We start from the raw sequence: 144,179 nt of genomic DNA, 5'->3' as shown, positions 1-144,179 counted from the left end.
AAAATAAAGACAGTCCAAATTCTTCCTCAATCAATGATCACCTTAAGGAATACAGTAACCCGCTTGCAGGAGATTCGCGGGTGTTTCGATTGGACTTACCTCCCGTACCAGACGGGGGATGAACCGTTGTCGTCGACTCGGTCCACGACTCCTATGCCGTGTGCGAACCCGAGGGGCCGAGGTGATATTGTAATCACCGTCCTTCCCTGCACACAGTTTGTATTTAACTACCCTTCTGTAGGGTTTTAAAAAAAATAATAATAATAAAGTCCAAGAGTCCAGTCCAAAGTCCAAATAAAGTAAAGTGCAAAAGAAAAAGAAAAATAACCTAAAAAAAATATATAAAAATCTCTCTTTTTTTTTTCTCTCTTTTCTATATATAAAAACAAAAAAAAATTCTTCTTTCGCTCCTTCCGCTTTAAGCTTTTCCTTCCAAGGTCCTTAGTACTCCACTTCGAACCTGCAAATCAAAGACAAAAAGAAACGTAAAAATGAAAAAAAAAATAATAAACCTAAAAAAAATTCTACCTAAGCACAGGTCCGCGTCGGCGGCGCCAAAAATTTGATGTAACTCAAATGTTGTTGTAGATAGTGGTTTTAAAACAGGGTTCTTTTCAGACTTGTGAAGATAGATTTTTTTTTAAAACTTAGAAATATAACAAAATTAAACAAAGTGATGTGAATTTTTATGGAGAAAAATAGAGGTGAAGATTCCACCATTCAACAATATTTATGTAATGTTATTTAATTTTTAATTATGCAAATTAAACAATTGATTTGATTCTTAATAATTGCCAAAAGCAGATTTCCAAAATATCAAATGTTAGTCGCAAGCATAATGCATCAAGAGTATAAAACTAAGCATGCATTATCAAGAGAAAATACAATTGATTAATAAAAACCATTTAAATTATTTTTTTTTCAATGCAATTGATCATATAAAAATATTGCAAAAATTAAATAAATAACAATTACCACATAAATATTGTGTGAATGGCTTCCTCCGTCACCCCTGGGATTGGGTTTATCTCATCATGGTGTAATACATCTCAAAAGATTTTATTAATGCTCAAAAATTGATTACAAATGATGAAATAAGAAGAAAATCGTTTTATGACCGTTCTTTGCGACCCATAGAAAGCGTCAGGTCACAACGGCACTTTAGAAGTGCTGTAAGCACAACACCGAAGTCGCGGGAAAGGAACTGAGAGTTGTCGCAAATATGCGACACTAGTCAGCGACTCTCCTGGACTGTACAATGTTCTTCGTGTTCTTGGCTGAGCAGCAGCAGAACTTCTTCGCCTGTCGACCTCTTCTTTTGATTCTCTCGGCTCTAACTCTCTCCCAATGACTTCCCACCTCTTTTCGACGAATTAGGCTAGTATTTATAGTGTTTTGGAGCCCAAAAATACTAACATCAATGCGTATAATTTCCCATTAATCCTCTAATTGCTCGCTGCCCAGAAATAGGAATAGTTACCAAATTTAGATTCTCCACACGTTAACTCACTCCCTGTACGCTCCTAATCAGCTTCTCCACGCCTCAGAAGCTTTCCCGCGCCTCCACATCACTCCATGCATAGCAGAAACACGATTGAGCTCGTGTTCAGTTCACGTTGCTCTGTTTTGAGCTCGTGAATTAAAACGAGCTTTCCATCCAATGTCGATCAAATTCGATGCCCAAAATGTCTTCCCTATGTCATATCACATCTTTATGCCAATTTTCAGCGATTGAATCGCATTCCAACTTCTTCATTTTCTCGATCAAACATCATGCAGAACTGTTCCTCGTTTCCCGCCAATTTTCAGTTTTCAAACGAAGAAGTGTCCCCCTATCCTGAACTGGGGTGCGAATAGCAGCTGCCTTGGGGTGACCTGGGGTGACCTGGGGTGCCCCTTAGTAATTAGGTTACCCTTTATCCAAAAGCGAGAGTCCGAATAACAATTGTCCTCTGGGTGCCAAAATCAACTTTTTGAGCCGAATTTTCCAAAAAAATATTTATTTCCAAAAAATACCTACAAATACATAAAATAACAAAATTAGTACAAAATCGAGTGCCAACAATATATAGTATTGAGATCAAATTAGACACAAAAATGTGTCTATCAGCCGGATTTGCACAGATTGATCTCTCGAATCAAAGTACTCCCATGCAGTACATTGTTTAGGGTTTAGACTCGTTTCTCACCCACACACACGAAATTACCGAAATCAGCAGAAACTGTTTTCACCCTCAAACAATTGGCGACCACAGTGGGAGATTAATCTCTCGGTTACAATATGAATTTCCAAATTTCAATTTCATTTTTCAAACGCCGATCTCAAGATGGTAGAAGCAAACAATCCGCTCGGGAACCAATGGATCAGTTATTAATTATCACACGACGAGGAGTGACTGGGGACTTATCGCGGCGTCGCTCATAAAACTACGGAGGACATGCCTATGGCTAGGGTTTGCAGCAACAATAGAAGAGAAAACAGAAAGAAGAAACACGGAGATACGTACTTGGAATATGTTCGCCTGCTTTATTGCTACCTCTCCGCCGTTAGCACCAAGACATGGAAATAAAGCCAATAATACGAGGTAAAGAGGATAGGTGACGCCTTTCATAGGCATAGAACTTTTTGGAGTTCGAATGGAGGAAGGTTTCTTATTTTGGTCTATACACGGAAAGAGGCATCCGGACCCGCGTTGGCAAATCTCCATGGCGCCAACAGGCCGCGGCCAAGTTAGCGTCAACAATTCGCATCCTATATAGCACCATGACCGACGCCAACAAGCCACTCCCAGCGCCAACAATTAACGTCCTATCCAGCAGCCGTCCCTGTCATTCCATGATATAGCCAGCGCCATCTTTCCGCTCCATAGCCAGGCTAAGTCCTGCGCCATCTCTTCCGCTCCACAGTCAGCCAAAGTCCAGCGCCATCTTCTCCGCTCCACAGCCAGCCAAAGCAGCGCCATCCTCACCCTTCGAAACAGCGCCATGGCTCCAGCACTCCGTGATCAAAACCGCACCATCTATGCACGTTACACCTCCGATCACCAGAGCCAGAGCCGCTTCCGCCACCCCCAACGTTTTTTCAAGTATGACAGCTCCAACCGTCACCAAAGCCGATGCTAATCTACCATCAGGACGAGAGACTGGAGGAGTCAGAAGAAGCCGACCTCCTTTTACCGTTGTTGATTTGATGGAAATACAAAAGGCACTTCAGCAGGACGTGCGTTTATAGATGAAGAGGCTCGCGTTGCTCTTGAACGCCCAGTAGAAGGGAATCAACAATCCAATTTCATCACATGTAAAGATCAGGAACGACTTCTCCAAAATCAAATCAAAGGAAATCAGCAACCCTCATGAGTTCACAGAGACCCTCTTCCCGTCAGGAGTTGTACGATTTCTGGGGACTTCGCCCACAAAATCGTGTAGTATATGATGAAACATTTATGTGAGATTCTATATTTCTCCAAGGAGCAACGTCAAGACATATTTGCATCCCTCAACCGCACTGCACCAGGAAAGTAGCTATTTCTAGCCAGGGAAGCCTTTCCCAAACCCGAATCTCTCTTGGGAAGCACGATTGATAGATGAAACTGGGGACTCCTAACCACTGTTCACTTGAAGTATGTCGAGTTTGACAAAAACGCTGAGTGACGCGGTCTCCGACTTCAAAATTGTAACCATCAAGGATCTGAGAGTTGCAAGGCTCCGCTTCAACATTCTCTCCATAAGCTGCTCCAGGATCCGAAGCCTAAGCTTCAGCGTTTTCTCCATAAGTTTCAACGTCTTCTCCAAGAGCCGAAGCCGCTTCAACGCCTCTTCCTGCCAAGGATCGTACCGTAGCTGCCACGCTCCTTCCTACCAAGACCTAGGGACTTTTGTCCATCTATAAACCCGTCATCATCCTGGTGTCATCACTAACACATGATGCTGCTCACTCATGGGGGAGCCTAAAATACCCAAAGCCCGATCATGCGCGAAAGACATGCCTAGAGGAGACCGAGCTAAGTAACTATCCTTAACTAAATTCTTTATATATATTAGGCATGTTAAATAAGTTTTAAAAATATCTTAGTGTTGAGACGTACAAATTCCTCAACACTCATTATTGTGTTGCCAGGCATACTACCTCAACACACCTTTCTTAGTAGTGTTGAGACGTGAAATTCCTCAACACTCACTGTGTTCCCAGGCATACTGCCTCGACACACCTTTCCTAGTAATGTTGAGACGTGCAATTGCTCAACACTCACTACTGTGTTTCCAGGCATACTGCCTCAACACACCTTTCCTAGTAGTGTTGAGACGTACAAATTCCTCAACACTCACTACTGTGTTTCCAGGCATACTGCCTCAACACGCCTTTTCTAGTAGTGTTGAGACGTACAAATTCCTCAACACTCACTACTGTGTTGCCAGGCATAGTGCCTCAACACACCTTTCCTAGTAGTGTTGAGACGTGTAATTCCTCAACACTCACTACTGTGTCGCTAGGCATACTGCCTCAACATACCTTTCCTAGTAGTGTTGAGACGTGCAAATTCCTCAACACTCACTACTGTGTTTCCAGGCATACTGCCTCAGTACACCTTTCCTAGTAGTGTTGAGACGTGCAATTCCTCAATAATCACTGTATTTCCAGGCATACTTCCTCAACACACCTTTCCTAGTAGTGTTGAGACGTGCAATACCTCAACACTCACTACTGTGTTTCCAGGAATACTGCTTCAACATACCTTTCCTAGTAGTGTTGAGACGTGCGAATTCCTCAACACTCACTACTATGTTGCCAGGCATACTGCCTCAACACACCTTTCTTAGTAGTGTTGAGACATGCAAATTCCTCAACACTCACTACTGTGTTGCCAGGCATACAGCCTCAACACACCTTTCCTAGTAGTGTTGATGCGTGCAATTCCTCAACACTCACTACTGTGTTTCCAGGCATACTGCCTCAACACACCTTTCCTAATAGTGTTGAGACGTGTAAATTCCTCAACACTCACTACTGTGTGGCCAGGCATACTGCCTCAACACACCTTTCCTAATAGTGTTAAGACGTTCAATTCCTCAACACTCACTACTGTGTTGCCAGGAATACTGCCTCAACACACCTTTCCTAGTAGTGTTGAGACGTGTAAATTCCTCAACACTCACTACTGTGTTGCCATGCATACTCCTCAACACACCTTTCCTAGTAGTGTTGATACATGCAATTCCTCAACACTCACTACTGTGTTGCCAGGCATACTTCCCCAACACACCTTTCCTAGTAGTGTTGAGACTTGCAAATTCCTCAACACTCACTACTGTGTTTCCATACATACTGCCTCAACACACCTTCCAGTAGTGTTGAGACGTGCAATTCCTCAACACTCACTTCTTTGTTGCCAGGCATACTGCCTAAACACACCTTTCCTAGTAGTGTTGAGACGTGCAAATTCCTCAATACTCACTACTGTGTTGCTAGGCATACTGCCTCAATACACCTTTCTTAGTAGTGTTGAGACGTGTAAATTCCTCAACACTCACTACTGTGTCGCCATGCATGATGCCTCAACACACCTTTCCTATTAGTGTTGAGACGTGCAAATTCCTCAACAGTGGAGGGTTTTGACCACGGAGCGCCGTTTTCCTCCCGCCCCGTGGTCAAGTAAGTAACGCCATCATCACCGTTTGGTAGCCGAAATTCCGAAACCAGTTTCCATCGCTCCATGGGACTGAAGCCAACGGCGCATGGCCAAGCCAAAGCCAAGTTAGCAGCGCCAGCGGATCCATGCCAAACCGAGCCCACGGCTCACGGCAAATCCAAGCCAAGCCGACAGCTCTACACAACCAAGACGATGCCAACAGCCTGCGTCCCAGTCAGCAGCCATCTCTGCCACTCTACGGCCATCATTTAGCCAGACAAAGCAGCTCCATCCACTTTTCCATAGCCGGCCGGAGCACCGCTTCAAGGATCAAATTGCAATGCCGCATTTGCCAATCAGTAGCCAAAGATGTAGCACTGGTGCCAACATCCCAGGGCCAAGCCAATTTTACGCGAGGCCGCCAATGCAAGAGTCACGGATTCTCTTCACCTCCCGAAAAAGGTTAGACGGATCTTCCTGAAAATCTCTTCATGATTTTCCGTTTCGATTTTATCCTTGTCCGTCACCATCTTATGCTTACCTCGCAACAATGCCCATGTTCCGAGCTAAGCAGGGGACTTAATGTTGATGGTGGTTTTTAGCTTAGGGTTAAAATCTTAAAACCTCGGTCTGACATGACGTCACCCCTGAAGTCGTGAGTACCAATATATCCACTAGCACATTTAGAGCCGTTCAATATGTCTACGTGAAATTTACCCAGGGTACCTTTTTATATATATGCTATGTTCTACGACAGAACCCATAGTATTGACTTGCATCATCTCGGCACATGCCAGCCGCGCATGCTAGCCGAGCATGCCAACCGCGCGTGTCGTATATGCTAATTAGGGTTTCGACATGCCAAACCCTAATTTCCACTCCAAAGTGGTCGTAGCCACACCACCGTGCCAAAGGCATGCCAGCCATGCCAGCCACACCACCGTGCCAAAGGCATGCCATCCATGCCAGCCACGCCACTGTACCGAAGGCATGCCAACCATGCCAGCCACACCACCGTGCCAAAGGCATGCCATCCATGCCAGCCACGCCATTGTACCGAAGGCATTCCAACCATGCCAGCCACACCACCGTGCCAAAGGCATGCCAGCCATGCCATCCACGCAATTGTGCCAAAGGCATGCCAGCCACACCACCGTGCCAAAGGCATGCACGAGCCACTCCAGCCTTGCCGCTATTCCGAAGACATGCACGAGCCATGCCAACCACGCCACTGTGACAAAGGCATGCACGAACCATGCCAGCCAGGCCACCGTGCCCAAAGGCATGTGCATGCCATGCCGCTGGCCGCCAAACGAAAGGTAGGAACGATCAACAGCTACCCTTCCTCCTGAGATGCATATCTCAGCCGTACAAGTTCTCCACCAAACGTGTGGAAACTTTTGGTCGCAATGCAAAATTCCACTGTTTATGCCAAAACCCTAATTTGGCCGCGCCTAAAGTATGCACGAGCCATGCCGTCCATGCCACCATGCCGATGGATGCCAAACGGATGGTAGCCACGATCAACGGCTACCCTTCCTCCTGAGATGCAGATCTCAGCCGTACAAGTTCGCCACCAAACTTGTGGCAACTTTTGGTCGCAATGCCAAAACTCTAATTTGGTTGCGCCTAAAGTATGCACGAGCCATGCCGGCCATGCCACCATGCCGCTAGCTGCCAAACGGAAGGTATCCACGATCAACGGCTACCCTTCCTCTTGAGATGCAAATCTCAGCCGTACAAGGTTTCCACCAAACCAAACGACTTGTGGCAACCTCTTGGCTACTATGCCAATTCTTTGGTCACGGTGACAAACCTTAATTTGGCCACGTCAAAGCCATGCCGGCCATGCCATGCCGCTGGCTGCCAAACGGAAGGTAGCCACGATCAACGGCTACCCTTCCTCCTGAGATGCAGATCTCAGCCGTACAAGATTTCCACCAAACCAAATGACTTATGGAAACCTCTTGGATACGATGCCAATTCGTCGGCCACGGTTCCAAACCCTAATTTGGCCACGCCAAAGCCATGCCGGCCATGCCACCATGCCGCTGGATGCCAAATGGAAGGTATCAACGATCAACGGCTACCCTTCCTCCTGAGATGCAAATCTCAGCCTTACAAGCTTGCCACCAAACCAAACGACTTGTGGAAACCTCTTGGCTACGATGCCAATTCTTTGGTCACGGTGCCAAACCTTAAGGCCACTCCAAATCCATGCCGTCCATGCCACCATGCCGCTGGATGCCAAACGGAAGGTAGCCGCGATCAACGGCTACCCTTCCTTCTGAGATGCAGATCCTATCCGTACAAGCTTGCCACCAAACCAACCAAACGACTTGTGTCAACCTCTTGGCTACGATGTCAATTCTTTGGTCACGGCACCAAAACCTAATTGGGAACGCCAAGTGCATGTGCAAGCCATGTTGCGGCCACTACGCTGGCTGCCAACAGTGGGTAGCCATGATCAACGTCGAAGGTCGCCACCGAATCGGCAAACCTCTCAATCTTAACTTGCCATACGCTAGCAACATGCTACACGTTTTCCATGAAAACACTCGAGACATCAAAACATGTCACAAACTGGGGGATGCTCATCAGGGTATTGGTATGGAGGTTTACAGCGTGCGGCGTGCAATACGCCCGTTACAAGAAAGTGTCATAAAAGTGAGGCGGTTAGTAATGGCAAGAAATAAGTGGTGAAACGTATCCTCATTATAGAAACATCAATTCCAGGCGTTACCCGTTACCACTTTCTTCCACCACTCAACCGCTTCCACTTCTTACGAGGTCAGGATACGTTTTATTACGACTTGTATAAATAGGTTTCACCTATTTCCACCAAAAAATAAGTTTTGGTCAGGAGAAAAATACACAGCATTCAGAAATCACCTGGTAGCGTTCCTTTTTGGTTATCCATCTTTACCTTCTGATACAAGTCGTAAAACAACCACACCTTCAGAATAAACTATTCTGGCTTCAACAATCTCTTCGCTTCCCTCCCTAAGACCAACCCTTCTCCTTCACTTTGTGACCGAAGCAAGTCTGGAACGTCCATTTCTTAGTTTAGACCGGGTTTGTACATATTGGTCTCTCGAATCAAAGTACTCCCGTGCAGTACATTGTTTAGGGTTTAGACTCGTTTCTCACCCACACACACGAAATTACCGAAATCAACAGAAACTGTTTTCACCCTCAAACACTTGGTAACAAAGCATTCAATATTCACTGTTAGAAGAAAACCTGATTAGATTCAAGCTAATATCTTTCAACCATTAGATCAAACTTAGCTTGTTAGACACAAATCAAATGCACATTCATTTAGGTTTGTGTAACCGTACCTAAATGTGTACACCTAGTTGGTTCAACAGTATTTAACCAATGGTTAGCAATATGAGCACTTTCATATCAACCTTATTCATCTTCACCATAACTAGTTCAAATGACTAAAAAGAACTAGTTAGAGAGTTGTTCAATTGCTTAGATCTCATATAAGTATATAAGACACAATCGAAGCAAAAACGATTTTGATTCACTCGAATCGATTCATGAACATTATATCCACGGTTTTCAAATACGCATTTCTTAGTTTATATATGTCTTAGTTCACGAATAAACCGTTTTTAGAAAATAACCCACTCAAGTATGCATACCGGTACGCATACTTAAGTATCCGGTTCGAGTTTTTTTCAGTTCACAAACTCCAACATAAATTCACGGGATGTGAAATTCCGGAAGTATGCGGACTTAGCTTCCGGACATCCTGAACTAGTAAAGTACGCATACTTTAGTTCAAGGATTTTGGACTTACACAAGTATGAGTTCACATACAATGTTTATATCCATTCAAGGTTATATATATATTCTAAACTCTCATTTTAATCATTTAAACATTCATAGAGGATGTTAAATAAAGGTTATTCACACATTCTTTTTCATCAAAGAGATTTTGAAGATATTGAAATAATCAACATGACTTTCTTCACTTGTAAAGATGAACTTGGCCAAAGCGAAAGCTTACCAGCACATATTTCGAGAAATAGATAAGCGAGAAGAACTCGGCTCGAAATAGCAAATGTGTATAATCGAAGTCTATATAGAAATACGACTTTTGTCTCAAGATAGGAGATAAAGTAGATATACTTTTGAGTGATAGATAAGTTCAAGTCTCCACATACCTTTTAGTCGATAAAGTTCCACCAGTTCCTTGTGTAGTTCTTCATCTTTGCATAATGAACTCGTGGAGTCTAGAGCTCAACTACAATTTCTATCCTAGTCCGAGACTTAGCTATAAGTAGACTAGAAATCAAGACTTATAGTTTTGGCTACTAAACTTGACAAACAAGCTTGAGATAGCAACGCTTGCGATTTCGACCGAGCAGTGCTCTAAGAATTATTTTAATCTGGTTCCCTTACCACAGTTCTGCAATGGTTTGTATCAGAATATATATATACCTATCCGGATCACGAAACAAACAGATTTTCCCATGATGTACATACAAGTGTGCATATCACACAAATCTGAAAGTCGATATATAGATACTCCGCTACGTGTACGAATACATGTATACGACATCAAGCATATAACAGTTTTCTTAGTTTGTAAGGCTGATAACACTGCCTTGTATTCCGAATATAGTAGTTATATATTTCTCTAAATCGATTCGAAACATTCCTGAATAACATCAATGATACATATCAGCGTTCCAGGCTATTTTCGAATGATAAACTTGAATCATGGTTTGGTTCCGAACAATAAATTGTTCTTCACCAAATTTGATCAAGTACAAACAAATGTTCATTAAGCTTAGTCATTATATTTCGAGAAATTCGTAAACTAAGTAATTAGTTCTCGACTCGAAATTCTTGTCTATGCAAGATATTCTAATTAGTTATGCAACAATCATCTCAAGATAGAAAAGTGAATATAACTTGAGAAATAGGTGGTTCAGTCTTCACTTACCTTTTGTTGATGAAGTTCTCCAAGAGCTCCGGTTGATCTTCGCCTTCAAACGGTAGAACGCAAATGATGACTAGTTTCGTTTCTAAACTCCACTATCCTAGACCTAGAATTAACTAATTGTATACATAAATCAATATATAGTTTTGACAACTAAATTTGACAACAATCTTGATATAAAAACACTTGTGAGTTCGACCAAGCAATGCTCTAACAGAGAGTAGACTATTAATTTTAGTATAACTTATCTGATGGTTGAGGCAAAAGGTATGTGAATGGATAACACAAGCTACAAAATATTTAAATCTCATTGATGTGTTAATTGTAGGGGATGCAAATAACATTCAGCAATCCATTTTGGAGAATGGTCAAGGCGTTCCTAGGAGATTCAAGGAGTCAATTAGTTTCTTCCATGTTACTTGGTTTCATATAGATCACAAAAGTTTCATTGTAGATTGGTTGTATCAATATGGAATGTATAATAGTGAATCCAGAGGTTGTCACTATACTTATGAAATCCGGGATCTGTTTCCGAATACCCGACATCCTATAGGATTTAATCTGAATTATCGGATTTCGGAATCAGATAAGTTATCAGAATTGAACTCTTAACCCTATCGGAAATGGATGGGTATAAGGAAAGATGGATATAGTACTGTTAGAGCACTTCTCGGTCGAACTCACATGCGTTGCTATCTCAAGCGTGTTTGTCAATGTTAGTGATCAAAACTATAAGTCTTGATTTCTAGTTTACTATAGCTAAGTCTCGGACTAGGATAGCAAGTGTAGTTGAGCTCAAGAACTCTATGGCGATCATCATATAAGACGAAGAACTACTCAAGGAACTGGTGCAACTTCATCGACTAAAAGGTATGTTGAGACTTGAACTTATCAATCACTTGAAAATGGTTTTGACGAAAACTGGTTTGTGAATAACAACAATATAACGTCCTCTAAGAATGGATTGAAATGAGAGTTTAGAATATATAACCAATGTTAGATATAAGCATTGTGTGGTAACACATATATGTATAAGTCCGTATTCCTTGAACCAACGTATGCGTACTTTGTTGATCAGGAAAACCAGAAAAACCAGTCTGCGAACTCAGTCCGCGATCTGTCGGAGGTTCTCGACCCGAGAAAATCTTCTAAGTTTGTAAACTCTTCCGGGAACTTAAGTCCGTGAAATTAGTCTGCGTACTTGAGTTGGTTATTTCTAAAGACGATTATTCGTGAACTTAAACTTATATAAACTAAGGAGTGCAAGTTTGCAAACCGTGGTTATAAAGTTCATGATCGATTCGAGTGAATCAAATCGTTTTTTCTTCGACTGTGTCTAGTATACTTCTATAAGATCTAAGCAATTGAACAACTCTCTAACTAGTTCGTTTGAGTCATTTGAACTAGTTATGGTAAAGAAGAATATGGTTAATATGAAAGTGATCATATGTCTAACCATTTGGTTAACTATTGTTGAACCAACGAATGTACATGTTTGGGTACGGTTACACAAACCTAAAATCATACATTTCATCTGTGTAACAAGCTAGGTTTTCGATCTAACGGTTGAAAGATATTAGCTTGAATCTCATCAGATTTTCATCTAATGGTGAATATTGAATGCTTTGTTACTAAGCTAATATTGATTGCAAACCATGATTTGAAAGACTATATAAGGGAGAACTCTAGCAACTGGGAAACCTAATCCCCGCACCTTACATGTGATACTAGTTGTATTAGATAGAGTCGATTCTCCTTTAACCTTAGGTTTCTTCTTAAAAACCAGGTTAACGACTTAAAGACTTCATTGGGATTGTGAAGCCAGACCGATACTACTTTCTCGTAGTTGTGTGATCCGATCTTGCATATTCTATCATACAAGTACAATCGTAAAGATTGGATTGAGATTGATATGTCTGATAGGCAAGATAAAAAAGTAATCACAAACATCTTCGTCTCATCGTTTGTGATTCCACAATATCTTATTTCGCCGCGTCAATTAAGATTGTTGTGAGGTGATTGATAATACTAGGTTGTTCTTCGGAAATATAAGTCCGGGTTATTAGTTGGTTCCTGTTAACCTTGATTTATCAAAAGACGGAGCAAAACTCGTACGTATTTCTGTGTGAGACAGATTTATCTATTACCGTAGACTTTTCTGTGTGATACAGATTTGTTTATTAAAGTCTTCGACTTTGGGTCGTAGCAACTCTTAGTTGTGGGTGAGATCATCTAAGGGAATCAAGTACGTAGCATCCTTTGGGATCATAGACGTAGGAGCATAACTTTAACTTGGATCAGTGTGAGATTGATTTGGGTTCAACTACAGTCCAGACAGAAGTTAGTTTGTGGTAGGCTAGTGTATGTAGCGGCTTAATACAGTGTGTGTTCAATGTGGACTGGGTCCCGGGGTTTTCTGCATTTGCGGTTTCCTCGTTAACAAAACTTATGATGTCTGTGTTATTTCTTTTCCGTATTATATTTTGTTATATAATTGAAATATCACAGGTTGTGCGTTTGAATCAATCAATTATAATATCCAACCTTTGGTTGTTGATTTACATTAATTGATACTTGAACATTGGTCTTTGGTTCCGTTCAAGTGATTTCTCTTATATTCAATTAGACTCGCAGATTTCTATTTTCTTGAGTAAGAATTGAATCAAGAAAGAGAGATATAACTCTTTGATATACTTTATTAAGATTGAGTCTAGTTGATTCTATTGAAAGTATATTGGAGTTAGTCCATACATATTGCTAATCTAAATATTGGGTGTGGTTGTTGTACCTATGCTTTTTCAATTGTTATCATAGCAGGCAAACACGTTAAAGACCTTACAAGTCTGTGTTTGTAGCAATCTGATATGGACAGAAGTGTTATCTCAATAAATGCACCACCATATCCAGGGATTTCAGAATTCTCTTCCATGACTGATTTAATAAAATATGTAGAAGAAATTCTATCTAAACCTCCACCAGGTTTAAAATCCCTTGAAGTGTTTTCAGGGCTTGAAAAGAAGCTTGAGAGCTTATCTCCTGATGTTGAGTTATACCTCCAGAAAGAGCAAGAATCTCTTGATAAGCTAAACTAAGTTATGATGAATAATATTTATGTTGAGGTTGATATTGATTTCTTAAATCAATGAGAGCAATGCTCCTCCTCTGCGTAATCCAATTAGTTGTGACAAACTAAACGAATTACAAGAGGAGTTTAAATTTCAGTCATCTGAGTATATCACCTCAAAGCATGAATCGATTCATTGCACAATTCCTGATACTTCCTATCAAGATAGTAGTATTGTCTTCTTTTATGAAGAAGCTAGGATGTCTCTGTTTATCAAAAGAGTTTCCCTTCGCAATACTAAAAACTATCCGCATAAACTGTTTTTTATAAGTTGGAAAACAAGAAATCAGAAACACAAATCCTTTTGGGTTCTCTTGAAGTTCCTTGATAGACTTATAAAAACATTTCCTTGGGTGTTTCTCAACACTACAAGATGTAAGAGTAGTTGGAAAGAAACTCTTTCTTGGTGCCATGGTGAGCAAGACATTTTTCACCTCAACACAACTTGATTGTGTTGGAAGTGCATCCTCACCTAGAAATGCCCTGCTTCGTATACGGTGAGGGAAGCACAAGAATTGGGGCGCACAGATTATGTTCGGTAAAACGGTAGAATTCAATTGGATTCTTCTAAAAAGGTATGTGTATAAACTTGAGCAAGATTTGTGTTTTTATTTTCTTAGAGTATTTATAATGATCCATGTACCTTGCTTATCGTTCATTTCTACCTAACTTGATCCGTGTTTAAGGTTCTTAAATGTTTAGGTTTGAAAATAGTAGTCCGGGATATTTGGACATCATGGTACACATACCAGGTATACTGACCATCATTTAAAATCAAAATCCAGGCATTTAAGTATGCATACCCGTTTGCATACTACCCCTGGTCATGAAAATTCGTTTGCAAACCCGTATGCATACTTGCCTGTAGACGTCGATATTCGGTAAACATGTTTTGGCCGTAACTTCTTCGTCCGAACTCGGATTGACCTCATTCGTTTTGCATTTTCTTCCTCTTTGAATGATCTTCAAAATGAAGATGAGAATACTTGAATTTGGATGAGTTAAGATTGGTATTTGTTCTGTCTCTTGTTGTTGAGTGGTTTGCTCCGTCTCGTCGCACTTGTTCCACTTATCTTGGACTTGGGCACTTGGATTCTTATAGTACTACTATTCTAAGCTCATTTCTAGCTTTTACAGGAATGTTGTTGGTGAATCACAAAGAAGGAAGTTCAAGAATGGAAAGTAGTACGCATTACTATGGGATTCTTGAATGTTCACAATCATTTTATGTGAACTATGGTGCATGGTCGTTAATGACTTTATATGTTCTTCTTTGTTAAGAAAATATTTTTATACGCCTTTGGTAGCTATTCTTGGTATAAATCCGGGAGAAAAAGATTGATTCTACCCTCTAAGGACAAATCATCTTATATGTGCATTACGAGTTTGTTTTGATGCCTAAGAAACTTCTTAAGGAAATTTTATTCTTGTGTTTTTAAGAAGGATAACTGGGTTTGGAATAGCCACTATTTTGAGTACACATAGCTATGTACAATGATTTTCATCTTCAATGTTTTTAGATTTATTTATTTAAATTCTAAGTTTTTGGAAGATGATTTTTGCAATTTTAATCTTTATGATTTGATATATTTCAAATTTTTATGGGATATGTTTTTTACTTCCGTGAACTTGTGACTGTCCCATACTTGTTCAAAAGTTATCTCTATTATGTAGGTATGGATGTATTTATAGAAGATAGAATGACCTTTTGACATTACAAAAGTTAAAGCCTTTTATGTCATTGTTTTTATGGAAGAAAGGATAAAACTTTTGTTTACAAGGATTAATTCTATTATATGTCATTGTGCAAATAGTGATGGAAAATATAATGAATCCTTGTCTATTCCGCAGTATTGGTCGATCTCCGATCCACATCTTTGTGCATATATTGTGTTGCTCTGTAAGGTTCCTTATGTTTGAGCATGACCAACTAAATTAATCATTCTCTTTTGGTTATTTTAGTGGTTGCTCCGTAAGTTCTCTTATGTCGAGCATGACCAATTGAATTGATCACGTTGTGATTAATTTGGTTGTGTATTCCAATTGAATTAATTTTGAGTTTTCATGTGATTAATTTATTTGTGCTTTTTGATTGGATTAATCATGAATTCTTTTATGGATAATTCAATTGAATACTTTGGATTCAAATTCATATTCGTATGTGATTTGTTATGTCCAAAGAAATCCTTATTTTCTTTTGAAATTAAGGTCGCTCTTGTTGTTCTTTCGAGAATGACATATTATGGGGGAGAGTTCTTAATTGAACTTGTGCTTAATTTCCAAATATTTGTGGGGAGTGCGGATGTGGAATATTATAGGAGTTATCTTGTATCTTTATAAACTCCTTGATGAAAGCATTTAGCTTCGACTATATGATTGCATCTAAATAAGTTGACATGTGCTTGCTTTTGGTCATTAAATGTCTCTATGGAAATTTTCATTAGGATCCCGTTCTTGTACCTTTGCCAATTTTATTGACAAAAAGGGGGATAATTAATGTGTGGTTCACACTACAAATACATATGGTTTTCGGATCATTTTGTAAGGGGGAGTGGTTTCCATGTGAGATGGAGTATTGACTAAGGGGGAGTTATACATATCACCATAGTATTGTTGTCGAAGTTGTGATACAATTGAACTTTGATGTTGCATAATGATACTATGACACTGGATAACAATGATCGAGAATTCTGTTTTCTCATTGTTATACCTACGGATTTTCAACAACGATGATGCTAAACTTACAACCTTTGAAATCATTGGAGTACTTGGAAGTGACGAAGATTTCGAGTAATGTTGAAGATTAAGCATGTGGAATAGGAGCTACAAAAGTGTATTATTAATTTTTGTATTACATATGTATTATTAGTTTTGTCACTAAAATTGACAAAGGGGATATTGTTAGAGCACTGCTCGGTCGAACTCACATGCGTTGCTATCTCAAGCATGTTTGTCAATGTTAGTGATCAAAACTATAAGTCTTGATTTCTAGTTTATTATAGCTAAGTCTCGGACTAGGATAGAAAGTGTAGTTGAGCTCAAGAACTCCATGGCGATCATCATACAAGACGAAGAACTACTCAAGGAACTAGTGGAACTTCATCAACTAAAAGGTATGTGGAGACTTGAAATTATATAGATATCACTCAAAAGTCTATCTACTCTATCTCCTATCTTGAGACAAAAGTCGTTTTGCTATATAGACTTTGATTATACACATTTTCTATTTCGAGCCGAGTTTATCTCGCCTATCTATTTCTCGAAATATGTGTTGGTAAGCTTTCGCTTTGGCCAAGTTCATCTTTGCCTAGTGACGAAAGTCATATTATGTTTCAATCACTTGAAAATGGCTTTGACGAAAAATGGTTTGTGAATAACAACTATATAACGTCCTCTAAGAATGTTTCTATGATTGAAATGAGAGTTTAGAATATATAACCAATGTTGGATATAAGCATTGTGTGGTAACACATATATGTATAAGTCCTTATTCCTTGAACCAAGGTATGCGTACTTTGTTGATCAGGAAAACTGGAAAACCAGTCCGCAAACTGTCGGAGGTTCTCGACCCGAGAAAATCTGCTGGAGTTTGTAAACTCTTCCGGGAACTTAACTCCGCGAACTTAGTCCGCGTACTTGAGTTGGTTATTTCTAAATACGATTATTCGTGAACTTAAACTTATATAAACTAAGGAGTGCAAGTTTTCTAACTAATCGATATTTTATATAGTTGTAAATAAGGTTTCCATTCACTCGGACTTTGTTGGATTGATTTTAAGTTTTAATAAAATAAAATACTAAAAATAAGAAAATACATATACAAAATATGGTCACGGGATGAAGAATTTACTGGGACTCGAGATTTTACTGTTTTTCATCTTCATGGGTTCATAAATTAATCCTAAACATTTATAGCTCAAAACAAAAGAACAATAACTCTATTCTTTGCCAAAGTAAATTTCATAAAACATTAGTTGTAAGTTCTGAGCATGACGCATCAAAAGTAATTAAAACTAAGCATGCGACATCAAACAAAATAACAAATAATTAATAAAAATTATAAAACAATTAAATTCTATACAAATAGTTATAAAAGAATTATTTTAATTACCCCATGAACGACAAACAGCCTCCTCCGTCGTCCCAGTGATGGGGTCTAGCTCCGCATATTGGAAACACGCTCAAAATTCATTTTTATTGCTCAAAGGGTGTTTACAAAGATGAAAATGGAGGGAAAATTATTAAACCGGGTTTGTAACACTTATTTTTGTTACAGACCGAGCTGTTACAGAGAACGATAATAACTATCTGTCGTTGTCACTGTAGCACAACGACTGTTCTTGCGTGTCCTATGTTCTTCGTCTTCTTGAGGTGCAGCACCAGCGGAAACAACTCTGCAACCTCTGATTTCTTCCCTGCAACTCAGAAATCACCTCTGTTTTTACCCTTAACTCTCCATGAATCTTCTCTGAGTCCCAGGAAACCTTTTTATACTCGACATCGATAAACTCGGGAATATTTTCTTCTCTGATTTATCTTCCCATGCACCTGATTGCGGCTAACTCACTCCAAACACGCAGAAAACCTTCTTGCGCGCTCCAGAAAGTGTCTGAAGTCCTCCAAACTCGAGCAATGCTCATCTCAAACTCACGATTAGTCATGCTATCCCGTGAATATCCCAACTGCACACGGACTCCCATGTTTTCTTCCCAACGATTATCCAGCCCAACTAAACTCATTTGAACACCCATACCAGTATTATTTGGGCATATCACGTTCACTCAATCGAAATCAGTGGTTGAGTCTCACTGAAACTCCTCCAAAAACCCAACAGAACATCCCGCAGGAAGAAAACCCGGAAATATGTTCAACCCTTATATTCACCGTTCTAGCCAATTCTGGTATAAACGACGACCATTAATAGCTCTATTGGATCAAAATAGACAAACCCAATGAGTTTCAGCCCTTGAATCTCACTAGAACACAATCAAAACTTCAACCCTAATTATGCCTGTGTCTGCATCTTCCCACCAATTTTGAAATTTGAAATGAAGAAGAAGAGGTGCCCTGATCAAAAACACGGGCGCCTTTAACAGCAGGGTTGCATGGGGGTGCCCTTATCCAAAATGAGGGTGCCTTTAGTACTTTTTTTCGGGGGTCTAAATAGCACTCTTTGAGCAACTTTTTCCACACAAGTGTATTTATCCAAAAACACCTACACAAACATAAAAACACCATAATAGGTACAAAATCAAGCACTAACAATAGAGACACTGAGGACAATTCAGACACAAAAATGTGTCTACCAAATACCCCCAAACTTATTATTTCCTAGTCCTCGAGCAAAACTAATCTATAAAATAAAATCTTAATTCACTAGGTGGCGCTAGTGACCGAGATATAGTCCCGGGAGGTTTTACCAAAGGTGTACCCACAAAACCTTTACTCCATACCCTATCTATCTACGCAGAACCTTGGAAGGTACTAAAGAATCTCCTTGGTTGGCATACAATCATTGACTATAGGAGGATGTACCCTGATGCAAAATTCCAGTTGAAGTACACGAGTTTGCACTCAAGCATACTAAAATTCATATATAGGTGACATAGCTCTACTCAGATAGTTTCTGGACATCATAACCGGAGTCAACCAATCACATGGATAGATTAAGAAGATGGATGTAGAGAAAAACGTAGATGGTTTTGATGTTGACTAAGGTGAACGGTGTTTCCCATATCTGTCTGAAGGCCTCTGCCAAGGTGAACCTATCCTAATGGACTGAGATACCGGTCAGACTAATATCAACAGAACTGGCATATACAAGGGGACCAGCGGTCGATAACCCTAACTCTAGGTCAACACAACTGGCATATACAAGGGCACCAGTGGTCGACTTTATTGAATTTATTTTGGTTGGTCTGATGGTCTGGTCTCAATTTCATTTTCTTTCTTTTTTTTTTCTTTTTCATCATTTTTTTTTTTGGTATCTCAATCACTCTATTTCACCTAGCAATGGTGACAACTTGAATCGTGTGCCCCACCAAATCACTTAGAAACATATTTAAAAGAAAATAAAATAAAAATACAAGTGAAAAGGATTCAACGAGATATGGAGAAACTACCATGTTTTTTTTATAATACCCGAGCTCTGTGCTTTTATGAATAGACTCTATTTAGATGTTTCCATCCAACTCAGATTGGTTCCTCAACTCCTACACCAAGATGTTTCCATCCACTTAGATTGGTTAGTGCCAACCTTAATAAGCATAAATTTCTAAGCTCTGGAGTTTATTTATTTATACTGCAACGAAAAAGTTTCTCCCATACCCCCAAACTTAAATCTAACATTGTCCTCAATGTTCTAAAGATAAAATTAAAAGCATGAACGAGGAGAAACTGTTACCATTTGAAGCAAAAGAGTTAAGGAAAGATATTACCGTGTTGCATGAGATTGGGTTACCTCCCAAGAAGTGATAAGTTTAACATCTTCAGCCAGACTAAGAAAGGATTAGTTACCTTACAGAATCATAAAGTAATAACCGGAATAACTACGGATCACCAAAACCAAATACGGCTATCACAAGTAGGAATCTGCAACATGCCAAGAAAATTAACAATTAAAGAACATCCTTGTCTAGTTTCCTTTTTAAGACAACTACCTCTAGCTGTGGTTCAAGTTCAGGTTCTATAACTTGGTCTACATAAAATGTTTTCATGGATTGCAGTTCCTCGTAGCTAAGATCCGATTCAGGTATTAGAGTCTGGAAAAACTCAAGTAAAAACTTAGAATCACATAATAATAACCTAAATAACTGCGGATCCTTAAAGTCAATCAGTTTTAAGTCACACAATTGACCACGATGAATGTGGTGATCAATCTTAAGCAAATGTGTCAATTCTAACCCCCTAAAGTACTTAGGTTTAGTCTCAAAACTTAATATCTGATACATTTGAATTTCATAAGTTCCCACAATTGGAGAAAAAGTTTTTGGTGGGAAAACAAAGTCAATCGAGGTATCGTAGCGTGGGCTAACCACGTCAACCAGATGATGGGTTTTTAACAACTGAACTTCTTCTTGGACATTATTAGGTTTGGGAGAGCTAGTATGAAGGTAATCTGGCACAATAGTTGAGGCACATAAATCAAGTCCCAAGTGAGGGAGCTTTCTAATAGTTAACGCACATGAAGAATGATAATCACCCCCAAACTTAGAGTTTTTAGTGTCTCTAGAAAGACTAGTCACAACTTCCCTAGTTTCAAGGTCATCAGATTCCTGAAAATGGTCAATTGATTCTTCTAAGTCAGGTACATCGTCACTCATATCGACGGGTTAATATTGTTTTTCTAAGTCTGTTGTTTCTAAATCGCTAGACTCAAAATATTCCCATTCCTCTAAACCATCATTGGCTTTGTAATAAGGAAATACTAGTCGTCTAAAACGGGGATACTTCTAGTCAAATCCTCGTCCTTCTGAATAGGTGAATAATTATTAAAATCATTTGAATTTGAACTAGAAATAATATTATCATTGTAAAGCTCAATTGGAGTAACAAATTCCTAATCACTATGCCTATATGTGTCTGATTCTTCATCAACGCTATCCTCATCATAATCATCATTATAATAACATGAAAATGGTTGAACCTTATCTAAACAACAAGTAGTATTACCAATTATAACCTCGTCATCTTGATTATGTGAATATCTATCTTCATTTTCAAGGGTACTATCAGAAACACTATATTGGAAGTTAAGATTATTTCGAGCAGTTCTTTTCTCGGCCTCTAACAAAAATTTCTGAGTCGACTCACATGACTTACATATTTTATCTAGGAAAGAAGGTTCACATGTTGCATTGATTTCGTCCATGATTAAGTTATTTAATTCTGCTAACTTACGTGTCGACTCAGCTAATTTACGTGTTGACTCTAGTAAATAGGAATTATCAAAATTTTGCTCGTATGACCGATGGGTGTGTGGATATTAATTGGGATCAATATGGTATGAGCCATAACCTTCGAAATTTTGATGTTCCCAACAACTATTCACACTATGGTCAAAGTAATGTCCATTTTGATAATCAGTCGGATGTTCGTTGTATTGGCTATTATAATAATACCAGTTCGACATTCTCAAAAATAAACCCACCGACAGGGAATTCGTGGGTGGATAGAGTCTTACCTCCCGTACCGGACGGGTGATGAACCGTTGAAGTCGACTCAGACCACCGACTCTGATGTCAGTGTACGAACCTGAGGGACCGAGACAGTATCGTAACTGTCGTCCTTCCCTGCAGCAGTTTTATTTAAATTAACCCTTCCTTAGGGTTTAAAAGAAATGTCCAAAAGAATGTCCCAAAAATAAAGTCCAAAAATAAAAAGAAAAATTACAAAAATAAAATCCTATTTACAGTTTCTAAATATAAAATAAAATAAAATAATTATATACAACATCTTATTCTTCACTCCTTTTGGATTCCTCTTTTCCTTCCTTCTTTGGCTTTGCTTTTCTTTTCAACACTTTCTCTCTTTTTCTTTAGCTTAGTTCCAAATCTGAAAGCAAACAATAAATACCAAACCGCGTAAAAAAGAACAAAAATAATAAAAATAAAAACAAAACCTAAAAACAAATCTACACACAAGTCTGCGTCGGCGGCGCCACTCGGACTTTGTTGGATTGATTTTAAGTTTTAATATAAGAAAATATATATACAAAAGATGGTCACAGGATGAAGAATTTACTGGGACTCGGTATTTTACTGTTTTTCATGTTCATGGGTTTATAAATTAATCCTAAACATTTATAGATCAAAACAAAAGAAACAATAACTCTATTCTTTGCCAAAGTAGATTTCATAAAACATTAGTTGTAAGTTGTGAGCATGACGCATCAAAAGTAATTAAAACTAAGCATGCGACATCAAAAAAAAAACAAATAATTAGTAGAAATCATAAAACAATTAAATTCTATGCAAATAGTTATAAAAGAATTATTTTAATTACCCCATGAACGACAAACAGCCTCCTTCGTCATCCCAGTGATGGGGTCTAGCTCCACATATTGGAAACACGCCCAAAATTCATTTTTATTGCTCAAAGGGTGTTTACAAAGATGAAAATGGAGGGAAAATTATTAAACCGGGTTTGTAACACTTATTTTTGTTACAAACCGAGCTGTTACAGAGAACGATAATAACTATCTGTCGTTGTCACTGTAGCACAATGACTGTTCTTGCGTGTCTTATGTTCTTCGTCTTCTTGAGGTGCAGCAGCAGCGGAAACGACTCTGCAACCTCTGATTTCTTCTCTGCAGCTCAGAAATCACCTCTGTTTTCACCCCTAACTCTCCATGCATCTTCTCTGAGTCCGAGGAAACATTTTTGTACTCGACAACGATAAAATATCTCCTCATAACTGCTCCAAATCTTCTCTCTGTCAAGCCATAAACTCGGGAATATTTTCTTCTCTGATTTATCTTCTCATGCACCTGATTGCGGCTACTTACTCCAAACACGCAGAAAACCTTCTTGCACGCTCCAGAAAGTGTCTCAAATCCTCCAAACTCGAGCAATGCTCATCTCAAACTCGCGGCAAGTCATGCTATCCATTGAATATCTCAACTGCACACGGATTCCCCTGTTTTCTTCCCAATGATTATCCAGCCCAACTAAACTCATTTGAACACCCATACCAGTATTGTTTGGGCATATCACGTTCATTCCAATCGAAATCAGTGGTTGAGTCTCACTGAAACTCCTCCAAAAATCCAACAGAACATCCAGCAGGAAGAAAATCCGGGAATATGTTCCACCCTTATATCCACCGTTCTAGCCAATTCTGGTATAAACGACGACCATTAATAGCTCTATTGGATAAAAATAGACAAACCAATGAGTTTCAACCCTTGAATGTCTCTAGAACACGATCAAAACTTCAACCCTAATTATGTCTGCGTCCGCACTATCTTCCCGCCAATTTTAAAATTGGAAATGAAGAAGAAGAGGTGCCCTGATCCAAAACAAGGGCGCCTTCAACAGCAAGGTGCCTGGGAGTGCCCTTATCCAAAATGAGGGTGACTTTAATACTTTTCTTCGGGGGTCTAAATAGCACTTTTTGAGCAACTTTTTCCACACAAGTGTATTTCTCCAAAAACACCTGCACAAACATATAAACACCATAGTACGTACAAAATCAAGCACTAACAATAGAGACACTGAGGACAATTCAGACACAAAAATGTGTCTATCACAAACCGTGGCTATCAAGTTCATGATCGGTTCGAGTGAATCAAATCGTTTTTGCTTCGATTGTGTCTTGTATACTTCTATAAGATCTAAGCAATTGAACAACTCTCTAACTAGTTCGTTTAAATCATTTGAACTAGTTATAGTAAAGAAGAATATGGTTAATATGAAAGTGATCATATGGCTAACCATTTGGTTAACTATTGTTGAACCAACGAATGTACATGTTTGGGTATGGTTACACAAACCTAAAATTGTACATTTCATCTGTGTGTAACAAGATAGGTTTTCGATCTAATGGTTGAAAGATATTAGCTTGAATCTCATCAAGTTTTTATCTAACGGTGAATATTGAATGCTTTGTGACTAAGCTAATATTGATTGCAAACCCGGATTTGAAAGACTATATAAGGGAGAACTCTAGTAACTGGGAAACCTAATCCCCACACCTTACATGTGATACTAGTTATATTAGCTAGAGTCGATTCTCCTTAACCTTAGGTTTCTTCTTGTTAACCAGGTTAACGAATTAAAGAATTCATTGGGATTGTGAAGCCATATCGATACTACTTTCTCTTAGTTGTGTGATCCGATCTTGCATATTCTATCATACGAGCACAAACGTAAAGATTGGCTTGAGACTGATATCTCCGATAGGCAAGATATAAAAGTAATCACAAACATCTTCATCTCATCGTTTGTGATTCCATAATATCTTCTTTCGCCGCGTCGATTAAGATTGTTGTGATCTGATTGATAATACTAGGTTATTCTTCGGGAATATAAGTCCGGTTATCAGTTGGTTCATGTTAACCTTGATTTATCAAAAGACGGAACAAAACTCGTAGGTATTTCTGTGGGAGACAGATTTATCTATTACCGTAGACCTTTCTGTGTGATACAACTTTGTTTATTAAAGTCTTCGACTTTGGGTCGTAGAAACTCTTAGTTGTGGGTAAGATCAGCTAAGGGAATCAAGTACGTAGCATCCTGTTGGGATCAGAGACGTAGGAGCATAACCGTACCTTGGATCAGTGTAAGATTGATTAGGGCTCAACTACAGTCCAGACCGAAGTTAGTTTGTAGTAGGCTAGTGTCTGTAGCAGCTTAATACAGTGTGTGTTCAATCTGGACTAGGTCCCGGGGTTTTCTGCATTTGCGGTTTCCTCGTTAACAAAACGTCCGGTGTCTGTGTTATTTCTTTTCCGCATTATATTTTGTTATATAATTGAAATATCACAGGTTGTGCGTTTGAATCAATCAATTAGAATATCCAACCTTTGGTTGTTGATTTACATTGATTGATACTTGAATATTGGTCTTTGGTACCGTTCAAGTGATTTCTCTTGTATTCAATTAGACTCGCAGATTTATATTTGGTTGGGTAAGAATTGAATCAAGAAAGAGAGATATAACTCTTTGATATACTTTATTAAGATTGAATCTAGTTGATTCTCTTGAAAGTATATTGGAGTTAGTCCATACAGATTGCTAATCGAAATATTGGGTGTGGTTGTTGTACCCCCGCTTTTTCAAGTACATATATAAGAAATTGTATGCATTTAATAGCTATGCAGATGAGTATGACAAATTCAGAACAAACTTGCATGAACATACTTTCTAATGCATATGAATCTGAAAACACCACTGCAGCTCCTGATTATTTTGGCAACTCTATCTCTAACATGGATGTAAGCAACTCATGTACTAGTACAACTAAACCATATTATGTTGAGGTTATGATGGAAAACGATAAATATGTGGTTCAGAAGTCTGAGTTGGAGAAGTACTTGGAAGAACCATTGCTTAGCAAAGGGTCACCCCAACATGAGTTTAACTTTGATATATTGAGTTTGTGGAAGCTAAATGCCCCAAAGTACCCAACTCTTGCAAAGATGGTAAGAGATGTGTTGGCTGTTCCAGTGACCAGTGTGGCATCAGAATCCATGTTCAGTGATGGTGGTAGGTGTTAAAGCACTGCTCGGTCGAACTCTAAAGCGTTGCTATCTCAAGCTTCTTTGTAAAGTTTAGTTGTCAAAACTATAAGTCTTAATTTCTAGTCTACTTATAGCTAAGTCTCGGATTAGGATAGTAAGTGTAATTGAGCATTAGACTTCACGACGTTCATCGATTGAAAACGAATAACTACTAAGGGGAGCTTGTGAAACTTCATCAACAAAAGGTATATGGAGACTTAAACTCATCTATCATATCTACTCTATCTCCTATTTGAGACAAAAGTCGCATAGCTATATATACTTCGATTATACACATTTGATATTTCGAGATGAGTTTAACTCGCTTGCATATTTCTCGAAATATGTGTTCGTAAGCTTTCGCTTTAACCAAGTTCATCTTATATTCTCGACGAAAGTCAAAAGATGATCATGTGAAAATCGCCTTGTAACATCTTACATGATTTGTGTGAGACAGTCATTTGTTGTAGACTCAGAATGTTTCATATTGATCATTCGATCACTTGAAAATTGCTTTGAAGCTAATAATTTGTGTGAGATAGCTATTGTCGTCTTCTAACAATGTTTCAATGATTGAAATGAGAGTTTAAAACAAATAACCATGATTGGATATAGCACAGTATGTGTACTTGTATGCTAACTGTTGCATGAAATTCCAAGTCCGGGAACCATAGTATGCATATCCGTATTCATACTGGTTGGTTAATGAAAGTCCGGGAACTTAGTATGCATACCGGTATGCATACTGGCGTGAGTTTCAAGTTCCGAAAATTCAACTGAGTTTGGAAGGTATGCGTACCCGTTCGCATATTGGCGAATCCAAACTTAGTCCGGCCACTTAGGTATGCGTACCCATTTGCATACTTGACTAGTTTATGTTCTAAAATCGATTTGTTCATGAACTAATAAATTTATATAATAAGGAATCAGGGGTGGAGCCAAGATTTCCAGGTAGGGGGTGCAAAAATTTGCTTTGGAGTACACAATTTTTTTTAGGGGTGAAAATAAGCAAAGTTGGCCTTATATATAGGAATTTTTTTTTATTGGGCCTAAATTAGGCTTTGGATCCAGCCGGGCAGGGGGTGCAAGTGCAACCCCATGCAATGGGCTGGCTCCGCCCTTATAAGGAATGCAATCTTTTTCAAACCATGGCTATAATGTTCATGAATTGATTCGAGTGAATTAAAATAGATTTTGCTTCAATTGTGTCTTGTATACTTCGATGAGAATATATACAAGTGAACAACTCTAGAACTAGTTTCATTTGAGTCATCTGAACTAGTTATGGTTAACATGAATATTGTTGATATGAAAATGTTCATATGGCTAGCTTCGGGTAACTATAGTTGAGCCAACAAAGGTGCACACTTTTAGGTAAGATTACTCATATCTAAATGAAGTCACTTTTCATTTGTGTGTAAAAATCTAAGTTCGATCTGACGGTTGCAAGATATTAGCTTGAGTCTAATCAGGTTTTCATCTAACATGAATATTGGATGCTTTGTTACCAAGGTAGCATTGATTGCAAACCCTGATTTAAAGACTATATAAGGGAGAACTCTAGAAACTGGGAAACCTAATACCCACACCTTCTGTGTGATACTAGTTGCGACTAGAGTCGATTCTCATTTAACCTTAGGTTTTTCCAAAACCCTGTAGGTTAACGAATTGAAGACTTCATTGGGATTGTGAAGCCAGACCCAATTATTTTCTCTGTAGTTGCATGTTATGATCTTGTTGTTTTCTATCGTGATTGAGTACTATCTTCTCTAAGATTTGCTCGAGGTTTAATCTCCGATAGGCAAGATAAAAAGTAGTCACAAACATCTTCGTCTCATCGTTTGTGATCCACAATATCTTGTTTCTCTACCATACAATTAAGATTCTTTTGAGGTGATTGATATTACTAGGATGTTCTTCGGGGATATAAGTTCGGTGTATCAATTGGTTCCTATTCACCTTGATTTATCAAAAGACGGAACAAAACTCATAGGTATTTATGTGGGAGACAGATTTATCTATTCAATATACTTTTTTGTGTGAAACAAATTGGTTTATCAAGTCTTCGACTTTGGGTCGTAGCAACTCCTAGTTGTGGGTGAGATCAGCTAAGGAAATCAAGTGTGCATAATCCAGCGTGGTTCTAGAGGCGTAAGGAACGCGACTGTACCTTGATCAGTGTGATATTGGTTAGGGCTCAACTACATTCCAGTCCGAAGTTAACTTGAAGTAGGCTAGTGTCTGTAGCGGCATAATACAGTGTGATGTTCAATTATGGACCAGGTCCCGGGGTTTTTCTGCATTTGCGGTTTCCTCGTTAACAAAATTTCTGGTGTCTGTGTTATTTATTTTCCGAGTTATATTTATTTATATAATTGAAATATCACAGGTTGTGTGTAAGTTCAATCAATTGTGAATCCAACCTTTGGTTGCTGATTAAATTGATTGACACTTGGATATTGGTTTTTGATACCGTCCAAGTTATTTCTTATATTCAACCGGGCTCGCAAATTCCTATTTGTTTGATTGCAGATTGAATTGAGAAATAGAGATAATTTTTGAATATACCTTTCATAAGATTGAGTCTGACTGTCTAGTTGATTCGTATATTGGAGTTAGTCCATACAGATTTCTAAGCGAAATATTGGGTGTGGTTGTTAGACCCCCGCTTTTTCAGTAGGGTTCTTAGAACTCATAGAACTTCATTAGCTCCAAAGTTAGTCCAAGCATTGCTTTGTTTAAGTGATTCATTGCCAGACTTCTTTGATCCAGGTAAATTTTCTTTTACCTTGCTTTATCCTCAATTTTTCTCAGTTTCAATTGTTGTTCTTTTCATTTCAGACTGATTTGAATGTTTGTGTACTAATGCAGATATGGAAATTGTAGATTGAAGTTGATGCAACATGAAAGCAGGCAGGAGTCTTCCGTTGACATTGTTAGCCTGTTAGAAGACATTGTATTTCTTTTGTTGTTGTTTTACATTTGTTTGTGATTGTGACTTTGTACTTTCTTTTCAGTGTGGATCTTAGGACAATTTGATTTTTGAATGTGTTTGAAGACAGAAGACATTGTATAACTGAATTGAACTCGTAACACTGTTTTTTGTTTCTCTCCAGTTTTTTGTTTTTTTACCAGAAACCGGATTTTATCAGAATAATATCTGATATTCGGTAGCTTATCCTAACGGAATTGGGATTTTTGGATTCCGCCGGATGTTATCGGATCGGATTTCCCATATGCCTTAACCTTAACCTTATAGGATTGGCCAAAATCCGACGAAATTTAATCCGTTGACAACCCTAAACAAGAGAGTGTGTCTATCTGTCTATGTACCACCTCTTCTATGTAATTATCCAAACCTCAATTTGGATGAGGTAATATAGGGGAAAAAAATAAAAAAAATCCTTTGTTCACTTATTAAAAAAAAACTAATCATATTTTTAACCGATATGTTATTATGACAAACATGGTAAGTGTAAATTTAATTTACCGAGACTTTTTTGTTTTTAACAAAATTGTTGCTAAGAATAATTTCGTTGAGATTCCCTATTCTGATTGGGTGTAACAGATTTGGCAAGAGGTTACCAAATTCTACGTGCCTAATTTTTTTCCTTTAAGCACCGGTAATTCCGGCGGAGTTTGACAACTATCTGTAAAACTTTGCAGAAATAACAGATAACCGGAGTCGCTATAAGCCATTTGGACCATGAAATCTGGAGTCCATTGGCCTTATACAAGGAGAATCTCAGATGTTCAGCTTTCATTTGTCTCGTGAATTGGTGGTGGTAAAAAAACTAAGGGCGTAAATGGATGTGTTAAGAGTAATATCTACATCCAAATCCAAAAATGCCTTCGTAATCTAAAACATGTAAAAAGAAGTGAAAACTAAAGGGAGACCCATTCTACAGATTTTCTACACCGTGAAACTCACGGAGGGAAAAGTTCACGCGCGCACCCAATTTTCGTGAGAAAATTTCTCCCAAACTCACAATTTATAAAATTTGGTTTCTTCGTATCTTTTCTTTTTCTTCTTCACGGGAAATTCTTCTTCAATTATTTTTCTTCTTCCTCCCAACTGTGACTTACGATCAATAATATTGATAGACAATATAATCACATGAAGATTGGAAACAATAGATGAATGAAATCGAAAGTTAGGGTTTGAGGTGATGTTCTGAGATGAATCGAGATCTTGTTGTTTGTTATTTCCGAAAGATGTATGAATGTTTTTTTTTAATTAGGTATTGTGATTGAGAAGATGGATCTGAGATGTGTTCTGAGATGGAGATAGGGTTTGTAATTGTTTCAATCAAGTAGAACAGGAAGAAAAGTTGATTTGAGATTTAGAAAATACATGGAATAATAATAAAGCTTATTTGAGCTGGGATGATGAACAACAAAGAAGAAGATGATGTTGTTGTGAGTGCATAACATGTCATGCAGTCAAAAAAATGGATGCATAACACATTATCCGGCATCTTTGTTATTTTGTGTGAAATTGAAAATTGATGCATAATGCATCATGCAGTCGAGAAAATGGATGCATAACCTGATATGCATCCAAAATACGGCTGCATAATGCATCGAGAAAATTGTTGCATAATCTTTTATGCATCGAGAAAATGGATGCATCACCTGATATGCATCCTTAAATATGTCTGCACAACCAATTATGCAACAATTTTTTATGTACGGACTACAATCAACCAAAACAGTGGCTACGTAACTCGTTATAGATGCATAACTTTGTTATACAGTCGAGAAAATGGTTGCATGATTCGTTATGTGTCTGCATAATGTGTTATGCATCTTTTTTGGAGGCTGCATAATGAATATGTAGTCAGTTTTCAAAAATTTCCCCTAAAACGATGATCACCTCCGATTTTTTCGTGAAAAACAAAAAATTGATATTGTTGTTTGTACTCGTTGCGTAGCTCTCTTAGAAGGATTTCCAACGATATAAAATTTGTAAAATTCCAAGGTTCGAATTTTTAGACATGTTATATCCATGTTGCGTTGCCAATTATACCTCTGATGCGTAACCTATCATGCAGACACTTTTAATAATTTCATATAATTATGAGTTTTACGGAACTCAAAATTAATTGTGGACCTGACAACGAGAATATTATTTTTTTTGGACTAGCGCCTGAGTTTCCCTAAAAAGATGTCTACGGGCACAAAAGAAGAAATACCCAGCACGAATCTAAACCTGAGATCCCCTTTTCCCTTTTTGATATGTTTTACTGAAGCCAGATAATTGGTAGTAAATTACTCTGGAGGGATGTCGGTTGTCCACAATGTCAAGTTTGACTATATCGGTTTCACGGTTAATATGCTCGAAATTCAAACTATATGATTTCTTTTCAAATGATTCTCTTAGAGAAGAGGTTAAAATTTCGCAGATCATTACTAGATTGGTTGGTTCAAACTTAGACTTAAAATTTACAGGAAGTAAGTACACAAGTAAAATAGAAAGAAAAGAGAAAACGAAATAAAAAACTACACCAACATAAAACAGAAAAAACCGCAAGTCCAAAAGAGTCAAAAGCTACTTTTTCTTTCCTCTTAAAGATGAGGAGATTAAACGACCTTTCAGAAAGCTCCTACACAGCAACATCCACGCCTCCCTGCTTGGTTCCGTTGCCTGTTGCCTCTGAACTTGATCTGGCAGTCTCAGCATGAGAATCCAGAATGAGAATGCGGTCCAGGAGGCGATCAATTAAGCATCTCCTACTCAGCTACCTAGCAAATAAATGCATATGTTTTGAATTATTTAGTGAATCAATTATACAAAAAAAAAACGATGAATAACCAACTATTTACCTTCAGTTTCTTGGAATTACTTTCCTTGCCTTCTTTTTTACGAACCTGAAATGCATAAAAATGATAAGGGAGACGCAAATCAAAAGCAACAACTAACGGCATAATACATATAGATTCAGTCATTTAGAGACAATATTCCTCACTTTAAGTTCTCTCGAGTTTTGGCCATCGCTTCCTTCAACCACAACCTGTTCACGCTGAATTTTTTTAGTAGGATGGAAACTCATTAAGTAAAATAACTAAATCAATCGGCTCAAATTCTAACAGGTCTCACTAAAACCAAATAACTAAGTTAAAAAGATAATGCAAGACCAGAAGATTGCAGCACTTTAGCTTAAGCTCTAACCTCTTTAGGCAATTGAGCACATCCATCCATAATCTTCTGCAGTGCTTCTTGGTCTCCAATCTGAAACCAAAAGCAAACATATAAAACTTTGAAAAGCAAAAAATAGGAAAAAGAAAAAATGCACAAAAACTTAGAAAACAGTCAGAAGATTGAGCCACACAAACCTCAAGTGATGAAAAGCCATCAATCTCATTTACAGAAATGATGGGCTGCGAATCAGTAGGAAAGCAAGCTGGATGATACCATCTTGTCACATCATGCCCTCGTTCTTTGATGATTGAGCCTAACCTCAGCGACTTCGCAGGAATTGCCTCGCTGCATTTCTTGCAAGAAGAGCGGCCAGACTTTGCGTACTCAGTGACAATCTTGGCAGAGGGCTTTTTGCATTTGATGCAGAAAAGACAAAAGAATAAGAGGCATGAGAGATTAAAACAAACTAAAGAAAGTACTCAACGAATTGTAATTATATAGCAAGGAATGGAATATCAACTAAAAATTCGGAAGGCTGGCTTGGGCATAAGATCTGAAAGATCCTTCTAAGTTCTACTTAACCAAACTTTTAAAGAAAGAGAGAGAAAAAAAGAAAAGAAAAAAACAACCTAATGTACTTTACTACTATCATACAGTTGAGCACAAAAAGCAAGACATAGGTATCTACCTTTGGTGTCTTTGATTTACTTTGGAGTTCATCTAGTGCAGCTTCATCTTCTTTAAGAACCTGAGATAGAGACCAGTAAGAAGCTGTTCGTAACTAAAAGTAGACATAGAATACATCAGATAGGAAAGCTACTAAAATGATGTTGGCCATTTAGGACTCTTCCAAACTATTTTCGTTGCTTGGGTGAGTAAAACCTCAGCGTCACACCGCCATAATGATGGATGGGATAGTATACATGGTGATAATAATAAGGATTAAGCAAAATTCAGGAGTTTAATGGCATTGGAAATACAGCACTGCAAAACTGCAGCAACTTAACTCAAAGCATCTTACCTCTATCGGAAGCGGCTCACCCTTCAATAGCTTCTTCAGTGCTTCTTGATGATTGCTCTGAAACACCAAGTGAAGACGGAACTTTTAGTATATAAAAACTACCGAATTAGTCAGTAGGACTTATACCACCATACTTTTGGAACCTCACAAACCTTAAGTGATGGAAACCCATCTATCTCATCCACAGAATCAACTTGTAGAGGAACAGTTGATAAGCATTTCAGGTGATGCCATTTTGTCATATCAAATCCCCGATCACTGCTAACTAAGCCTAATCTCAGTGTTTTTGATGGAATCCCTTTGGTGCACTGCTTGCAAGAAGAGCGGTTAGACTTCGCGTACTCAGCTACGACCTAGAAGAAGCCATCGTAGTAAGTAATATGACTAGTTAAGATTAATGAGTACAGCACATACATAGGTGCAGAAGAAAATGATGTAACTACCTTCACTTTCTTTTGTTCACCTTCTTCTTCGTGTTTATCTACCTTATCAACCTGAAATAAATAAAGACAAATTTAACTCCAAATTCTTTCATGTAAAATATTCATTGTGTGGTGGTTGTGTTGTTGGTGTTGGTGCTGGTGTAAAATTTCACGGCGTACACTAAGCTGACCACCACCAGCACCACCACCAGTCCAAAACATACACAGCCATCCACCCCAATAGCTCCTCCAGTCCAACACGCAGCACCAACACTCCAACAGGCAACCACCAACTCCAACATCACCACCATTACCACCAATAAAACCACCATTCCAACACCAACACACAGCACAAGCATCTAACCTCCAACTCCAAGAACACCAACATACACGGCATGACACAACCAGTCAACCAAATACTCCAACAATACCACCACTACCAGCCTACTAGTAACACCAGCAGCATCATAACCACTATCATGACACCATAAATAAAAACTTCCAAAGACCACAAAACAAACACATACTAATCAAACAAAATATAGAATCAAACTCACCTTTGATTTTTTCGAACTCTTTTCCCCATTCCCCTCCTCCGCTTCCTTTTCACCATGATCAGAACCCTATAAAAACAAACATAATAAATTATACATGCAATAGTTCAGAGTACTAATGAAAACACTAACAATTACAAAACCATAACTAAAAAAATTCCTCAACCTGTTTTGATTTCAAATCACGTCCAGCAGTTAACTTTTCAAGAGCTTCCTGATCGCTACTCTGAAGAAAACAAACAAACAAACAAACTATCAAAACCAAACAATCGAAAAACAAGATCAAAATCAGAAGTGCGAAAAACAAAAGGATGAGACAAGAATTTCGACCTTAAGAGAAGAGAAACCTTGAATACTCTCAGTAGAACCAGGTTGAAGAGAATCGGAGGGGAAACAATTGAGATGGTGCCATTTAGTAACATCATAACCTCTTGGATCTTTACTATGTTGACCTAACCTAAGTGTATTTACAGAAATTGAATCTGAGCATTTTTTGCATGTAGACCGGTTTGATTTTGCGTATTCAGCTATAACCTTAGTAGGAGTAGCCATTACTACTTGAGATGGCCTAATTAGGGAACTTGTTGGAAGATTTTGGTAAGTTAGGGTTTTGATTTTCGACACCTGATAAAAGGAGCATAATATTTGCGATAAAATCTAAGGCATTTTATAGAGCGGTTTTTCGGGGCGCGGGAAAAAGAACACATGTCGGGCTGGGGGTCCTGGTTCATGCGCACTATTGTTATTGTTGGTGCTCCCGGGAAGCTAATCATATTTTTGACCGACATGTTGTGGTGACACGATGTAAATTTAATTTACTGGGATACAATGTCTTTACCGACCCACTCCTTTATCCCGAAACTTGTACAAATTTGTAAAAATAACTGGTATAGAAAATGGAATCCGATGGCCTTATACAAGAAGTTTGTCAGATGTCCAACTTTCATTTCACCGGATCGGTGGTGGTGAATCTAATGGGGGTAAACGGATGTCGTTAGATGTAAAACATCTGAATTCGATTTGATATCTATATTTAAGATATTTTAAGTATAGATATCAAATACTACTTTGTAATTGTAAATGCCAGCACAAAGATTGTGGTCGATCACCAAGACTAATCATTGAATAAATCTCAACTCGAGGTCCCTTTTTCATAGCTTTATTATTAAAGGCTAAAGCCAAATCATCGGCAGTCAATTACTCTCTAGACATGTCGGTTGTGGTATTGCACCGACCACAAGTTCAATTTTGTGAAGCACAAAATATTCGGTGAAAAATATCGCGGTTAAAAAAAGTAAATTTTGAATTTCAAGACTTAGAAATCCAAACTCGTAGGAATTAAAACAAAATTAAGTGAGGCCAGCACTTGTTACGGTTTTCGACGGGAATCCCTCGTATAAATATACGATGGCCGGCCGTAAATCCGTAGTGCCGGTTCTCAAACAATAAAATACATTATCATCAATATACAAGTCATAACTTTAAATGCCAAAAAGGCAAATTTCAAAATTAAGAAAAAGTGCCAACAATGTTGTGCGAGGCGCCCACAACATGAATTGTACGCCTTGGGAGCGCCTAGCTCGCCTTTGACAAAGTGCTAAAATAGCCAACACCTGACATACAGAATTTTATCTGACTTCGAATGCTTTGCTTTATGTAGTAAGATTTTCTTGAATCATACAGAAACGGCCACAGATGTTACCGCCAAGGTCAGGAAAAGTTTCGCAGCCAGGAATAGGTTTCACTTTACCATTTGTTTCGACTTGTACCGGGTATTTGAGGAGGTGACTTTTCATTTCTGTTACCTCATCCGCTGCAAACTGTTTCCAGTTGCATTCTGCTATGGATCTAACCTTTCTGACACAGTCTAAGCTCTCTGGTTGTCCAAAACAATCCTCTACAACTCCAATGTGTTCTGCCCACAATGACATCCTATAACCATAGACCTGCAGAGACACGGGTGAGTCGGGAACTAAATGAGATACCGCAACATTTGAGTAAAAAGTGACATTTCGATGATGCAAAAAGAGCGTGTGGGTAACTGATCAAAGCTTACCTGTCCATGGGGACTAGATTGTTTAGTTGCCCAAGTATGCTGAGGTTGGTATGCACCCATTGCAATTTCAGTATCTCTGGAGCCCTCCAGTGAACGCTGATTGATGTTTGCAGACCCCAAAATCACAAACTCGTCATCAACTATCATGCCTTTTGAATGCACATATATCATGAAACGTCGGCTTTTCTTCATAAGTGCCTAAGAGATGTCAAAAATATCAATGCATTCTCATTTCAAGCTGACAGGAAATACAAATGCCAAAAGATGAGGATTTTAATTACGAGTTCAAGGGAAATACTTGAGGAGTGTTTGGCGCAAGGGGAGTTCCCCCGAAAAATATGTCAGTCCAGTCTGGAGCTTTTGTATCATTCTCATCTGGAGCCTCGCGATTTCCAAGGCAGAAGAAGTTCAAATAGTCCTGTGGATGCTCAACACCCTCAAGTCCAACCTCTTCCAAAGCTTTGCTAACAATCTTGTACATCATTTGCATTGTTTTATGCTGCAAAACTCAAATATTCACATCCTTCAATAAACAATATCACTTCTAAGTACCATCTAGTAGAAACTTGTAGAAAAAAATACACAATTCTGTAGTTGCTGGATCTTACCTGCCAAAACAGAATTCTTTGTGTAGCAGGACCTGCTGGTGCGCCTTCTGGCCACATTGGAATGACTATATAGGCAGCAAATCTCTCACCTGCTCTGATTTTGTTGGCAATCTTCAATGCAATTTCCATTGGTATCAAGTTGTTTGCACCTGCATATATGCAATAATGGAAAGCTTAAAACTTAGGCACTTCATTAAAACCATAAGCTGAAAAGATTAAATTCTTTACCCAGGTCTTTGTTTTGTGGCCAATTATACGATGACCCAAGGAAATACTGGTTCTCAAGATAAATGAAATGTTGGGCAGCTCTGATGGCCTTAACATATGCAGAGTGTATGCTCATATCAATCAATACATTCTTCCCGCACACCAAATTCTGCCACAGAACAAGTAGTAACAGATCAATTTTGATGGAGTTGTGTTTTTTGGCCAAAGGAGCCGAAATGGATAATTCAGCTAGATTTTAAATTCTCCCTTGCGCTGCAATTTTTTTTATCTCACCTTGCTTGTAGCATCTTTTGGATCCTCTGGAAACCCTTTCACCGAGTTTGAATCAATTGAACGGAAAATCTTTGCTCATTGGCAAGCCAACACATAAAACATAATTTATCAAATACTTGCACAAGAAAGATTAAAGAGGTGAACCTATTAGTCAGCAAGCTGCTTACTTGAACATGCCAAGTCTCCGGGTCATCCTCACTCACAAATGTAACTTCATCCATCCCAACAATATCTGGAAGTCTCTCCATCCTCAATAACGCATCATCAGACGATTCTATCTCTTTTTTAGTCTTCTGACGCCTGGAAGTGTCTGACCAGCGCTGCTCGAAATTGGTAAGAACATCGTATGCTGCTGGACCATCAATTTTGCAGTGCATATCATGCCATGGTTGTCTAGGACAACCATCAGTAGGACCCTGTACATTTGAGAAAAAATACCATCAGAGCAGATATGTTGAATTCTCCTAAGTTACATGTTTGTAACAACATCTCAGAGATGTTCCACTTGATGCCAAAAGATCCATAAGTAGATTCAACTTCATTTACAAAATTCCACCCAATAGGTGGAACATTTCTAACAGCATATACGGTATTATTGTAGAAAAAGGATTGAACGTACTGTAAAATTAGGATTGTGATAATCGTCTTTATGCAGCGTCTGCAGTGTCTTAAAGAGGGAGTGGTTTGGAGTATCATATCGTCCATCGCATAAATCAAGTCCTCCGAGAAAAGCAATGATTTTTCTCCTGCTGTTACCTGCATCAGCATCCACAATGACCGTCTTCTGATGATGTGTATAGATTGTTTCAGTTTCCTGATAAAAAAATTTGGAAGACATGCTGAGTTAACTAATAATCTTTGCTCACTGGACGAATAAACATGTAGCTGTGCCGCTAATAAAAATGATAGTTTTTATGGTACCCTCTGTTTGGCCCAACTCTCTCGTCCTCCACCAGCTCTAGGACAAAGCAAAACTTGCACAGACGAGTGGCTGAAGAAATGGCGAGTCTCCTCATCATGGGTTCCCATTAGTCCATCCTGCATATCAGAAATTATTTTGATGAGAAATCCACATTTATTGAAGAATTGTAAGAATGAATAAAAACAGAAGAATGCTGTATAATCAGAATAGGCTTCTAACAGTACCGTGTCACTCCCCAAGATGTTCCTTGAAGTAGGATCATCCCATACAAGAAGAAGCACGCGAACTCCTTCCTGTGACTTGGACTTGATAAGATCTCCCAGAGTGCAGTCAGCTGCATATCCAGCATCTCGGACCAATCTAACTTTATGGTACACAGACCACCCAGTGATGTAAATTAAACGTCGTGCCTGTCTTATTGCTGTCACGATATCACTCCAACATTTCCCATGATCATAATGCAGCTCGTGATCAAGCTTCAGAGACGGCAGAGAGCCATCAGGGACATGAGCATCTTGATACAATATAACATTTCCTCCTTTTCTAAGAGGAAAATATGTACAAGGAACTCCGGTGTAATCAGGACCTGCCCCGACTCCACTACTGAAATCAGTCAATCTGTCAAGTGGGGTGTACTGAATTGAAAGCCTCAACTGAGGTTTGGGTTCACAAAAACTCAAGCAAGGGATGACAAGAATTGGGAAACTTCCCTCAACTTTAGCTCCTTCATAAAGCTGTTCTGCCGGGATCGAAACAGTTCCTATAAGATGAGAACCAACAGTATTGGCATCTTTAACAGCAAATTGAACTTCCTCAGCATAATGTGCAACAGGCACATTAAAATGTTGCAACCAATTTGGGTTCTCATTGTTAATCATCACGTAAGTCCTACCAATTGCTGCATTGCTTACAGAAATTGTGACATAAGAATCACTTGTTATCTTGCTCTGGGTAATTTGCTGTTCCAATTTTTCCGTATTTACAGGTAAGTTTCTTAACATTCCTGTTAATGCAGAAACTGAGACATAAGGATCACTTGTTTTCTTGTTCTGGGTAATTTGCCGTCCTAAGTTTGCTCGTTTTCCAGGTAGGCTTCCAAACACATCTGTTAGCTTTGAAAGGCAGAGGTCTATATTCGGGAGATTTGTCGCTTCATATACCCAAATATCTAAGTTCCCATGTAATAGCAAAGCATTTGAAGACCCACTTCTAGGTGCAAACGGTAACCACTGAGGTGGTGCCATATTGTGGATTCTAATTATGGTTTGAACTACCAGATTACCTGAAGGACGATAAACCCTGCAAGATTTTATTCAGTAATGACCACTGCCTCGTTTCAAAGCCAAACTATCGAGACATGCAGAAGCCAGCAGATAACCAGTATTGATAGATGAAACAATGAAAACCAATTTAGTGTTGAGATATTTGAGGCACTACTGACAATGGTGATACTATAAGCTGGGAAGAGAAGGATTAGTGTAAGGATTATGACAAGTGTACGGCTGATACTGATAATGAGTAGGAGGAGAGTACCCACAAGGTGCAGTCGGTGGTTGATTACATGGGGTAATCAGAATGTTGTTGTTAACAATGGAGCTGGTGGTTATCCAACCGTTATTCTCCATCAAGTCAATAGCAAGACCTAAATAAGATGAGTTAGAATGGCAGAAATCATGAACAAGTTGTTGAAATGTAGAGGAGAAAGACTGTTACCGCTTGAAAATTCATTTCACATGCAAAGTCTGTCTCCAGCCAGATTAGCGGGGCCTCTGAGGCGTTTCCTCACCATGAATTTCCCAGTACTTTCCAGTTTCCGCATCAATGGCCCAGCTTCATGCCTACAGCTATTTCAATAAAGGTATGGAAAAACATGTCCAGTAACTTTTACCATTTATTTCATCTGAGATAGAATCAAACATTAAATATCAAGCCAAAAGCTGATTACAAGTGGTTTAAAAAAAATCAGCTCAGTAAATGAGTTTTTGTATACACCTGTAATCCTGTATTATGCATTTCAACTTAATTACTGTGCAAAATCTGTGAAATAACTCATTGTTACAGCCAGCTCAAACTGACCTTTCAAACCAATTTTATTAGCCACTATAAATCCACCATATATCAATCGAAACTTGTTTCTAATTACAAAAAATAAAATACCCTTTCGAGTTTCAACTCTACATATTACATCCCGTGTCACCAATAACAAAAACAGGTCTTCGTGTACCTCGGCCATGGTTGAAGACGCCATTTCCAGATTGATATTTTTGTATAGCACAAACCAAACCACAATTCATTGATTATCTCTCTTTTTCTACTTCTGGGTGATCTTCCATAGTGACCGTGTGAATGATTATCATATTTGGTTTTAAATGGTAAGATTTTCTTGGATGCCGGAAAATGTACCACAGATGTTACCTCCAACGTCAGGGAAAGTTTCACACCCAGGAATAGGCTTTACTTTGCCCCTTCTTTCAACTTCTACGGGGTATTTGAGGAGGTGACCTCTCATTTCTGTTACATCATCTGCGGCGAACTGCTTCCAGTTATACTCCGCCATGGATCTAACTCTTCTCACACAGTCTAAGCTCTCCGGTTGCGTAAAGCAATCCTCTACAATTCCAATGTGTTCTGCCCACAATGACATCCTATAACCATAAATCTGCAAAGAGATGTGGACCACACCCAGTCAGAATTAGCTGAGAAACTACAAATGGCAAATAACACCATCTTCATGAATATTTTTTCTCATACTGCAGAGTTATTCTAGTATAGGGAGACAATTTGGAAGGTCTAATCTAACAACCACCAGAAGAGAATATACCAAATTTCTTTTTTGAAGAAGAGAATATATCAAATAAGTACGGTTTTGGGTCTTGTCTGTTCTAGTTTTGGGTTCTCAACTAGGCAAAACACAAACCTAAGAGAAACAGCTCTGATTTTGGCCAGTCCTCAGGTACATCAGCCCATAATTTATTAGACAGAAAGTACAAACAGTAAATGTCAGTTTCCTGCTCATAATTCTCTAGTTCGACTTATATCCCATTGCATATCAAAATAATACACCCAGAATTTTGTGGTTTCAGTAGGCTTCAACCTGGTAAGCGGGTACTCTTCTCCCTTGATGAAAAATGGAAATGGTTCATGCAGTTATAAAAGCTTACCTGTCCAAGTGGACTATGTTGTTTATTTGCCCAAGTATGCTGGGGTTGGTAGGCACCCATTGCAATCTCAGTATCCCTGGTGCCCTCCATTGAACGCTGATTGATGTTAGCAGATCCCAAAATCACAAATTCATCATCCACTATCATGCCTTTCGAATGAACGTAAATCATGAAGCGTCGACTTTTTCTTGATAATGCCTACAAGATTTAAAAAAATGTATAAATGCATATCTATCCATGCCAATAGAACTAATGAAAAGAATTATCAGAAACTATATGCAGTGTAATAAGACCTAACCGAAATTCCATCATTGAGAACCATAAACTCAGATAAAGAGGGGTTAATACAGAGATACATACTTGAGGAGTGTTTGCTGCAGTAGGACTTCCACCAAACGATGCATCACTTCCGTCTGGAGCCTCACGATTTCCGAGGCAGAAGAAGTTCAGATAGTCCTGTGGATGCTCAACACCCTCAAGACCGACCTCTTCCAAAGCTTTGTACACAATCTCGTACATCATTTGCATTGTTTTATGCTGAAAAATAACCACATCCTTCACTAAACAACCGAACGTCTAGGTACAAATTTCTTGAAATATGATGCAGCAGTTATTAGATCGTTACCTGCCAAAAAAGAATTCTTTGTGTAGCAGTACTTGTTGGAACACCTTCTGGCCACATTGGAACAACTATATAAGCAGCAAATCTCTGACCTGCTCTGATTTTATTGGCAATCTTCAATGCAATTTCCATTGGTATTAAGTTGTTTGCACCTGCATAAGGGAAGGGTTAAAAATTCTGCATCCAGCGAAAAGAAACTCGGAAACTGAATTTATAGACACTTTATCAAAACCATAAGCTAAAAAAAAATTATCCTTTACCTAGGTCTTTGTGTTGAGCCCAATTATATGATGAACCGATGAAGTACTGGTTCTCAATATAAATAAAATGTTGGGCAGCTCTGATCGCCTTCACATATGCAGAGTGGATGCTCATATCAATCAACACGTTCTTCCCGCAGACAAGGTTCTGTTAAATAAAATTAGCAATGAATCAACTTAATGAAGAAGTAGATCGTGTGCTTTTAATTTTTAGGCAGAATAGGTTGACATGGACAACTCTGCAAGATAACGAACACCACATTGCAAATCGAAGAAGTTTTTCTCTCACCATGCTTGTAGCCTCTTTTGGATCCTTCGGAAAGCCTTTCACAGAATTTGAATCAATCGAACGGAAAATCTACGCAAATTGGAATAGCAACAATGAAACATAACCTCTTGAATAGAAAAAAGAGTAGATCCAATTAGCAAGCTCATTACCTGAACATGCCAACTCTCTGGATCGTCCACACTAAAGGATTGAATTTCGTTTATCCCAATAAAATCTGGCATTCTTTCTGTCCTCAGTAGCGCATCATCAGATGATTTTTTCAGTTTTTTTATTCCGTGACGTTTGGAAGTCTTTGTCCATCGTTGTTCAAAATTGTTGAGAATATCATATGCTGCTGGACCATCTACTTTGCTGTGCATATCATGCCATGGTTCTCTTGGACAACCAGTAGTGGGACCCTGTGCAATTAAACAGAGGAAATGGAAGACATAAGACCACAACTTTAGAGCTAAAGATTGACTGACCCAGGTCTCTATCCAGTCCCATGTTAATAGAAACCAATTCTAAAATATAAGAAAATTATCACGATAAACCTATCTTTAAGAAGTTCATCCAAAGGTGGAATCACTACAAAAAATACAGCACAACAGGCAAAAAAAGATCGGAGGATCACCGTATAAGTAGGGTTGTGATAGTCGTCTTTATGCAGTGTCTGTAATGTCCTAAATATAGGATGCTGTGGAGTATCATATCGCCCATCACACAAATCAAGCCCTCCAATAAAAGCTACAATTTTTCTCCTATTATTACCTGCATCATCATCCACAATCACTGTCTTCTGATGATGTGTATAGATGGTTTCAGTTTCCTGATGACCAAAAACCAAAGACAAGTTGAATAAGTATTTCACATCTGACAGTCATATGATAAGATTCAAATAGTAACAAAAATTGGAAAATATTCTGACAATAATTTATCAGCAAAAACCAAATGTCCAGTTCAAACATTACACATCCATAACATAAAAGTTCATTCAGTTGATAAATTACCCGTTGTTTGGCCCAGCTGTGACGTTTTCCAGCAGATCTAGGACAAAGCAGAACTTGCACAGACGAGTGCTTGAAAAAACGGCGAGTCTCCTCATCATGGGTTGCCATTAGTCCATCCTGCATATGAGAAGTAACATATTGAGAACTCCATAATTCTAGACGACCAACAACTTCTCCAGAAAAGAGAGCGCAGCAAACATGAAACACGTACAAACATTTTGAGTTTCAGGATAATCCAACCTAAATATGGCAACACATACAACCATGTAAGACAAGAAACTAATACAGAAAAGAAACCATGAGAAAATGATCACAATCAAGGACACTCTATATAAGTTATCTACGTTTCTTCGTCTACTTTATCTGGTGGCAACTCTAGACTTTTGACTACTTGATCCTAGATAGTTAAATCTAGTGCATTAATGTTCATAGATGTAATAAAATAAATGAGGCAGGTAACTCTACCGTGTTATAACCCAAGATGTTCCTCGAAGTAGGATCATCCCATACAAGAAGTAGCACGCGAACTCCTTCTTGTGACTTGTCTTTGAGAAGATCTCCCAGCGTGTAGTCAGCTTTATATGCAGCATCTCGAACCAAGACAACTTTATGGTACACAGACCACCCAGTGATGTAAATTAAACGGCGTGCCTGACTTATCGAAGTCATAATATCACTCCAACATTTCCCATGATCATAATGCATCTCATGATCAAGCTTCAGAGACGGCAGAGAACCATCGGGAACATGAGCATCTTGATACAATGTAACTTTCCCACCTTTTCTTAGAGGAAAATAGGTACCAGGAACCCCAGTGTAATCAGGACCCGCCCCAACTCCACTACTAAAAACAGTCAATCTGTCAATTGGGATGTACTGAATCGAAAGCCTCAATTGAGCTCCAGGTTTGCAAGGTTTCCCATTAGAACCGAGAATCGGGTAACTTCCCTCAACTTTAGCTCCATAGTAAAGCTGTTCTGTAGGAATCGAAACAGTTCCTATAAGCTGAGAACCAACAACATCGTTATCTTTAACAGCAAATTGAACTTCCGCAGCATGATGTGCAACAGGCACATTAAAATGTTGCAACCAATTTGGGTTCTCATTATTACTCATCACGTAAGTCCTGCCAATTACAGATTTGCAAACTGAAATAGTCACATAAGGATCACTTGTTATCTTATTCTGAGTAAGGTGCCCTTCCAATTTCGCTGCTTTTCCAGGAAAACCACCAAACATATCAGTTATCTTCTTATGAAACATGTCCATATTTGGTAGATTTCTCGCTTCATACACCCATATATCAAAGTTCCCATGCATTAGCATAACCTTCAAAGACCCGCCCTTAGATGGAACAGGTACAATTTGTAACCCATTAGCTGGTACGATTGGTAGATTCTGATTATAATGTGAACTACCATTAAACGACGAAGAATTTGAATAAACATGATGAGGTGATCCAGTAGGCCGATGCTGATGACTACTTGAAAATGAATTATCCGAATAACCATACATATCGGTTCGATGATCGTACCTCGCACTACTATGGCTTTGAAGCGACGGTTTAGAACTCAATCCTGGTGGTGATGATACTTGAGGAGGACCAGAAGATTGTGGTTGCTGATGCTGCTCAGATAAATGCATATTACTTAAAGCATCATCCAAATGCGGATAATACGACGAAGAAGAATCTTTATCCGGCAATGGAGGTGCCGAACTCTCTTGTCGTTCATATCCATGGAAACTATCGAGACGGGCCGGCCCCGACGGATTGTCATAATGTTGATTAACATAATGAAAACTACCATGGTGTGATAAACTTGGCTGATGACTTAAACCAGGCTGATGAGAAAGGTGAGGCTGTGTTGGTGGTGGTGGTACTGTATTAGGATTTGGATACGAATATGGGTATGGGTAAGGGTTATGAATTTGGGGATTAAGGTTTGGAGCATAATAATGAGGAGGAGGTGAAGAGTATGGTGGATACTGATAATCAGAAGGTGGTGGTGGATGTGGGTAAGCTGAAGATGGTGGTGGGTATGCTGAAGGTGGTTGCTGATATGGGTATGGTTGAGGTTGATATGGGGGGTAACCAGGTCTTGGAGGATAAACAGGTGCATATGGATCTGAATTTGGTGGTTGTGATTGTGGTGGTGGTGGTGGATATCTATATGGATCTCCTCCTCCATATGGAGGATATGGTGATCCGTGATTCGACATTAAAATACAACAAGAAACAACAAAATTTGTTTTGTTGGAATTGGAATTTGTTAATTATAAACTAGAAGTGGAAGATTGTTGTTAGAGTTTAACGGAATTTGGAATTTCGTTGATTGAGAAAGTTGATTCCAGCTGCCGGAAAGCGGAGTTTCAGAGAAGAGAAGAAGAAGAAGAAGAAGAAGAGACGGGGAAAGAAGTCAGTTGAGACTCTCATGAAGATGAGAAGTTTCTCCTGTACTTGGTTGCAAAATGAATGAGGAGGATGATCATGTGACCCAATCTTCAAATAAAAAAATCAATAAAATGGGGAATTTTGGAAAATGTCTTTCTTTTTGGTGCACCAAAACTTTGAACCAAAAATGCCGTCAGGGTTGATTAGTCTAGGTACTTTGATTGGGCCCTGCGTGAGAAAAAGTATTGTCTCATTCTTGTTTTTGTAATTTTGTAGCTCTTTTGGGGCGAAATGGGACGACTACTAATCACTTTTACTAGTCAACCTATATCGTATACTGGTATTGATATGGTAATACTTCTCCGCGTCTCTTTACTTTCATTTTTTTTCAGTCTGTTTTTTTTGTTCTTTTTCCATAAAAGAGGAGAACCCGAGATGCATTAGTAACGCGGATTCAGGAAATTGGTTCCCACATAGGCTTTTCAAGATCATACTTCATTTGTCAAAGAAGTCACGTTTACATGTAGTTTTTTTACAAGAATAATATCATTTGGTACTTTTTTAGGTGGATCCATGTTTGTTTAGTTCTTTGATCAAACGTCTTTACTGTTTGGTCCATAATTATTTAAAAACATTTAAATAGAAAAAAATATCCTTACGTGTTAATTTTTTTTTTGTAGCAGTTCATTCTTCAAAATGAACTCCTGTTAATTTCTACTTATTTTTTCAGAAATCACCTAAAAAAACAGAGTTCATTCCAGAAAATGAACTCCATATAAAACCTAAAAAAACAGAGTTCATTCCAGAACTGAGCTCCATATAAAAACCTAAAAAAACAGAGTTCATTCCTAGAAATGAACTCCAAATAAAAACCTAAAAAAACATAGTTCATTTATGGAATGAACTGCAGCATCATCATCTTCGTCGTCTTCAACAAAAAAGCACGAGTTCATCTTCACCAACAACATCTTCATCACAAATCTTCGTCGTCTTCATCGTCTCCACCATCTTCAACAACACTAGTAGCAAGAAAATCAAGAAAAAAAACTCGTTTTCATCGTCGTCTTTATAAACAGATGCAGCAGCAGATTAAAATCAAGAAAAAAACTCGTTTTCATCATCGTCGTCTTCATCAACTCGTGTTGTTTCTTTATCAAACAGATTTGTTTCATCGTCGTCTTCATCAACTCGTGTTGTTTCTTTATCAAACACATCTGTTTCATCGTCGTCTTTATCAAAACGGATGCAGCAGTAGATTAAAATCAAGAAAAAACTAGTTTACATCTTCAGCAGCGACGAAGATGAACTTCAACAGTAGCAGCATCACAAACCAGAGTTCATTCCTGAAAATGAACTCCGTTATCTTCATCTTCTTCATCAGCAGCAACAACTCATCTTCATCATCTTCATCCTCTCCATCATCAGCAGCAACAACAAACGAAAAAACATCAAAATCTTCATCACAAACCAGAGTTCATTCCAGAAATGAACTCCGTCATATTCATCTTCTTTTATAGATCTGAAACTTACCCAAGCATGTGAAGATGATAAAGGTTCATCATCATCATAAATAGCAGCAGAACCTTCAACCCCACCGTCTTCATCATCAAAACAGCAAAAAGAAAAAAAAAAACGCAAAACCTTCGTCGTATTCATCATCATCATCATCTTCATACTCATCACTAGCGGAGAAAAAAATAGAGAGAGAAAGTAAATCTAAGAATGATTTCTTCTCTCTTACTTTTTGACTATATATATGATCCTTATCCAAAAGGGTATTTCTGCCACTACAAGATGACATTTACATCACCCTAGGACCAAACTATAATTTTTAGAACCAAACTATAATTTATATTACCAAATAGGACCAAACAGACAATTGACTAGGTCAATTGGACTAGATTCTCTCTAATATATTATTTGTAGGACCAATTGCTATTTCCTTTTTTTTTACACGGTTTATAAAGATTTTTGTTTATCAAAACTAAAAAATCTCCGCCAATTCTTGAATAATTTAAAAGTTATACAGACTTGGAACCAGTTTCAAAGTTTCATGGGCCTAACTAGTTTGAAACAAGCCCGTTTGTATTATTGATAAAGAATATTTTTTTATGGACCATGGTTTTTTTGAGGGGACCATGATTTTATTAGGCCACCCTCTTTATAGTTATAAGAGGTGTCATAAAACGTTGAAATGACTAAAATACCCTTAACCTAATTTAATTTAAAACCAACCTAATAACCACATATATATATAACCACCACCTCCTCCCACCACCACCGTCCACCACCGCCGATTACCACCTCCACCACCTCCGATTATCACACCACCAACCACCGATTACCACCACCACCTCCTCCCACCACCACTGCTGATTACCACCACCACCTCCGATTATCACCACCACCAACCACCGATTACCACCGCCACCTCCGATTACCACCACCACCAACCACCAACACCTCTATGTATATAGCTTAATTTAAAACATTAACAAAGATATTATCACAAACCCATTACTTGTCATTCGTTTTTGGTTGAATAAATGAGAAGTAATCATCAAAATGAGTTGAAAATGGAAGTTGCAGAGAGGTTTAATGGAGTTTTTTTTTCAGAGAAAAGTTCGGTTACATCGCAAAACGTTTGGTTTCGTCGCAAAAAGTTCGGTTATCACGAATTATTTTTTTCTTAGACGAACTCAGAGTTCGGTTAATTCGCAAAAAATACTTTTAACCGAACTCCTTGTATTAGAACAACACAAGTCCATAAGTTCGGTTCCTTCGCAAAATAAGGATATCACCGAACTTTAGTTTACGAAAATAATGAGAAATCCAAAAGTTCGTTCGTTCGCAAAAATGTTAAGTTTTCTTTGTAACCGAACTCTACCTTTGAAACTTCGTAACCGAACTCTCCCTAATTAGACAAGAAATAAATTTTGTAGTAACCGAACGTTTGCCTAATTGCATATATAATCCTAGTTCGGTTGATTCGCAAAATATGTTGAAGTTTGCGAGCCAACCGAACTTCTAATACTAGGTTACTTTTAACCTGCAGTTCGGTTGGCAACTTGCGTTGAAGTTTGAAGAAAAAAACCTAACTCTGTGTTCGGTTATATGTTCTTGACATTTATCAACCGAACTCCGTGTTCGGTTACCTGTTCTTCACACTTGGTAACCGAACTACCTGAACCTAGTAGAAATTTTTTTATAAAAATTTACATTTTTATGAATATTTGGACCAATTCAACCACCGTTATCTAAGTTTGAAGCATACTTGGGGTACCCAAATACTCTTCCTCCGGTTGTGGTTGGTAAAATCCATCATTTTCATCTTGAGATTGAGTTTGTGGAAGAATACATTCACCATCTAAGAAACAACTCATATCTAGATCATTGTGAAGATTAACAAATACTCTAGGAGAGGATGGAGATGAAGAATCAGATGAGCTATCATCACTTGAATACTCATGCTTAGTGAATTGGAAAAAAAAAATATTTTCCATGTTTTTCTTCTTCATCTTCTCTAATTTTACTCTCTCAATAATTATACTTCTTTAGCTTAATCATTTCACTAATCATTACCCAAAATTAATCAGGAGGGTAGTTTAGGTATTAATATAAATATCTAGATAAGGGGTGACCTAGATTTACTTCTAAATGTCTTACTAAAAATAGAACCATGGTCCCCTCAGAAAAACCATGGTCCCCAAAAAGTCACTCTTTGTAAATTAGTTATTGGATCTGATCCAACCCAATATTTTCAAGAACATGTATACCTAAGCAACATGAGCTAAGTTTTTTAAGCAAAGATGTCTAGAGGAATCAAAGTATCAATGTCTAAAGTAACAGTATCTAAAGTAGTTTTGGTCTTCTGAGTATGTCTTTTCAAAGTCTAAATCGGGTTGAGTTAAGACGAATTGGCATTTGAGTCTTAATCTAGAGGATCAAAGTATCAATGTCTAAAATAGTTTTGATCTTCTGAGTATGTCTTTTTAAGTCAAAATCGGGTTGAGTTATGCCGAATTGGAATTGGAGTCTAAATAATCATGTTTGTTGCAGATGATGAAGTGGAAAATAAAGTTGAAGATGGGGTTGATGATGCTATTGATGATGGAGTTGTTGTTTTTCTTACTAACATTCTTATTATTATTGTTGATGTTGTTTTTATCACAATAGAAGAAGTTGTTCTTCTTGTAGGATTGGAACTACGACCCTTTGCTGATATTAACAAATCAATCCACAAGAACTTGCTAGCTTTGAGAAGAATAAAGTAACTAAACAAAATAAACACACAAATCTGGAAAGACAAAACAACACGTAGATCTAGAAACCGGAAAAGAAAGAACAAAGATCAAATAAATTAGCTAGAAAAGAAAGATAAACAACAATAGAAGAAGACAGATAGGATAATTTGCTCAGATCTGCTCCAAGGGATCCGATCTGAGCAGTTGGGGCTTCAAGGAATTAGGTAAGGTTGTGAAATCGTAAATCTTGAAGCGGATCGTTTTTATTTTTCGAGAATCATCGCATTTTGAATCATGGATCGAAAATTCATAACCGATTTGAAAAATTGGTAAATTTAATATGTATACTTACGAATAATAATATATCACGTGAAATAAGTTTTATAAGTAAAAATTTAATGTGTTCACAACTAATATTATTAGAGCATTACTCGGTCGAACTCACAAGTGTTGCTATCTCAAGCTTGTTGTCAAATTTAGTTGTCAAAACTATATCTTGATTTCTAGTCTACAATTAGTTAAATCTCGAACTAACATAGAAATGTAGTTGATAAACAGAGGGTCACGAAAGTCATCATTGGCGAAGATCAACCGAAGATTTTGGATAACTTCATCAAAAAAGGGTAAATGAAGTATGAACCACCTATATCTCAAGTTATACTCACTTTTCCATCATCTAAAACGATGTCGCATAACTAATTAGACTATTATGCATAGGCAAGAATTTTGAGTCAAGTTTATCTCGATAAATATAATGACTAAGCTTAATGAACATTTGGTCATGCTTGATGAATTTCAGTTATAGACAATTTATTGATCGAATCAAAATCACGATTCAATTTTTTTTATTCGAAAATAGCCTGGAACAGTGATATTTGTCATTGATGTTATTCGGAAATGTTTCGAATCGATTTAGAGAAAAGTATAGAACTACTGTAGATTCAGATACAAGACAGTGGTATCAGTCTTACAAACTGGGAAAACTGTTATGTTTCTGAACCCGTATTACATGTACTCGTACACGTAGCGGAGTAGCTATACATATCGACTTACAGATTAGTGATACGCATATTCGTATGCACATCATATGAAAATCTGTTTAACTCGTGTACCGTATCGGTATGCATACTCGTAGAAAACCATTCTTGAACTGTGGTTACGGAACCGGGGTGAGTATCCAAATCGGTACGCAAACTGAAACACATATGCATTCCTGAAACACTTATGCATTCCTGAACTCCTGAACCGGCGACAATTTTAAATTTTCCAAACCGGAACGCAAACTTATAAAGTTCTGAGAACTCCGGAACTTCGGTTTGGTGGAAAGTTTGCAAACTAGTATGCAAACCTAAAAATTTCTGTGAACTCCGGAATTTTGGTTTTGGTTTAAAGTTTTCAAATCGGTATGCATGATGTGACTAAACCGACTCACGAACGGCAATAATATTTGTACCTTGTACACCTACTAATCATGTCGATTATATTTTCAAGTATGTTTAAATTATTTTTACGAGATATTTAGCATTTGATTAATTCTCTAAAAACATTAGACTTATTTGATCACATGTTTGTGACCCAGAAAATGAAGGTTAATCTTTTAAGTTCTGACCGGCTAGTTTCGGCTAACCATGTTGAACATAGTCTTCGTAAACGGTTCGGTTGCGATTTCACCTAACCAGAGTGTGTATCTTGCTTATGTAAATCAAATTCAAAGATTCGTCTAACAGTGGATATTGTTTGCTTGATTCCAAAGCTATCTTAGCTTAAACCTAAAGCAACCTATGCTTTGAATGTCTATAAAAGGGGAACTTCAAGCAACTGGGATCTTTGAATCCCAACACTACTTTTTAGTGTGTGCTAGTTGTATCTAGATTCGTCCTCTTCCCAACCCTTTTGAGGTTTAGCGATTATAAAGACTTCATTGGGATTCGTGAAGCCAGGTCTAATTATCTTTCCTTCATAACTTGAGAATCCTGATCTTGATTGTTTGTAGAGCTTGCTCCATCGATCAAGATAGATAGAAATCATCAAAGTTCTCTTCATCTCAAATTTTGTTGATTCCACAAGTTTTATACTTGTAAAGTGAGTAATAATCTACGCTGCACTTCGGGTTGCATAAGTCTGGATTTTGAGGATAGCTAGACTTTGTCAAATTGCTATTTATTTCCATCATATTGATCATACGTTTGATTTTGGTCATACATTTTGATCGTAATCATGAAATCAATTATATAGGCTTAATCTGTAGGAGGCTTAAGGGAATCAATTGTGCGGAGTCCTACTGAGATTCAAGAGGTGTAAGGATGGCGACTGTACCTTAATCGGTGGGATACCTTTTAGGGATCAACTACATTTTAATCCGAAGTTAATTGGTAGTAGGCTAGTCAGCGCCACATCATCAATGGTTTTGATGGTGGGTTTGACTTGGTGGGATGAATAGAATTATTGTATTTTTTTTTCTTGAGATGCATTTGGTAACTTATTCAATAGCAGAAAGTATCCCAGGTGACCCAAAACCTACATAGTAGTCCGAAATTATACCTACGATTTACAAAATATTTCGTGGCCTAATTTTTTTCTTTTAACTCATGTTTATCATGTGATAAAAAAATCTCATTATGAACTTAAATTGTAATCATGATTAGATATATGCACAATAATTCAAAAATTCTTTTTTAAACAATAATAAATGTTTTGTGATTTAAAAATCTTCAATTCATGTAACTCAAAATTTTGTCATCCATGTAACTTATTTTTTTTTTTTTTGAAGTGAAAATTGTATTATCCACATAATATTTACATAAAATTTGTTTGTGAACTGAAAATTGTATGACCCATAATCTGTCCAATGACCTAAACTTATTTAATGATTCAGATTTGTATTGGGATTCTAAATTGGACAATGTGTCGCTTTAATCAAAAATTTGAAGAGATAATAAAAATTCCTAATGTTAGAATTTAAAACCCTGAATGTAACCTAAATTTGGTTAGATACTTCAAATCTACTTCATTGGTCAAACTATTACCTCATCACCAATATCTGCCATGTGACCTAAAATCTGTAATATGACTAAAATTAAGTAGCACATGATCCGAGAGTTTTCCTTTGCCGATCCAAAATATGCTTCATGACCCAATATTCGCATTCTTCTTATCTTACATCTTTCACTTTCACCAAAAAATTATTTGGTAATCAAAGCATATCCTATTCTAAAGTAACTCAAAAGTCACTACGTAACACTCATATTTTTCGCATGACGCATGCTTAAGGATGCGTCATTGGTATGAAATGAAGCTTCATTTCAACGGTGGTTGCATGTTAATGGTATGTTGAACCAGGAAAGAAAGTGCACAACCGTGATGCATAACGCCAGTTAAAGGCTGGTCAAATAGAATGTTGCACCGTCATGGTGCATTATCCAGTGGATGGTTGTACAAAAGAGATCATACCATCATAGTGCATTATGTAGGAATATTGTCCAAGAGACAAATATTGCACCATCATGATGCATCATCTAGTAGATGGCTTTTCGAGAGCAATGTTACACGTCATTGTGCAATAAAGAGGTTGGCCAACACGACGAGAATGATAAAGGGAATACCATTATTACGAGAGTGATACCATTTGAGCGATCTGATGGTCAGAATTTTAGCATTTGTTTGTCTCATAAATAATGGTATCACCTCTGCATTTGTTCGTGCATCGTCTAAAGATTTACACATGAAAAGTAAAATTCCTGATCAACATAAAATATTTTTTCGGGTTCATCAATTCCGATGTTATTCAAGTAGAACTCCTGAACGATAACACCATTCCTCTCTCTAAGTCTATCCGATTTTAAGTTGGCGGAACTTTTTAGCCACGATTTCTCCAAAGCTCCTAAAAAGAATCCATTTCGTGGGAGAGATTGATACCGAGTAACAGAGGGCTGCAATTTAGAGCAGTCAGCCAGAAATAGATCTTGCTTTGGGAAATGCAATCAATAAGCATGCCTAGTGGATAAAACAACGTTATTACGATGTTTCAAGATTCTCAACCTGGCATGTGGCTCCTTAATGGTTGTGGTCCTTCTGCCTTATGGAAAAGTACAACAATTTCTCTACCGTTAACCGACACCGAAAATAAATAAATATTGGTATTGTAGTTGGGCCTATCTAAAATCTAAAAAGCAGGAATTACCAATAGGTACTATTATGGTAGTTTTAGTTTATGGCAGGTCCGTCCACTAAAGCCCAGTAACCAGAGGTCCATAATAAAAAGAAAAAGAGGAAATTGGACCAATTTTTTTATCCCCTGGTCCGATACACGTGCGGGATGTCATAATCCACTTTTAAAAATACCCAAACTACCCATTCCCTGATAGTACATATATATTTCTTTAAAAAAAATCATCATTTTTTCCAAATCTGAGTTCCGTCTCCTCCTCTTTTCTACTTCTGCTCAATTTTTGCTCCTTCTTTTGGATTACGAGCTAGAGTTTTTTTTAAGATCTCTTTGAAGATTTAAAGGTATGTTATGTAATATCTCTTTTTGCTGTTCTTGTTTGTTTTTTTTTCAACTGAATCTGTGAAGATCGGGTCATTTTGATTACGTTTTCACTTTATTGTTTCGTTTTTTGTTTGTTTTTTGCGTTTATTTTTGTTTTGGTTTGTTTTTTATGAATCTTGATCGTAATTATTCAATTTTTTGGTTAGATTATGATGTTTTTAACATATTTGAACTTTCGATTTGATTATCTTGTTGTTTTCGCTTCTTTATTTATCAAAATCGTGCTTGTTTGTTGTTTCAGGGGTATTATCCAACAGTACATATGTTGCATACTGATACAAATTGCTTTTGATTCTGTTTTGTTCTTAGTTTTATCACTTGTTGTTGTTTGATTCATAAGTATATATCTTCGATACTGAAATAAGACTCTCTCTCGATTATGTTATTTTGATAGATTCTTTACATACAATTATTTTTTAGTTCATGAATCAGAGGTACATATGTGGCATACTGATACAAACTGTTTTTTTTTTTGGGTCTAATCGTTGTGGTGTTTGATTAAGATTTTGATTTCCATGTTTGATTTCATGATTATTTACTAGATCTAGATGAATAATCACGTTTTTGGTTCATTTCGTTATTATATTTGATCATACTAGTTCCATTTTATTGTTTTTAGATTTGTTTTTTTTGTATGAAACAACAGTACGTATATCCTGTATTGACAGAAACCTAGCTTATTTTGAATGAAGAAGAACAAGATGGTGCATCGTTATGATTTATGAGGAGAATATTGGTTTTCTGTTTCCAGGTATGCTTTCTAATCATCTTGTTTGATTATTTTGTTCGGTTTTTCTTCTTTTGATTTGTTTTTTGGTTGTATTCTGATAATCAAAAATCGATTTGATTGACGCTTTTATGGTTTTTAGGTTTGTTACAGTTGTTTTTCGTGTATGAATTGACAGTACATATGTGGCGTACTGATACAAAACTCTTCTAATTTTGTTTTATTTGAAGTTTTTCCAATTTTTTTGGTTCGATCCATGAGTATGTATGTATAATACTGATAGGAAGTGCTATTTGCTGTGTTTTTGCTCCTTTTTTAGTCTTACCCTTCAGTACTTATGTGAAATACTGTAATATGTCTTTCGATTCTCTTATTTTTCACAGATCTGTCACCTGTTGTTGTCATACTGTTGATTTGTAGTTCATGAATCTTCAGTACATATATCGCATACTGATAGGAAGTGCTCCTTGTTATGTTTAAGGAGAAGTGAAGAAGATGCAGGCATACAATGGAGCTGCAATAATGGGTGCTGCTGTACAACAACCCAATCTTTTTACTAAAGGTTCTTCAACTTTTTTTCCCAAATTGGGTACTACTACTGCGGATAGATTACCTTCTCAAGTTAGGTTTAGTTCCGTGAAGACTTGTAAAGCGGCGTCTTCTTCAATCGAAGGGAGCTTGGTTACAGGAAGACCACCATCTTCTGTATCAGTTCCTATTCCTGAGATGGGAGGTAATCTAAAAAGAAGAATTTTTGAATGATTTTTTGTTTCTGTTGTAGCATTTGTTGTTATTTGAATTTTAGAATGAGTTTTAATAGCACTTGCAAGCATTTTTGAGATGCCCGTTTCCTGTATGTAATCGGAATGCTTGAGCATTTGTAAATGGTATGATCTAGTATCAAACCAATAAGGAATCGGTTAGTGTTCTTAAATGTTCTAATTGGAATTCGTAAGTTTTTCGGTTGTTTATTGTTCTTTCATTTTACCCTTCTTTGAGCTGTTTGTTTTGGTCTATGTATTAGATTGGTTATCTATTATCAAACCTAGTACTAATCTGATTTGGGTAGGCTTCAAAAGCCTAACGATAGCCTGGGTTGTTCGCTAGATACCAAAGTCAATGAATAAGAATTATCAATTATGTGTTTTACCTGCATTCGTTGACTGGAAGAAATACCTAACGAGTTTCATGCCTGATGTCTTTTTGTATTTTGTTGTATTAGGTAATGAAAGAGGTTTTATAGACCGTAATTTGAGTGAGGAAGACCCTGAAGTACGTTCAATAATTGATAGTGAGAAGAATCGTCAGTTTAACAGCTTGGAGCTCATTGCTTCAGAGAATTTTACATCTCGCGCAGTGATGGAAGCTGTGGGTTCTTGTCTCACAAACAAGTATTCAGAAGGGCTTCCTGGTAAAAGGTAAAGATGGTGCTTAATGTTGTATTTTTTCCCTGTATTTGTATTGAAATGCATTTGATCATTTCATTCTGCAATGTAGGTACTATGGTGGCAATGAGTACATTGATGAGCTAGAGACACTTTGTCAACAAAGGGCTTTGGATGCATTTCACTTAGACCCAAAGAAATGGGGAGTTAATGTCAAACCTCTGTCTGGTTCTCCTGCTAACTTTGAAGTTTACACTGCATTTCTCAACCCACATGACCGTATTATGGTAAGTTGAGGCCTCTTTCTCTTTCTCTCCAATTTTTTGAAATCAGTTTTGAACCCCTAAGGGATGTAATCAACTCTCCTTTCAAAATATGGGGCTGTATTAATTTGTTCATGTAACTGGCACAGGGTCTGGATCTTCCTCATGGAGGTCACTTGTCACATGGATTTATGACTCCTAAAAGACGGGTATCTGGGACTTCGATTTACTTTGAATCGATGCCCTACCGTCTTGATGAATCAACAGGTGCTGCTCTGCATTCTTATACTGTGTAATGACTATGTGGTCTATTGTTGTTCATTTATAATTCGTTGATAATTTGCATTCATTACCAAATTCACTTGCAGGCCTTATTGATTATGATATGCTTGAGAAAACTGCCACCCTCTTTCGACCAAAACTCATCATTGTTGGTGCTAGTGCTTATCCTCGTGATTTCGATTATCCTCGAATGAGAAAGGTATACACATAACTTTTGATTGTCAACAGTTGTGATTCTTAGTGATCAGAGAATCAGACTAATTAACCCATTACGCACACCTAATTCTGTTGGGGCTTTTCTCATGATGGATATGGCTCACATAAGTGATCTCGTTGCTGCATCTGTACTTGCCGACCCATTTGAATACTGTGATGTTGTAACAACCACCACTCACAAGGTACACCTAGTCCCATTCATGAAGTCTGTAAGACTGCAACTACTGACACCAACACAAGCAGCATTTGTTTTTATTGGCTTATTGGATACATACTCTATATGTAAGCAGTGAGGCAGATACATACTTAGACTTGTACGTAGTGTAGCAGATATGTACTCAGATTTGTAAGCAGTGTACCAGATATGTACTCAATTTGTAAGCAGTGTACCAGATATGTACTCAATTTGTAAGCAGTGTAGACACACACGTTTGGTAGTAATGGGTATTATGGATATTTCCATGTTTTAATTAATTTTGGACCTTCGGATAAAAAAAAAATCCGGTTCGACCCTACTATAAATAACTATATGGGCCTAAGACCGAACAAGAAATTTTCCATCTAAAAAATACCGCCTGCGTCTTACGGAGGGGGTATCGGAAGTAAATACAACAATCGGACTTCTAACACTATGAATGAACCAGATAATATTTCTTGCTCAGAAGCGACCTTTTTCGCTTTCACCATAACCGTAAAACTGATGCTCTGGGTTCCACTGTAATCTCCACGTCTTTAGGTGAACTAATGGTGGCATTGTATACCGATTTTGCATCACCCACATTCGTGACAGTTCTTTTGAAAACCGCAACGGCGGGTTCTTTGTCAGATGTTCTCATACTTACTTGCATTGTTGGGTAATTCAAAGCATCATTTCCATTTGGAGGAGGCAATGCTGAGCACTTTACTGATTTTGATTCGACGATGATACCGAATGATACCGATTTCTCCTTTTGTATAGCCTTCGTGACATAAAAACTGGAGGTATGGTAATTGATTCATGTCATAGACTAGGCCTGGATTCACTGCTTTCAATGGGTTTACTTGACCTGCTCCGTATGAGAATTCAGCTTCATCGTTTATTTTTGCACTCATAGGTGTCGCTGTTTATCAAAAATTAAATAAATAAATTAGTTCAACAGAAAAGAGTAGTAAGGCGAAAAATATTTATGGAGTTGGAGTGTCCTGAATGTGTCTTACCGGTGGTGATGATGGCGGATTTAATGGCAGCAGGAGACCAATCCGGATGGAATGTCTTCACGTAAGCAGCCATACCAGCGACATGAGGGCAAGCCATGGATGTACCAGACATGATGATGTACTTAGAATGTTGAGTATCATCTTCTAAACCAGTAATTGACCTAAGAGGCGTATATGCTGCTAAGATATCAACTCCTGGTGCTGTGATATCCGGCTGTTCAATGCAAGAACCAATCAGTTATAACCTGCTAAATGATAGACTAGTACAATTTACTAGATAGATATACTTATTTTGAGCAAATGACGAAAACCTTTACTCGGCCCTCTAGATGAAAATGATGCCACAAATGGAGCTGAAACCTTAACTTCCTTGGTCCTGTATATCACTGCCGATGGTGATCTGCATTTGTTAACATTTTCAGCAGTGAAATAACAAGTTAATGCACTAAAACTAGAGTTTTATTATTTTTACCTGGTCGAGTTAATGTAGTTGTTAATGACTTCGGCAGTTGAATTTGTTAGCGAATATTATGCTCCAGCATATATCCTCGTGAAGCCGTATTATTCTCCAGCATATATACTCACGAAGGCGTATTATATGTTTTCTTATTAGCTTGTATTCTAGGCCTTTCTATTCTTTATTTTTGGCAATCGTTGTATATATAAACCATTGTAATCCTTTCTTATAACTTATGCAATTCAATCTTTCTCTCGCACATGGCATCAGAGCCTGTGTTGGGAGTTCATTCTTTTAGGAGTTGTGAAATTCTGTCAGAAATAGTAAAATGTTGCTTTGAAGTTACTCTCGTGTATTTCTTCTTCAATATCGTCTCTGTGTCAGCATTGTGAGTAACTTCAGTTGGTTGTTGGTGTCGATAGAGGTACTCTTTTCTTTCTATTTTTTGGTTAAGTGCTATTTGTCATGATGTCTAATGAAAAAGATGATTCTCTGCAATCGATTAATGTTCGTTTAAATGGTGGCAACTACACATATTGGGCATATGTTATGAAAATTTTTTTGCTTGGAAAAGATGTTTGGGGATATGTTTCTGGTGATATTACTAAACCTACTAATCTTACTGCTACAAATTATAATACCTTGATTGTTACTTGGAATCGTAACAATGCTAAAATAATCACTTGGATTAACAATTCCGTTGGTTTAAATATTGGCATGCATTTGGCAAAATTCGAAACTTGTAAAGAAGTTTGGGACTATTTGACAAAGTTGTTTTCGCAATTGAATTTTGCCAAACGGTACCAATTAGAGAGTGATATTAGGGCTGCCAGACAGAGGGATACAGATATCCAGCAATTTTATTCTTTAATGACTAGTTATTGGATCAATTAGCCTTAATTGAACCTGTTGATTTCCGTACTCATAATCCTTATATAAAATATAGAGAAGCACAACGTTTAGTTCAGTTTTTTATGGCAGTGCGTGATGATTTTGAAGCTCTTAGAGGTTCTATTCTGCACCATTCTCCATTGCCTTCCGTGGATTCAGTTTTTAGTAAACTGTTGGCCGAAGAATTACGATTAAATTCCTATGTCAGGAAAGGGATTCTTCCTCTCCTTACGGAAAATGTTTTGGCTGTTACCTCAAAACCCCACTTTGCTTCTAATGGACGACCACCTTACAAGAATACTAATGATGAATGTAACTTCTGCAAGAAAAAGGGTCACTGGAAATCCCAGTGTCCTATACTTTCGAAGAAACAACGGCAAGGAAGTTTCTTCAAAACGCCACATACTGCAGCTGCAACTTCGCCTATAACTGATGGCCAAGCCGCATCTTCTCTTATTGAGCAGCTACAAAAGCTTCTCGCGTCCCGACAATCGCATGCCATGACCACAACGCTGTCTCCATCTGTAGGTTTGTCTACTTCTGCGACACCATGTATATCTCAATCTACTTGGATATTTGACTCTGGAGCCTCTCATCATATGACTAAAGATATATCTTATTTCACTTCTTTGTCCCCTATTTCATTTTCTCAAACTGTTAAGACCGCCGACGATACAAATCTTTCTCTTGTTGGTAGTGGTTCAATTAAAACTCCTCGTTTATCTCTTTCTGATGTTTATTGTATTCCTCAGTTCACTAGTACAAATCTTCACGTATGCCATACTTAATCACCGTATCCATAGGTTTTTGGTCATGAATTTTTTTCACTCCAAAAATATGGCATCGGGTTCCATAACAAAAGGGTACCTTTATGGATACATAAACTTTGAGTAACTATTGCACATGATTTACCATGACCATATCCATATAACCGTGTCTATATGGTATCCTGATTTTTTTAAGTAGTTAAGCATTTTTTCTACAACCATGGCCATAAGTTCCTTATAGCCACACAATTTATGTTTGATATGGCTACTACTTACTTTAATGCTACATGGATTTATTTGAACCATGGCCTTTGCTGACAATCAGACACGCAAATATCATTTTATCATGGCTAATTCGTGACCTACAGTCACATTCAAATTGTAACACCATGGCAATAAACTTTCTTAAGATATGATATATGATTTCGATGTGACCATTGTTTATCCTAAAGCCACACGGATTTATTTAACCATGGCTACATTTATTGTTTAGACATGCAAAAAGAGTTTCAGCATGGCTAATTCATGACTTATAGGTACACTAAATCTATAGAACCATGGTCATCCCTATCATTCAGATGCGCAAAAAAGTAATTTAACATGGCTAATTCATAAGCTATAGTCACACGGAATCAAAAGCAACATGACCAAAAGCTTCATAAAGACGCATCAAATGTTTTACATGTAGCTGTAGGTTACATTTTGGACATGAAAACTAGCAAACTGTGACTGTTTTTGGTGTCTTTAGGCCGTATGACAAGACTTTAAGAACCCATTGGTCGCAAATTGGTATCAAGTGTAGCAAAGTAGAATTTATGGTAATCACTGATACCAATGAATCTGTTTACTCAAAAATTCTCAGATACTCTTTATTTATTAATGAAAAATTATTGTTATTACATTTCCAGAGAAAATGCATAGAGGTAGTTAATTAAGTAAAAACATGGAACATATATTCAACACCACTGTTGGATCTCCGAAGACGATTAACCACCAAACCATCCCCTTTCCAAGTCTTCCCATCTGAGCACAATTTTCTCTGCGTCTCTGTGTAGCTTCTAAATAAGCACCTGCAAGAGAAAGAGGGAAAGGTAAGAAATTCAATCATCTGGATGGAATGTTGCAAAGAGAACTGTTACGATCTTTTATAAGAATAATATATGTCTTAAATTAGAGATTTTACCACGAGAACATTCATTAAGAAAAATAAGAGATTGTTACAGGAAATTCTAATTTTGCAGTGACTAGAAAGGGGATCCTGGAGATGTGAATACTGCAATTTGGATACAAAGGAAACATGCAACATAAATGGAAAAAAAAGGTACTTATCATATCCTTTTTAAGCAAAAAAAATAAAAATGACACAAGTAGGAGACAAAAATTGAAACACCTTATCTTCAATCTCCATAATTTTTAGCTTTTTTCTTCTGAAACAAAACAAGTCAAAGTTAGTTACAAAAAGCAATACCTGGGAGAAGGAGACACACTAGGTGCAAGAGTCCATTCCCATTGGTCTATCATATGCATGAGCATCCTTTACCCATCTGACAGTCCCTGTATATACATTCGCATATTTAAAGATCTTCCACAAGTGCATTACGTCTTCAAACTAAACAAGCGGTTGATAATAGATGAAACAAACCTGCGGATATTCCTGTGCCATCGAGACATTATCCTACACCACAAGGGAAGTAACGCCAAACATAATTATAGCACAATCATCATAGGTACTACATAAAAACAAAGAGCTCAAGTTAAGTGTGGGATAACAAGATATCCGGCAGAAATTCAAGACAAGAATCAGACCCTAACTCTAACTGCAGTAATATTGTATATTGGCTTAAACATACAAAGCAGCGAATGTGTAAGCTGGATCATATGTGAACACATGAGAAATTTGGAAAACAATGGTAATAAACAACAAGTGATCAAATTAACCCACAATTAATGCCTGACGTTGTACTAGGCAAACTAAGAACTTGCCCGGAATGTTGAACTATTGTGTGACTGGAGTGCAATCAGTATTTGCAAAAAATGTTGTATCTTAACACTTGCAAGCACATGTTGTATCAGTGTTTCATGCTCAAACTTGGACCAAAATAACATGTGCACAGTAGCCTTCTACACCTTTGTTCATTCATCTTAAGCCCGCACACAAGAATGAACAACCGATACAAACGTAATTTCATAACACGAACAAAACTATCTCAAAGTAGAACATGAATGGTCATTAAAATCAGAAAAGCTAAATCTTAAGCTTGCACACAAACATCAAAGGATGAAACTACAGTTTGAATACGACTAACTCAAAGTAGAGCATGAAAATAGATAAGACGGAGGCGTATGTATGTCTATCTGATCACTCCTAGCTACTTGCAAGAGCAGAAAGGCCAAAGGGATTTATGACACAAGTAGAACCCAAACTAACCCTAGATTGTTAAAGAGACTTTTGCTCCAACAAAAAGTGATTTTAGAGGTATGGACATTATCACATATTTCTTTTTTCATAATTCATATTGGTTTTCTCTTTAGGTGTTTTTGTCTCAATTTTGCTCTTAACATTATTCAAGTATGGCAATGTCAATACATAATTAAACATATCTTTGATCACAGTCACATTGATATGAGGAAAGACTCGTGTTTAACATCTATTAATCATGGCAATATGCCAACAAAATGGAAATTAAGCCCCATTACCAAATTTCCTTTGTTAAATTGGTTGAAAAAAATTAAATTATACAGAATAATCATAATAATAACAACAAAAAACACTAAAAAGTGAAAACAGAGAAACGGGTAACAAACAAGAAAGAAAATACATACTTCAGTCCGTATACTAAAGAGGGTATAGTTCATGTTTATCTTTTTCCGGTGTAATATCATCGGCCCGCATTTTCTACTCTTCCCAGTTAACTGGAATCAAAAGGGAATGATGTGCTTCAGGTACACCTGCACAATATAGAAAAAAAGGTCTAGATTAAAAAACAAAACAAAAAATCTCTCATAGCAAATCAAATCGTACATGAAAAATCAAGTTTCATTGACAAATAAATCAAATATTGATACTTACTCATCATTTTCATCACTTCGATTAGGGATTGTGTATGATTGATTGGAGTTTCTGTGGTTTTGGATTCATGGTGGAAAAGATGGGGATTCTTGGATTTGAAAAATGAAATGGTTTTGCATTTTAGGGTTTTCACGAGGTTCTGCATCTTCAATATTAACAAGAGGCGGGGGTGTTCTCATCTCTTTGTGAAAGACGGAGGCAGATCTACAGACGAAGGGAAGTGGAGGCGGAGAGAAAGAGCGAGAGAGAAAGAGAAAGGAATACATAGGGTTGTATAAGGTTTTGAAGTTTCGATGCAACTTAAAGCATCAACTTTTTGATGTTTGAGAAATAAAAATCTGCCACTTGAGGTCACGGTGATTTGACTTTTTCATCCATAATCTAAACCGTTCATCTCAGGTTATTCCGACGGCCAAGCAAGTACGAAGTAAATAGCTGCTAACTGAATATTTTTTTTTTGAATGTAAATTATTATTTAATTGATAATAAGGAGAGATTCTTGCAAAGCCATTGTTGGGAGCCTAGTAACAAGCTGCGCTCCGACATCCTTTTGAATAGCAAGACTTATTCAATGAAATAAAAAACTGTCAATTTTAACATTTGCATTATGACGGGCTAGGCGATTCTTCAGTCTTTTCAAGAAAATAATTGTATCTTCACTGAATAATTGTTACACTTTTTTTTTTATTTTAAGAAAGAGCTAATTCTCTCGGTTTCATTGATATTAAAACATTACGTATACATCAATTAAAATACATAATAGAACACGTATGTGGAAATAAAAGACAGGTAAAAAGAAATATGGGAGTCTCTATGCTAACTTGATATCATGTGTCCGTCTACTGTATATTTTTAGTTTGTATTAATTTTAATTTAACTTTTAGTAGTATTGTAAAATGATGGTTTATATATCTATTTCGCAATTTCAGTTGGTGGTTTACAAGAAAAAGTTGTACCAAAGATCTTTTCACAAAGAATATCACTTTAAACTAAAACTTCCAAATCCACTCCAATAATGGTATCAATATATTATCTGTCAAATTTAATGAAAAATCCTTTTTGTCCAAGCTTACTTAGATAAGACCCTGCGAGCTATTCGAAAGATACAACTTTATCCAGTTTCACATGTTACTATTAAATCCGCTGAATAACGCTTGATATCAATCATTTTACCTATTATCCTTCAATTTCACAATATATCCCTAAATCTCACCTGATTGATTTCACCATTCATCAATCGATTGTACAAGATGCATTTTTTTCTTGGAATTATCTACCACAAATATTTAAGTAAATCCAATGAGATGGTACAAATTCTTGAAATGTATAAATGTATGTGATTTTGATTGAACTAGCTGGTATTAGGTGGATGATCATTTATAGTGAACATGATCTAGTGATATCGAGTATGATCTGGTGATTTTGATAGATGGAGTGAAATTAAGTGAATTTGGGTTCAACTAGTGGATAATTAGTGAGTTTCGGTATTATCTAGTGAAAGTAATAGCATAATTACGTTCAGACACATCGACACATTTACCTTCCACCGCGGTTAACCGTACATCTACGAATCCTGGGGTAGAAAGAAACCTATAAGCCACAACTTTAAATTATGGGTCCGACGGGATATTCATCGCCCGATTTCAGTCTCTCACGATGATGTCACCCGATCTCATTTGGTGCTTAGAGTTCTATCCGTGTTCATTTAATTCATGATTTCAGACTTTGCTCTATCTCATCAAAATTGATTTGACGCTTAATGTTCAAATGAAGTAAGTTATTTTGTAATCAGGGATTTCAAATTTCTTTCTATATCTCAAACGGGCCATCTTTAATGCTCGAAGTTTTTCACAAACTATCACCTGATTAATGATTTGTATTTCCTTTTATCTTAATCAATTTTATTGAATGCTTAGAGGTTCACATTACTTTATCTAACATCAAATTGTGTACGGTTTTACTTAATCCCCGAAAGGGCTCAAGATATAATGAATTCGCCCCACTCAGGAGATCTCACTCGATGTTACTTGTTGTGCAATAAAGTTACTAACTCTAATTCATTTGTATGGAAAACAAATCGATCTACTATGATAATTTACCGAGCTATTTATATATCGATATGTAAAAATTATAAATTTAAGCCATTTAGCAAATTGAAATTTCATGTTCAAAAGAAAAAAAAATAGTTAAACACAAAAGAACAATTGTGATCCATATGGTGTTTATCCAGCCAATAGAAAATCAGAGTCTCCAATCCAACGAATATAAATGCAAACAGAAAAAGTGACATGGATCACTACTTATAAAGGAGGGAAAAATTGCTTGATGCGCGGGAACAACTAAATTTTGGCGCATTGTTTCTCCCAAAATTTCACTAAAATTTCTTTCCCAATGAAAACCTAACCGAATTTTGCCATTCTTTGCTCCCTTTTTTTCTTTTCTTTCCAAACTTGAAACCCTTGAACAAAACCCATGAACAGAACTTTACCACTTCCATTGTTCACCACCATAATATAAATAACCAAGTCGATTATTTTCTCCAATCAAATCAGAAAAATGACACCTCTCTGAGTGGTTAATCAACCTTAAATTTTCTTTTTGATCGACCCTAAACCAAAACCTAAAATTTTCTTTTTGATCGACCCTAAACCAAAACCCAACTGTTTTTTCAATTTTTTCTCATGAAGTTCTACCCTTTTCAGAGATTCTGAAGATGGAGAAAACGAAGATAAATCAATTCATCTCGTTCCCTGTTATCTTACATTGGTTGTGGGTAAGAAGATCTGTGTTAATTCGATAACATTTCTTGTTATCTGGGGATTTTCTAAATCTTGAATTAAGTACAAATAGGTTTATGTACTTTTATGTTGTAGGTTTTCTTATTGGTTCATGTCCCTTAGTTTACTGTTATTTCTGAACTTCCTTCACTGGGTTTCGCAATTTCTCATCTGCGAAGAAGAAGAAAAAATTGGCTTGACCATAATGAACATGCTTATGTTTTGGTATGCTGATAACTTGATGTCCTTTATGTCTTTGTTCAAATGATTAACTAAGATTTGCTTGGGTTTTATAAATAGGTACACATCTCCTGAACAAGTACCAGAGTCTATTAGAGACAATATTCAGCATAATTTCATTGATGCGTTTAATTATGTTATTCCAATCAAGATGGATGTGCTGCATTTGAATATAAGATTACTTAGACCTTCCTCTTGTTGCAAAAACAATCCAAGGCTTTCGTTCTTCCCCCGGAGGTAACCCTTTTGTAATTGATTTTATCAAGTTATGATAGACGCATTTATGTGTCTAATTTATCTCAATTGTGTATATTGTTAGTTCTCATTGTTGTACTTATTTTGGTTTTTAATCTCTTTGTAGGTGTTTTTGGATAAATAAGGCTTTGCGGAAAAAATTGGCTAAAAATGTGGCCCTTGGATTGTCGTTGATAGTGTACCGGAAATGCCCCAGAAGTGTACCGGAAATACCCCGGAGGAACCCTGAAAAGTGCGGAAAACATCCCAGAAGAATTGCTAAAGGCACCCCTAATTTGGATAGGGGCACCCCATTTCAGGGCATGTACTAAAGGGACACTGGAACTGGATAGGTGGAGGTCATCTTCAAAATTCAAAACAGAAATTGGCGGGAAGAAAAGGCAGCAGCGACAACAGTTTCTGAGTAGAGATTTGAGCGACTTAGGAGGAGATTCAATGGGCATATTTGGTACCTAAGGACTCTAGAAGACATAAAAGGCCTAATGCAATCGTCTAGACCCATCCAATTGGGCTGGATAAGTCGGAATAATTGATCAAAGTCCCAACAGGATACGGCTTCTCTGTTTAGGGTTTGGGATTGGTCAGAGAGATTTATGGGATTTTCTTGCGTGGGATATACTTCAAATAAGTTGAGTCCAAGTCCTAGAAGATATTTGAGACGAGAGAATAGCTAAAAACAGGGTGGAACGCAACAAGAAGAGGATTATTCTTCAAACTGCCCGTAGAGAATAATGGAGATTTTCAACGAGTTTGATCGAGTTTCAAGGTGATTCAAAGCCTATAAATAGTTGGGTTTAAGTCATAGAAGGGTTAGAAACATTCAGGAGAGAGATTAGAGTCCAGGAGAACCGAGGAGAAGCGATTACAGAGAGTTACAGTGCTGCTGCTGCTGTTCGAGGAGGAAGAAGAAGACGAAGAACAGACCTGCTAAGGAAGTCGTTCTTCAACAGTCTTAAAACCAGAAACGAGTGTCGTTGTTTTACAGCAACAGAAAAGTATCTTTTAATTTTCAGCTCTTTCCCTTTTGTAACAGTTACACTGTAACACTATTACAGCGTTACAAACTTCAATTCTACACTATTTACATCAATAAAAACACCTATTAATCCATGGATACATCTTGTGAGTGTGTTTTTGGGATGAGGAGCTAAACCCATTAGCCAACGCGACGGAGGAAGCCATTGTTCCACATTAATTGGTATAATTCTAATTTTACTATTTATTTGCAATATTATTATTTGATTATTTGCATGGAATTGAAATATTAGTTTTTATTGAATAGTTGTGAATTAATTTGATGAAGCATGCTGGGTTATAATAAATTTTGATGTTTTATACTTTTTGATTACAATTATTACTTCAAAAACATATTTGAGGCAAATATTAGAATTGATTTTAAAGATAGAATTGCATAAAAACTATTTAGAGTTTACTATTTATTTGGTCAATGGTGGAATCCTAGTCTTGGTAATTTTCTCTATAATTGAATTATTTTATTTATTTTCCTTTTTAAATTAAATCTAAAAAAAAAATTGTTTTCTTCACAAGTCTGAAAAGACCCAGTTTTACCACTACAACTACAATCACTTTTGAAATACCATTAAATTTCTGGCGCCACCGACAGGGATTTGTGTTTAGGTAGCATTTTTTTTAGATTTATTTTATTTTTATTATTATTTTTGTTCTTCTTTACGTTTTTGTTTTTTTTTTGTTTCCTTGCAGATTTTTGAAGATTGGAGCGAAAGACAATTTTGCCAAAGCTTGTGGTGATTTACTTAAAGTTTGGGAGCGAAAAGCAAAGCTAAAGGAGCGAAAGAAGAAGATTTTCTTTATTTTGTAAAAGAGAGAAAAAAAAAGAGAGATTTTTGTTTTATTATTTTTTTTTTAGGCTTTCATTTTTGTTTTTGCACTTTATATTTGGACTCTGGACTGTGAACTTTGGGACTTTATTTTTATTTTATTTTTAACCCTACGGAGGGGTACCCTTAAATACAAACTGTGTGCAGGGAAGGACGACGATTAAGATATCGTCTCGGCCCCTCGGGTTCGCACATGACATAGGAGTCGTGGCCCGAGTCGACTTCAACGGTTCATCGCCCGTCTGGTACGGGAGGTAAGTCCAATCGAAACACTCGCGAATCCCCTGCAAGAGAGTTACTGTATTCCTTAAGGTGATAATTGTTTGAGGACGAACCAGACTGTCTTTATTTTCCTAGTAAAGGGCAAGGCCTGGCCTAAACAAGATAAGGGTTCGGATTTCATCACGGCTCCCTTCTTGCCCGCCTTAGGAAAACGAAACCTAAAGCGAACCTAAGCCTAAAATTTGGACTAGAAAGAGACCTATAGGGTATCGATCTTAACAGGACAATCATTCGAAAAATATTGGTTACTCTTTTAAGCACACCTCGAAGTTCTTGACGGTTTCTGCGAGTTGAATGCGTGACTGCGCCGCATTGGATCGGTGAGGTTTTGGGTATCAAAGCTCCACTGAGCTTCTCTCGCCTCGATTCAACTTGCTTTAACTCGGATTGATTCCAGAGGGGTTTGCTTAAATTGTAACGAATTCCCTTTCGAAGGATTAGAAGTTGGTCTAGAAACAATCTAAGTGGAGCCATCATGCTTGTTGTTTGCTAGAAATCTTTAGGTTTGTTGTGGTAAAGTCGAGTCAGCCTGCTGTGTGATTGCTAGAACCTTCCTGTTAGGATTTTTATTTTTTTTTGAATTCTTTTTAGTGTATGCCCGATTTTGTTAATAGAGCTTGGAAAAGAGATACTCTAGGTCGATTGGTTAGCGAAAAACCTAGTAGTTCTTCTGATTTAAGCAGGGAGCTCGAAGATTCTTCTTTTGAGAGCCCTGTTTTTGGAAACTTCAGTTTTGAGAATTTATCTCTGAGTGATAAAAGTACCCCTAGTACTCCAGTTGTGCCAACGATGACAACTTTGAAAGATTACATGTTCCCAACTAGGACCAACCGAGCTTCGTGCATTAAATTGCCAGCCACTACGGCTAATTTCGAGATAAAACCTAGTATTCTTCAGATGATTCTTATATTCTTAGGAAAAGATGATGAGAACCCTTATTTCCATATTAGGGACTTTGAGAAAATCTGTGGGACAATTAGAATAAAGGACCTTACCGATGAAGTCTTGAAACTTAAGATGTTTCCCTTTTCTTTGAGAGACAAAGCCAAGACCTGGATGAACAACCTACCGTCCGAATCCATAGAAACATGGCAGGAACTTATCGCTGCCTTCTATATGAAGTTCTACCCTAAGCATAAAACTGCAGCTGTTAGGCAGAACATTAGTACTAGTGTGCAACAAGAGGGAGAGTCTCTTTATAGATTTTTAGAGAGATTCAATGATCTTATATCCCAGTGTCCTCACCATGGATTTGATAAGATGAAACTTGTAGAGATTATTTATAATGGTTTGGACTATTCGACCAAAGCCATGGTTGAGTCTATGTGCGCTGGTGAGTTCACTAGTAAAAATGCTGATGATGCTTTTACCTTCTTAGGAGCTATCGCTGAAAAATCCCAACAGTGGGAATCTTGTGTTGAACCCCATAAAAGACTCTTGGTCAATAGAAGTAGCACCAATATGGTAGATACGAGTTTTGCGTCAGATGCTAAGTTTGCTGCTTTGTCCAGAAGGTTAGAAGCTTTGGAAATGGTTCAGACTAAAAATAGGTCCCTTGTTGAACCTAATAGAGCCTCTCAAGTCTCTAGTTGTGGAATAGAGCCCGATAATTCATTTTGGGAAGGTCAGGACAGTGAAGAACAAGCCCATGCTGTCTATAACAACGCTAGGTTTGAGAACCGTCAGAAGTTTGACCCATACTCAGAAACCTACAACCCTGGTTGGAGAAACCATCCTAATTTCTCTTGGTCTAAGGGCCAGAGTCAAGGCCAGTCTAGCAATTCTTAGCCTCCCCCAGGTTTTGCTTTTAAGAACTCTTCAGGTCAAAACCAGTTTCAGAACACTTTTGAGAAAAAGATCTCTACCTTAGAAGAAACTCTCACTATGTTAGCAAATAACCATGACATGCTATCAAAAAACCACCTTAGCTTTAAACAAGAAACTAGGCAAGAGTTGAAGAATAATTCCCAGTCTTTTGCTAAATTAGAGCTTCAAGTCGGCCAAATAGCTAAGTTTATCAATGAGAGAGAAGAAGGAAGGTTCCCTAGTCATACTGATCCTAACCCTAGAGGAGAGAAATCGTACAATCATGTGAACTCTGTTACAACCCTTAGGAGTGGAAATAAAGTTGATAATAAGGTCGACATACCTGAAAGTGAACATGCTGTAGTTCACCCTTATGAGCCAGAAAATGATGAGACTGATAGAGTCTCCAAAGAGACCAATGAGGGTCATGTTGAGTCTGATTTTGTTCCCAGAGCCCCATTCCCACAACTGCTAGTTCCGACTAAGAGGGAGTCCAACTTTAATGATATATTGGAGGTTTTTAAGCAGGTTAATATCAACCTTCCATTATTAGATGCAATTAGGCAGATTCCCTCTTATGCCAAGTTCCTTAACGACTTGTGTACGCGAAAGCGTAAGCTCAATGTCCAGAGGAAAGCCTTCATAGCTAGTCATGTGAGTTCTATTATTCAGAATACCACTACTCCTAAGTATAAAGACCCAGGGTCCCCGACCATTTCTTTCACAATAGGTAAGTACCTTGTTGAGAAAGATTTGCTTGACTTAGGAGCCAGTGTAAATTTACCTCCATATCATGTGTACCTTAAGCTAGGACTTGGTGAGATGAAACCTACCCAGATGACACTTCAGTTAGCTGATAGGTCCGTTAAAATTCCTCGTGGTGTGATCGAGGATGTTCTCATAGAGGTTGACAAGTTTATTTATCCAGTGGATTTTGTTATCCTAGATACCCAACCTGTCCCTGACCCAGAGAACCAAATACCAGTGATTTTAGGTCGCCCGTTTTTAGCTACATCCAATGCGATCATTAACTGTCGAAATGGTATTATGAATTTGTCTTTTGGTAATATGACTATTGAGCTGAACATTTTTAATATTAGTAAGCTACCCTCTGAACTAGATGACTCGAATATAGAAGAGGTGAACATGATAGGAACATTAGTCGAGGAGTCATTACCAAACATTTTGTTAGAAGATCCATTAGAGAAATGCCTAGCTCACTTTGGGATTGATTTTGATGATAATAATGTGATTAATGAGGTGAATACTTTGTTATATTCAACCCCTTTGTTAGATACTAGTAATGGATGGAAACCTAAGTTTGAACCACTACCAGTTTCTAAGTCTACCCTAGTTCCTTCTTTAGAAGAGCCTCCTAAGTTGGACCTAAAACCATTGCCAGATAACCTGAAATATGTGTTTTTAGGCCCGTCTGAGACTTTACCTGTGATTGTTTCTTCCGACTTGGATAGAGATCAGGAAAGTAGGCTAGTAACCGTCCTTCAAAACAACAAGGAAGCTTTAGGGTGGACCATAGCAGACATTAAGGGTATAAGTCCTACTGTTTGTATGCATCAGATCAATTTAGAGGAAGACACCAAACCTTCTAGGGAGATGCAACGTCGACTAAACCCCAATATGAAAGAAGTAGTTCGAACTGAGGTTCTTGAGCTATTAGATGCAGGCATTATCTACCCTATTTCAGACAGTAAGTGGATCAGCCCCGTTCAGGTTGTTCCCAAGAAATCTGGTATTACTGTAGTCCAGAATGATAACAATGAGTTAATCCCGACCCGAGTGACCACGGGTTGGCGTGTTTGTATTGACTATAGGAAATTGAACAAGGTCACTAGGAAGGACCACTTTCCCCTTCCCTTCATCGACCAAATGCTAGAGAGATTAGCTGGACATAGTCACTACTGCTTTTTAGATGGCTACTCTGGATATAATCAGATCGTTATTGCCCCAGAAGACCAGGAGAAAACCACTTTTACATGTACCTTTGGTACCTTTGCATATAGACGCATGCCTTTCAGGCTATGTAATGCCCCTGCGACTTTTCAGCGTTGCACGATGAGCATATTTTCTGACATGGTAGAACGGTTCTTAGAGGTCTTTATGGATGATTTTTCAGTGTTTGGTTCGTCTTTCGATGAGTGCTTGCATCATTTGTCATTAGTTTTGACTAGGTGTAGGGAAAAGAATTTAGTGCTTAATTGGGAGAAATGTCACTTTATGGTTCGTTCAGGAATTGTTCTAGGGCATGTTGTATCTTCAAGGGGAGAGGTGGATAGAGCCAAAGTTGACCTTATTAAACGTTACCGGTCCAAAAACCTAAGAGATATTAGGTCATTCTTAGGGCATGCTGGTTTTTACGTCGTTTCATTAAGGATTTTAGCTGATGTCTAGACCTTTGCAGCTTGCAAAGAGTTAAGTTTGTCTTTGATGGATGTTTAGAGGCTTTTGAGAAGCTTAAGTCATTACTCACTACCGCCCCCATAGTCCAGGCACCCAACTGGAACCTACCCTTTGAGATCATGTGTGATGCTTCAGATTATGCTATTGGTGTTGTGCTAGGTCAGCGAGAAAATAAGTTACTTCATGTGATTTACTATGCTAGCAAAACTCTGAATGATGCCCAGTTGAACTATACCACTACCGAGAAGGAACTATTAGCCATTGTGTTTGCCTTAGACAAGTTTAGACCCTATCTCTTAGGTTCTAAGATCATCATATATACTGATCATGCTGCTTTAAAATATCTTTTGTCTAAGAAGGATACTAAACCTAGATTGATTAGGTGGATTCTGTTGTTGCAAGAGTTTTCTCCAGACATTAGAGACAAAAAGGGTGCCAAAAGTTGTAGCAGATCACTTGTCTAGGCTAGTTGTTAGTTCCCCAGATGATTCCCTTCCTATAAGGGATAGCTTTCCTGATGAACAATTGTTCTTTGTTAAATTACCTTGGTATGCGAATATAGTGAACTATCTTGTTACTGGTCGAATGCCCCAACATTGGGGTAAATAAGATCGTTCTAGATTTTTAGCTGAGGTTAAGCACTTCTTTTGGGATGATCCTTATTTGTTTAAGTATTGTCCAGACCAGATTATTAGGAGATGTATACCTGAGAGTGATCCAGTCCAGTATTATTTCCTTTTGTCATGATCATGCTTGTGGTGGTCACTTTAGTGCTAAGAAAACTGCTGCTAAGATATTGCAGTGTGGATTCTATTGGCCTTCGTTGTTTAAAGACTCCCACAGTTACTGCGTTACTTGTGAACGATGCCAGAGATTAGGAACCATTTCCTGTAGGAACATGATGCCCTTGAACCCTATTTTAATTGTTGAGGTCTTTGATGTGTGGGGTATTGACTTTATGGGTCCGTTTCCTAATTCTTTTGGTAACCTATACATCCTTGTCGCCGTAGACTATGTCTCTAAGTGGATTGAGGCGGTTGCGTGTAAAACCAATGACCATAGGTTTGTGATTGAGTTCTTGAAAAATAATATACTTACACGTTTTGGTACACCGCGAGCTATAATTAGTGATGGAGGGTCGCACTTTTGTAATGGGACTTTTAGGCTTCTGATGAAGAAATATGATATTACACATAAGGTAGCTACCCCGTATCATCCACAGACTAGTGGTCAGGTAGAGGTTTCCAATAGGGAGATAAAACGTATATTAGAGAAAACAGTTAATCCTAATCGGAAAGACTGGTCGTCTAGGCTTACTGATGCCTTATGGGCTTACCGTACTGCGTTTAAGACCCCCATTGGAATGTCTCCTTATCGGCTTGTTTATGGCAAGACATGTCACTTACCTGTTGAGTTAGAACATAGAGCTTATTGGGCTGAATTTTTCACTTAACGAGGCAGGAGCCCATAGGAAACTCCAGCTCAATGAGTTGGACGAGATTCGTATAGATGCTTACGATAGTGCGAAGGAGTATAAGAACAAAATGAAACTTGTGCATGATAGAAACATTTTACGGAAGTCATTTTCTCCAGGTCAAAAAGTTCTTCTGTATGATACCCGCTTGCATCTTTTCCCTGGGAAGTTACGTTCTCGGTGGACGGGTCCTTTTATTGTTTGCACTGTTTTTCCTCATGGAGCTGTTGAAATCGAGACACCATATGGTACTAGTTCTTCAAAGGTTAACGGTCAGAGATTGAAGCCCTTTTTAGAGCCTTTTCCTACAGGTGATGTTGAGGAGGTCCCTATGGTGGACCTTGTTTACCCTTGATTGACCATCGAGGCGATTTGTATGTTGTATAATTTTTGTATTCAGTTTTTGGTTTCACTTCACTCAGGTACTATCTTTACGAACTCTCTCTTTACTATTTCCCCATGTTACTTATATTTTTGGTACTGTTCTTTCATGCGAAACATTGAGGACAATGTTAGATTTAAGTTTGGGGGTGGGGTAGAAACTTTTTGTTTTAAATAAACTCCAGAGCCTAGAAATTTATGCATATTAAGGATAGCACTAACCAACCTAAGTGGATGGAAGCATTTTGGTTGTAGGAGTTGAGGAACCAATCTGATTAGATGGAAACATCTAGAAGAGTCTATTCATAAAAGCACAGAGGTCAGGTGTTAGAAATAACATGATAGTTTCACCATATCCCGTTGAGTCCTTTTCACTTCTATATTTTATTTTGTTTTGTTTTTAAACTATGTTACTCTAAGTGATTAGGTGGGGCTCACGATTCAAGTTGTTACCAATGCTAGGGTGAATTAGAGTGATTGAGATACCACAGGAAAAAAAAAGTTGAAAAAAAAAGTTGAAAAAAAAAAGAAAAAAAAAAGAAGAAAGAAAGAAATTGAGACCAGACCATTTGACCAAAAGGAATAAATTCAATAAAGTCGAACACTGGTACCCTTGTATATGCCAGTTGTGTTGACCTAGAGTTAGGTTATCGACCACTGGTACCCTTGTATATGCCAGTGTGTTGATATTAGTCAGACTAATATCTCAATCCATTAGGATAGGTTCATTTTGGTGGAGGCCTTCAGACAGATATGGGAAACGCCGTTCACTTAGTAAACATCAAAACCATATATGTTTTTCTATATTCATCTTCTTGATCTATCCATGTGATTAGTTTTGACTCCGAATATGATGTCCATAGTGCAACTATCTGAGTAGAGCTCTGTCACTTTATATGAATTTTAGTATGCTTGAGTGCAAACTCGTGTACAACAATTGGAATTTCGCATCAAGGTACTTCTTCATGTAGTCAATAAGTATGCCAACCAAGGAGATTCTTTAGTGCCTTCCAAGGTTCTGCGTAGATAGCTAAGATCTGGAGTACAGGTTTTGTGGGTATATCTCTTGTAAGCCCTCCCGAGACTATAACTCGTCCACTAGGGCCACCTAGGGGTTTAAAGGCTTATTGCATACGCTAAATGCAATCGACGATGCATGCGACAGTGAGTTAGGATTTTATTTTGTAGTTTTGATTTGCTCGGGACTAGCAAATAATAAGTTTGGGGGTATTTGATAGACGCATTTATGTGTCTAATTTATCTCAATTGTGTATACTGTTAGTGCCCATTGTTGTACTTATTTTGGTTTTTAATCTCTTTGTAGGTGTTTCTGGATAAATGAGGCTTTGCGGCAAAAATTGGCTAAAAATGTGGCCCTTGGATTGTCGTTGATAGTGTACCGGAAATACCCCGGAGGAACCCTGAAAAAGTGCGGAAAACATCCCAGAAGAATTGCTAAAGGCACCCATAATTTGGATAGGGGAACCCCATTTCAGGGCATGTACTAAAGGGACACCAGAACTGGATAGGGGGAGGTCATCTTCAAAATTCAAAACAGAAATTGGCGGGAAAAGAAGGCAGCAGCGACAACAATTTTTGAGCAGAGATTTGAGCGACTTAGGAGGAGATTAAATGGGCATATTTGGAACCTACGGACTCTAGAAGACATAACAGGCCTAATGCAATCGTCTAGACCCATCCAATTGGGCTGGATAAGTCGTAATAATTGATCAAAGTCCCAACAGGATACGGCTTCTCTGTTTAGGGTTTGGCATTGGTCAGAGAGATTTATGGGATTTTCTTGCGTGGGATATACTTCAAATAAGTTGATTCCAAGTCCTAGAAGATATTTGAGACGAGAGAATAGCTAAAAACAGGGTGGAACGCAACAAGAAGAGGATTATTCTTCAAACTGCCCGTAGAGAATAATGGAGATTTTCAACGAGTTTGATCGAGTTTCAAGGTGATTCAAAGCCTATAAATAGTTGGGTTTAAGTCATAGAAGGGTTAGAAACCTTTAGGAGAGAGCTTAGAGTCCAAGAGAGCCGAGGAGAAGCGATTACAGAGAGTTACAGTGCTGCTGCTGCTGTTCGAGGAGGAAGAAGAAGACGAAGAACAGACCTGCTAAGGAAGTCGTTCTTCAACAGTCTTAAAACCAGAAACGAGTGTCGTTGTTTTACAGCAACAGAAAATTATCGTTTAATTTTCAACTCTTTCCCTTTTGTAACAGTTACACTGCAACACTATTACAGCTTTAGAAACTTCAATGCTACACTATTTACATCAATAAAACACATATTAATCCATGGATACATCTTGTGAGTGTGTTTTTGGGATGAGGAGCTAAACCCATTAGCCAAGGCGACGGAGGAAGCCATTGTTCCACATTAATTGGTATAATTCTAATTTTACTATTTATTTGCAATATTATTATTTGATTATTTGCATGGAATTGAAATATTAGTTTTTATTGAATAGTTGTGAATTAATTTGATGAAGCATGATGGGTTTTAATAACTTTTGATGTTTTATACTTTTGATTACAATTATTACTTCAAAAACATATTTGAGGCAAATATTAGAATTGATTTTAAAGATATAATTGCATAAAAACTATTTAGAGTTTACTATTTATTTGGTCAATGGTGGAATCCTAGTCTTGGTAATTTTCTCTATAATTGAATTATTTTATTTATTTTCCTTTTTAAATTAAATCTAAAAAAAATTGTTTTCTTCACAAGTCTGAAAAGACCCAGTTTTACCACTACTACTACAATCACTTTTGAAATACCATTAAGTTATTAAAATGTGTGATCATTTAACGTTTTGTTCATACTAGAGATATTAAACTGTTGATTTGAGGCAACTCTTTCGAAGGTGAACTTGAGCTTCTCTTTAGCATTGGAAATTTGGCACTCGTTTAGTATTACTTCTCTGATGTAGTCAGAGCTTCATTATTGTTCTTTTACAATTTGAATAGTTTTTGTTCTAATTTTAGTTCAATGGGAATATGGGATGGGTGACCATGCTACACGGTTAATCAGTTATAATCTATGGAAGGATGATCACGGTGAACTGGATCTCGATTAATTTTCACTCTGATTTATGATTTTGACATCCTTTACTCTCAGTGGATATCAGATTACCAGGCGCTTGTGTAAAATTGAAATTTTTTGATATGAGCTTTCTGCATATGGTTCGGATTAATAAAGATGTTTGAAATATGACAAGACATTCATATTAGAGTGCTCAACCAAGACCACAAGACGAAAAAAATGTCAAAAAGATGTTTGAAATGGAACCATGTTTAAGATAAAACCTTGGGTTAGCAACATGATCTTAACGTTCTTTAATTTACTTATATCATATACTTTCAAAGACTGGTGTTAGTTGGAACTTTATGAGAAGTTAGTTGTAGAGCATGGATATCTAACTAACTACTTGGATATAGTTTTCTTGTAGTAAAATCACATGCTCTTCATAAGAGGATTGAACAACTTCTCCTTAGCATGTGTTATATGTTGTGAACCATCCTAATGGAAAATTTGTTTTTCCCTGAGAATGAAGTAGATGGCACTGGCTTTTTTGACATGAGCACAACTAGCGTGGTTGTTCTTAATCAAAGTGTAACTGATGGATTTGTAGAAACTGCTCCTTTCCTTGCAAGGATACTGCCATTTTGTATTCATAAAACATTTCAGATTTAATGAGTAATTCCAATCATAAAATTATGTATTTATCTGCATAAGGACACAGTGGTACACCCATGAGTTGTAATTTCTATGAACCTGGTTTAGGTTATGCTAGTTAACCATTCGGTTCATGTATCCGACCCTTTAATTCTTCACGTAAGAAATTTTTTATGTCATTGTGGAAACAGAGGAATGGATGGCAGTATGAGTGTTTGCATTTTAAATCTTCTATGTTTTTCCTTGTTTTGGTTGTACTAAGATCTCTGTTTTCTTGTTGCATGTTCTCAAATTATAGGATTGGTTGTTGGCACATTTGCAACTACCAAAAGACTAGATGGAGGCTTGTACAATGTTGGAAGATCTGCACTGGAATACCAGTTCGAGTACATTTTATCTCACACCTATCTGATGTACTGTGGTTCTTGCCTGTGGATACATGTTTATTGTTCTATGGCCTTTTTCTACCTTGGTTTGCTTTGTTGCACTATGTTAAGCGCATGGATTTTATAGCAGATGCAATACCATCTGTTGTTGGACAATTTGTCAGCGCAATGAGCCATGGTTAATGTTGCTTGGATTATAGTCTGGTTTCTGTAATCTTACTGGTTGCTTCTTAAAATAAGGTGTTGTGTTGTGACAACTTAGAGAATAAAACGAGTGCCCAATCATTATACTCATACTTGTTAATTGTGGCAAACTCAGTAGCATCACTTGAGAAATTTTTGTCGACCCCTCGATCTGTATCAAACATGCCTCCAATGTTTACTTTGGACAGTATGATGATTTGCGCATTTTACAAACGTATCTGCTACGCGATTACCCTTCAAAAACATCTAATAGCTTGGACAGTATGATAATTGAAGCATTGAAAAATTTGCAATTTCTCCGCCGGAAGAAGCCATATACCAAGGTTTAAGTGCGTACAATTGGAGTTGTACCATTACTTTCTCAGTCAATAACTTACAAGGACACGAAAGTGAAGTGCGAGGTTCATGTTTACTTATATGTTCTTCTTATTCTTATAGATCTTCACTCTTTAAAACATAAATATATATAACTTGGTAATATACCAGTTACTTATTTAGTAATGGGAAGTTAGGCATTAGTTTACATATCAATATTTCTCCAGTTATGGTCTATGATGAATTGCGTAGCCATATATCTCTCTTTCACCATGTAGAAAACCGGTGTCAATTCCCCGGTGGAAATGCATTCGTTTTATACCTCTTAGAATCAAAGTGTCTAATTACCATATAATATGGACACGTAAACAAACTAAAGTGGCTAGATAAATTTCCTTTCCGTCACGGGTTAATAAGTGTGTTTATTGCCATCCTGCAAATTGGACACATACATAGATGCTTAATGTGGCCATACCAGCATCTATGGCTACAGTTGTTGAGTTTAGGCTTAAACCCATGACCAAATGGTGCATTATGGCTACAAGGTAACATAAAACGTGGTTGTAGTTCCACCTATGACCAGCAGCCACGCAAATAACCCAAAACGTGGCTAGGCTGTAAACCAAAAAATGTGGCCTATGTGAAGGTTTGTACTAACTTAATTTCTATAAGTCAGTTATCTGATTCTGGCTATTATATTCACTTTACTCCAACTTCGTGTTATGTGCTGGATCCACAGTCGAAGAAGCTGATTGGGATAGGCCATATAAAAGAGGGGGTGTATGTTTTGAAGGAGCTTCATCTACTTGATACAGCAGCATCTTCCGTTGATTTATCCTCTTTTCATTTGAATTCTAATTCAAGTTTTTTTTTTTCTGATGGCATAATCGTTTAGGACATATTTCTGGTTCTCGTCTTAAATATTTAGCATCAATTGGTCATCTCGGAAAACTAAAATATCACAACATTTCTGATTATAGTGGTTGTAAGCTTGCAAAATTTTCTTCCTTACCTTTCAATAAAAGCACTTCCGTCTCTATTGCTGTCTTTGATTTAGTCCATTCTGATGTTTGGGGACCTATATACATTCCTACAAAAGGTGGCTCTAGATATTATGTTTGTTTTATTGATGATTACTCGCTATTATTGGATTTTTCTTATGAAGCAACGACATGAATTCTCTGGTGATTACCAGTCCTTTCGTAACATGATAAATACTCAATTTTCTTCCGTCATAATTTGTTTTCGTTGTGATTTAGCTGGTGAATACAAAAAGAATGAGTTTCTTGCACTTCTTTCCTCTGATGGGACGGTATATCAAACATCTTGTACTGATACACCGGAACAGAATGGAGTGGTTGAACGTAAACATAGGCACCTTTTAGAAACTGCTCGCTCTCTCTTATTATGTTCTCATGTCCCTTCTTCATTTTGGGAAGAAGTCGTTCTGACGGAAAATTATGTCATTAATCGTATACCAACTATCCTTACCGATGGTATTTCTCCTTTCAAACGTTTGTATTGCAAAACACCTAATTATTCATCTCTAAAAGTCTTTGGTTGTGTCTGCTTTGTTCTAAAACCTCGTCGTGAAATGACTTCCAAATTAGCATCTAAATCTGCTCTTTGTGTATTTCTTGGATATGGTGATAGTCAAAAAGGTTATCGTTTTTATGACCCTAGTACTCAAAAATTGTATGTCTCTCGTCATGTAGTATTCCTCGAGCATATTCCATCCTTTTTCATTCCATCTAATCCGCATAAAGTTAAAGAATCCGATCTTTTGCATATTGGTCCTTTTGGTGACATAGAAAATCCTACTTCTGATTTATCGTTAAATATTCCTTCCTCTACTTTTTCTACCGATGCTTGCAGGAACGAACAATTTTCGGAAGATAACACCCATTCCCCTTCTTTTTCTACGGCTGTGTCCTCGTCGTCTTCCGAGATTGGTGATCATGTCCCTTCTCGTTATCCTTCACGACAACGTAATCCTCCAAATAGGTTTGGTTATTCTCATAGTGATTTTGGTATTTCATGTTATTCCACTCAATTCTCTTGCTTTCTCGCTTCTATTCATTCTTTACATGAACCTACCTTCTATAATGAGGCTGTTTGTGACCCACTGTGGCAGCAAGCTGTGGATGAAGAACTTTCCACATTATTCAAACACAGGAACATGGAATTGGTTCCTCTCCCACCAGGAAAACATGCAGTAGGCTCTAGATGGGTATACAAGATCAAGACCAAGTCAGACGGCTCTGTTGAGCGCTACAAAGCTCGCCTTGTAGCGAAAGGTTTCACCCAAGAATATGGAATTGACTATGATGAGACTTTTGCTCCCGTGGAAAAAATGACTTCCGTTCGTGCTATTATTGTAATGGCATCTATACGAAAATGGAAATTATCTCAAATGGATGTGAAAAATGCTTTTCTAAATGGGGATCTTTCCGAAGAAGTTTATATGGTTCCTCCTGGTGTTTCACACAAACAAGGAGAAGTTTGTAGACTCTGAAAAGCTTTATATGGACTCAAACAAGCACCCCGAGCATGGTTCGAAAAATTCTCTAGTGTTGTCGCTACTCTTGGTTTTCAATCTAGTGCGTATGATTCGGCGTTATTTGTTCGTAATAGTTCCGCTCGTCGTATACTGTTATTGCTTTATGTTGACAATATGATAATTACAGGGGATGATTTTGTAGGAATTGAACAGCTCAAACAACAATTATGTTATCAATTTGAAATGAAGGATTTGGGACCCTTACGTTATTTTTTGGGCATCGAGGTTGCTAGTTCTTCAAAAGGTTACCTATTTTCTCAGTCCAAATATGTGGCAGATATTCTTAAAAAGGCTCGTATATCAGATACAAGAATTGTTGAAACTCCTATAGAAACCAATGCCCTCTACACATGTTCAGATGGTATGCATTTAGCTGATCCCACATTGTACCATACTATTGTTGGCAGTCTTGTTTATCTCACTATTACCAGGCCCGATATTGCATATGTTGTTCATATAGTCAGTCAATTTGTTTCTTCTCCTACTACAGTGCACTGGGCAGCAATGATGCGTATATTGAGGTGCCTTAGAGGAACTCAGTACCAGAGTTTATTGTTTCCTTCTTCTTGTTCGTCGAATGTCTCTCTTAGAGGTTTCTCCGATGCTGGATGGGCTGGTGATCATGGTGATCGAAAATATACTACCGGTTATTATGTCTTCCTTGGTGATTCTATTATTTCTTGGAGGAGTAAGAAACAATCTATTCCTTCTCGTTCATCAATGGAAGCTGAATATCGTGCTATGACAGACACTACTGCGGAAGTTATTTGGCTACGTTGGTTAGTTGGAGATATAGGTGTTGTTATATCAAGTCCAACACCAATAAACTGTGATAACACATCTTCCATATACATTGCTCGTAACTCTGTATTTCACGAACGTACCAAGCACATTGAAGTTGATTGCCATTTCATTCGACACTATTTTTTGCACGGTAAAATTTCTCTTCCATACGTGCTTTCCACCATGCAGGTTGCAGACTTCTTCACAAAATCACATTTCGTTGCGCGCTTTCGTTTTCTAGTTGACAAACTCTCGGTGATTAATGCTTTATCATCATGAGTTTGAAAGGAGGTGTTAGCGAATATTATGCTCCAGCATATATCCTCATCATGGCATATTATTCTCCAGCATATATACTCATGAAGCCGTATTATTCTCCAGCATATATACTCATGAAGGCATATTATATGTTTCCTTATTAGCTTGTATTCTAGGCCTTTCTATTCTATATTTTTGGTAATCGATGTATATATAAACCATTGTAATCATTTCTCATAATTATGCAATTCAATCTTTCTCTCGCACAAAATTATCAATCTCTGTCGCAGAAGACATGAAAATTTGAGCAAAATCATCACGTCCAGAATTGTCTACGATTAGTGTTCCTACTCCGCCCGCCTTGGGAATAACAGAATCAGCGGGATCACCCATAGGTGCTGTTTCGCATAACACAATCTTTCCTTTCACATTCTTTGGGTTCATTGTTCCCTCCATGCACATTCTATAAGTACAAAAATATAACGTCATTATTGTAGTCCTAACTTGAAGTTAAACATTGAAATGAGGAAACAAGCGTTAGGATACTTCTTCAATCAGACCATGCATGCATTACCTATATTCCCTTGGAAGATAGTCCGAGGAGTCAAACCCAGCATCCATTCCACTGATTAACGGATAAAGCTTTTGCTTTGGACTAAAGGTGTTAATTCCATTTCCCTGTAATTCCCATATCCAAGTGATTTCATGAACCTTCAATATCAGAAAGGATTTGCACTAAAGACTCATACTTACAGAAAGGATTTTCCCATTGCCCAACATAACTTCGCTTCTGTATTGCCTATTGATGCCACTAGCAACAACAGTTAAAATCCAAGGCGCATGGTTAACAACTTTACCGAGAGACGGTCCTTGGTTACCAGCTGAAGCAACAGTTAAGATTCCCTTTTTTCATTGCATGAAATGATCCAATGGCTATTGGATCTTTAACATAACTTTCAGTACGACCAGCACCGTTAATAGATACTGAAATTACGTCGACACCGTCTTCAATAGTTGCATCAAAAGTAGCTAACATGTCCATGTCTTCACAACCAGTAGTCGCCCAACATACTTTATACATTGCAACTCTTGCTGATGGCACTACTCCTCTAGTTGTTCCTTTTCCTATTCCGCTGAGACTTGCATCGTGAACTACGTTCCCTAATATCGTTGATGATGTGTGAGTACCATGCCGTTTCACGTCAGCTGGTGATAGCACGTCTGCTGGATCGTTAGTTCCGTCTATTTTGAAGTATCTCGCTCCTACTAGTTTACTTCAAAATGCGAAACAAAGGGGATTGAATCCAGATATGAAATGGAAATGCTGGCTGGGAGTTGTTTATGAGAAACAGTTTAAAGCTTACTTGTTGCAGCTAGTGAAGTTGACAAAAGGACCGCAATTTCCTTTCCAGTTAGCAGGTGGAGGACCAAATCCATCGTCATTGAAGCTCTCAGATTCCGGGCTTATACCTGTGTCTATTACACCCACAACTAGATTTATCTCCAACTTCAAATTCCTTTTAACATTCTGAGGAAATCCCAAGAAGTCCCATGATTTTGTCGTATGAAGTTTTCTGTATTTGTTATGTATTACATGGTATTAAATTTATCAGTCTCTTGAAAAATTTGTTCACGTATATATTTCCAATCACCGGCACCAATCACTGTTAATATATGGCAAGGAAGAGAACATCAATCACTACCATTACTCAATGATCTAAACATGGAAAGAAGATAAGTACATGCAATCTAAACATGGAAAGAATATTAGTATCTGCAAGAATAATATGTGATTGATGTCATGCAAAGAAGAATATGGAAAGAAGTTCAATACATGCAGAGAAGAATATGTGATTGAGAAATTGTTGTAATTAGTTTTAATTCCTTTGATATATTTATAGTATTAGGATCTTCACTCATGCAATGTAATTGCAATCAGTATATATACAAAATGATAATATAAATCTCTACACAGTTGTGAGAGAAATCAAAACCCATATTCCTTTATGGTATCAGAGCTAGGTCTGATTTTTTTCTGCTTCTTTATCATCATGGCTGGAGAAGACGATCCTCCCCCTTTTGCATCTGTAGTTGCTGAGAAAGATACTGCACTTTCTCCAACTAGTCCGTACTACTTCCACCCTTCGGATAATCCTACATCCATCATCTACACTCCTCTATTCACCAGTGATAACTTATGCACATGGGGAAGAGGCATGTTCAAGGCACTCAGTGCAAAAGGGAAGACATGGTATATTGATGGAACTATCAAAAATCCAACTAATGCATCAGATCTTTCTCACTGGACGAGATGTGATGACTTAGTAGGTAGCTGGATATCCAATTTTGTTGATCCAGAAATTCTCTCAAGCACTCAGAACTTCCCATCGGCTCATGAACAATGGTTAGAAATCAAATCTCGATTATCTCATCATAATGCTTCCAAATTATATGCTTTGAAACAGTCCATTGCTCTGCTGAAACAAGACAATCTTAGTGTTGCTATGTATTATACCCGTCTCAAATCACTCTGGGATCAGTTAGATGCCTTTAGACCAATTGAACCTTGCATATGCGGAGCAGGTAAGAACTATCTGAGTCATCACAGTCAGGATCGTTCTATGGAATTTTTGCAGGGTTTACATGAAATATTTTCTGCCCTGCATAGTCAAATACTAATCATGGAACCCATGCCATCCCCTGCCAATATTTATAATCATATCAGGAAAGAAGAAGAACAACATGGCATACAATCTTCTTTCATCCCATCTGTTGATTCTGCAGCTTTGAGTGTTGCACGTAATGATCCACGTCATTCTAGGGTTCCTTCAAACAACGACACCAACAAAAGAGCTCGCCCTTTCTGTGACCATTGCAATAGGCATGGTCATACCAGGCAGACTTGCTAGAAGCTAAATGGGTACCCAAAAGACTTGCCAAAGTCCAGAAATTTGGAATCCAACACCGTTGCTGATGTTCACCAACCTGTTATTGTCGCTCCTGCTATTACTGCTGCTCAGTATGCACGGATTCTAACCCTGATCGAACCTGATCATGAGAACAACGACATAGCACCCTATCTGAACTTTGCAGGTGTTACTCTTTCCTGTTCTACAGATGTTTGGATAGTTGATAGTGGAGCAACTCAGCATATATGCTCATCTTTATATTCTTTTTCTTCTCATTCCGTGGTCACCAAACCACTCACCGTTCAACTACCAGATGGTTCACATACATCTTTAACTCATGTTGTCACAGTCGATTTATCACCATCTATTAAACTGCTTGATGTATTTCATATTCCAAGCTTCAAATTCAACTTAATATATGTTAGTAAGTTGACAAGCACAACAAATTGCTGCATCAAATTCTCACACGAGTCTTGTATATTTCAGGACCGTCGAATAGCCAAGGAGATTGGATGGAGTAGGAAGATTGCCGGACTTTACCACTTCTATTTTCAACCTTTTGCTTTATCTTCAGTTGCAAATAAGCCAGTTGATACTTGGCACTGCCGTCTCGGCCATCCCGGTGTGGATTGTTTTAAATTTTTATCTCCCAATTTCCCTTTTATCCGTTCAAATGCTAGTCACGTCTGTGATATATGCCCCAGGGCTAAACAAACTCGTTTAAAGTTTAATAATAGTACTTCTTTATCTCAACATCCATTTCAATTGATTCATGCTGATATATGGGGACCTTTTTCAACCCCATCTATTTCTGGTGCTAAGTATTTCCTTACACTTGTGGATGACTATTCAAGATGCACTTGGGTATTTTTAATGCAAGTAAAATCAGAAACTTTAAAATTTCTCAAATACTTCTTTCATTTTGTTATTAAACAGTTTGGTCGCAAAATATCTATCATTTCTTCTGGTGTTGAGTCAACCATCATTCCTCAATTACAGACTTTCCGGTCTGATAATGGATCCGAGTTCAAATCAAATGAACTTCAGTCTTGGTTTCACCAACACGGTGTTCTCCATCAAACTAGTTGTGTATAAACTCCACAACAAAATGGCTTTGTTGAACGCAAGCATCGGCATTTATTAAACGTGGCTAGAGCTTTACGATTTCAGTCGAATCTTCCTCTCCGTTTACGGGGTGTATGCATACTAGCTGCTACTATATCATCAATAAATTGCCAACACCTGTTTTATCTCATAAAACTCCACATGATGCTACTTCTTAAACCACCAGATTACTCATCCCTGCGAGTATTTGGTTGTCTCTGTTTTGCGAGAAATACTAGGATTTTGATCAACGTGCCAAGCCAGGTATTTTTATTGGTTATCCTTATGGTCAGAAAGGATACTCAATTTATGATATTGAGTCAAAATCTATTTGTACTTCCAGAGATGTTATCTTCCATGCAAAATTTTTTCCTTTTCATGATTCTAAACATACTTCAGTTCCATCGAAATCTGTCCCTGTCAATGAATACACAGACTTTGATTCCATATTTTCTACGCCATCGGTTTCATCTGAAACTTCTCAGTCTCGTTATGTTGATTCCCATCATATATCTTCATTTGTTCTTGACATGACTACTGCCACAGATGCTGATACACAACATATATCATCATCCTCGCTGGACATAACTCAGCCACGGTGTGTTGATTCACAACATATCTCATAATCTTCTCCTCCCTTGGTTCCGCCAGTTCACTGTGGTCCACCGGGTTTTATATTACCTACAAAATCTCCCCCAACCACTGCTATTCCTGTGGTTCAATATCCTGCACCTCCTCTCTGCATCCTAATATTTCTTCCATTCCGGAAACGTCAGAAATATCTTCAGTTCCGGTTGATATTCCATTGTCTGAGTCTTTTAATCCTAATGACTCTCGTCCATATCGTACAAGAAATCCACCACTCTACTTGCAGGATTATTATTGTTCAGCTACAACCTGCAAAACAACTTCCGCTTATCCTCTTACTGATTATCTCTCATTCGATAAATTCACGCCTTCCCATCAGGCGTTCTTGGCTTCTGTAGTTCTCACGGAAGAACCCAAAACCTTCTCTCAAGCAAACAAATACCCTAAATGGAGAGCAGCTATGGCAAAAGAAATTTTGGCTTTAGAAGCTAACAACACTTGGATCATGGTTGACCTACCACCGGGTAAAACGATAATTGGATGCAAATGGGTTTTCAAAATCAAATTTAACTCTGATGGTTCTATTGAACGTTATAAAGCTCGTCTTGTCGCTAAGGGTTATACTCAACAGGAAGGTATTGACTATTCTGATACTTTTGCACCTGTAGATAAACTTGTCACTGTTCGCGTTTTGTTGTCTATTGCAGCCATTAAGGGTTGGTCTTTACATCAGATGGACGTCAATAATGCGTTTCTTCAAGGTGATCTGGATGAAGAAATCTACATGAGAATTCCCTCTGGTTTAACTCGTAAAGGTGAGTCTCAAGTTCTTAAGCTAAATAAATATCTATACGGCCTTAAACAGGCTTCTCGTCAATGGTTTGCAAAATTATCCTCAATTTTATTAACTGAAGGTTTCAAGAAATCTCTATGTGACAATTCTCTTTTCACATATCATCGAGGTTCAACCTCTATTTTTGTCCTTGTTTATGTCGATGACATAATTATCACTGATACATACGACTTTTTTATTCACTCACTCAAATTGCGTCTTGCCTCTCATTTCTCTATTAAGGACCTAGGTCGCTTGCAATATTTCTTAGGGATTGAGGTCTCTCGTTCTCCTAAAGGAATTTTTATATGTCAAAGAAAATATGTCTTAGACATCCTGAAAGACTCTGGTCTCATAGGGGCTCGTATCTCATCTTTTCCGATGGATAATAATCTTAAGCTACTTCCTACTGATGGTAACGACTTAGATGATCCAAGTTCTTTTAGGCGTTTAATTGGCCGCTTATTATATCTCACAGTCACACGTCCAGATATAACATATGCAGTGAATTATTTAAGTCAGTTCATGCAACATCCTCGCACTGCTCATCTGGACGCTGCTCATCGTGTCTTACGATATCTCAAGGGAACTATTGGCCATGGAATTTTTCTGCCTTCTAGTAGTTCTCTTTCTTTACAAGGCTACACCGACTCAGATTGGGCTGGGTTCCCTATGACTCGGCGTTCCACTACTGGCTACTTAGTTACAATTGGTAATAGTCCTGTTTCATGGAAATCTAAGAAACAACACACCGTAGCACGCTCATCTGCTGAGGCCGAATATCGTGCCTTAGCCAATCTCACGGAAGAAATTCAATGGCTATGGTATCTACTCAAGGATATGAATGTTTTCTGTCCTTTGCCTATTCCTGTTCATTGCGACATTCAGGCAACCATCCATATTGCTCAGAATCCTGTTTTTCATAAGCGTACTAAACATATAGAGATCGACTGCTACTTTGTTCGTGAAAAGTTGCTTAATGGTTTAATTCTTCCGATACATCTTCCATCTGTTAATCAACATGCGGACATCTTTACCAAACCACTTGAAGCTCTGCAATTTCGGCGTCTAGTTAGCAAGCTAAAACATATAATAAAACTTCATGCATGTATATATATATTATAAGCCAGCTAAAACAAAGAAAAATAATCGAAAACGAAATGTAGTACTTAGACAAAATATTCACATACTTTCTAGTTGTTTAGCTTCATTTGGTGATAACTTTGCAGCAAATCCATTAAAGTGGTTTACATAACTATGTGCTATTGAATCCTTTGCAGCAACCGCGCTGTTTTATGATGTCCATAGTCCATAAAAGGAAAAGCAACCAAGTTAGTAAATTTATGTAACTGAACCAAGTTAGTAAATTTATGTAACTGCATGCATGACCTCATGCACTATAACTTGGGAGATAAAAGTTCCAGGCACCTTCCAACAATATTTGATAGAATATTGACATGTGAATCCAAAATGGATTCCTTAACAAAGGAATTCGTGAGCACTGAATCACCCATGTACACAATTTAAATTTTCTGCAAATTTTTTAAAAGAATTCCATTAGTATTAGTGCAATTTGAAATTTCCCCTACACTTTAGTTTCCTCGTACAGAAATCTTAGAGCATGTTTGGTACAGTTTTCAAAAATAGTTTTTCACTATTTTAAACACATACTATTTTTTCCTTGTTTTCATTTTCTAAAAATTGTTTGGTAAACTGTTTTTGAAAACAAGAAAAATCAACTAAATCCGATCAAATGTAAAGATTCGTCTAAGAGATAGTGATATTAGCCATGACTCACTTGCAATCATTCCCCTGATATCTTACTTTGTTCTGAAAAGAAAAGAAAAAACAGAAAACACAGAAAATAATAATTTGTTGTTTTCATTTTTTTATTTTCAAAAACAGAAAACAGATAGAAAACATTTTCTGAAAATGTCCCTACCAAACGCGTTTCCTCCTGTATTATGTTTTCTCTGTTTTTTAAAAACAGGAAACTGTTTTTAAAAACTATACCAAACAGGACCTTAGACTTTGAATGATAATTTAAGAACAATACCTTTTCTTGGTCATCATCTGCATTTACAAAACCAAAGCATTTACACAATATCTGAAGAGTTATCAAAACCGTGCAAAAAAGATGACATTAACTACACCGTCTTCGGCGATGATGATTATCTTTAGACGATAACATGTTTACTAAATCATGTAATACTCAACAGATACCCAAAAAAAAGAAGAAGAAAAAAACCCCTTCTTTGCCTCTCTAAATGTAGTAGTAGAGTAGTGAGCCAAGTTGTTGAAGAATGAATGACTAAAGAATTTCCAAACTAATATTTCGTAGCATTATAAAACCGAATGAAAAGCCAATGCCTTGTTCATTTCCCTCCACTCAACCTCTCTCTTTCTCTGTGTTTCTGTCTTTCCTGAATTGAAATGTCAATGCGGAGACTTCCGGAAGAAATTGAGGTAGATACTTTCCAGTTAATTCAATATTAGCATGTAGATGTGTGTGCAAGCCCTTGTGTAGTTTACTCTCTAAACCTAATTCTATCAAGAATCACCTTAATCGATCAATTCAAAGTAGCAATAATAATAACCCTAGAATCATGTTTGATCAATCGCAGTATGATCAAGGGAGGAACCCTTTGATTAACTCCGTAGATCCATTTGGAAATAGGAAAATTAAAGCCATTGTAACACTGGGTTCTTGTAATGGTTTGATTTTCTTAGGTATTTCTAGTGGTGACATAGAAATTGGTGTGAAAAATTTATTTGTATTTGGAACCCATCGACTGCTTAATATATGAATATTGAAGTGCGACTATCTGAATTTCTGACTGATTCAAAGTAGTATGTTGGTTGTTAGATATGGGTTCGGTTATGATAGCAACATCGATGATTACAGGATAATGAGAATTGGTTCTTCAAGAAAATTCGAGTTTATAAGTTATGATCCAAGTGTTGGAACACTGTTCAGTGCACAAACAGTTGCATGTTTGCTGATCAAGGCTTCCCGGGGAACCTCTAAAGTTATAGGTTGTTTCAATATTAACATCCAAGAAACTATGTCACCTCTATAAAATTGGGAACTGGATAGAGAAGTTATGGGTTGGGAGACTGCCTTTCTGTAGTGTTTTCTGTCATAGCTTAGGTGTTTGAACAAATATATGGGTGATGCAAGGTTATGGAGTAAGGGAATCTTGGATTAAAGTATTTACCACATCCAACTAGCGATGACCAGAGATCCGTCTCTCATGTCAATATGGTGTTTTGAAATTGGTAACATACTAGTTTATGCTCTCGAACAATTGATCTTATGGGATCAAAATGATTGAGGAACTACGTAAAGGCTCTGTGCAGGTATCCAGAGAGGTATGTGGAGAGCCTGGTTGCAAATAAATCGGGTACTTATGTGCAGAAATGTTTGCAAATGGAAATAAGAAGAAACCTACTCGAAGAGATTGAGGTAAAACTTTCATAATCAATTATTGGTAGCTGTAGGGAATACTAGTGGGTGGGTAACTGTATGCTGCCCGTTGAGGGTGTCCAACACTATTGAACAAGAGGTAGGCGTTGTCATCACTTGAAGTCTAGCACTCCATCACTTGTGTCCACTTTATGCTTGTGCTGTGTCTACAATATACCTCAAAATAGGATACTGTAGATCTTAGATGAACATATTTAGGTATATAAAAATGATGTTAACCGTTTTCGTTTGAAGTTTCATATAGAGCAGTCTATATGGTCTATATATTCTGACTGCATAAAGACAAAGTATCATGCAGAACTAGCCTGAGTTAGGAGGACGTGCTCTTTGTGCAATACTCCAAAATTGTCTGAGCTAGATGAAATTTTCTAAGTACACATCTGCTAATGTGATTCTTATAGCATCTTTATCGTTACATGTGCCCAAATAACTGAAACTAGCAAGTCTGTAACGGGACTTCCAAGGAGGAAAAGTGATTTCTGATCTTGGCACAATGTAATGTTTGTACTTTGTAGGTTGCCATGTTGCATGCCATTGTCTCGATTGGTATGGATTTGTATCTCAGTGATGTATATCGTTTTTCTTTCTTCTGTTTATTGCTTCTCCTTGTAATCTGGTACACTGTCTTAAGGCATGTTAACAATTGGCGTCTGCATTATGTGGTCCGCTAATGTGATCAGAGTATCTACAAAACTAATGCAAAATAATAGAGTCAGAATTATCATTATTGCATTTAGGAATCAATTTGGTGCAGTAGAGAAAGTTATGCTGTAAAATCATTTGAAAACTTGCTGTGAGATAGTAAATTTGCAGTTGAAATTGGATTTGCATCATCCTAACCTATCTGTCCGTCCGTCTTTCTTCAATCTTCATTTACTTTTTTTTGTCTTGTTTCTCCTAATTGAGATTGACAGACTTGTTAAACAATTTTACAGATGAACATCCGAGATCTCATCACTAATGACATTTTTTGATATTCTCGTGTCCGACTCCACAATAACTCCTCTAACATATGTTCTAATAAACTAGCTACTACACAGTCTGTACGAGAAGGAGGGGACTAGATAAGGGGCAACCAAGACTGACATGTGAATCAACCATGTCAGTCTGATTACCGATATCAGTGGGTGCCCGACACTTTACTTTCGGTCTCAAACGCCGGCAAGGGCAATGGGCGGTAAGGCTAGCCGTATTCTACACCACAGAACGATTCCATAATGTTTTAGCAGGTGGAGGACCAAATCCTTGGTCATTGAAGCTCTCGGATTCCGGGCTTATACCTGTGTCTATTACACTCACAACTAAATTGCTCTCCAACTTCAAATTCCTTTTAACATTCACAGGAAACCCCAAGAGATCCCATGATTTTCTTGTATGAAGTTTTCTATATTCATTAGGAAACACAGAAATAACACCTTGGCCAACCTACACTAGAGATGAATTTGCCTCGAGTTTCTCCAACATGCCATAGGATATACATAGCGGTTCAGATAACACTTTTTCTTTGATATGTAGTTCTCTTTTCTCACTTTTGGTTACAGCTTTGCAGGGCAGACAATGATGGTATTAAATGTGGGCCTGCACTGGGCTTAAATGTTAGGTAAATCCTCACAAATCCGATCTCACTAGGGTGAGCATGGTCCCGTATGGGCCGATTTTCACCTCATCCGCATCCGATTTCATTATAGATTTTAAATTTATCATCGGTATCCAATCCATCATCCAATGGATATACAAATTGACGGGTTGGATGCAAATAATCCAATGATTTTCTTTTATAATTAAATTTTAACTTTATGATAAAAAAAACATATTAAGACAACAAAAATGATTTCACCAATTCAAACCTGTGTAAAATAATAATACTTAGGTCACCTCAGAATGAAGTCAAAACATGCTAATATGCTAAGATGTAAACATATCTGCAAGCTGGTTCACATGCCTCCCAAAAAAGCCCAATTTATAAGCTAATAGGAATGGATGTTCAATGGATTTCAAAATTCCTTAATCCATTGGATTTCAAAAATCCCACCCACATTTAACCCATCAACGAATAGTTCAGGCACCCACCTTGAAAAATAAGGTTGGTCTAGAACAAATGCCCACCCCCAAAATCAAGGAACAAAAATCTATGTAAAGGTAAGAACAGGCAGCTGCCCCCAGGATACATATAAGCTTAGAGAATAACTTTTCAACGAAGATAAGTATATATGATCATTATCACCATTCAAAGATGATGAACAAAACAAGTGTGAAAAAAAGTCGGGGTATAACAACCATACCCAATAATTCGTTTGACAATCTGTATGGACTGACTCCAATATAATTTTGAGAGCATCAGCTTATAATGCGAGCTCAACCAAGAAATATATCAAAGAGTTATATCTCAATTTCACAATACAATCTGCAATCGAACAAATACGAATCTGTGAGCCTGATTGATATGAGAAATAACTTGGACGGTACCAAAGACCAATGCCCAAGTGTCAATCAATTCCTATCCAACAATCAAGGTCGCATTTTTACTAATTGATCGAACTACGCACAACCTGTGATAATTCAATTATATAAAAAAATATAATGCGGAAAAGAAATAACACAGACACCGGATATTTTGTTAACGAGGAAACTTCAAATGCAGAAAAACCCCGGACCTAGTCCACATTCGAACACCATACTGTATTAAGCCGCTACAGACACTATCCTACTACAAGTTAACTTCAGAATGGAATGTAGTTGATCCCTAACCAAGTCTCACACCTATTAAGGTACATTCGTGTTCCTTACGCCTCTTGAACCACGCCGTATTATGTGCACTTGATTCCCTTAGCTGATCTCACCTACAACTAAGAGTTGTTACAACCCAAATTCGAAGACTTATAAACAAATATGTCTCCTACAGATAAGTTTATTCTGATAGATAAATCTGTCTCCTACAAATGTACCTATGAAGTTTTTGTTCCGACTTTTGATAAATCAAGGTGAACATGAACCGATTGATAATCCAGTCTTATAACCCCGAAGAGCAGCCTAGAAATATCAATCACCTCACAATAACTTAACTATATGGTAGTAGAAGAATTTATTGCGGAATTATAACATGAGACGAAGAGTTTTGTGATTATTTTTTTTATCTTACCTATCAGAGATAAATCTCGAGCGAATCTTAGAGAAGATAGTACTCAATACGGTAGAACAAGTAAGATCAGAATACACAACTAATGAGTAAATAGTTGGATCTGGTTTCACGAATCCCAAATGAAGTCTTCAAGTCATTAACCTATAATGGTTTTGAAAAAACCTAGGTTAAAGGAGAATCGACTCTAGTCGCAACTAGGACACAAGAAAGTTCCGGGATTATATTTTCCGGTTGCTATAGTTCTCCCTTATATAGTCTTTCAAATCAGGGTGTGCTTTAAATCAAAGCTAAGATAGATTAGTAAAGCATTCAATATTTATCGTTAGATGAAATCCTGATTTAATATTCAAGCTAAATCTTCTTAAGACCAAAGCAATATCTCTCCACCGTTAGATGGTCTTAGCTTGTTACAGACAAATGAAATGTAACTTCATTCAGATACGGGTAACCATACCTAAACGTGTATATTGAATTGAATCAATAATAGTGAACCGAAGTTATCCATATGAACACTTTTGTCCTAACCACATTCATCTAACATATCTTTATCAACTTATGATGATCAATAAATCATAGAGTTGTTCTATTGTTCACTATCTCGTAGGGATATATATGAACCAATTGAATCAAAATCGGATTGATTCGTAGGAATCAATCATGAACACGATTTGCAAAGATTGCATTCCTTAACTAATAAATGTATTTGTTCATGAGTATGAAAAACATACTTAACCGATTTTAGAACTTTAACCACTAAGTTTGCAAACAGGTACGCAAACTATAGTTTCCGGACTTTGGTCTTGTCCAGCAGTTTGCAAACGGGTATGCAAACAGCCAGCCTGGACCTAACTCAGGTAGAACAGTTCGCATACTAGTATGCAAACAAGGTTCTCGGACTTTAACAGTTAAAACCGTTAGCATACTAGGTATGTAAACAAGGTTCCCGGACCCGAATCATATCAGAACAGTTTGCATACTTGGCACGCATACTGTGTTGTGTTCAAGGTAGTCAATATCGCGTATCGTTCTCGTATCGGCCGGGTCAGACACACCTATACAAAAGATAATATCGGTTTTTATCGGTGATACATCATTTAATATGGAATTTCAAATAATTATAAATCCATAATAAAAAATAATAATAATCATACACATATCTCAAATTTCCAAAATACAAGGTGGTTTATTAGCCAACGTTGTGATTGTTATCCCATTATGCCAGTAAATATTTTTTATTATCCTTCATATTTATCTTTTATATTTCTTTATCTTGCAACCGAAATATGGTTTCCATCTTATATCCTACCATATAGTAATTGATTTTATATTATAAATATATTAGGGCTTTTTACCTTCTCGAATTGACATTGTACTTGTATGAAAATACTAGATGCATGTTGATGAAAAATTTATTCACAAAACCGATATTATCGGTGTACAAGTAAAATCGATATATCGGTCTGTACCAGCCTGTACAACCGATAATATCATTCCGTATTTGTATCGCCGATATTTTCGACATTATATAGGTATTTTCCGATATCTGATAAAAACCTGTAATATCGACATGTACAACCGATATTGAATACCTTGGTTGTGTTCAGACAAAGGTTTATCGTTCTAAACTCCCATTTCAATTATTTAAACATCCATAGAATACGACAATAACTGTATCACACAAACTATTAGCTTAAAGTAATTTTCAAGTGATCGAATGATCAATACAAAACTTTCCGAGTCGACATTAAATGATTATATCACACAAATTATGTAAGATGTTTCGAGGCAATTTCCACATGATCATCTTTTGACTTAATATTTAGTTTTCAACAAATATATTGTTTCCAACTAAACTTGTCAAGAATATGATGAACGTAGGTAAAGCAAAAAGCTTCCAACACATATTTCGAGAAATTGATAAGCGAGATAAACTCGGCTTGAAATATCAAATGTGTATAATATAAAAGTATATATAGCTATACGACTTAGTCTCATTAGGAGATATAATAGAATAGACTTCTGAGTGATAGATAAGTTTTAGTCTCCACACACATTTTGTTGATGAAGTTCCTCCAAGATCTCCTCAGTAGATCTTCGCCTTCAATCGATGAACGCCGTGAAGTCTAAAGTTCAACTATACATTCTATCCTAATTCGATAAATAACTATAAGTAGACTAGAAATCAAACTATAGTTTTGATCAACTAAATTTGACAAACAAGCTTGAGATAGCAATGCTTGCGAGTTCGACCGAGTAGTGGTCTAACAAAGTGTATTACGGAAACAAAACATACCATATGTATTATGAAGAAATAACTTTCTAGATATTGCAATGATTTTGATTTGTTTCGGAAAACATAACTTTCTAGATCCTCTTCTAATACGCAACCTGTTAACCGTTGAATGTGTATTCCATTAAGGGATTTACCTACTCCTAATTTTCCCAGAATATATCAAGTACAACGAAGAGTGGCCTTTTGGGTCATATACACTTTTTTGTGACGAAGAATACCTAATAACGGAGTAGTTGGTGCAACCACATATTTCATACATGTGAAGCACCAAAGAATGTATGACGTCGTCGTCCACCGGTTGGGTGGGATGGGCTCGAGTTAGGGTGTGGGTCAACCAAGACTTATTTTTGGACAAAATACTTTTGATATTTTTTCAAATAAATTCTTATCTTAAACTGGGGGAGCCGACAGAGAATAATTTTCTTTCCGTTTTTATTTTTATGTTGACATGATGTAAAATTGATTTCCCAGATATGTTTCATTGTTTTGGAAAAAAACATGTATTCATTCGCATTTACTTCTTCCCTTATCCTGATTTTATTCTCTCGTAGTTCACATTAAATGCACATTATATTCATGACCTTCTCTTTTCTTCCCTATATAAACCACTTGATTTCTCCTTTCCAGAATATGTCCAGAAGATGCTACTATTTCCTCTTCTTTTCGTATTTTCTCTCTTTATGTGGTTTTTCTTTTTGTGATTTTTTGTTGAGTTCGTTGAGTTAACAAGTGTTGTAGCGCTTACGCTAATTGTATCATGAAGTTTTATCCCAGGCATAACTTCATTGTGGGGGTATTAGCATCACTCGTTTTTGAGGCGTATCGGTGAAATATTGTGTTAAATACAACATGATGGTCAGGTGATTCTGTCCTCAGTATGTTGTTGCAATCCAGAGATTATTTCAATTTTCTGAAATTTTATCTAAAACTATTATTTCAGTATTTTTATTGTTGCAGAACCAACAATCTTAACACTATAGTCTTCTTTTATAATAATGAGAAAGAATAATATTGACAAGCCTATAAAATTCGATTAGAAAGACTTTAAAAGATGACAGTCAAGGATGTCGTTGAGCGTGGGCCATCTTGGAAACGTCCTAGGGATCAAATATCGTAGGACCCCTAAATCATAAATTTGTTTATATATAGTTGAAAAAGCGTGGGTCTAACAAGCACACCCAATATTTCGCTTAGCAATCTGTATGAACAAAGTCCAATGAACAGTCAGACTCAATCAATGGAAATATATCCAAGTGTTGTTTCTCAATTTCTCAATTCAGTCTGCAATCAAACAAATAGGAATTTGCGAGCCCCATTGAATATAAGAAATAACTTGGAGGTATCAAAAACCAATATACAAGTGTCAATCAATTCGATCAACAACCAAAGACTGGATTCACAATTGATTGAACTTATACACAACCTGTGATATTCAATTGTATAGACAAATATAATACGAAAAATAAATAACACATACACCAGAAATTTTGTTAACCAGGAAACAACAAATGCATAAAACCCCAAGGCTTAGTTTAGATTTGAACATTACACTGTATTAAGCCGCCAAAGACACTAGGCTACTCCAAGTTAACTTCGAACTGGAATGTAGTTGATCCCTAACCAATCTCACACAGATCAAGGTACAGTCACGTTCCTTACGCCTCTGAATCCAGCAGGATTCTGCGCACTTTATCCCTTAGCTGATCTCACCCACAACTAAGAGTTGTTACGACCCGAAGTCGAAGACTTGATAAACCAATCTGTCTCACACAGAAAAGTATATTGAATAGATAAATATGTGTCCCATAGAAATACCTAAGATTTTTTGTTCCGTCTTTTGATAAATCAAGGTGAACAGGAACCAATTGATATATCGGTCTTACATTCCTGAAGATTATCCTAATAATATCAATCACCTCACAATATTCTTAATTGGTAGGAAACAAGATATTGTGGAATCATAAACGATGAGACGAAGATGTTTGTGATTACTTTTTATCTTGCCTATCGAAGATGAAATCTCGAGAAAATCTTAGAGAAAATAGTACTCAATCACGATATAAAACAACAAGATCAGAATACACAACTACAGAGAAAATAAATGGGTCTGGCTTCACAATCCCAATGAAGTCTTCAAGTTGTTAACTTATATGGTTTTGGAAATAACCTAAGGTTAAAGGAGAATCGTCTCTAGTCGCAATTAGTATCACACAAGAGGTGTGAGGATTAGGTTTCCCAGTTGCTAGATTTATCCCTTATATAGTCTTCAAATCAGGGTTTGCAATTAATAATACCTTGGTAACGAAGCATTCAGTATTCACTGTTAGATGAAAACCTGATTAGACTCAAGCTAATATCTTTCAACCGTTATATCGAACTTAGCTTGTTACACACAAATGAAAAGTGACTACATTTAGATATGAGTAAACGTACCTAAACATGTACACCTTGTTGGCTCAACAATAGTTAACCGAAGTTAGCCATATGAACACTTTCATATCAACTTTATTCATCTTAAGCATAACTAGTTCAAATGACTCAAATGAAACTACTTCTATAGTTTTTCAATTGTTTATATTCCCATAGAAGTGTACAAGACACAATTGAAGCAAAATCGATTTTGATTCACACGAATCAAGTCATGAACATTATAGCCACGGTTTGCAAAAGATTTCATTCTTTATTATATAAATGTATTAGTTCATGAACAAACCGATTTTAGAACATAACTTACTCAAGTATGTAAATAGGTACGCATATTTAAGTGGGCGGCCTAAGTTTGGGTTAGCCAGTGTGCGAACGGGTTTCGCATACCTCCAAACTCAGTTGAATCCTGGAACTTGAAACTCACGCCAGTTAGCATACCGGTATGCATACTAAGTTCCCGTACTTTCACTAAACCAACCAGTACGCATACGATTATGCATACCATGGTTCCCGGACTTGGAATAACTTGCAACAGTTAGCATACAAGTACACATACTATGGTATATCTAATCATGGTTATTTGTTTGAAACTCCCATTTCAATCGTCGAAACATTCTTAGAAGACGACAATAGCTGTCTCACACAAACTATTAGCTTCGAAGAAATTGTCACACAAACTATTAGCTTCGAAGAAATTTTCAAATGATCGAATGATCAATACGAAACATTCCGAGTCTACATCAAATGATTATCTCACACAAATCATGTAAGCTATTACAAGGCGATTTTCACATGATCATCTTTTGACTTTCGTCAAGAATATAAGATGAACTTGGTTAAAGCGAAAGCTTAATTACCAATACATATTTCGAGAAATATGTAAGCGAGTTAAACTCAGCTTGAAATATCAAATGTGTATTATCGAAGTCTATATAGCTATACTATTTTTGTGTCAAATAGGAGATAGAGTAGATAGACTTTTGAGGGATAGATGAGTTCAAGGATCCACATACCTTTTGTTGATGAAGTTCCACAAGCTCCCCTTAGTAGTTATTCGTCTTCAATCGATGAACGCCGTTAAGTATAATGCTCAACTATACTTTCTATCCTAATATGATACTTAGCTATAGGTAGACTAGAAATCAAGACTTATATTTTTGGTAATTAAAATTGACAACAAGTTTGAGATAGAAACGCTTTCGAGTTCGACCGAGCAGTGCTCTAACAATAGTTATATATGATACCTTCAAAAATAATAAATTCTGAGCTTATTGTCACTAGTCAAATAAGGTCCAAAGTTTTGTGCAATAAGACCCACTGAATTAATTGTGTGTATAATTATTAATGTATTAAATGGGTTTCTTTTTATTCTTTTTTTACTTGGTTCCCCTACTTTATTACAAGTTTAGGGTTTTTTTCCAACATCTAATTTAAAAAGAAAAGGAAGATTAAATGATGAAATCAAAAATAAATTTTGTATCTTGTTTCTCTTTCGAAAATTTTGACTTCGTAATTTATATCTAGATGTTTGTAAAGAGTACTCATTATATATAATGCAAAGGGTCTGGATCCATAAGCAAATTGGGAAATAATTGAAGTTGATCAAAGTTTATCTTCGACAATGTCACATAAAATTTACCTTGAACGATGTCATAGAAAAAGTTGAATAGACTTGTAATATTAATCATTGAGGTTGTTAGTAAATAAAATTAATTACAATATCACAATAGATGACTTTGCGCCGGAAAGAGAAGGAAGATCAATTTTCATTTGATAAGTAATTTTTTATTATTTTAGTCTATCTTCTCTAACAAATTTTATTGTTTGAGAGTATTATATAAAATCACAAGAAAATTTATTATTCTTGTATAGGCTCTCATTTCTATAACTTCGCTTAGAGCCCCGCAATATTTTGCTATGGCTTTGCAGTCAAAGATTGTCTTTCGTGATCTATCATTTGTTGTATTCATATGTTCTGAAATCTTTTAATGAGCTTTTGGATGAAGATGGTCGTGAAGATGAGTTGAAAGAATGAAGAGGGAAAAATATATGGCTAAAAACTATATTACAATATTTAGATTTCATGGAAGCTAAGCTGAGAGAGAAAACCATGTTCGATGAAGACGAGATTGATACTAGAGCTGAGAGGTTCGCTGGAAATATAGATGAGACTGAAACTATGAAAAGAAGAGCCACAAACCCAAAGAAGATAAAGTATCACCACATCCTTCTGGCTGACTTGTTCAAAGATGTGAAGAAAATGCGAGTTGACCGGTAGAACCTATGTACATATGCAGTGAGTAACTGGTGGTGAGATGTTTTGTAGTGGGAGTCCTCTTTTTGGTTTATCTTTTGATAATATCCTCGGTGCTCTGGGTTCAGTTCCTTTTTTTGGTTAGTCTATCATAAATGAAGTCTAGGTCCTTTATTGTTGGTTTAGATAAAAAAAGATTGCATGACCAATTTTTTTGAACCTTGGTTTTTTTGGAGGACTATGGTTTCATTTTACTTAAGATTTTTTGAATGATTAGTAGGTTAAATTAACAAATTGGTTTTTTATGAATGAAGAATTAATGAAAGAGTAAAGAAGAAGAACATGGAAAAAAGACAATTTTTTTTTCCAGATTGATAAATATGAATTGAATGATTGGAATTGAAAGAAATGAAATCCGTTTTATATAAATGTTAGTGTTTTATTTTCTAATCAATGTTCTACTTTTATATAAATTATATACCGTAAATTTTAATGTTTTATTTTATTACCTATTAGTTGGAAGCCCAACAAACTAAGCTCCAACAACGTACTATTACATTATTATTATATTAATTGAACAGGTCGCCATACTAGCCTGCCAGCGAGTCTTATGGGTGACCTAACAAAAAGAGCCAAAGCGGATAGGGGCTGGGATTGTATCACAAGGAGGACAAGCTAATTCTACCTTCCATGTCAATTCCTGAAACATTATGCTATTAAGAGCTCGAACCTGGGACCTCCTAGAATGCATAAAACTTTCGAAAACGGAGATTACCAGCCAGCTGAGCTAGGTGGCCGTTCTTGATTAAACAAATGAAATCCGGATTTATCCACACCCAATTCGGCCGGCCACCGCCTTGGACTTTGTATGCCCCCAAGCCTAGGAGAATTAAACATATTGGGCCCCGTCCCTTGTATGTATGCTTGTTCTCGCGCATCTCTTTCGATTCAGCAAATTCTTCATCTCGAATATCATCATCTTTAAGAGAATCATCAACACCAAAATCTTCAATGTCATCATCTTCCGTTTCAAGTTCATCGATCATCTTCCATTTCGACATTTTCTAGTTCCTCATCCTCGTCTTCATTATAGGGTTACGAGCTTAACATTTATAAGGTTTTAGGGTTTATAAGGTTATGAGCTTAAAACTCGGTTCATTACAATATATGACACGATCCCACCCCTTTAGGCTATGTTTCCTAATTCAGATTTGATTTCCTTTTTAAAATATTCATAATTTAGCAGTTCCTAGCTCGTTAGTACATGACTTTTGAGCCTATACAAGGAAGTGATCACTGCTTACCCTACATATAACCACAAACAATGTACATGTCCCCCCAAAATTCTTACTATGATGTTTTTCTTTCGTCAAAACATGAAGTTTCTGCTGGTGATTCTCTCCTTGTGCTTTTTACTTGTACTAGTTGTTGAATTATTTTCTTTGTTGTTCACCAACAAAGCAAGAGATTCATCTCTCTCCACTTCTATGAATAATGATACTTCACTCAGCAACATTATTACAAGAGGTTCGTCTTTTTCTTCTAATGATACTAGTCCTTATTGGCTTTCGCCCTCTGGTAATATTGCTTTTGGTTTCTACCAGTTACCGTGTACACATTCCTCATATAATAATTGCAGTGACCGATATGTTGTTGGTACATGGTTTGTTAAATCACCACAAAAAACTCTAGTTTGGACCGCTAACCATAACCATCTTCTACTGCACAAACCATCTTCAATTTTCTTCACTGACCAAGGAAAGTTAGTACTACGTATAATACCATACAGTAAAGATCATCTCCTGTTACCCGATGTACCTGAACCAGCTGCATATGCAAAGATGCATGATGATGGCAACTTTGTATTGTATGGTTCGGAATCTCAGATTGTTTGGGAAAGTTTTGACCATCTGACTAACACAATTCTTGGTGGTCAGAAGTTAAAACCTGGAGGTGATCTAATCTCTGGTAATTATATGTTATCAGTTAGACTGATGGTTTAGTTGGTATATACAATATGGATTCTCTTCATCGGGGATATCGAACTGAAGAGATTCTCAAGGTAGTGTCAGATGAGATTGGGGGTTCAGTAAGTAGTCCACTAACACTGAACTTGGATAATACTGGTAACTTATACATTGTTGATTCTCATGATATAGTACTTAAATATCTTTACCGAAACAAGAATCAACAAGAAGAAGAAGAAGAAGGAAGTTTTGTCAAGGAAGATGAGGAGGAGGTTTACATATATAGAGCTACATTGGATTCAGGAGGGAATTTTAATCCGTACAAGGAAAGAATTGATGGAGATATTATTAGTAGGACTGATGATAATGAAAAATCTCCTTGTGTTCTTGTATTACTATGGCAAGCTGCTGCTGATCAGGTGAATCATGAATTAGAGATATTTTTTATATTATTAGGTATCATTACTCTCATTGGGTTATCTTGTTTATTGTAATTGAATGCCTCCTAGAATCGAGTACAAGGAAAGCCGAAAAGAAGAGAATTAGAGTAAACGGAGATTTCACATTAGCAAAAACATGCATTCACTGAGGAGCTCCGTAGTTTTCTCTTTATTTTCCTTTTCATGTTTGTAATAAGCAAACTATTAAAGTATCGCTATTTATTGGCCTATCACTCATCTGCAATATCTTGATCATTGGCCTAAACTGCAAATATTCGGTATATCAGTTAATGAAGTAACCGGATCATTTGAGAGAGAAATTTATATGTACGTACGTACCTTCCAACAACATTTGAGGACTGACATGTGAATCAACCATGACAGTCTGACGAAAGTAATCCATTATTAGAACCGGCCTCGGCGAATCACCCATGTTGCAAGGTTAGCTTAGCTATTTTTGGTAAATAAAAGCAATAAGGGGCAACCAGGAAATTAATTCCTAAAGCGTATTTATAGTATTTTCAGCGATTTCTAACAATAATAAGGTTGGTCTAGTCCAAGTTACTTTAGGAATGGGATCAGAGGTCTATAAATAAATATAAATAGGGGATGAACTGCAACAGTTGAAGGAAGGGAAAAGTTGTCTTTGGTTAACAACAACAGCAACAGCCAACATGGAGAAGCTGCACACGGCAGAAAATCAACATATATTAGAAAACATAGTTTCGCAATTACCAATTGAGACAGTTTTATGATAGAAGTGTGTGGGCTTCCAACTCAAAACCAATTGGTAACGAGTGGAGTGGCTGCACACCTTACATATTAAGATCTAGGATAAGGAGTTAGCTATGTGGGACTATTTTATAATTTCTCCAACATGCTCCCCTCCACGTGTAGGGCTCTGTGAGTCCGCTACATCGTAGACCAGATGTATGGTTGCCCTGCCTTCTTGGGTCTTACTGGGTCTTACGTCTCATACATGGCCTAGCTCTGATACCATGTTTGAAGTGTGTGGACTTCCAACTCAAAACCAATTGGTTTTATTATTTTTTTTGATTGAATTTATGATGATGATTAAGAAGGATTTTGATTGATAATGGAGATAAGATGGCATGTGGACATCTACTGTCCATACAATTCTACTACTACTTATATTCTTACACTCCTATTACATTTGAACATTGCATTAACACTCAACAATCTCCTGCTTAATGTGATGTTCTACAACTCTAAGTAATTCCCTAAAGTTTTGGAACTTGCCTTTGGGAAGTGCCTTGGTGAATATGTCCGCCAGTGATATTCCGTCTTGCAATACTTGAGTTCTATCTCACCATCTTCAACGGCTTCTCTAATGAAGTGATACTTGAGTTTGATGTGCCTTGCTCTACAATGCTCAACCGAATTTTTAGACATATCAATTGCGGATTTGTTGTCACAAAAAGTTTCGGTGCACCCTTCTTGCTTCTCTTGAATATCTTCCATGATTCTTCTTAGCCATACAACATGAGATGTAGCTATTGATGCCGAAATGTACTCCGCTTCCGCCGTGGATAGAGCTACGATTTCTTGCTTCTTCGATGCCCAAGTAAATATGCCCGAACCAAGAGAAAAAGCATACCCCGATGTACTCTTCATGTCATCAATACACCCTCCCAAGTCGCTATCACAATAGCCAACTAATTTGACATCCAAATTTCTTGAATACATCATTCCAAAATTCATTGTTCCTTGTATGTACCTCAAAAACCTCTTTGCCGCGCCAAGATGTAAATGACTAGGTGAACTCATGAACCTAGAAAGCATACTTGAAGCAAACATGATGTCGGGTCTTGTATGTGTAAGATACAACAAGTTTCCAATAAGACCTCTATAGTAAGTCTCATCAACTTTTCTTCCTCCATCATCTTTCTTGAGTTTCTCATTCATTACAAGTGGTGTAGATGTGGGGTTACAACCAAGCATACCAAATTTCTTCAACACCTTTTTGGCATACTTGCTTTGAGAAATGAACACTCCATCTTCACTTTGATGTACTTCTATAGAAAGTACTTAAGCAAACCCACGTCACTCATCTCATATTTCATCATCATTTCTCTCTTGAATTGCTCAATCATATGAGCATCATTACCCGTAAAGATAAGATCATCAACATATAAAGCAACGACGAGAATATACGTACCTTTTTTCTTCACATATAGTGTAGGCTCACTCTTGCTGTTGTTGCAGTTTTTCCTTTTGAAGTATCCATCTATCTCACTATACCAAGCTCTTGGTGCTTGCTTTAGGCCATACAAAGATTTCTTCAACTTGTACACCTTATCTTCTTCTCCTTGCACCACAAAACCTTGTGGTTGTTCTACGTAGACCTCTTCATGGAGTTCTCCATTCAAAAATGCCGATTTGAAATCAAGTTGATAAAGTAACCAACCTTTTTGGGAAGCCATAGCAATCACGGCTCTAATGGTGTCAAGACGAGCAGCCGGTGTAAAGGTTTTATTGTAGTCGACACCGGGTTGTTGTGAGTAGCCCTTTGCCACAAACCTTGCTTTCTATCTTTGAACAGTTCCATCCACATTATACTTCACCTTGTAGATCCACTTCACACAAATAACTTCTTTGTCACTTTGCCTTGCTACTTTCTCCCATGTGTCGTTATCATTAATGACAACAACTTCTTCTTCCATGGTTGTTATCCATACCGGTTATTTTGATGCTTCTTCAAAATTTTCCGGTTCAAACGTACAATAGTTACATCTTTCATACACTTCACTCAACCTATGCATCTTCCTTGGTGCCGATGGTGGTGATGTTGATGCACTAGTACTTGGAGACATAGTTGGAGATTCTCTAAACCTTGCATTTGGGGGTGTTTGAGGTAGTTCTTCACCTTCTCCAACTTCACTTGTTGCTGAATTTTCTTGCTCTTCATCAACAATAGCGGTTCTCTTCTCAATTTTACATTCTTCTCAATTCCATGAAGCTCCTTCATCAAACAAGACATCACGACTTGTAATCATTGTGTTGTTCTTCAAACTAAACAACCTATAACCTTTTGATTGGAGGATGTAGCCAAGAAATATACACTTCTCGCTTGATTCATCAATCTTTGTTCTCTTCACCTTTGGAATTTGAGAATAACACGCACTACCAAAAACTTTTAGATGTCTTACCGATGGCTTTTTCCCACTCCATGCTTCAAACAGAGTTTGTCCCCATACGGCTTTTGTTGGACACCTATTCATCAAGTAGACGGCGGTGTTAATGGCTTCGGCCCAAAACTCTCTAGGTATACCCTTCTCATGAAGCATGGACTTCGCCATCTCCATCACGGTTTGGTTATTTTTCTCGTAGACACCATTTTGTTGAGGAGTATAACCCACGGTTAGTTGCCTTTCCAAGCCTTCATCTTCACAAAATTTATCAAACTCTTTGTTGTTATATTCTTTGCCTCTATCACTTCTCAAAACTTTGATGTAGTGGCCACTTTTCTTTTCAACAAAGCTCTTGAACTTCTTGAAGACGCTAAAAACTTCGGACTTTTGTCTCATGAAGTACACCCAAGTGATACGAGTAAAGTCATAAATGAATAAATTGAAGTATCTATTACCTCCATGAGTTTGTGTTTTCATTGGTCCACACACATGGATATGTACCAAACCAAGAAGTTCCTTTGACCTCCATGCTACAACTTTTGGGAATGATTGGAGGTGTTGCTTCCCAAGTGCACAACCTTCACACACTCCATCTTTGTGGTTGATATGTTGTGGAAGTCCTTGCACCATATTCTTGTTGGAAAGCACCTTGAGACTATTGAAATTCAAATGCCCAAGTCTTTTGTGCCATAACCATGTTTCATCAATGGTTTCCATCCTCAATGCAACATTTTTTTTGCTTTTCAAACACAATTGGAAAGCTTCTATTTTTCTCCATCTTGATACTCTTCATGACTTGTCTCTTGTTGTTGTGCTTCTTGTTATAAATGGTGCAATATCCATCTTCAAAATGAACCGCATACCCAAGTTCCACAAGTTGTCCAACACTAGGCAAATTTTGTGCCAAGTCCGGAACATATAACACATCTCTAATGTATTTTGCTCCATTTATAGTTTTCACACAAATGGTACCTCTTCCGTTAGCTTGAACCATATTTCCATCACCCATCTTCACTAGAGAGTTTATGGATGTATCCATATCAAAAAACAATCTTTTTTCACCGGACATATGAGTTGTGCATCCACTATCCACAAACCAAACTTCACTTTTGGAAGTCACCATGGCACTTTGACAAGCATAAAACAATTTTTTTTTATCCTTTTTTTCTTCGGCTCTACCGGATTGTTCTTCATCTTCTTTTTATCTACAATCTTTCTCCAAATGTCCATACATTTTGCAATTGCCACATTGTGGTTTTCCTTTGTTACAACAATTCTTATCCAAGTGACCATTCTTCTTGCAAAAATTGCATATTGGTACTTGAGACGAATCACTCTTTGTATAGTTGTTGGAATTAGCTCCTCCTTTCTTCCATTTTTCTTTTCCTTTGAAGTTTGATGTTGATTCACCCTTGTAATCATTTTTCTTTGTTGCTTAATTTTTTGAATCCAAGTTAAACTTTGATTGAAAAGCACTTTCAATTGATTTTTCGGAGTGTCTTAACAACCTTTGCTCATACACCTTCAAGGAAGCCCATAACTCTTGTGACATTAATGTTGAGAAATCTTTAGTCTCTTCCATAACCGCCACAATGGGTTCGAATTTTTCCGGCAAGCACATCAATATCTTCTCACAAATTCTTCTTTCCTCCATCTTCTCACCACATATCATCATATTATTAACAATTTCAACAACTCTTGAAGAAAATTCATTCAAGCATTCATTTTAAGATTCTCAAAATCCCTTCTATAAGAATGTAATTTTAATTCTCTTACCTTCTTATTACCACCATATTCCTTTTGAAGAATATCCCAAGCTTCTTTAGCATTAGGAAAATGAATTACTCTTAGTAGAATAGTGTCTCCAACTCCTTGTTGGATGTACATGGATGCTTTAGCATTCTTCTTCCTACTCTCCTTCAGTAAATTCTTTTGGTCTTGATCTAGAGTTGATGTATCTTCAATTTCATCATACCCACTTTCTACAATATCCCACACATCTTGTGACATGAACAAGGTCTTCATTTCGATGGCCCAAAAATCATAATTTTCTCCATGAAAAAGAGGTATTGATGGTTGTTGAATGCATAGACTTGAGTTACTACTACTTACCATTGATTTGGTTGATGATTGATTGAAGAAATTGAGTTTTTTCTTTTCTAGATCTAGTTTTTGAAGATTTTGAATGTTGCTGATTTTTTTTGATTTAATGGATAGAAATTGATTTTTTTTACTCTCCAAGATCAGATTCACTTGATCTATGCTCTGATACCATGATAGAAGTGTGTGGGCTTCCAACTCAATGCCAATTGGTTTTGAGTTGGAAGCCCACACACTTCAAACATGGTATCAGAGCTAGGGCCGTATGAGAGTGGAATGAGAAGTAGACCCAAAGGGCTGCCCGTCCACCCGTACAGAGGTCCACGTTGTAGTGGCTTAATCTCCGCCCTACACGTGGAGGGGGGGCATGTTGGAGAAACTATAAGATAGTCCCACATAGCTAACTCTTTATCCTAGATCTTAATATATAAGGTGTGGAGCCACTCCACTCATTGCCAATTGGTTTTGAGTTGGAAGCCCACACACTTCTATCATGGTATCAGAGCTAGGCCCGTATGAGAGTGGAATGAGAAGTAGACCCAAAGGGTTGCCCGTCCACCCGTACAGAGGTCCACGTTGTAGTGGTTTAATCTCCGCCGTACACATGGAGGAGGGGCATGTTGGAGAAACTATAAGATAGTCCCACATTGCTAACTCCTTAACCTAGACTTTAATATATAAGGTGTGGAGCCACTCCACTCATTGCCAATTGATTTTGAGTTGAAAGCCCACACACTTCAAATACTTTACATGCCAAACGTGTATGCAGAACTTGGAGAGCAATCCTCCGTGCTAAAGCTGAAAAGGTAGGCTTCCTTTTCTCTTATGCTGAGGACCAGGGTACCTATAAGCTTAGAGAATAGCTTTTCTACGAAGATGAGCATGCTAAACTAGAATTCATCATTCGATATATATATATACAAGGAAGGTGAGATTTGGTTTCTAGCGCTGCAAGTGAATTTATGTTTTGGGAGGTTTGGTTTATGTCCCCCTCCAATTTCTGTTCTCTATCTTTATTTTTTTATCAGTCGATTTCGTTATTGCAATGTATTGAATTTTATAGTGCAATAGTTGCCTTAGAGGGATATCGATATATATATGGGCAACTGTACGCTGACTGTTGTGGGTGTTCGGCACTGTACTGGACTCATCCGAATCATCTACAACGCTTGATTTCAGTTCTATATACTGATCACAAATCTCATGCTCTAAATAACCATAGAGCTCAAGCACTCTTCAGAGTCATCTTTTGATACTCTCCCGTGTCCTGTAATTGACAGTCTCTGGAAATCCCATGACTTCGTTGCATGGAGTTTTTTTTATATCCATTTGGAAACACGTATATAACATTCTTCTTTTCTGCATACACGGAAAAAAATCCGATCAAATGATATCACTAGACCGACGTATTCATTGACAAATTAGAACTCATTGTTTGGCCTCGTCAGGTGATAACTTTGCAGCAAATGCATTAAAGGGTCGACATAACTGTGTGTGATTGAACTTTTCTCAGCAACCGTACTGTCATCAGAAACCAAAAGTGAAAAATGTAGTTAGTGATCAGGGGTTTTGTCATATAAAGGAATGCGGCAAAGGTCTGAAAATGGATTGTACGAGGCACTATTTTGTATCCTTTATAATTTTTGACAAAAACGCCAAGTATTGCATTCAAGTCATACTCCATGAAATCAATTTCAAGAGAGAAATTGCATGCACTTTCCCACAACATTTGAGAAAAGACCGACATGTGAATCAACTATGCCCGTCCTATGTTTTAAAAGGCACCTCGCCTAGCGCCTAATACAACGTAGAACTATGGCATTCTTATGAAAGGCATCCATTATAACCAGCCTCACCGAATCATCCATGCCAACATTCCGTAGGATGTACAAAGCATTTGTGAAAACTACAGGAAGACCCATTCTCCCAAATTTTTCCACTGTCAAACCCACGGACAGAAAAGTTCAGGCGTGCACCCATTTTCCCGTCAAAAATTCGTAACAGACCCATAATTTATGAAATTCTGCTTCTCAGTTTTTAAAAGGCCAAACTACCCTTTTCTTCGAGCGACGAACAGAGAGAAGCGAGAAGAAAACAATGGTGAACTATGATTCTTCGTTTTTAACATTTTGATTTTTCCCTTTGTCAAATCTTTTCCCAAATCCTTTTCTGAATAATCTTCTCAATAAAACTAGGGTTTCTGTTTCAAAATCTGCGGTTTAAATCTGGGGATTTTGGGTTTCTGTTGTCTTTGATTATTCGAGAAGTAAAAAGAAATTAAAATTGAAGTTGAAAAGGGTAAGAAGTGTGTTGCAGTATTTCGATATCAACTGAAATGGAAATTTTCATACCTTATTTGTCTCCATGTTTTTGATCTCAATCGAAAATTTATGATTAGATTTGAATTAAAGATGTTATGCATAATGTCTTATGCATTATTTTGTTTTAGCTGCATAATGTCTTATGCATTACTTTTTCACTTTTCTGGTTATGCATCAGTTTTGTTTAGATGCATAAGACATTATGCATTATTTTGTTTTAGCTGCATAATGTCTTATGCATTACTTTTTCACTTTTCTGGTTATGCATCAGTTTTTTTTAGATGCATAATACATTATGCATTATTTTTGTTTTAGCTGCATAATGTCTTATGCATTACTTTTTTTCACTTTTCTGGTTATGCATCAGTTTTTTTTTAGATGCATAAGACGTTATGCATTATTTTGTTTTAGTTGCATAATGTCTTATGCATTACTTTTCTCACTTTTTTGGTTATGCATCCGTTTTTTTTAGATGCATAAGACATTATGCATTATTTTGTTTTAGCTGCATAATGTCTTATGCATTACTTTTCTCACTTTTCTGGTTATGCATCAGTTTTTTTTTAGATGCATGAGACATTATGCATTATTTTGTCTTAGCTGCATATTGTCTTATGCATTACTTTTTTTCACTTTTCTGATTTATGGATTTTTATGCACGTGCATAATGTCTTCTGCATCATTTTGTTTAGTGCATAAGACATTATGCCATTATTATTTCAGCATAAAACATTATGCATTATTTTTGTTTTAGCTGCATAATGTCTTATGCATTACTTTTTTCATTTTTCTGGTTATGCATCAATTTTGTTTAGATGCATAAGACATTATGCATTATTTCGTTTTAGCTGCATAATGTCTTATGCATTACTTTTTTTCACTTTTCTGGTTATGCGTCAGTTTTTTTTAGATGCATAAGTCATTATGCATTATTTTGTTTTAGCTGCATAATGTCTTATGCATTACTTTTCTCACTTTTTCTGGTTATGCATCAGTTTTTTTTAGATGCATAAGACATTATGCATTATTTTGTTTTAGTTGCATATTGTCTTATGCATTACTTTTTTCACTTTTCTGATTTATGGATTTTTATGCACGTGCATAATGTCTTCTGCATCATTTTGTTTAGTGCATAAGACATTATGCCATTATTATTTCAGCATAAAACATTATGCATTATTTCGTTTTAGCTGCATAATGTCTTATGCATTACTTTTTTTCACTTTTCTGGTTATGCATCAGTTTTTTTTAGATGCATAAGACATTATGCATTATTTTTTTTTAGCTGCATAATGTCTTATGCATTACTTTTCTCACTTTTTCTGGTTATGCATCAGTTTTTTTAGATGCATAAGACATTATGCATTATTTTGTTTTAGCTTGTCTTATGCATTACTTTTTTCACTTTTCTGATTTATGGATTTTTATGCACGTGCATAATGTCTTCTGCATCATTTTGTTTAGTGCATAAGACAATATACGGGAAAATTTAGCTGCATAACTTTTTTTCTGTTTCTTCTACTTGATGTTTTCTTCTTCGTCTGTTTCATCCATTTTTGTTGAAATGTATTTTAGGGTTTAGTCAAAAATGATTTACTTCTTTGAATCATCGATTTTAAATGATTTATTTCTTTAAATGATGGAGAAAAAATCTTTGCAGATCGTTACAGAGATTAATGGAGGAATAGGGAAAGAAACCGGCGGAGAAGAAAAAAAATTATGCCCAAAAACGATGAAGGGTAATAGAATCTTTCAGTACATTTTAAATATTTTTAAATAATTATGGGTGCGACTGTATCAGAAATTAATTGTGGGTCTGGTGGTAAGAATTTTTTTTTTTTTTGTGCCTGCGCCTAAGTTCCCCATTTCAAATAGCATTTGATATGGTATATCACAATAGTTCTAAATCAAAAGATGCTGACTGGGCCTAAATCAAAAGGATGTTGGTATTAGATTTGGGCCTTAACTGGGCCTAAATCATAAGGATGCTGAATTCATAGTTCTTACAGTAGTCAAATTCTACGTAACCAATGTCGCCCTTGTACGAGTGACTCTTGCGTCTGTTATTGTTTCAACATTTTTCTTTAATATAAAATTTCATTTCCGAAAATGAATATACTAACTTGCACCAAATTTAGAAAAGGAGAACAAGTGCATGTTTTAAGTAGTATGGTTGAGGAGACCAATGACCTCGACCCATATTCTACTTGCATCGGGTTTAAAAGGGAAAACAACTTGGTAAGTGCATATGTATATTTATTGTTCATATTAATCACCGATCTTCTGGTAGTTGTCCAATGTCCATATTGGTTAATTCATCAAAAAAAAAATAGTCCCCCTAACTAAAATATTATATTAATATACTTGTATTCATATTTAGAAATTTTATGAGTCCTGCTAGTTTGCCTCCATATCTACTAATAGGACACTAGTTCAACCAAAAAGAAAAAATTGGACATTAGTTCATAATGTTCAAGTAATTGTGAGAGTTACAAATATTATAATGCCTCCATAGGTCATGTTATGGAAAAGTTGAATTGCAAAAAACTTTAATAAATTGTACCAGAAGCAAACACTCATTGTAAAGTTGAAAGATGTCTAATAAAACTATAAGCGATTTTCAACTAGTTGTTCCCTCGAACTTTCAAATTATTTAGCTAAGATCAAAATTTCAAGAACCCATTTCTTTTATGGTGACAAATAAAATAGATCGATCGGAATTATTGAAGGATGCATTATTAACATTTTGACTCTGTTTTTCTCTCTCATTTGATTATTTCATTTTCAATAAGTAGAACTAATTTAATTTCCCCAACCATCTCATTGTCGAATCAGTATACATTTAATTTTTCGAAAATTTGATAGTGCTTTTTAGCATATAACAATAGGAACACATTTTTAAACTCTGTTTTACCTTTTCCGTCAATGGTTGAGAATCTATATAGAATATGTTTGTCAGTTTCTTCGCATTCACAAGATATTCGAGTATTATTTAGTTACACGAAATTGGGTGAGGTTCTAACAAATAATACCTCACACTATCTATCCAAAAAAACATGAGCATATCACACTCTCGTTTAAACTTGGAATGACTATTAGTTTGTTACTCGTTGAGTGGAACTCTTACCAAATGAGTTGACTTAAACCACTGTTCCCAAACAATTTTTTAGGTCAAACCTTCAAAATAAAATAAAAAAAAAACAATGTGTTAATGACAACGTTATAGCTTAGGGACGCTGTCATGTTTGTCCTGCAGAACCAAGTACCAGATTAACCTTCTTCTGCTAATTTAGGCAAGTTATAAATAAGAACAAAGTTTACATATTGGAATAAATAATATTTTTGTTAGGTCCTATCTTAATCATCTTACCTTTTCATAAGAATAATTTGATATTATACAAAATATATAGTTAACTTGTCAATAAATGATTAAACATAATTTTTACACACATGACAAAACAAGTAGAAATCATAAAGATACTTTGAATGTTCCAAGATAAAAATAACCATTTATCTTTCCAAGTAAATCTATACAAAATTAATCTTTATACAAGAATACTTTTTTATAGACTCAATGATATTCTCATTCATAGGTTATTGTATATATGCACACTACAAGGGCCTCTCATAGACTTTTACATATATTTATGAAGCACCGACATGTGCATTCTCAACTTATTAGTATTGGTTTGGTATTTTTCAATTTCTCGGTTATGAAAATGTTTTAGTCAGATGGATCGCGCCTAAAACATCACAATAAAAACAAATCAGTAGTGAAACGGAGACCAGATATATCTTATTTATACATCGGAACCAAAAGTAATAAAAAATTCTTAGTGAAGCGAACTAGAAACTAGCTAGAGAACTGCATTACATGAATTGGGAAAGGATAGTCGTCAGTTGATCACGTTGTGGCAACAACCATTCTACAGTTACAAGTCAATATACCAACTACTCTCTCAACATTTTCGGTGACGTCCATCCATAAGCTAGTTTAAAACCGCAAAACTTGCAAAAAAAAATTATATTAGGTTTTCGACCGTTTCCAAGATTTTAAAACCTCAATTATAGTTTAGATTGACATTTGAAAATTAATCAAAGAATAAAGTAGATGGCGAAGTATATTATTATAATTTGTGAAAAACTGTTTGAAATTTGATATGAATGATTTTGCAAAAGTTTAAATATGAAAGAGCTAAGTGGTAGTGATGACTATGGGATATGATCAAAAGTTTAAATTATTATTATTATTTGGGGATGTGATCGTCAAGTTTTCGAAGAGACTAGCAAAGATAGTTGTGTTTATTTTTTTTATTCAATTCATTTAAATAAAAATCTATCCAGTTACATAAGATTAGTCTTGATTTATCCAGTGAAGTATATCTGGTGGAAAATCATTGTTTTTTTTTAATATTCGAAGTGAGCTTCCTCCTCCCTCGCCTTTTTAGCTTAGGAGTACGATACACTATTACTTATTCTATTAGTAGACTTACAGAACAATAAGTTTTTACTACCTATTTTATTTTTGACATCCATACTTATACTCTGGTTTAGCCAGTGAACAATATGATCTTTTTTATTTATTTAATTACATTCTTGCAGTCTGACTCCAGATTAACCTTGTGATAACCCAACTATTTTTCCCACTACACAACTTCATTCATAGTTATCCATTCCATCTTTTCGGCTACCTCCTCTTCATCCACTAACATCTCATAGTATCTCCTTTTCATTCCAGGGCATGTACTTGGAGAATTTCTTATTGTTAGTACAGTAGCACCTTCACCAGTAGAATTGATAAAAGAGCCATCCATATAGATTTTAATATACTCCCTGTCTGGTGGTCTTCAATCTTGAACCTGCAAACTTAAAAGATTATCAATTGTATAATATTACCAAAAATACGTTGAGAGGTTATTAATTAATTCTATCAATGGGTAAATATGTATATTTTTTTTGAAAGATCTTGGAACATCTATCTTTGTGAATCATCCAAGTAAAGATGATACATTTATAAAGATACTCTTCCATGTCCAGGAGGAAATAAAAAAGTTAGTTGTAATGGAATCAAACCAACCAATCATCCATGTAATAAAACCGGTATTATTAACTATAAACCTACATAACATTCACGTTTACACCAAGCTAGGCAGACCTAGCATAAGGACATTTAAGAAATAAATGATCAAAAAATTCATAGTTATAATTATAAAAACTACAATGGAGGTCAATGTCCTGTTTATATCTAGCTATCTTATCTCACTTGGGATAATATTCTTAAGGTATTTCCAACCAAAAATTTGAATCCTATGAGGTAACCTAGTTTTCTAGATGTTCGTCGGAACATTCCGAGTATAGGCACTTTAACACATAAGTCATCATGATTATTGCAAATCTTCCAAGCAAGCTACTAAGCAATATAATATTAAAAACCTATAAGTTCCTAAAAGAAAATCCCCTAGAGCTTTAGGTTTACAATAATGCATCCAAGCAATAAATTTAATACCCTTGTGTTCAGAATGACCCCACCAGAAGGATCTTCATGAAGAATCCATTTTATTAATCAGATTCTTAGGCATGATAAAGCTTCTCATTTGATGAGTCGATAAAGCATTTAAAACAGTTTAATCATAGCATACCTGCCAGCTTGATTAAGAGTTATCCCTTTCCAATTTTTTAGTCCAGGAACAAAAGATTGAAGAATAGGTTCAAAAGATTTTGTTTTATTTCTACCTCAAAGCAAAAGACAACCTAAGTACTTTTCAGAAATCTTTGGTGAAGGACATTCGTACGGCTTTAACAAGATCAATATGACGAGTGTGTAAACACATCATTTTTACATCTTAATTTACACTTATTTAGTTCTTTATTTTGTACATATTTAATGGTTTTTGTTTAGTTTTGCAGTTTTTAGAGAATAAAGCTCGATGGACAAAAATGCAGAATTATGGTCGTAAAATGGAGGAAATGAACCAATTAATGCTTTAATGGCTAAGCCCTACAAAACACTATGGACATTTATCTTATTTGACCAATTATTTGGTATGAGAGTGTGGTAAGCATGCCATGGTGTGTGTAGGTGGAGCCCGTTTGCAAGACATTAATTATGATAAAGGATAATTGAAGATATTTTGTTTAATGAAGAAAATAAACAAAAAAAAATGAGATAAAGGATAATATATTTTCCAAATAAAGAAAATGGTGACTTCATGATGAGATATTATTTGACGCGTATCACATTCTCATTGAAAGATTTTCTGTTTTCATGACACGTGGCGCATTCTCATAGGGGCAGTGATATGGTAGTGGAAATGAAAAAGGAAAGTGGTTTCTTTAGAAAACTATATAAATAGTGGTGGAAGCAGATGAAAAAGGAGAGTTCAATTTGGAGAGTTAGTCCTAGAAATAGTTTTAGTTCAATAAAGCTTCCCCAGTGACAGGGTGGGAGAATGAAGTCATTCTGCTACATGGCATTGATAGATTGAAAACCATCCCAAGATAGGAGTGTCATTTTGTTCCTAGAACTTGTAAAAAAGATGCTTATAAACTAGACAAATTCAGTAGTAAATATGGAGTTATTAGGATTTTGCTAGATATATAGTCCTCTATTATTATTGAGAGTCAATTATTGTCAGACAATTTAAGTGTTTCCATTTAACAAAGATTATCATCTTTGGCATAAAAAAGAAGAAAAAAAGCTTCAGATGATTTAACTCGGTGTTATAATCTTAAACTTTATCATGAAACAAAGGAATTATGTAGGATACACACAAAAAACGGTTCAAATGAGCATCATCCGATAAAGAGAATATTTATTTTGATACACAAAAAGCGATTCAAATAGCATTTACTTTGATATGTGTAGTGTCACCTTACAGAGGTTAGAGGGCAGACAATGTTGATATTAAATCTGGGCCTTAACTGGGCTTAGATCTTCGGTAAATCCTCACAAATCTGAGACAATCTCAGCGTCCTAGATTAGGAACGATTTTTTGGGGACCATGGTTGTTTGGGGGGCCATGGTTTGATTTTGGGTAAATACATTATAAGTAAATCTAAGTCACCCCTTATCTAAATATTTATATTAATATCTAAATTACCCTCCTGATTAATTTTGGGTAATGATTAGTTAGTGTACTGATTAGTGAGATGATTAAGTTAAAGATTATTAGTGAGATTAAAAAATCAGATGAGTTTTTTTTAAAAGAAGTAGAATTATTGAGAGAGTAAAGTTAGAGAAGATGAAGAAGGAAAACATGAAAAACGATGGATTTTACCAACCACAACCGGAGGAAGGGTATTTGGGTACCCGAGTATGCTTCAAACTTAGATAATGTTGGTTGAATTGCTCCAAATTTTCAAAAAACTGTAAATTTTTAGAGTAGATTTGGACTTGTTCGGTTACCTTATGTGAAGAACAGGTTACCGAACTCATCTGAAAGTGTAGTTCAGTTACTTCTTCCAAACACGCAGGTTACCGAACTCGCTCTTTAATGGAGGTTTTAGTCGTTCGGTAAACATACATGTTACCGAACTTTTTTTATAGGATTTACAGAGTAATGTTCGGTTACTAACTAGTTTTAGAATTTTTTGCGAACAAACCGAACACAATATATTGGTTTTAAATGAGGAGTTCGGTTAAAACTATTTTTTGCGAACCAACCGAACACAATATATTGGTTTTCAATGAGGAGTTCGATTAAAACTATTTTTTGCGAACCAACCAAACTCGGAGTTCGGTTACGAAAAAATATATTCGTGATAATCGAAGTGTTCTTCGTGTTCTTGGTTTCAGAATGTTCGGTTACAAAACTAGTTTGAACATGCCACTTTAACTTCCATTTAAACCATATTTTAATGATTTCTACTCAATTTACCCAATCATTTGATGATTTCTACTGAATTTACCTTATCAAAAAACGATTGATGGGTTTTTCAATCGAACGAGGAACGTCAAGGAAAGAGAGAAGAAGAAGATAATATTTTTTTTTTCAAAGCTAAAAAATTTCGATTGCCCTCCTATTTTTGATTTTGATTTTGATTTTGGTTAATAGATTCATTTAGATTATATTATATGATTAGATTTATATAGTTATTAGGTTAGTTTTAATTTAAATTAAAGTAAAGGATAAATGTGTATTTACCTAACTTTAGGACAACCCTTATAAATATAGGGAGGTTGGCCTAATAAGACCACGGTCTCTCCAAAAATACCATGGTCCCTAAAAAATCGTTCTAGATTAGATAGAGCTATGTAAAGGCAAGAAGGGGTATCTTCCCCCACCTGGCAATGCTTATTTATAGTATCTTCAGCAATAATGATAAGGTTGGTATATAGAAACTAGTGTAGTCTTTAGTCTAAGTTATTTTAGGAATTGATTAGATGTCTATAAATAACTGCAGTGCGACAATTGAAGGGGAATATCTCCCTGGTTAACAACCACAGCAACATGGAAAAGCTGCACACAGATATCTTAGAAAATATACTTTGGCGATTACTTATTGAGCCAGCTTTACATGCCAAACGTGTATGCACAACTTGGAGAGCAATCCTCCGAAGTAAAACTGAAAAGTCAGGTTTCCTTTTCTCTCATGGTGTTGTCGACCAGGCTACCAACAATAATTATAGAGAACAACTTTTCTATGAAGATGAGTATGATCATTCAAAGATGAATGTGAACAACTACTACTCTGACAGCAACTGTATTACCCAGACAGAACACGGCAGATTGATTACGGAAGCCGCTCCAAAAAATGTTATGGTTGGGTCTTGCAATGGTTTGGTTTTTTTTGGAAAATATAATTTACATGCTCTAGATCCTTTTCTAATCTGTAACCCGTTCACCGGAGAATCTGTCTTTCTTCCGGAATTCAATTACTCTGAAGTCCCCGGGGATAATAAACCAAGCTTACCTAGGTTCGGTTATGGTCGTTTAGAAACTGAGTTTGGTTATTGCCCATCAACTAATCATTACAAGGTTATCACAATATATTATCTTCAGGAGGAACATAAGGGACACGCTCAAGTATATACTGTTGGTGGTGAGTGGAGATACATTGGATTTATAGACCGTGACAAACGTTGCACGTTCAGTTTTTCATCAGGTATCTACGCAAATGGAGAAATTTACTGGTTGCAGCGAAGTGGTCGTAAGGTACAAGAAGGAGAGATTGTGGCCTTCGATTTGGAGCATGAGGAATTCCATTACATCCCATTGCCATGTTCTGAAAATTTACAATACACTTGTCCCATTTCTCCACTAAAGTTGCTTGGAGGGAATAATAATTTGTATTTGGTTCATACAAGCCATACAACTCCTCGCGCTGACATATGGGGATACAAGAGAAGTTCGTCGTGCTGGATTAAGGAGTTTAGCATGCTTCTAGAGAAGCCATATTTTTCTAAGCCACTAGCAATTACAAGGAGCAAGGAATTTTCAATGTGGGATAAACATTCTGGCCACGGACTCTATTGCTATGACCCTAAAACTTCTACCTTAAACAAGCTTTGGGATGATAAGGCTATGCGAATGAGATCTATGTACATTGATGCGATTCCTCACATACGGAGTACTGTTTCTTTGAAAGTTTTGGGAGAAACTAATGTTACTTCTTTGAAAGATTTACGAAAACTCCGAGAAACTAATCTTAGTTTGAAAAAAGCAACAAAGCCTAAAAGTGGAGGAGCCAAAAAAATTCTTGGAAAATTCTATCTGTTCAAATGGTGTTCAAGATTAAAACTTTTATCTGGTTCCAGATTGAACCAAATTAGCTAGGGTGACTGATAAATACTGTACAAATGAACATGGTGTTCTTTTGGATTAGCTTCATAAAAATGTGTACAAATTTTTTCTTATTTGAATAACTAATTCAAATTTCTGCGAACTAATTAATTATTTTGATCATAAAAACATCAGACTAAAAGTAATCTGAAGTAAAAAGAAGAATAGGACTTCTAACACTATGGATATTACTCTTCCATGTCAATGAACCAGATAAAAGTTCTTGGTCTGGAGAGACTCTTTTACCCTTCACCGTAACGGTAAAACTTATTTTCTGGAACCTTTTTGTGAATACCAGACTCATGGGTTTCACTGTAATATCTACTTCTTTAGGTGAAACAATGGTGGCATTGTAAATCGATTTTGCAGGACCGACATTCGTGACAGTTCTTTTGAAAACCGCAGCGACAGGCTTCTTATCGGTTGTTTTCATAGTTACTTGCATTGTTGGATAATTTAGAGCATCATGACCACTTGGAGGAGGTAATTCTGAACAGTTCACTGATTTTGAACCAACAATGATTCTGATACCGTCATCTTTATAACCTTCTTGACATAAGAATTGGATGTACGGTAATTGATTCATGTCGTAGATTAATCCTGGATGCACTGCTTGCTTCGGGTTTACTTGACCAGCTCCGTATGCAAGTTCGGCATTTACATCCGGTCTCATGTGCGTTGCTGTTAATCAAATTCGCAAATTGTGAATGTCAAACAATAACTAGGATTATTTTTGAGTATGGACTTGGATATCTACGACTTTGAGTGATTTTTGAGTTTGTCTTACCGGTGGTGAGTATGGCAGATTTAATGGCAGAAGGAGACCAAGCTGGATGGAATGACTTGACGTAAGCAGCAACACCAGCGACGTGAGGGCATGACATGGATGTACCTGACATGATGTTGAACTTGGAATGCTTGGTGTCACCTTCTATACCACTTATTGACCGAAGAGGAGTAAATGCTGCCAATATGTCAATGCCTGGTGCAGTGATATCGGGCTGTTTAACAACACAAAGCAATCAGTTATGACAGAATGTAACTTTTAGCCACCAGTATACTCTAAACTGCTGTTAAAATTTTCATAAAAGCGATTTGCACTTTTATACGTGTTTTAGTGATACAACATTCTTACTTTGAGTAGACGACGTGAACCAGAGTTAGGCCCCCGTGATGAAAAGGATGCCACAAATGGAGCTTTAACCTTCATTTCTTGGGTCTTGTATATTACAGCCGATGGTGATCTGCATTTATTAACATTTCAGCAAGGTAAGAATTCAATTTTAAGTTATAAAACCCAAAGCCTATACGAGGTCATTTTATTTTCATTGTTTTTACCTGGTCGATTTTATGTAATTTTTAACCATTTTGGTGAGAGTCTCGTTGATCACAGTTCCAGAAGCCATGAAAATTTGAGCAGTATCAGGATTCTGTGAACTATCTAAGAGTGTTCCCGTTCCGCCTGCTTTAGCTACAACAGAATCAACACCCCATGACTGTAATTCACATAACACAACTTTTCCTTTTACCTTCTTTGGGTCCAAAGAATCATCCGAGCAATAACTGTAGTCATAAAAAAGAAAAAAAAAATATTTAGTCTTAGATTCACATTTGTATCAATGGAGGGTATTTATTATCAGTCTGTTACCTTGATTCCGATGGATCGTCGGACTTATTGAAACCAGCATCGGCTCCACTAATTAAAGGATTCATTTTTCGCTTTGGACTAACGGCATTAATTCCGATTCCCTGCAGTTCCACACAATGGCAAAGCCAAAAATTAACAAAAGAAGGCATGCACAAGAATGAAATGAGAAACAATGACCACAAGAGCGCAGTATTTACGTAAAAAGATTTTCCATTTCCCAGCGTAACTTTACTTCTGTATTCTCTATCAATGCCGCTAGCAGCAACCGTCAAAATCCAAGGGGCGTGGTTGACTACCGAAGCCAAGTCAGGTCCCTCATTGCCAGCTGAAGCAACTGTTATGATTCCTTTTTTCATAGCGTGAAACGCTCCGATGGCTATCGGATCTTTAAAGTAATTTTCAGATTGACCACCAATTGATATCGAGATTACATCAACACCATCTTCAATGGCTGCATCAAAAGCAGCTAATAAATCCATGTCTTGACAACCAGAACTTGCCCAACATACTTTGTACATTGCTACTCTTGCTGCTGGTACTGCTCCTCTCGCCGCACCCTTTCCTAGTCCTAATAGGTTTGCACCGTTTACTACATTTCCTAATACTGTTGATGATGTGTGCGTCCCGTGGCCTTGTACATCAAGTGGTGATAAATCATCTAATTCATCATGTTCTTTATCTAATTTGAAGTACCTTCCTCCTACTATTTTACTTCAAAAGAAAACACACAGAAGAAGAACAAAAGTTTAGAATGTGTCATGATAAGAGATTTGCCTCAATCATATGTACAAACAAACAAAAATTCTCATTTTCTTCCTTAATTTCGTTTTTGTTAGCAAGTTGTAACAGAAAGAAGCTATAGTGATCTAAAAGCAGTAGAATGACAGCCACACTTCATGACCATAATTGTTTGACGTATAAACCACCTTATCCCAATTTTTTCCATTTTATCACTATATACTTTAAATTGTTGGGGTTCATGCAACAATTTGTTACCGGGTGTTCGACAAAGACAATTAAATCAGAGCACTATATTTTCTTTTAATTAGCCAAAGTTCTACAAGAAAAATTTGAGTAAAACCACCACTTCTACTTAGGAATTTGATTAGAGTAACAAATTTCTAAAAAAATGCAGAACTCTTCATTTTGGACCACTTTTTAGGTTAGCATGGCGAAATTACATGCTCCAAATTCCATGCAAAAGCTGTGCAGACATGGCTTGACTGAAAGACTAAAAATACTTACTTGTTGCAAGAAAAATTGGCATAAGGGCCACAAGATCCCTTCCATTTAGCAGGTGGAGGACCAAACCCTTTGTCATTAAAGCTCTCAGATCCCGGCGTAATCCCTTTAAATTCAACTTCACTTGATTAGCAAACAATAAGTGATATCAAACTTATGGTTACTATAAGTGATGTATATGTACCTGTATCTATTAAACCCACAACTAGATTGCTCTCTAGTTTCACCTTTCTCTTAACATTGTGAGGAAATCCCAAGAAATCCCATGTTTTGGTTGTATGAAGTTTTCTTTGTTGATTGGGAAACACCGAAACCACACCCCTCGAACCTACACGATAGAAAATCGATCAACATTAGGATTCAAAATACAACTGTACTTAATCATGGGTTCTTAATCCATGTATATATATACACTGCGCATACTTTCAAGTCGCTTAGCTTCCTCAGGTGATAACTTTGCGGCAAATGCATTAAAGTTGTTGACGTAACTGTGTACGATCGAATCCTTTGCAGCAAGTTCACTGTTTTATGTTCATCATCAATATAACGTTAGGATCCAAATTAAACTGCATGAGGTAATAATAAGTCTAGGGTTATGAAAAAAAATGCATGCACCTTCCGACAACATCTGAGAGAATATTGATATGTGAATCAACAATGGAATCCTTAAGAACAGGTGAATCACCCAAATATACAATATAGAATTTCTGCAAATTATAAAAACATCATCATCAGATTCATAATCTTAAACGACTACTAATCACTAAAAGATCTGCAAATTAACAATAAGACATGCAGAAATACCTTCTCTTGATCATTATCTCCATTGACAGTACAGATCATCTGAAGTAGAAGTAAAACACAAACAAGACGACCACGAAAACATCGTATACGCCGATCATCTTCATCTCTAGATGCTAACAACATCTTTACAGCAATCAAATCAAACTAAACCAAGATACTTTGAGTTTATATCTCTCTGATCAACAAATGGATAAAGTTGTAAACTAGTAATGGAGTTTAGTGTTCTTTAATTCTTCTCACTTAGCTGTATATATATATAGTTTTTGTTTGCAAGTAAAGTGATCTATATTTGTTGAATGGCGACTGTAGAATGGTGTAACTTTAAGATTTTCTCATAAAAACTCATTATAACAAATAAAACCTAATTTTGCCAATTCTAGGTTAGGGGTTGCTGTAATATCTGGTTATTGTTGGTGTAAAATCGTATAAGAAACCTCATACTTCGGATCCAAGAGACCTTATAAACTCATTCCTTTTCATTCGAATCTTCCAACTTACTAGAGTTCCATCTCTTATCCAGTATTATTCTGACATGTCATCTGAAAAATGAGATATACGTGAATATATACCCTTTGCCTTATCATTATTGTTTCCTTTAATTGATGATGATCCAATTTCTAAAGACCTTATTTTGCGCAGTTTGATCATTTTTTATTTTATTTTCAGCAATTAGATATTTGGGTTACTAAACTTTACCCCATTGCTTGAATTTCACTCATGGGAAATGCTTAAATATTCAGTGGTTGTGATTGAAAGTCAAGGAATTACAAAATCTTCTCCTCTCATCTCGTTTTTACCTTTCATTTGACGAAAACTATCCTCTACAGTTCATATTTCACTCTCTCGTTTATATGTTTTATGAGGGCGTATTAGTCATTGTAATGCATTTGTTTTACTATTGCGCAGTATTGAACGACCGAATCTGTGCTTTAAATAGTCAAATTTTCTCAACGTATGAACGGAATTTCTATCGTGTATGAATGGAGCCTTCAATCTTTTTGATGTACTACCTCTTTACGTTTTTAGTTTTCTTCCTCGAAGCACGTATTCTATAATTGGACGGTTAAGTGATGGAGCCATTTTGTTTGGGACAGGTTTGCTTCCAGACCTAATTTATGTGTCCAAAATTTTCATTCCAGTTTGGAGGTATGCCCGGTTACAACCATCAACAACCTAAAAAATCAATACTATCCCTCACTCCAGAATAAAAATAGTACTTGTGGAGCTTATCCTCTCTCCTATTGGTTGGTGAGCGTAACCTCGCGCTCTCATTGATTAATTGAGAAAGCATTTGTATTCGTCGGATGAAATTTCGTTAGACATGGTGCGTTGATCTGACAATGTGCGGTGTAGATTGGGTGGATTGTTGGGACACACGCGACGGACGACCCTCATTATTTAAAAAAATTGCTATATTAATTTCGTGCATTTATTTTGAAAATCCAGAAAATAATGTAAACTACTATATTATTTCGGTCATTTATGATTAAAATAAAAAAAAAAAAAATCAATTCAACATATTTATGGAATAAAATAATATAATTTATATTTTTTGAATCTTTTATAACTTCAGATATTTATTATATGAAATACAGAAAATAAAAACAACTACTATATTAATTTCGTACATTTATGACTTAAATACAAAAAAAAAACCAATTCAACATATTTATGGAATAAAATAATAATTTTTATTATAAGAAAACTACTATAGTAATTTCGGAAATATATGATTAAAATAAAACACAATTATTTATTATAAAAAATCCTGGAAAAAAAACTACTATATTAATTTCGTACATTTATGGCTGAAATAAAAAAAATCAATTCGACATATTTATGGAATAAAATAATAAGTATTTTTGAATCTTTTATAAGGAAAAAAATCTAAGAATAATTATATGAATTTTTAGTATTAATAATAAACATCTAGAAAATCCAGACGTGTTTATGCGTTAAAAACTGACAAAAAATCCAAGCATATTCATAAATCTGATACATAAAATAATTTCAAAGATTTTATCCATTTCAATGGGGTAAAAATATTTAAATTGATATTAATATGATCTTAAAAATGGTATGCCTTTAATATACACGCGGTTATTTGGGGAAAAAAATATCAATACACAGATAATTTCTTTAATAATACTACTATCAAGTAGTCGCTACTATTATTATTAAAAATCTTTTAATTAATACTAATATGTTGTTAATAAATTATGAAAATAATTTGCCTAATTTTATTCTTTTAAGATTTCTTTATAAAAGTGATTTCTTATCGAAATTTACAAATAGTTCAAGCGAAAGCCAAACCTCATTTTTTGCACGTTACTTTTCTTTTCGGGTTTTTTTTCCCCTTTTTTTTTTTTTTTCGATTTCTTACAATCTAGGATTTTGTTGTCTAATCTATTTTATTTTTTGTTTGGCATGTAATCAATAGGTTGTAGGTGATGAGACGTCAATACAATATTAAGCTTTAACTGGTGGTATGTTTCTTACCTATTTTCAATATAGTCCATGATGTTTCTAGGTTTGATCTTTTCAGAAAAATCAAAATCTTTAGTTTCGAAAGGTGGTTTAGGAAGTCGACATCTCATCAAAAGTGTCTGTTTGAAAATGTGAAATTTAAGTACCAATTTTTATTTAGGTCTCAATTCGGTTTCTGCCAAGGTTATAGTTTGTTTGTTGACTATCTCTGTGTTTCAGGGGCGAGAGCAATTCCAGAATAATTTCATTAGAATGCGGTAAGCATGATTATTTGTGGGTGCATTTTACACATAAATTGATATTGGCTACTTTCTGCGGGGCTGAGGAAATGCCTAAAAACAATTATGCTGAGAGAAAGTAATTGATATGGTGGACTAATTTTGATTAAAATTTGTGGAGTAAAGTGGTGTGTATTAGTGGGGTTTAGCTTATGAAGATGCTACGTAAGGTTGTTTATTTTGTTTTCTTCATTTTTTGTTTTATTATGATGATTTTCTAAAAATAAAATGTCTATAGCAAAAGTAGGTGTTTAATAGTTTTGTTGTTCTTTTTTTGTGATGTTGTTCACGGTATGATATTTTGAGTTCACACAAATGGTTAGTTCATTGAGATTATTTGATTATAATGGTTACCGCAGTTCACATGTTCATGATCTAAAAATGATAAATTTTGGGAAGGAGAGACACACCTATTCATTATAATGGTAGTTGTATTTTTTGTGTTGTTGGTATCATTCGCTTGACACAAATTCTAGGTTTTGGCCTAAGCAGGGAGCAGTGCGGATTAAATGGTGCTTATAATTTGTATATTCCGCGAATCAGATTCGTTATGCCGATGAAGACACCGACAGGACATTCCAAACATGTGGTGTTAGTCAAAATCTCAATTTGGTAAATCCATTTACTTATATGTTTGGTATATCCTTGTGATTCACATCTTTGTGCAAGCAACTGCTGGGAAAGAATACATTGATGTCGATTTGCTTATGGAGGTGTCTCGGCTACCGTCTCGAATACTGGTGTTGTTCCAACTTAGTGTATAGCTATTCATCCAGAAGTCTGGAAGGCTCTTTGAATCCTACAAGGGAATTGAGGATTGTCCTGGATGAGCAATGAATGAATAATGGTTTTGGATCATGGTGGAGAAGAAACACAACCAATTTCATCCATCACTTCCTGATGCAGGGGCTCAATCCATCACTTCCCTACTTAGGTTCGACAATTTTTTGATTTTTATTAAGAACACTCTATTAATAATTTTTCATCTGGAATTTTTTTGTGAATTGACATTACCTAAGTTTTATATGCACGCTACAAATAGATTTCTAATAATTTGATACTTTCGGACTTAAATTTGCTTAAATTTACTCCATTAGGTGTAAGAAAAACTTTTCCCATGTTAGTGGAGGGAGGATGAAAATATGAGTAGGTTTAAATTAGATAATTCTCTGTTAGAACCAACATAGTTAACCAAAATGTTGGCGACTTTAGACTTTATGTAACTGTTAGCTTAATTTCTTTAAAATTAGTAATTTACACCTATTATATTTATGGAAAGATTTATTTCTTGAAGCATTTATGGAAAGATGCATACATATTAATGACGTAATCTTTTTCAACTGTTGTAATTATATATGGAAAGAAAATTTTAAATTAGTGATTATAAAACTTAAACTATCTAAAAAAAACTTAGGGTAAAAATATCTTTAGAGGTCTACTTATGGTAAAAGATTCCCAAACGACTAGCTTAAATATTTAGAGCATCTCCAAGAGTGGGTGTTAAAAGTCTATGTGGAGTTTTTATTTAGATCCTTATTTATGGGGTCATATGTATATAGAAAAAATAGCCACCTTTTGTTCATGAACTATCTCCAACAGTGTGCGGTCTTATTTTAAGGATTTGTTTATTTGGATAATTATAAAATTGATTCTTTTTTCCTATTGGTTTAGAAAATTTTATTTAAAAGTAAAATATTAATATATGGTGAAAAAGATAACGTGGAAGTCATTCCCAAGGTCTAAATAAGACTTTATCTATGACCTTCATATTTATTTTGACACCCTTCCTATTTAATATGACCTACTGTTGAAGATGAATTTAATGTAAATAGGAGTCTAAAATCCTATGTGTCATAAAAAAAAAGATCTTCATCTTCTATTGGAGATGCTCTTAGTATGTTAAAAAAGAAAAAAATTTCTTACCCTGTATTTTTGAATTAATTTAGGAAGAAAAATCTTTCCATTACTTTGTTATATTTTGTTGCCACACAAAGCAATTTAATTCATTTTCATTTCTCAATTCTCATTGTTTTCTTTGCAGGCGAGTCTCAAAGGTCTATATTAAGGACACTGGCATGGACATTCGTAAAATGAATAATTCTCTTTGTCATCTTAGATATATTCTCTAAACATGTACAAGTCTTTTCGATGATGTAGTAGTGAATATATAATTATAAACCAGGATGATACTGGCCTCTTCCATCATTTTCAATTTTATGTAGGGCCAAAAGGATAAATGTTAATATGAAATAGGTAAATAGGAATAAGGATGGATGTAAATCCCAATGATGGGGTTATTCAAGATTATTGAATTATAATTTTTGTGAAACTTATTCTTATTATTCTTTTTCTTTCTCGAACATGATATACGCATGAAATTTCTTTGTTTAATAGACCATGTTGTAACGGCACTTCGTTAACTTGACCTACGGTTGATATAAAAAAAACGTCCCTTTAATCGTTCAATACCAAGAGAGTTTTACGTTTTGTTTCAAGCCACATACATAATAAATTAGCTATATGCATCACTAAAAATCCAGCAACCAAATTATTTAATTAACCAATACAATTTAGATTCTCTTTGCTAATAAAGGTACTCCAATCATTAATTAGTGGACAATCCTTACGGTTAAAGTAACAATCACGAGTATTCAAACAGAGTCTTAGTGCGATGTTAGTTTATTGCTTGATTACAACTTCTTTGACGGGAAGCATTTTATCTGTTTTGTGCTATCTAGAATTGGAAAACTATTTTATGTTATATCGTGTGTTCTTTTAATGTCTCTAATATCATATACTAATATTTGAGTGTGATTTTTCATTTAACTATAAGGAGTTGGTACCTGGGATGGGTTGACCGCTTGATTCTTAACACAAGTATATGATTTCTGAAGAAAGATATATCAATGCATTTTCTTGATTACATCAACTTCGACGGTAAAAAATTAAGTTACCCACTTGATTTTTTACGCAAGTATAGGGTTTCTGAAGAAAAATATATATGTGTGTTTCCTTAATTACATTTTCTTTGACGGGAAACACTTCATATGCTTTGCGTTATTTAGAGCTTGCAATCTATTTTATATTAATATCATTTTTTTTTAATATCGCTAATATCACATATCGATCCCTATATAATGACTAATGACATTTCCTTGATTACTTTTTTGACGGGAAGCACTTCGTATGTTTCAGACTTTTTAGGGTTGGCAATCTGTTTAATATTAGTATCGTGTTATTTTTAATGTCTTTAATGTCAGATATCAACACAAACTACATAATATGTGTGATTTTTCATTCAACTACAAGAAGTTGGAGCCTAGAAAAACAGTTGAGTTAGCCGCTTTATTTTAACGCAAGTATATGATTTCTGAAGAAAAATATAAATGTACGTTTCCTTAATTACATTTTCTTTGACGAGAATCACTTCATATGCTTTGCCCTATTTAGAGTTGATGAATGTGATCTTTCATTTAACTATAAGAATTGTTGGAGCCTGGAAGAGCAGTTGAGTTGGTCCCTTAATTCTTAACACAAATATATGATTTTCGAAGAATGTTATATCAATGCATTTCCTTGATAACATTTTCTTTGACTGGAAACAATTCATATGTTGTGCACTAAGAGTTTTCAATCTATTTAATATTAATGTCATTTTTTTTAGCGTCTCCAATATCAGATATTGATACAACTGCATAAAAAGTATGGTGTTTCAGTTACTACCAATAGTACTGATACATGTAATGTAATGAACTACTTATTGATTTCAAAGGTCGGTATAATTTTTCAAAAGTATTTTATTTAAGAGGATTTCTTAATCTCCAACACTTTAAACAATATATAAGTGGTGAATAATTTGGTTCCGATTGTTAATCTACTAAATGATTGCTTCAAAAAAAAATCAATATGATAATTGGTGTTTTCATGGTCCACTGCAGTTGTTAATTGAGATCCCTTCTTGGATGAGTGCGGGGCTTCGCCCAACTGAGGATCGATTTCGTCGTACCCGGTTCGAAGCACGGGTTAAATACTAAAAAAAGAACTAATTATGTATATATAGCTCAATACTATGTTTTAGTTTATTTGTAAAATTGATTATTATTTTATTATATTGCATAAAATTAGTTTTCAAAACTGTGTTAGATCTTCAAATCATAATAATATTATATATTTGATTATTATAAAGTTTTACCTGTTAATTGTTAATCTGTTGGATAGTAATTCTATAAGCTTATTAGAACTCTTATTAGGACGGGTGCGGAGCGAAAACCCGCCACAGTGAACATGAACTGACGATATAAGAAATTCTATCAGTCCCGGTGCGTAGAACGGGTTTCAAGCTAGTCCCCACTAAATTTAGCATTTTTCTTACATGGGTATTTGCTATGTTATTTCTTCACCTGAAATTAGTTATAACAAGTGTGGCGAACTCGAAAGTAATGGTTTAAAAAAATGTAGTGGAGAGATAAAATTGTTGGATCTTGATGCCTCAAAATCAATATTCTACTCAAATCGGTTTTGAGTGATGCATATAACCAAAAAATAAAATCGTTGAGTGTTGATATTATATTTGAAAACTCCACAATTAAAGTCATCAACATTTTAATTCTAGACACCAAATAGGGCGAGTTTGTTGCTTTGGGATAAAAGAGCTAAAGGCCTAACCAGTTTGGACTTCACCCAAGGTATGGTAGGGTCTATATGGCTAAAGGGAGATGTAAAGCAAGAGTTTAACCAAATGTAGTAAAATTCTCATTAAGCTATAAAAGAAGCACACCTATAAACAGCAAAGAATATGTGTCCATTAGTAACCATCTGAAAGTTACAAAACACAGTGACTCTCTTTTAAACCGAAAGCATTTTGCCATACAAAATATGGAAACAATGAACTTTTCAAAACCTTGTAGTGGAAATCTAAGGGGGGATGTCTTTGATGTATCAAAAGTTCAGAAGGAAAGTTTAGATTACTTGTACATAAAATAACCCTTAAAAAGGAAAATTCTCATTAGAATCAGCTTTCCAAGCCCAATTACAAAGGCTAGCTTGACAAAGAACTATGTTTGTTTGTTTGGTTAACCTTCAAAAAGTTAAATGTAAATTGAGGTTTAAGTCGACTTTCTAAAATGGGTATTAATCAAAGTGTAAAGATTACTTGAGCTAAGTGCTTCACTCAACTATGGTACTCGAGAGCAGAATTAAGATATTTTCCTTAACTTAGAAAGTAATTAAGACTAGGCAACCAGGACTCTAGGTGAGAGTACTTCTGCCTCAGTATTATACATTTGTATCGAAGCTGCTAGGTATACACCACCTCTATACCCAACTTTCTACACCCCTATGTGTCATCTATATTCACCCCATATTTCATCCTCATCTTCATCCTACCCCCACCAGAGAAAAATAGGGAGTCCGTTTTAAGAGTGAGCAAATAAAAAGTTGACACATAGCGGGTAAGATTTTGGGGTATGAAATCCGGTGTATACATAGCATTTTCGCATTTTTATTTGCTGATGACATTCTGACCCTGCCAAACACTCACACTGGTCAAGTTTAATACTACTTTCTTCATTTCAAAAAGATAGGCGGGTTTGATATGTAAATTTTTACACATGAAAGGAGCTTATTTTTTTGAAATGTAGGTACCAAGGTAGTACATGGATTATGGAGAGATATCTGCAGATTCTGTACATGCACTGATGCACATTGTGGAATTGACTCTGTCTTCCGTTTATAAGATGGCAAATTTCATGCCGCAAATATCAGTTTGTGCGAGTCACAGGCAAAATTCCAAACATGAGGCTGATTTTAAGTGGCCAGACAATATTTGGGTTAGGTGCCACACTTAGGAAAATTAAGCAAAAGATAAATTTATTAAATTAGCCATGTTGGCAGCGCATATTATTTCCCAAGCATGCATATGAATATTGCGAGTCTGCTACTCCAACCTCTCATTTGCGCGTTGCTGGGAATTAGACGAACGCATAGAGAGAAATCAGATCGTCTCCGTTTGGCACAGGCGAATATCACGTGAAATGGGCCACTAGAAAGGCCTTGGTGTGTATTCTTATTAAGCCCATTTATATACTGAAACGGTGATACGACTCATACGGAGCATTTTTTTAAGAACGTTAATTTTTGTGCGGCAACACAAATTTCATTGCAGGCCAAAATTGGATTGCGGTCAAGTAAACCAAGGTATTCCTTCATTTAGCCATAACGTTATACACAGGATGAGTAATGCTGCCTTTAATGGTTGGACATGTTGATTCAGCAAGAGGCAGTTTCGCTCTCGGAATGATTTTGTGGCCGGCTCCAGGTTTTGGCAGTGAAACAATCTGCGTTCAGCTTCCCAACTAAACTTCTAGGCGTGGGCAATTAAAGTAAAAGCAATCATTGGGTCATTAACATTTTTCTAAACTAGCAAGAGAGGTAATCTGGAGACACTATCATTTTGACTCTTCTCTGCCAAAAGAAGAAAACGGTAAGTTATTACAGATCCATGGAAATCATCATACATGACCACCTCAAAAACCGTATATTACAATGCTGTGTTTTCATTTTCAAACATATCTAGCTACTTACTTCCTCCCATGTTTTTCACTTCCCTGAATCCACTTTCCTGACAGTCCCACGACGAACCAAACTACGGTTGAATTTACAGAACAACTACTATCTTTTGTAATGTAAGTATGTTTCTTCTTCTTTTTTCTTGATGATTAACGTTTCCTCGATCGTCTACCTTTTGCGCTTAGACTTTAACGATGTTATCGACTGAGAATTACTATGCCAGTTACGCTTTCTTTGGTTGATAAACCAATTGTTAATCTGCTTTAGCTGCAAACCTGTTTCTTCCACTAGTTTTGCTTTATCATCTTCCTGCAATATCCATAAAAAAGGATACAACAATTTAAAGACCCAAAAATCAAGAAAATGGTAATTCAGTGAAGTAGAATAGTGAAAAAAAAATGGTAATTATTTTGGCACCAGAACCGAATCTTCTGCAAATCAGCAGTTGTTACAGCAACATGTGATTCGACAACTTGTGCAGAGAAATGCTAAGTAAGAAAGGTAAATGAAGGTAAAAATATATGAACTTACAGTAGGGTAAGGCCATTTTGCATGTTGCTGCCACCAGTTTTTCAACACTGAAGTAGTATCACCAGGTAACTTTCCAGCCCTTCTCTTTCTAAGAATTTCTTCCCTGACATCTTCGATTCTCGAACGGAATCCCTGGAAGGAACAATGTTTGGAGTCATTTTAAAGTTTAGCATATACTGCTGGAACAAGAACAACAATTCAAGGATTCTAGTGCATTAGGAATTAGAATAAATGATGCACCTGTTTGAGTTCAATTTTTAATTCTTCTCTAACTCTTTCCATCAATGTTCTCTCAGATTCTGTTGGAAGTAATGGACCAAAACCTGTCATGTCATGACACTCAACACCTGATGATTGCTCTAAAGCATAATCCATTTGTAAATCGTCTTCGTCATCTGACATTGTTGCACCAGTCCCTTCACTTAGAGTCACTCCTGAAACAAGCTCAGTATAAGTTACTTGTCATGAGAGGAACTTTGGATTGAAATAACTTGGTAAATCATTGGTGAGATTTACAAAGCCGTTAACAGAAATAACTAATCCAAATACTGCTTTTACGCGGGAAACATGCTCCGTGGCAATGCAAATACGTGTTACTATCGTACGTGCTATACTAGCGAGAAGGGTTTCCATAGTGGCAATATATTCTTCGAATATCATGACATTTAAAGAATTTATCACTTGCTAACATTTTGTTAGTCATGCATAATCGTCATTCCTCTTTTAGCATCATCTGTCTTAATATTCAATCAACATGCTCTGTCAGAATGGGATTCTAGCAATATAGATTGAAGAAGATTTCACGTAACGAGAATTCGGAAAATCAAAAGTGAAAAGTGCATAATACATCGTTTCTTATCAAGAAAAAAAAAGTGCATGCTTCTAAAGAATCATTAGTCAAGCATCAAGCTATAGCATATTGTGATGTGAAATCATTCATCTCATAATTAGTCCACATCTAAAGATTCATATTAACCAAGAATACATTGTAGTCCTTTATTCAATTGTTCTATTCTCTTTTCCTTCTTCCTCATTTTTTACATGTGAAAAGAGATAAGCAACTCTGGTACTAATGACAACTAAGATAGAAAGCATTTGCAAGAGAAATTCATAATTTTCTTATTTGTCATAATTTAGTCTGGTGTCCTCGATGTTTTCTATTTAGCTAACTAGAACATTGCAATTAGTTCTTAACAAGCTTAACCCGCTACGAGCTACAATTAAACTAAGTAGTTGTTAGTTGAAATTTATTATTAATATACTTGCTAATCAACCTAATTGACAAGCAATTATATCTTGTTAGCACCAACCTACCTAATCCATTTATCATATCCTGTACCAATCATACCCAACTCTACCAAAATGTTTAATTAGACATTCATTAATTTGTACTCTAATTTGCTTTTTACTTATAACTCTTTCACACATAACCCATATTATCTTACTGTAGGAAATGATTAAGAGTTGAGTTAAACCACTTAAAAATCACTCAAAAACTTCAAATTCTTTACCAAAATAGGAAACCCCACTAAACAAGATGTTAAGAACCATTCTTTAAGCTTATCTTAAGAATCAATCAACTAGATTTTCACCAAATGTATCCATCAAGAACAGCTAATTAATCAAAACCTCTCTTCAAAAAATTAATATTCAGAAAACAAAATTTTTTAAAAATCTCTACCTACCAATATGCAGCACCTAACTAGACCTAACTAATCACAATTTCATAAGTAAAGACTAGATTTTTGTTGGGTGGGTTCCTACTCCACCCACCAAATTGATAATAAAACACACAAAACTTTCAAGAAACCTCATACATGGCTTCCTCTATCTCCTATTCTCCTCACCAAACAGTCAATTCCTACAAACAGAATTACCACCAACAACAGTAACAGTAAGAAATAGTACTAGACATGGAGAGAGGGGTAGATACCTGTGAGAGCTTGGAATGACTGTTCAATTTCTCTGCAAGCCATGACTGCTTCAACAGCATGAACTCTAACATGTTGTTGAAGCTGTTCTCTAAAAGAACACAAAACTAACAAATATTGTGCCTGTATTTTTAAAAATTAAGACAAACCCATTAATCCACATGAACTTCTGATTCATTCATGGAAAAAAGATTGAGAAAGAGAGAGAATTAATCATATCATACCAAGAAGTTATCAAGTTCTTGTCTTTCATGAGGAGAAAGTCTATGATGTTGGTTCTGATGTTGAGAAGCATAAAATCTAAGAACATGATGAGATTGAGAAAGTTGTGAATCAATCAAAGGCAAATGATCAATAGGTGTAGCAACTCTAAGACAACCAACATGAGCTGATAATAATTGTTCATAAAGTGGATGACTTGCTATCTCTGTCTTCAATAGCCTACTTTCATCTTCATGATGTTGTTGTTGCTGTTGATGTTGATGATGTTGATGATGATGACGGTGTAATCCCCCACCACCACCACCACCACTTCCATTACCTCCTAACATTACTATTCCTCCTGGTTCTTGCATCTTTCTTCTCTCCACAACAAACAACAACACCAACTCAAAAACTCAAAGCATTAATTAATCACGCACACCCCAAACCCCAAGATATATCTATAGATATCAAGATAGACAGAGATATAAGAGAGAAGAAATGAGAAGAAGAAAAAGAGATGAATTTATGATGATGAAAAAAGAGTATAGAGCCCTATAGAGGAAGTGATTAGGTTAAGGACCACAATTCTCTGTTCCTTCACAGAACATATATTAGTGAAAGCAAGCAAGCAAGCAAGCAAGCTCTAGACCCCCTCCCTCCTCCTCTTTCAGACCTGCCTGCAGTACTACTAGTAAGATGGTGTTTTTTTCTTCGGTTTTTTCTTCTTGGCTTAACAAAGATTCAAAAAGAAGGTAGTTTTTCTCGTTATGTGTGTCTGTTGCAGCACAAAGTCTAGGGTTGTAGCAGGAGTGGTGGTACTAGTATGTATTGGGATCAGATACTACTCTACTTTCTCTGAAATCTCTGAATTATATTTGCTTTTAACACAGATCCACAGGTAATGAGAACAAAGATTTGATACGTGTGTGTGTGAATCTCAAGGATTGTTGACTGATGATGAATAGTTTAAGCTGAAAAGTTTGATGAATTGGTCTCAGACTCTGACATGGAGAAGAATTATTTGATTTTACAGCTTGAATCAAAAAGAGAAGATGATGAGTTTTTTATTTTTTTTCTCTCACTGTATTGATACCTTAGCAGTGTACTGGTACTGGTAGTAGTAGTACCACCCTATAATTGGTAGGCTGCTCCTGCTTTGTTATAGACTTTGGTGATACCTAGTTTCATAAATCTCTGTCTCTTTGACAGCAAAACAAAACAAGCCTGGTGCTGTTGTTGCTGATAATTTTAAGATATCATCAGAATAATATCAGGTTAATCTGTATTTGTGAAGGAACGGGAGATGGTGAATTCGTAGTTAAAGAAAATTGTAACGGAAATGGTTTTGTTAAATGAAGATTGTCGGCTGAGGAGGATATCAGTTGAGCTGTCGTTATTTGGCTGGCGTGTTATTGCTTGCTTTTAGCTCTCTTTCTTTACGTTTTTATGGCTTTGTCTTCTTTACCCAATTTTATTAGTAACATTTTTTTTCTCCTAGTGGTTGTGTTTCTTTGGGGTTGTGGTTAAGTAATAAGTACTCATTCTTGACTACAAGTCAAACACTCATGCTATTTGGTAAAGAGATTACTTTATTTTGAAGGGGACGGGGTATCAAGGCCCTATAGATCGAGCACCTGACGGCAGGTTAAGACCATAGATATTTGTAACCATACTTGACCGGATTAAAATATTTACTGTAATAATTATTGGTATCAGAGCCTCTTAGAACACCTGACTAATCCCCGAAACAGGTTACTTAAAATCACCGATCTTTGTGAAATTATTGTTAGGAAGAATCGAATCTTTAACCTCTTGTCTGGGAGGAGTATCTTGAGATTTGAGTTGGTCAAGAAATTGATCGTAAATTTCAAATGTGTAACTATTTTCTCATGGGTACATAATAATAACTTGTTTTTTGATATAATGTATTATTATACTTACAAAAATAGTTGGATATGTTGCTGCTAGATTGGAAATGCTGGAGCATCGTGTAACCAAAAACTTCCCTTTGGGTTCAATGGTGAAATGAATTAGGTAAATTATGATTAACAAGAAGACAAGGCCACAGGGGTATTTGGTAAGAGGGAGACTTAGTCAAATTTGAATTTATTATGGATTTGATTTTCTTTTTTTAAAGTTTAAATCAACCATAATGTCTTAGTATAGAATATGCAATGAAGTGATTCATAGGGTTTCTTTGCTTGCTTAAATTTGTGACTGGAAACGACTGGTTTGGTGGATAATATTATTTGTCTATGCACCAAACACCAAACTATTGTGGTGCACAAGTTAAGCCGTTGGCAATACCAAACTTTCTTTTTTATTTCTAGAATTGTTGGTGGAAGGAACAATACCAATTGCCTAACCACGACCACAGTTTTATGTTGTTGTTGGTTCAATGGTTTTGATCACTATTCATTTATTTTTATGCGTACTTTTGTCAACAAGGTAGGAGGATTTGTGCATCATGTCAATCACCACTGTCTGCGCAGTGATCATAGGACTAACCGAGAAGAAAATAATTAGTCGTACAAAGGATAATGCATATTTACATGAAAAAATAAGAAGAATAGTGTTATAATGTTTACGAAGGTTATCAAATTTCATCGAGTTTACCATTTTATACTTGACAACATGGAGCACGAAGAAATTATACTTGGCGTTAGCCAGCTGAGGCCAGGTTCGCTCTTAGATTATGCTTCCTATCCATTGTTTAAACAAATGCATGAGGAGTATATTTAGCCGGAAAGTTTTCAATAAGGTGCCTCGAAACTAGAAGTTGAAATAATCCAAAAATTATAGACTTTTTAACTTAACTGAATCGAAAAATAACTTCCTCGAGATGTATTCAAATATCTCTAAATCCGACAAAATATCAAAAACACTCCCAGTATATAAGAATTGCACGACCTAAAATCATTTTTTTCTTTTTAATTTGGTTCATCTAAATAAGTTCCAAATATGCCTCCTTCTAATTTTCATGGTAAAAAAACTTGCGAAGCAATTTTACATAGTCGATACATGGGAAGCTGATTGATGAAGCCAAGCCGAAAAATTAAAGAGAAAACTTAAGAGCTTGGATGACAGACAGCTGGTACTATATATTTGTCGTTATAGGTGGTCCCAAATGAGAAGTTGTGTGTGGCTTACTTTCTACGGTGGTCCCCAATAAAAAAAACATCGAGATCACGTCTTGTCTTAATCGAACCCCCACCACCCTCTGATTTACCAATCAGACTTCCTTTTTCTTCTTTTCATTAAAATATAAGGATGACAACACCCTGCTTAATCACAAACCCCGGAGTTTTTCATATCGACGGCTTGTGTGAAATGGAGAAGTTCATACTCTCCGGGTTGACAATAAGAAAAAAAGCTTAAGCATTAAACAAAAGTACAATTGACGTCAATCTATAAGATAACCCTGGAATTTGATACTCCTAAACAAAAAGGAAAATCTAGTACTAAAAGATTATCCAACGCCTAATGTGAAGAGATGTAGAATGGATCGACCAATTCGTAGTACCAATTATATGAGACGTACGAGGGTTCATCTATTATGAGGTTTGGGTAGACCTGCTCAGAGGGGAATTATCCAATGGCATGGGTCCATACTTATCCAATAAAAAATCAGAAATGCTAGACCCATCAAGAAATAAAAAGCCACCGACTCTCATAGGTTTGAAGATCCAGTCATCCACAAAATGGCCCCTGTTAATCCTTGTGATTGGCGGAACCTTAAATCTGTGAGAGAGTGATGGATTTATACTTCAAAAGGTAGCGGTGAGCTCTGGGGATCGAAATGTTCGTTAGCATATTCAAGACTCAAAACAAATCACTTCTATCTTGGAGTATTTCTTTTTGAAAAATAAAAAAATCATCAAAAATGGTAGATTTATGATATGAAAAGCATTTTTTCTCTGATTCAATATATTCTTACATACGTGTTTCTAGTGTTTTTTTTTCGGGTGTTCGTTTTCTTCTCTTGTTAGAATATTTGGTTTTGTACTAGTTTGATATGGTGTTACATTATAACTTTTGTATTTTGATGTCTTGAAACTTCTTGTAACCTTATTTTTGAATTATCAATCAATTTAATAAAGAAGAGTTATTTTTTATCACACGAAAAAAAAGAAAAAGTCCTCTATCATATACAGTAGGTTCAACCAAATTATCAATAGTATCAGCATCCGATAATTTTATCAATTAACCACTGTTTTAATCGAATTATACCCTTATTTCGTAAAATTATCATTTTTCTTGTTCCCATTATGGTTGGTAATAATCTAGCATGCAGATTGCTAGTTATTATCATTTCGTAGAATTATCACATTTGTTTTTCACGCCAATTGTAGGCAACTTGCTCGTATGGACTCCATCCTGTTAGAACACGAAAGCCTTGATAGAGATGTAAAATCCATCGGAATGAACTAAAGATCAGTTGGATCAGATTCCACACCACGCCTAAAGTGACGAGTAACTCTCGTGCATTCCATCATCTTCAATATTTGCTGTTTTGAGAAGTGAGACATGTGATTGTTTATCCCCCTAATTAGCATGTGTATTGCAAGTAGACATATACACTGACACAAGACAAGGACAGTTGATAAACTTCCATTCAAACGTGCTTTAATCTTGTGTACTGCACTTACTGAAATTAGACATAAGGGTGAAAATCAAATACAGATTTCCCGAATGGGTAAATTGTCGTACCATTGGGTCTTTCACTTTAGCAAACGAGAAGAAACGTTATCTAAAAATACAAAACTGCAAGGAAAAGTGCTAGAAACTGCAGGGATTGTGTGTGGTTGGTTGCCTCTTTCTCTTTTGTTGTGCGCCATTATCCTTGTGTTCCTTTCACCCCCGCCAAACTACTCACCAAACTGCAAATAAGTTCCACGTTAGTTGCACCTTCCTCATTTGGTCAGTAGAACCATCTTTAATTTGGTGGCATACCCATAACCGAAAGGGAAAAAAGAAATAGTGCTTATTTGGTGAAACTCTATCTAATCTTCATATATCAAATAAAAAAAAACAACGAGTTGTTGAGTACATGCATGTACCGTACATTCCAAATAATCGTCAATGATATCAGTAATGATGGTTTCGGTCTAAACTAGTCGTAAAGATACACTAAAAAAGTTTAAGTTGTGTTGCCATGAATGACCTGTTGATTACTGACATGACTTTCCGGTGGGGACGGCGGCTACCGATAGGGGTTGGCGGGCTGTGGTTGCAGGGTCCCGTCACAATCCTTACGTGAAACTAAATATAATAAGAAGAAAGACATGGTGAGATATGATGTTTTCTTTGAAGTCCGAATGAAACAAAGCGTTTGGTGGAAATCGTTTAGTGTTTTTTTCTTTCTAATCTAATCTTGTGGGTTCTGCTGTCTGTTATTTATGAGTTAATAAACATGCACAAGCAAAAGATTAAGTAAACAACCGAGAAACGACATTTTATAATCGGTGTAAACGAGAAATGAGAGATGACAAAATCCAAGCCCTCCAATGAAATCAGAGACACGGTTTCAACGCGGTATTGATTGGTATATTATGTTCGTGTAATTTGTAAGGGATCGTAGAGCCTAAATTCGTGATGGATTATACTTATACTTCCTAAAACTAGAGGAAACAAGCTTGAAACAGAGCTTGTAATTGTATCTCAGTCAGTGGTGAGTCAAAGAGACATGGGTGAACCTGTTACGGCCCACTTATCCTGCTAGCCCAGTAAAATGCCTTGTTTGCCTGGTTGGTACCAAGACATATTTGCATCACAACCATCACGGGGTAGATTTAAGTCTACGATGACAGATTGTGCAGATTTTGACTGACATGGACGAATATTGAGTTGCTCACCTTTTCTTCTTTTTTATTTGATAGGAAAGGAAAATTAATTAGAGATCAAGATAATTTTATAAAGAGCGATGATAGACTGATCGTGCGTTCAATCCCGCAGGTTTAATTGCCATGTCTGTCTCGATTAAGAGAGCAACATTGCTAATAGGGGTATCAAATTAAGTGGGGGTGTACCAAAACTATAATAAGACAAAACAGATTTTTATATAGGACAAAACAGTTTTTGCCTTGG

The 144,179-nt window shown here is 36.4% G+C and overlaps 7 protein-coding genes, 1 long non-coding RNA gene and 1 pseudogene across 8 annotated transcripts; 2 read left to right on the top strand and 7 right to left on the bottom strand.

Moving 5' to 3' along the window:
* Window positions 1–31,315: 31,315 nt before the first annotated feature.
* LOC113304321 (polynucleotide 3'-phosphatase ZDP-like) lies at window positions 31,316–34,734 on the bottom strand. The gene is made up of 12 exons (XM_026553401.1): window positions 34,401–34,734; window positions 34,237–34,296; window positions 34,074–34,139; window positions 33,538–33,588; window positions 33,247–33,447; window positions 33,095–33,151; window positions 32,762–32,821; window positions 32,268–32,480; window positions 32,104–32,163; window positions 31,901–31,945; window positions 31,758–31,802; window positions 31,316–31,676 (listed from the first exon to the last, which is right to left on the bottom strand). The coding sequence occupies exons 1-12, from the start codon at window positions 34,620–34,622 to the stop codon at window positions 31,665–31,667; spliced, it is 1,092 nt and encodes a 363-aa protein (XP_026409186.1). The 5' UTR covers window positions 34,623–34,734; the 3' UTR covers window positions 31,316–31,664.
* Window positions 34,735–35,399: 665 nt separating this feature from the next.
* Window positions 35,400–39,706, bottom strand: LOC113304588 (phospholipase D beta 1-like). Its single transcript, XM_026553729.1, has 10 exons — window positions 38,382–39,706; window positions 38,157–38,273; window positions 37,855–38,049; window positions 37,403–37,651; window positions 37,236–37,304; window positions 36,963–37,110; window positions 36,735–36,883; window positions 36,425–36,625; window positions 36,127–36,324; window positions 35,400–36,016 (listed from the first exon to the last, which is right to left on the bottom strand). Exons 1-10 carry the CDS (start codon window positions 39,399–39,401, stop codon window positions 35,723–35,725), a joined length of 2,640 nt encoding a protein of 879 aa, XP_026409514.1. The 5' UTR covers window positions 39,402–39,706; the 3' UTR covers window positions 35,400–35,722.
* Window positions 39,707–40,136: 430 nt separating this feature from the next.
* LOC113304319 (phospholipase D gamma 1-like) lies at window positions 40,137–46,018 on the bottom strand. The gene is made up of 10 exons (XM_026553399.1): window positions 43,944–46,018; window positions 43,479–43,595; window positions 43,103–43,297; window positions 42,639–42,887; window positions 42,490–42,558; window positions 42,201–42,348; window positions 41,944–42,092; window positions 41,679–41,855; window positions 41,319–41,516; window positions 40,137–40,816 (listed from the first exon to the last, which is right to left on the bottom strand). The coding sequence occupies exons 1-10, from the start codon at window positions 45,696–45,698 to the stop codon at window positions 40,523–40,525; spliced, it is 3,351 nt and encodes a 1,116-aa protein (XP_026409184.1). The 5' UTR covers window positions 45,699–46,018; the 3' UTR covers window positions 40,137–40,522.
* Window positions 46,019–55,885: 9,867 nt separating this feature from the next.
* On the top strand, window positions 55,886–57,712 carry LOC113302650 (serine hydroxymethyltransferase 3, chloroplastic-like; the record flags this gene model as incomplete). The annotated part of the gene is made up of 6 exons (XM_026551594.1): window positions 55,886–56,123; window positions 56,613–56,808; window positions 56,888–57,062; window positions 57,188–57,305; window positions 57,407–57,521; window positions 57,598–57,712. Coding segments are annotated over exons 1-6 (957 nt in total), but the record flags the coding sequence as incomplete, so codon positions are not given.
* Window positions 57,713–58,118: 406 nt separating this feature from the next.
* On the bottom strand, window positions 58,119–103,699 carry LOC113305055 (annotated as a pseudogene).
* LOC113303210 lies at window positions 61,692–64,163 on the bottom strand. Its single transcript, XR_003337353.1, has 5 exons — window positions 63,919–64,163; window positions 63,672–63,797; window positions 62,491–62,578; window positions 62,317–62,402; window positions 61,692–61,918 (listed from the first exon to the last, which is right to left on the bottom strand). It is a non-coding gene; the product is annotated as an uncharacterized LOC113303210 (long non-coding RNA).
* A 17,369-nt stretch (window positions 103,700–121,068) lies between the features above and the next one.
* On the top strand, window positions 121,069–122,394 carry LOC113305054 (putative F-box protein At1g71320). The gene has a single exon (XM_026554165.1). The coding sequence runs from the start codon at window positions 121,069–121,071 to the stop codon at window positions 122,392–122,394; it is 1,326 nt and encodes a 441-aa protein (XP_026409950.1).
* Window positions 122,395–122,408: 14 nt separating this feature from the next.
* Window positions 122,409–126,339, bottom strand: LOC113306929 (subtilisin-like protease SBT4.14). The gene is made up of 11 exons (XM_026555843.1): window positions 126,095–126,339; window positions 125,906–125,997; window positions 125,714–125,811; window positions 125,475–125,618; window positions 125,294–125,396; window positions 124,246–124,759; window positions 124,049–124,149; window positions 123,739–123,963; window positions 123,536–123,644; window positions 123,188–123,401; window positions 122,409–123,081 (listed from the first exon to the last, which is right to left on the bottom strand). Exons 1-11 carry the CDS (start codon window positions 126,215–126,217, stop codon window positions 122,537–122,539), a joined length of 2,268 nt encoding a protein of 755 aa, XP_026411628.1. The 5' UTR covers window positions 126,218–126,339; the 3' UTR covers window positions 122,409–122,536.
* An 8,945-nt stretch (window positions 126,340–135,284) lies between these two features.
* LOC113304318 (homeobox protein knotted-1-like 7) lies at window positions 135,285–139,474 on the bottom strand. The gene is made up of 5 exons (XM_026553398.1): window positions 138,113–139,474; window positions 137,891–138,011; window positions 136,198–136,391; window positions 135,958–136,089; window positions 135,285–135,735 (listed from the first exon to the last, which is right to left on the bottom strand). Exons 1-5 carry the CDS (start codon window positions 138,461–138,463, stop codon window positions 135,595–135,597), a joined length of 939 nt encoding a protein of 312 aa, XP_026409183.1. The 5' UTR covers window positions 138,464–139,474; the 3' UTR covers window positions 135,285–135,594.
* Between the last annotated feature and the right edge of the window lie 4,705 nt (window positions 139,475–144,179).

The sequence above is a fragment of the Papaver somniferum genome, chromosome 8 (assembly GCF_003573695.1).
Source record: "Papaver somniferum cultivar HN1 chromosome 8, ASM357369v1, whole genome shotgun sequence".
NCBI lineage: Eukaryota > Viridiplantae > Streptophyta > Magnoliopsida > Ranunculales > Papaveraceae > Papaver > Papaver somniferum.
Note: the sequence above shows the minus strand (reverse complement) of the source record. Positions and strands in the feature narration are given on the sequence as shown.

Coding starts and splice junctions, on each gene's coding strand:
- LOC113304318 (XM_026553398.1), bottom strand. CDS start 138,463: ATGCAAGAACCAGGAGGAATAGTAATGTTAGGAGGTAATGGAAGTGGT. Junction 136,392..137,890: donor GTCATTCCAAGCTCTCACAG/GTATCTACCCCT, acceptor AGCTTGTTTCAG/GAGTGACTCTAAGTGAAGGG. Junction 135,736..135,957: donor CAAAATGGCCTTACCCTACT/GTAAGTTCATAT, acceptor TGGATATTGCAG/GAAGATGATAAAGCAAAACT.
- LOC113304588 (XM_026553729.1), bottom strand. CDS start 39,401: ATGGCACCACCTCAGTGGTTACCGTTTGCACCTAGAAGTGGGTCTTCA. Junction 37,111..37,235: donor CAAAAGATGCTACAAGCAAG/GTGAGATAAAAA, acceptor GTTCTGTGGCAG/AATTTGGTGTGCGGGAAGAA. Junction 36,626..36,734: donor AAAGAATTCTGTTTTGGCAG/GTAAGATCCAGC, acceptor TGAGTTTTGCAG/CATAAAACAATGCAAATGAT.
- LOC113305054 (XM_026554165.1), top strand. CDS start 121,069: ATGGAAAAGCTGCACACAGATATCTTAGAAAATATACTTTGGCGATTA.
- LOC113304321 (XM_026553401.1), bottom strand. CDS start 34,622: ATGGCTACTCCTACTAAGGTTATAGCTGAATACGCAAAATCAAACCGG. Junction 34,297..34,400: donor AAGGTTTCTCTTCTCTTAAG/GTCGAAATTCTT, acceptor TGTTTTCTTCAG/AGTAGCGATCAGGAAGCTCT. Junction 31,803..31,900: donor AAAACTCGAGAGAACTTAAA/GTGAGGAATATT, acceptor TATGCATTTCAG/GTTCGTAAAAAAGAAGGCAA.
- LOC113304319 (XM_026553399.1), bottom strand. CDS start 45,698: ATGTCGAATCACGGATCACCATATCCTCCATATGGAGGAGGAGATCCA. Junction 43,298..43,478: donor ACAGCTGGGCCAAACAACGG/GTAATTTATCAA, acceptor TTTGGTCATCAG/GAAACTGAAACCATCTATAC. Junction 42,888..43,102: donor ATCACAACCCTACTTATACG/GTGATCCTCCGA, acceptor TTAATTGCACAG/GGTCCCACTACTGGTTGTCC.
- LOC113306929 (XM_026555843.1), bottom strand. CDS start 126,217: ATGTTGTTAGCATCTAGAGATGAAGATGATCGGCGTATACGATGTTTT. Junction 125,619..125,713: donor GGAAGCTAAGCGACTTGAAA/GTATGCGCAGTG, acceptor TCTATCGTGTAG/GTTCGAGGGGTGTGGTTTCG. Junction 123,082..123,187: donor ATCTGCCATACTCACCACCG/GTAAGACAAACT, acceptor TTTGATTAACAG/CAACGCACATGAGACCGGAT.